Below are 137460 nucleotides of genomic sequence, written 5' to 3'. Positions count from 1 at the left end.
CCCCAGCATCCCCCTGTACCCAGGGTGAAAAGGCAGGGGCCACCCCAGCAAACGATGTCTGCGGGACCCGGACCTGAAATCTTACGCCCAGGGAAATATTTCTGCCAAGGCATGGAGGGACTCCTTTTGGTTTATTCTAAAAAGGGTTACTTTTTTTTTTTTTAAATTTTCTCTCCTTTTTTTTTAATAGTAAAATGGGCTGATGGTTCTTTTAACTTTCAGTAATTTGTGGAAATTAAAAAAAAAAAAAAATTTGCAACGCGACCCAGATTTTAATGGCCGTCTGAAATGGATGTCTCCGGGCTTTGTTTTTTTTTTTTTTTTTTAATGAAGTCACTCCCTGAATGGTGAAAAATCTCTCAAATCTGGATCATGAAAGTGTCCTGAATTGTTTTCCTGATTTTTTAAATATTCCTGACAAATTAATTGTTCTGTATCTGGATGGAGATTAAAATCATCTTCGTCTTGCACGTAGCTCACAGGAGCATATTTTGCCATTAGAAAAGAAAGTGAAATTTTATAAACTAGAGAGATTTAAAATATATAAATTAGTAAAAAGGTGGAATCGGCTCTTTCCTCAGGGTCATGTGTGTAAAAAGGCATTTTTACATCTTATCTGGGCTAAGACTATAGCTGCCTGCCTTCAGAAGTAGCTCCTTCCCTTGAATTAAGCACCAAAGTAGTAAAGATATGGTATTTATAAGCCAAAAAATAAAGCAGGCACAATTTATTAAACAGCTACAATGTGACAATAAATAATTTTAATGTCAATCAAAATTGGATTATTGTCACTGAAATTTGGATTGAAAAGATAAAAGCCTGAAAGGGAGAATTGAAATCCAACCGCGGAGATGATTCCAATATCTTTGTTCCTCGCGATAAATATTTTGGGTGAGAGTTTAAACCAGCTAATTCTTAATTTGGGGGGAAAAAGGTTGAGTGGGATAGGCTTTTAAGAAATGTAATAAGAAAATATATTCATGCTTGGAATTGGTGAGACGAGGTTTGGGTGTGGTGTTTTTTTTTTTTTTTGTGAAAGCAACAGAGAAAACAATTTTAATTTATTTTGTTGTTTTTTTTTTTTTAAAGCTGTTTGGTTTTTAATTTTCTTTTCAGTGCCAGGCAGCAGCGGGAGAGGGATGCTTCTCCCCACCCAGCCAATATTCATCCTCCTTCCTCCCACCTTAGGAAAACCCAAACTCAGCCTCCCCAGGACGCATCGGCCGAAGCCGCCCGTGCTTCAGAACAGGCATTTATCCGTGCAGACAAACTTCAAACGCCCGGGGAGCCCCGGCTGCCGCAGGGCTGCTCCGCTCCCGGCATCGGCCACGGCCCCAGCTCCCCCGCCTGCTGCGCTGGGGCTTTGGGGGCGAGGGCCCCCTCCAAAAATCCTCACTGAAATTTTCCCCTTCGGTGCCTGAGATATTCTTGCAGAGGAAAAAGGGGCGGTGTGTGCATCTGGGGAGAAAGCAGCCCTTTTGGGGTGCGGAAATGGTAAAACAATTAATTTCCCTGACGGGGAGCAGGGCATGTCGGAGAGCGGAGGCCAAGGACGTGGCTCCGGGGGAAGCATCCTCATCACCTATTTTTTAACCCCAAAATGAGGACGATGAGGATGCTGGGGTGTAACAGGGTGCTGGCAGGGCTGCTGGCCTCTGATTGATTCCCCCAAGGGGCTGAGACCCTCCAGGCAGGAGAAGGGTCCCCTTCTTGACAGCATCGCCCAGCTTCCCCTCCTCCTCCTGCCCGCCAGCCTCGGGCAGCGGCTCTGCCGTGGCACCCAGTTCAGACGGTGCCTGATTTGGGGCCGTAACCGGCAAACGCTCAACTGGAGCGGCCGAGGCAGAAAACCTCTGCGTGTCTCTAGGGTGATGTTTTTATTCTGCATCCCAATAATACCCAATTCCTTCTTGAGACAGAGCTCCCAATTATTTTTACAAGGATTTAGGGGCATGACATAAATAAATATACATATATATATATTTATTGTGTGTATGTGCATATCAAATTAACACCCAATGTTGGCTTAAAACCCACGGCATCAGAACACGCGCGTATGGAGGTGTGGGCTGGAAGCGGGATGTCCAGGTTTGTCCCCGGAGCAGCTGATGGATGGACGAGGAGGAACCGGCGGAGACCGGGCGGTTTTAATCAGCGTGTGTGTGTGTGTGACAATAGTTGGGTGCAGAAGGGGACCTGATACTGGCATCCTTCATTTGTTATAAATCACACCCATAAAAACAGAGGGGAAAAAAATTAAATCCGGGGGATCACAGTGCTTTTAGTGCCAACTCAATCCCCAAGCTGGAACAAAGCTTTGCCAGCCCAGAAATAAATGATGCTGCACCTAATGGCTCTGATCCCTTCCTTGCTGCCTCCGACCAGGCAGCTTTAGGGTTTTAACGATGCCGATGCGATGGGAAGCAGCATCTGGGCCTGATGCTGATTTTTACCGGCAAAGGTAGCCTGGCCAGGTGGGGTGGAGGTCCCGGGGGACTCGTGGTGGGGAGGGAAGGCTCGTCCAAATGTCCCCAGGTCCCCGCTCGGCCGTGGCTTTGCTGATGCCCTGCCGCCGCCGGGCTCCTCTCTCTGCTCAATTGCACAGCGCGCAAATGGAATCGCTCTCCTCGCTGTGTTTGTGGCCACGGGAGTGGAAGAATTACATTGGGCTGAAAATAGTATTTACTTTTACTGATTGAAAAATAGATGTTGGGAAAAAAAAATAAAAAAAAAATGCAAAAGCAGGAATTGAAACTATAATTACAACAAACCGTATGTAAACTCCCAGGTAAACACTGATTATACTGTGTCATTTCAGCCAGACTTTATTAGCGAGGGAAGAAGCGAATCTTCTTTCTCTCTCCTCCTGTGGCGGATGCAGCACGCAGGATCCCACTGCCTGCCATTTGCAGAGCACTTTTTGCCCTAAAAATTCTCATGTTTGTGGCCTGATCCTGCATAGCTCTTGTTGGCTTGGCTTCCTCGGCTGAGTTGTGCAGTCACCCTCACGTGGGAGCAGAATGCGGCTGCTGGGGTGCTGCTGCGCGTGCAGGGCTGAACCTCCCCGGGGCACCTCCTCGCCTTTGGGGAGAGGCTGGGAAGGAGCTGGAGGGTGTGGGGGGATAAGAAACTTGGGGTGCGGGACCCAGCCTGCTCGCTCCTACAGCACTGTCTCCCTGGGGTGGGAGGGCATGGGATGGGGTGCCCCAGCTGCAGCATCCCCTTTCCTGCAGGCAGCTCATGGGCTGGAGGACAGGGCTGGCCGGATCCATCCTTGGGAAAGGCTGGATCGAGTGAGTGGCTACTGGTGTCACGTGTAAGGCCCTGGCCGCAGCATCACCAGACCCCTTGTGTGCTCCTCAGCAATGGAGCCAGACCCCCATTATCGGGGAGCTGTGTGCCCAGAGCCTGGCACCCTAAATGCAGGAGAGGAGCGGGGTTGGTACATTGTTCCCAGACGCCCGGGTTACGCAGCATCCCCCTCGCTCACTGGCATGGCACATGGTCCCGCAGAGCCTCCGGGATCTCTCCTCCCTGACAGGTCTGGCGGAGACAGGGCAATGCCATCGCACTGGTAACGTGTCGGTCCCCACCATCCCCCGTGTCACTCTCAGGACACCTCGGAGGTGACCGCGGCATCCCCCCCTTTGCCATACGGCACAGGAGTCACCTGGCAGCACCGTCCCCTTCAGATGAATATTTGGGGTGCTCTTGCCGCAGTTTCCTTATGGGGAGTGAGGGGGGAGATGGGAGCGGAGGGGAAGAAGTAAACCACGAGTAACGTGGGTAACGCCAGGTATTGCTTATACAACAGGGCTGCAGGGCCCGGCTGGCCTTACAGCTTTGCCATAGTGGCACCCTGTGGCAAAATGCATTACTACAGCTGGCAGGGGCTTTGGAGGGGGGACACAAGGCCTGGGGGGGACCCTCAACCTGGGGGCTTGCAGCCCCATGGGGACATGCACCCCCCACACAGGCGGGGATGGGATGCCGAGGGCTGAGCAGCGGATGGTCTCCATTGCCGTGACATCCTGGTCCCCTGTGGTGGGTGTCACCCATCTCTGCGGTTGCCTGTGGGGTCAGCCGGGATGCCCAACCAGCCTAGGCTTCCCCCTGGGCTGGTGCTGGGATGCTGGCAAGCTCGCTGGCCGCTGTGTGCTTGCTCGCTTGGGGCTCTCCGGTGGCATCTGCATGGCCGGGCAGCGTGGGGCTGCACGGCAGCGTGGAGGGGGGTGTGCGTGTGTTGGTTTTCTCCTCCTGGAGCAGACCCGGAGTGATGGAGCGAGCTCTTTGTCTGCCCGCGCGCCTGCCTGTCACGGCTCCCGGCGTTTCCCAGCCACCTTGCACGGCACGCAGCCACTTTGGCAGGAGCTGTCTTGGAATTTTAATGCGGCTGATTAACGCACCGCGATGCAATCGCGGAGCCGGCCATACCCCTTCCCCAGCCTTGCCTTCTGGGGGAATAAATAACCAAACCCAACCAGGCACCACCACCCGTGGCGCATCGCTCCATCCTGAACTGAGCTGGGGAATGGGATCTGTTGGAGGCACGAGGTGGTCCAAAAGGGAGAGATCCTGATGCTGGACCTGCCTCAGCCCAGCGAGCCGTAGGGTGTAATGCAGATGCCTCTGCCATCCTGGCGGCAGAGCTGGGTTTGGGGTTAGCACAGGGATGTGCCGAGGGATGTGGCACTGGGTGAAACAGCAAGGAGGTCGGGAAGGGTCATCTCTCCTTCTGGGAACAAGAGTGAGCGATGGAAAACTCCAGGCAGAAGGGAAAATGGTGAAGGAGAGAGAGTGGAGAGGCAGGGGAAAGCTGCCTGACAAGCAGGGAGGAGGAGATGGGCGAGCAGATAGCCCTGCCGCCCAGGAGAGGACGAGGGGGAGTTATTGACACAGAGGACATGTTGCTAAAAATTAAATCTGTCCCTTCCTCAGGCGGTGTTGACAGAAGAGGATGGGTAGGAGATATCAACGGCAGGCACACGTGTCCCAGGAGAGGGTGAGACACTGGCGGAGACGGAGCAAGAAATGAGCCCATGTGCGGGTGCCGTGCCTGGGACGGCTGCAGAAAAGAAACTCAAACCCTCTCTGGAAAGCGGAGGGTGCTTGCAGGGTGGGGGCACCCCGTGAAACACCCACCCCTCTGGGCACCGGGGAGGATCCAGCGGCTGTCAGGGCCCGGCTGGGGCCCCGTTGGTGCTGGGGATGGTGCAGAGCTGTGCGAGTGGCTGGGAGAGACCCCACACCCCTTGTGCATGGAGCTCTGCTAGCAGAGAGGGGTGCAGGAGGAAACCTCCCCTGAACATCAGCTGCTTTGGGTCAGACTTTTGGCTGCAGCCAAAAATGAAATGGGGAAGAAGAGATACCGAACTGCTCCGCAGTGGGGTGGGGGCTCGTGCCTGCCGGGCTTGGCGCAGGGATGCCCCCACCTCCGTTGGCCTTCCCTGCGCTACCAATGATTCCCACACAGGCAGCTGAGCCAAGCAGAGCGGAGCTGGCAGCAGTCAGGAAGGGAAGGGGGGAGGCAGTGATCACGATGACAGGGACCACAGCCTGGGCATCCCCGTGCCATTCACGTGCCAGTGACCGGGAGCATGGTGGCACGGTGTGTCTCCTTACGACACGGATGCGCAAGGGAGGATGCTGGCAGGGGCAGAGCAGAGCAAAGGGGGAGAGGTCAGGAGGGACCACTTGGGATCCATCACACTGCTGGGATGTGCCCACAGGTAGAGGGGGGACATGTGAAAGGGACAATGGGACACCCAGGGAACACTACTGCTCCGGTAAAGGCCTGAAGGTTGAACATATAAAGCAAAGGTGGTTTGGGTTCAGATGGGAGAGAAAACCCATTTCTGGAGCACCTCCTCTGGTGGGAGATGACTTCAGAGGGGTGTCAGCTGATGTTGCTAACTTGATTGCAACCAAGCTAGCTCTGCTGGGCAGGGTTGCGATGTTTATTAACGGTGGCGAAGGAAAGCACCAGCAGATTTCTAGATCCCCACAAGTGTAAGGAGGGGGAACGGGCCCTTTCCCAGGCACTGGCCATAGGCCATGACCATACTACTTTGCCCCGGGGCTTCCCAGATGTCAGCCGTGTCCCAAAAATAAATGATGAAGAAACTCCAATGCAAGCAAGGCAGCACAAGCCCCCCCTCCTCTGCCTTAGGGTTGCTCTTGCTAAAGGCTTGATCAACCCCACTTTGGGGAGCTGTGAGGTGAACCCGAAATGCAGAGCAAATGCCACTTGACTGAGGTCTCTCATTTTGCCTTCAGACCAGGGACTCCCTTGTTTCCACAGCTGCTGGGCGCAAACCCCTGTTCCCACCATCGCAGCCTTTTGTCCCGAGCCAGAGCTTCCTTTGGGAAGGCGATTTCACTCCCGCATGCACCTGCCCTGGTTTTCTTTGGGGTTGTGTCCCTCCCTCCATCCCCTTTAGCATCCCTTTACCTTATTAATATCCTTTGACTGTCCTCATACCTGCAGACAATCTGGTCCCCAACCACCTCCACCTCCCCCCCCTCCTCAAAAGCTTCCCTCAGCTGTCTTTAAGTCATAGCTGAAATCTGCGGTATGTAGGAGGAGAAATTCAGTCTGACAGCAGTTTAAAACACCGCACTACTTGGCAGATTTAAATGCTATTTTAAATATAAGCTATGACACAACGGACAAAAATAGCATTGAAAATACCCTGTCATGTTCCATATTGCGAGGAATAGAGAAGCAGACCAGGCTAGAAAGGAGCAGAGAGAGGGGCCAGATGGAGAAGAGAGGTTATTTTGTTTGTTTTAAAGAAACTGGATAAATGTATTTTGTATGTGACTGGGTAAATGTGTTTTATGGAGCATGGAGCCAAAAAAAACCCCAAATAAACCTTCTCATGAAAAATCTACATATTTTATTCTGGGATCTGCCAAAGCAGGTTTGGTGGTAAATAATTGGTGAGAGGATGTATTTGTTACCATGTTGGTTTGGTGATGCTCAACACCAGCAGCCACCAGCTATGAGAGACCGCTTGGTCCCTTCTGAGCCTTTTTCTCTCCTTTATTTATCTATGATTTAATAGGAATTTGCTCTCCTCAAGAAAAAGAAAAAGCCACCCTAAAATACCTAGAAGTGATGGTTTGCTTGCAGCTCCTGGCTCGGTGACGTCACAGTGTGTTGGGAGCGGGCACTGTAGGAGCTGATGTATGGCAGCACGGGGCTGGGGGTGTCCCTGCAGGGTCAGCCCGTGGGACCAGGGAAGGACGGAGGGATGGAGGGATGTGGGCTGATCCACCACCGATTTCCTGAGGTGCATAGGTGTGTGGCTGGAAGATCCTGGGAGCTTGCCTGACCCCACAGCATGGTTGCCTACCTGGTGTGGGTGCGAAGTGCCCGGACATCTGGGCCTCCAGCTTGCAAGGTTGCAGGGAGAGGTTTCTTCATCTCCTTCCCAAATAAAAGTGCTGCTCCAAGCTGCTCTCTCCTCTCAGCAGCTTCTTTGCCACCCCTCCACACGTTCAGGGCAGGACAAACATCCATCCTCTCTTTGGGCTTGTCTCAGAGGAGTGAGTTTTGGCTCCTTCCAATCCCCCCAGTATAACCAGCAGTAAATCTAATGGGAGAGGGTTGACCTGAGGACAGTCCAAGAGATTTGGGGAGAGCTCAGAGCATGAGCGAGCCTCGGGCTGCAGCACTACACGCTGCCCTGAGAAGCCTCAGAAATAAGGGCTGGCGCTGGGGAGAGGCGCGGGGATCGACACCCACAGCACAGCGGTGCCAGGCCCCGGCTGTATCCCCCAAAATGGGGTAGGGTGTGGGGTTCACTGCCACTGCAGGATCCGAGCAGCTCTGCCTCTGCCTGCTGGATTGCAATAGCAATTGCTACTGCTTATGCTGGGGTAAGGATTTGGTCCCTGACAAGCACCTGATGGCACAGGTTACCAGGGTGGCTGACCTCACATGCCCTGCTGAACCCCCCAGCAGGATTTTGGGGGCTCCCTGAGCCTCCTCCATCCACTGCTAGTCCCGCTGCAGCAGCAGAAACCAGGGGCAGAGACCTGGAGTGAAACATTTCTTCTGTCACCTTCAGAAAGGTCTTTATTTTAACCCCAGCATGTTATTACAATAGAAATGCACAATTTAATGAGTTTAACAAAACAGTTTGATGAAGCCAGGTTAGCATTAGAAACCAAATACTGAGTTCTTTCAAGGTCTTACAAATCACCACGGCCTGGGAAAACATGCCCTTGGTTTTCCCAGCCGACATCTCCAGGCAGATTTCCCTGACTGTCCAGTGACGATGGCAAAAGCTTTTTATTAGGAGAGAGAACTGCCCTGAAGCTGTTCTCCCGTCTGACCCCCTCACCCCCTGGGTGCCCGGCCCCAGCTAGGGGCTCACGGCTGCTCCTGACCCTCTGGCTGTGCCCACCCATGGGATTCCCGTGGACAGCAGCTCTGCAGGCACGGTGGCAGTGGGACCTTGAGCACTGCCCGGCGTCAGGAACGGCATCACTGCTCACAGTGCCAGGCAGGGAAGAAACTCTGCGAAGCTCCTGACACGTTACCATGACCTTCTCAGGCTCTAGGCTAAGGCAAGCGGCAGAAAAGGGCATCCACAGCCCCACATATTAATAAAGATTTTAAAGACCCCCCCAGCTGCCCTGCCTGATGCAGGCTGTTGCAGAGGCAGATGTACAGCGGTTTCAGCATGGAGCCTGGTGCCGGGCACTAGCGCCAAGCCGCGATATCCTCGTACAGCACCTCTCGGCCCTTGTGCACCTTGCAAAGGGGAGCGTGTGCCTTTCTCGAGCCATCCCTGTGTGTGCAGAAACCCAGAGCTAGAGGGAAATGGGAGGATCCCCGGTGAGAGGTGAACGAAAACCTCCCGGTAGGGCCAAGAGAGGCTTTGCTGTGTTACAGCCTAAGTAGCGTCACTGCTGCTGGAGCTGGCATTGGGTGCTCTGCTCCCCAGGCAATTTTCATGCCCCATTGAGAGAAGCAGCACCACCACTCTGTAAAAGCAGCCTCTTTTGTGCTTGTTTTCTATTTTAGATGAAAATAAAAGCATTTCTGTATCTTTTGATCTGCCTCACTTCCTTACTGACACTTTCAGGATGCTCACAAGCACTTGGGTATGGGGGAGTCCCCACAGCTCAGCAGGGTCCCCAGGACTCCCTGGGGAACTGCAGCCACGCAGGTACAACCAGTAGCAGAGAAGTGAAACGAGGACGGGATGCGTCCCCAGCCCCTCTCAGCCTTTCCCCTGGCCACCTCACCCTCCAAAACATTATCCCCATTGCAGTATGAGCCTTGGGTGCGGAGCTGCTGATGCTCAGGTACACAGCAGGCACAGCCATTGGGGAACGCCGGGCTCCTGCCCACCTGCGGCAGGTATCACGGGGCTGAAGCTGCTCACCGGAGCGGTGGCATTGCAGTCCTGCCTGCTCTTACCGCCCTGCCCAGCTGCGAAGGCAGCTCAGCTCCCTCCCTTGCTCTTTGTTAACCACTGAATTCATCTGACAACTCAAAGAGAGAGAGAGAGGGGAGAGACCCCGCGGCCTGCCGTGGCCGGCGCGGTTCCTCGGCTCCCCCTCTGCCCTCATTTGCAATGCTTGAGTGGGGATTTCTCTATTTACTAAGCTAACAATGTGGGTTCCCAGGGCCTGGGCTGATGATGACATCCCGGCGCTGGTGGGTGGTGGGGCCGGGGGGGCAGTGAGGGCTGGGGAGGGGGGGGGATTGCATAATGCCGAGGCAGGCGTGGGAAACCACAGCATCTGCGAGAAAAGTCTCTGCCAGCCTCTTTGAGCATGGCTCAAAGGGCTCCCGGGGAAGCCACGGGGCAGAGGGAGCCCTGGGGACCCGGTGGCAAGGGGAGAGGCTCAGACCCACCTCCCACGACCCCAGCCCTGCTGCCACATCCCCGCAGAGCCAGGAGTGGCCAATGGCCCCGTCGCCACCACCTCCGTCCCTGGAAGGGTTAACGTGGGCCGCCACGGGTCTGCTCATTACAGGGTTAAGGGGGAGATGGCACTTGCAAATCCCTCAATTACCCGGGCCAGAAGGCTGCTCAGGAAGAGCTTTATTAACGTTGCCGTCTTCATTAACCGCTTCTCCACAGCTGCCTAATTACTGCCGCCATTAGGCTCGCTGGGTCTCCCCACCACCGCCCTGACCCCCCGGCCTTCTGATTAACCTTAATTACACCTCCATCCCCGGGAACCGGGCGCTCACCTGAGCAGGGCCGTGGCTGGGGGCTCGAAGGCTGCCTAATTGCGGGCATCCCCGGTGGCGTGGGGAGGGGGCCGGAGGCGGCCGGTGGCCAGCCGCCCGCGGCACGCCAGATGTTCGTCGCTGAAAAGCAGAGGGCTGCCCTCGCACTGAGCTAAGCGGCGGCAATGAGATCGGTAGCAGGGCATTGAGGGAGGCGGTGAAAGGGTTTCCCACCTGAGCCGATGGGGCTCGGCCGGGAGGAGAGCGGGGCTTGCCGGAAAGGGAGGGCAAGGGATGAAGGGTGGGAGATGTGGCGGGTGCTGCTGATCGTCTCCCGGTGCTCATCCCTGCCGGGAGGCCCAGAACCCTTCTGAGTGTCCCCCCCAGCCTTTTCCTCTCTGGTTAGGCTATGGGATGTCTCCCAGGCTGGATGCAGCACGTGGGGATGTCCATTCCTGGAGGTGGCTGTACGGTGCATGCACGCACTCAGTATTTCAGGCAAGACCACAGGCGGCAGAGACCCTGCTGGCCTTCCAGCTCTGTCATCCCCGGGGTGCTGCCGCTGCTCCAGGGCAGCCCCAGCCTGACGTACCACCCCGTCCTCCTTCCGCAAAGAAGATGCTGCTGCTTTTCTCTCCCTCACCGAACAGGGTGAAGCACGGCTCCTCGGGTGCAGGGAAAATGGAGCCGCTTTCTCCCTCTCCTGCATCGCGAGATGCCCCCACCACCTTCTTCCCCCTCCTTGCCATGCACGTCCCTTTTGGGAGCAAAAAAAAAATAAAAAAGAGATAATAAAGTTCTTATTTCCACCACATTTGCCATTTCCTGGTCTAAGTAAAGAGTGTCATAAGAGTGACAAGCTAAAAGCCACTGATTACTGTGGATTCATGGCATTTATTCTCCTCGTGAAAAGAGCAAACATCAGAAATAATGTGGTCCGGCCTGCCTCGGAGCCTAACCCTGCAATTAATCAGCATTCATGTGCAGAAGGTGCACGAGCATCTGATATGCAGAGAGGGAGTAATTAAAGGCAGATGCAATCTCTGCTTCCCGCAGGCCTGGGGATGGCAACTGCACCCCCACCCCCCCCACCCCCCATTGGGGTGCAGCTCCCCAAAGTCACCACTGTCCCCACTTTCCTCCCGAGCAGCCGCTCACACTCGCCCTGTCTGCCTGGCTGGATGCATTGGGGCTGAGCTCTGCTCCCATGGCTGGAGCGAGCGGGGTGATAGGGACCCCTCGTCCCTCGGCTGTTCGGCGAAGCGAGCAGAAGGGTTTGGGGACGTGTTATTTAGGCGAGCTTCCGATGCCTTGAACCCTGACATGGGTCGGTGACACCGTGAGGTCCCCGGAGAGGGGATTGCTGTGGGTTGGGGCTTGCCCGGGACTATCACTGGCCTCCTCCCGCCGGGGTCTGCCCCGCTGCTCCCGCTGATCCTGTCGAGACCTTTAATCCGTGGGGGATCAGCAAATTAATCCACTAAAGCATGAAGGGCCTGAGCTGTGTTTAATCGCTCCCTTTTGTGTCAGGGGATGGCTAAATGACCATACAAGAGAAAAACCCACAGAGGGGTCAGAGGGGAGGCGGTGGGCGATTAACCCCGTCACCTCCCTCCAGGCTGCGGTGCGGGGTGAGACGGGGCCGAGCCTGCAGCCGATGGGGCCGGGGCATCACGGGCATCATTCGAGCAGGCGTCCCCTTGTGCCCTGATGCCCTGTGTCCCTGATCAGGGGTGGCATTGCAGCCCATGGCAACTCTGCAGCCCCCCGGCGTGGCTGGAGCTGCCCCAGCCATTGGCGAGACGAGCTGTGCGAGGTCTCAGCCTGGCTCTCAGCAGACAAGCTGTTATCACGGCAATTACTCCCCAATACGCCCTTTGGGAGCTATTTCGGCCGAGGGGTCAACGGTGCTGACAGCGGCCGAATCCTCCCCTTGCCCCCGGGGAGGAGGAGCCATGCCGGGGGAGGCTGAGCAGAAGCCGTCTGCCTGCTCCGGCACAGATTGTGCCAATGCGTGGTTGAGTGCGGCGAACGCTCGCAGCCAGCACCCTTCAAAAATATCACTCAGGGAACAAATGACACCACCTCCCCCTCGCCATCCTCGCACACCAACGCCCTCGCCCCGGCAGGGGCGGCCACGCCAGCCTGGGTGCCGCGGCCCCCCAGTCCCCCCTCCCATTTTCTTCAAAAGGAGAATAACCTGCAATATATATATTTTTTTTCCTTTCTGGAAACTAATGGACTCCTTAAATAGCAAAAATTGCACCCTGTAATTAAGATCTTGCTTTTTAAATGATTAATCATTCTAACCCCTTCCAGCGGCATCCCACTTACTGCTGCTCTCATATTGAAATGCAGATCTGAGAGGGAGGGAGCCGAGCAGGTCTGCGGAGAGGAGCAATTAAATCTTCCAGCTGTCGCTGGTCCACCCCATCCTCTGTTTTTTTTTCGGGAAGCCCTGGGCGTTGTCTGCCGGGCTGGCTCCGTGCCCTGATCCAGATCCCCCCTTCTGATCCTCTCATCTCCATCCTCCTCCCCACCTCCATCCCTTCTTTTTCTGTTGTTTCTTGGTTTCTGGGCTCAGCAATACTTTCTCACCACAAGGTCTGACCTTCCTTTCCTTGGAAGTGCTGCCAGCTCCCTGAAAAGCAGCCTCTCTCCCTCTTCCCAGGTGAAAGGGAAAAGGAAGTGACCCTAGGGTTATGGTAACATCATCTGGGGGCCGCAGAGAACCAGCTATCCCAATTCAGCCCACAACAATCAGCTGCCTGTTTGGGGACTGGTGCCGTGCATGTCTGCCTACACCAGTGTTTGCAGACCTCTGAGGTCTCACCCTCCTGTCCTTCTCTTGGCTTTCCCCTGAACCGCGTCCCGTTGTGAAAAATCAAATCCTGCAAAAGACACCCGTGAACATGTGCCACCTCCCTGCAAGGGGTTCCCCGCAACCTCGGCACGTCGCCTCCCTCATTCACACTTCTCCAGGACCAGCTATGGGTTTCTCAGGATGCTTCAGCAGGAAAACTGCTCAGCTGTGTAGAAACTGTAACCAAAAGAAACTCCTCTGGCCTAAATCTCTCCTGTAGACCCTCTCCAGGTTGGAGGGGATCCTTCAGGTTTTTTCTAGAAGCACCTATCACGGTGAAGATATAGGTGGATGGAAGTCAGCCAGGGGAAAATACATGTGGTTTCAGTCCCCAGCAGTGTCAGGCTGGGGACTTGGGAAGGCTTGGGATGGGCAGGCTCCCTCCTGATCACCACCCAAGCAATAGCCAAAGAGGAAGGACCCGAGATGCGCATTTCTGTTGCAACTCTCTGCAATAAATCCTCCTTTTTGTCACCCCCTTAAGCCAGTCCCATGGCAGGTGGCTGGAATGCCAAGCCCCATCTCCACGGGCCAAGGAGAAACCTGGTACCCCAGGTTTATTCAATTCAGTACAATAGACACAGTTTCTCCAAGGAACCAGAGAGGGGTGTCACTGGAATTTGTGTCTGAGTGTCTTGTACCTGCCAGTCTGATTTTTCTGATATGGAAATGGAGACAGGAAAATGTGTAACCATGTGAGATGAGGGAAAGAGAATGACAAAGGAGAAAAAAAAGAGAGCCTGGGATGGGGAGAGGATGCTCCCCATTGAGTGGAAATGAGAGGAGAAAAAGTTTTTTCAGGAGGTCGAAATGGGAAGGGGGCTCCTGTGTTACCGTTGTCTTTAAAATGCTGCACCAATCTTCTCAAATGTTTCCAAAAAAGAAGATTCCCAGAAGATCTGAGGAAGGGAGGGAGATCGGAGCTCTTCTGGACCATCCATCCCACAGTTACCACATGGTGCATTGGGCTGGTGCAGTGCTGAGCACTGGGGCAGAGCATGGGAAGGGTGCTCCAGAGGCTGGGTGAGCGAGGAGTGAGCCTCCTCCGTATTACATGTAAGACACTGCTAGCTCTCAGCACCAGCACTGCTTCTGTTGGTTCCACTCTGATTTTCAGGCTTATTCCTATACTCTGGGATGCAATGTCTAGCTAGGACATGGCTGCAGAATAGGACAGGGGTCTCCTCACCAAGTACTGACCTCAGCCTGCCAGAGCATCCCAGGACACAAGGCAATACTGTCAATGAGGCCAAGGGGAGTTCCAGCCCTCCACCCTTGTCCTCTTGATGTAGATGTTACCGAGATGGAAGAAGGTCCCTATGTACCTTGTCCCTGCTGAAGAGTGTTTTGGTCTTCATGGACACCGGGATAGCTTTTAATGGTGTGGACAACACTGACCTGGGACTTCATTCCCTGCCTCAGCTAGAGCTCAGAGGCCTTTTTTCCATGACAAAATAGATATGATATCAACAAGCCACATAACAAGCGATGAGGGACTGTGCTGCCCTCCCAAAGGAGTGAGTCCTTGCAGTCTCCATACTGCTCTGACACCCTCTCTTATATAGTCTGGATTCTCCAAAACACTCAGTGATCATCCAGGATTTTAAACCATTAAATGTCCAGTTTGTTGGTGTTTTGCCTTGGTCTTGCTGGGAAAACCTAAGCAACCAGGCGTGGAAAGGCCATGTTCCTGGCTCAGACAGCTAGGAGCACCGCAAGGGTTAACCAGTGGGAAGCGGAGGCGGGTACAGACAGTCCTGATGGGACCAGATTCCCAGAGCACCAGGAGGAAAGTCAGCAAACCCCACCAAGCTCTCTATTTATGGATCCCTGCTCCTCTGCATGGCCCCTTTCTTCCTCCTCTTTGCTTTCCTCTTTTTACTCCCTGCCCCGAGTTGCAAGGCGCAGGACCCTGTCCCATCCCCAAGCCCCCTCCACACCATCATTTGCATTTTCACCAGCCTTGATTAATGCCAGAGCCTGTTTATAGAGTTACAATCTCCAAATTAGGTTGCCGAAGGCATCCTGGGCCAGCCCTGGAAAAATCTTGGAGGCTGAAAGGAGCCATAACTAAGCCTCAAGCAGACGTCTTTATTCAGCTGTAATTGACGTTTAACAGACGTCTGTAACTTCGTCTGGACTTATAAAAAAACCTGAAAAAAAGTTCTCCCCTCTCTTTATGTTCCCCCCTTTTATCCAGCAGTCAAAAGTGTAAGAGCCCACCACACCGGCCCCACTCGGTCAGTGTGCAGCAGGGGCCGTGACAATAGTGGGGCTGAGACAAAGCCGCAGCCCACGCTGCACACACTGGCGCCTTGTATGTCTATTTACCTCCTAGAGTGGTTTATGCTAATTTATTGGCGAGCGACGACCACTTCTGCATACTGATGTGCCACCACTTCTTTCTGAGCGGGGGCCCTCGTCTGCAGGGAGGCCTGTGGCGCCCCAGAAAAGGATACTGCAATGCTCGAGGCTCCCCATGTGCCCCCCAATCTATCCAAGCTGCCGGTTTGATTGCATGATGGATCTTTATTTTGGTTCCCTTTGGACACAGGGTGCTGATACGGTCCCTTTGCACAGGGATGTTCCAGGTGCTGGAACCAAACTGAAGCAAACCAAACCCATAGCCATGCGATGGAGCTAAGGGCACAGAAAGAAATGCTATAGATAGCTGTGGAGACAGCCGGATTTTCATATAAATATATCTCTGCTGTGTTCTGCTGACATGTGTGAGTATGGGAGGGTGCTCACAAGTCAGGAAGACACTAGAAATCAGGATAAAATTATTTTCTTCTTTCCTGAGTGCTTACATTGTGTACTATTCTTTGCTGCACAATGGTTTATTTCAGCACTGGGACATGAATTCTCAGATCAGATTTTACCGACTAGTCCTTGAAGGCAAATTTTTTCCTGTCTTCCTCAAGAAGAAGTGGTGCTGCCCAGCCCCTGGCCGGGTAAGAGCCCCTGTGCTCTCCCGCAGATGATCAGACCATCAGGAGGACAGTTGGGTTTCTCTCTGCAGACCGCATCCTTCCCAGAGGAGGGTTTTATAGAGCATTTTCAATGTAGAGGTTACCCAGAGTTAAAGAGTAAATTGGTTTTAGTGGTTCAGGATTCCCCAGAGAAAAGTGAAGTTGAAGGAGGAGCTGTTGCTCTCACCCACAAAGCACCTTCCAGCACCTGCCAAGCACAAATCAAGGCAAAGCCAAGGCCTGGAGGCAAAGCCAGGAGAAACAACTGAGGCAAAAGGAATATAGTCAAGAGCAATTCATTTTGTCTCTGAGGACTTGCTGTTTGCAGCACATGGAGCTCCTAGAAACCTGGTCAGTGTCATGATGACATGAAGGTTGGTGATGTCCATGGTGTGAGCATTGGGTCATCATATTGCAAACAATAAAGTGAATGAGCACGGCAGTTTATCCAAGAGGAACAGATGCCATTTGCAGGTTTAACCAAGCAGTGGGCCAGGAAGCTTTAAGATGTACGTCAAAAGTCCTTCGGCCTCCCCAGGAGAGGACGAAGGGTGTGCTCCAGCCCCCCAGCTCTCCCACTGCTCCTCTGTACAGGTGATTCCTGGCTGCACAGCAAGGCAGGACATCTGTCTGTGCAGCAGAGGATGTGTCTCATGGCTAGCAGAGCCACCTAAAAAGAGTGAGAAATCTGGCCTGAAGTACCAGAGGAGTGGTAAGGTCCCAAAGCCGGGAGCTTGTCCCTGCCTGGGTGGCCAACACTGGGAAAAAAGGGTGACAGAGAGTTAGCTGGATGGTTGGGACTGCAAGAGATGTCTCAGAGGTCAGCAGACCTCACCTGTGCTTTGCTGGCTCAAGCCTAGAGAGACTTGAACATGCCCTTGAGAAACTGCTGGCTGGGAGGGATTTATCTGGGGTAGGTGCCCATGGCCAAGCATGGCAAGCAGCCCACACAGCCAGTTACCCACAGCGACCACAAACTGATGGAGCACCTGCACTGTAACACCACCTTCCCCCAGAATGCCAAACGTAGGTAACCGCTACTCCTGGGAAGATGGGAGAAAGTCATCATGCCTCCAATGTGACTTAGGACAACCTCGGGGCACAGGCGATCCCATCCCGCTGCCCATGGCGCTGGAGGTGGTCCATGGCATTGGCACTGGCGCTTCTCCTTCAGTGACCGAGAGATGCCCCCCAAACCAGAGAAAGCTCAGCTCACCAGAGAAGCCAGTTTTACAGCTGCTTGTGCTGCTAAAGCTACAGAAAGGGGCTGTATCGCAGCCATGGATCCGGCCTTTTGTGTTTCAAACATGAAAGCTCAGAGTTTCTTTCCTTTTTGTGCTGCTCAAAGCAGCAGTAAGTTTTGCAGCCCTTCTGGCATCTTTCCCTAGTGCTTTTTGCACCAACTGGGCACAGGGCATAGCTGTGGGGAGGGAGCAGCTTGTGGTGCCATGTCAGAGTGGTTCCCCTTTCCCATGGACAGGGAAACAGCCTCCCTGTGGGTCTCTTCCACAGTCCTCCCGCATGTCAGTGCAATGAGCCCTGCTCACCTCCCTCCATCACGAGACCAAGGGCTCACATGAGTCTGAGGTCAAGAAAGTCTTCCCAGGCTGAGGTAGGGACGAGGAGGTTTCTCCAGGCTTCCTACAGCAGCAGAGAGGGAGGATTTCCCGCATGGGGCTGAGCACAAAGAGCCTGAGCTGCCGTGCATCGGTAATACGGGGGTGCCTTTGCTCGGGACGGTGAGGGAGGTTTGGCAGCGGCACTAGAGAGTCACTGGAGGGGTACACGCCTCCTTCCTGCCCCCCCAGCACCCTGCCCGCGAGGGAGGGCAGGCAGGGCAGGCAGCGAGCTGGGAAGGTGCCAGCCCAAGGCCTGGCAGCCTGCAGCTCTGCCTGCACAGCTGCCTTGCAGGAGAGGAGGGAGATGTGAGCACCATGTCTTAGGCGAGGGCACCTCATGCTGGCAGCTCCAGAAATAGCCTGGAAAGCCTTTGTTTTAGTTATTTCCCTTCTTTCTCACAGGGTGGTTTGCCCCGGCTGGTGCTGGCAGGGGGAGAGGGTGCTCCAGAGCAGTATCAGGCTGTGGGGACCAAAAAGCTGGCCCAAAGCTGGTCCTCCTTTTTCCTCTGCCACATGTCCCCCTGCAAGCCCATGCCCAGAGCTACCCCTGCATGAGGCCAAGCCAAGCTTTTCCTTGCCCACCAGCACCAAGCATCCACCAGGACATGGAGGCTGTGGGTGTGTGGGGTGGCTGCCTTCCTCAACCCGGCTAGGGATATCCCCACATGTGGTAGCAAACCCCAGGCGTTTAGGACTGAGCCCCTGACCCCAATGCCCCAATCTGCCTTCCAAAGGCTTCTGCATCTTCCCTTTCCTCCCTGGGTGAACTGCCTCAGCAGGGGCATCCCCAGGCCTCGCTGACAAGCTGTTATCTGCCAGTCAAAGGTGGGTGAGAAAAGAAACACCCCCCCAAAAAACCAAGATGTCTGGTGTGAATCTCCTGATCCTGCTAACCCAAGGGCTCTGCTGGAGCTGGCCGCATGCAAGCAGCGGCCCCGGGTCTCGCTTAGCAACAGGGCATGGAGCAGCCTGCGGCTGGCGGGAGAAAAAAGGGTCTTTTCTTGTTGGTGAAAGATTCATCGTTGGGCTGAAAGTGGCCCCTCCCCTCTTTCAAATACTTGTCAGCGGGGAGAATACAGCTTAGATACTGGGCTGATCAGATCATGGCTAATCTGTTATTCCTGGCCGCGAAAACTGCCGGAAGACTTTCAAACAACTTCACTGGGAGCGTGTGCGGCGGGAGGGAGCAGGCAGGAGACACGGAGCAACTGGCAGCCCCGCGCCGGCATCCCCAGGGCATCTCTTGCTCATGGGGTGCATGGGGTGGGCAGCACCACTCCCCCCACCCCCCGCCAGCATGGTGCCCCAGGCAGGGGTGGTAGAGGGGAAGGGGTCCGTGCTGAGCGGTGGGAACAGAGGAGATGGGCTGCCCAAAGTGTCCCCTGTGGTGAGAACCGGGCCCTCCTGGTTGCATGGCTTTTTCTCCCAAACCAGGTGATTTGGAGATGTTTGTCACTGTGGAAGAACATTTGCCACCTGTGTCTGGGAGCCTCGGTGCTGCAGAGAGTACCAACAAAAAGGTGGCCAGCTCTGAGAAAAGGTGCTTTCCTGATTACTCCCACCCTCTGGGCTGAGATGTTTGCAAGGTAAAAAATAGATCAGACAAATCAAACAATTCATACTCAGTGGTTTGCAGGAATTTCATGTGGTGGACCAGATTCTGCTCCTGTACATGGGGGTACATCAGAGATGCCATTAGCAGGAGAGGTAGGAGAACACTCACAAATATCTCCTACACATCCTGCTATGTCCAGCACTGGGGCCAGTGTGGGCAACCAGCCCAGGGGACAGTGGCAATGCATCCTTATGGCCAGAAGCCCACTTCTCCCTACAAAACCAGGGTGGATGGAGCTGCTTTAACCATTGCCACTGCACACATAGGTAAGACCTGATCCCCAGGCCTGACACATGCTGCTCTGCCTCTCCCCAAATTATCTGCATGCCCATCCACTGCGCCCTGCTCCCTAGCTCCCTTGCTGCCACTGTCTTGCCTGGCTGCATACCGCTGCCAGCCTGGCTTTAGCCCTAAACCTACCTCTTCTGGGCTCAGTGCTAACCATGGTTGTGGTGCAGGACCTGCCATGGACATGGACCCTTGGTGGGACAGCTCTGCCTGTGATGGAAAGGAAAACTACCCCAAAGTGGCCCAAGCTGATGGGAGCCCATTGGAGGGGGATGGATGCCCAGTGAGCCTGGGGACTGGCCTGCACCCCAGCAGGCTCCTCTTAGTCAAGAATAATTAATTACCTTCTTGAGGATCTTAGCTTCAGCCCTTCCCTGCTCATGCTCCAGTCCAGGAGAGGAGGGAGGGAGGAGACGGCAGCGAAGAGGGTAGAGAATTAATTGGACATTGTGTTGGGAATCGCCTCCTGGTCGCTGTCAATCTTGGGAGTGAACAGCCTCTTGTCTCACTCAATAGGAACTTTATATGCTCCTTTAATCCTTCAGTCCGTATTGTCAGGGCTTCCCCCCTCCTCCTGTCTCTCCTTCCCACCGCAGGACTTTTGATGACCCCAGCTGTCTGAGGCAATACAAAGAAGCCCCTTAACTAACACCCTGTGATCTATACAGGCAATAAAGAGCTCCCCTTGACAAGGATTTGCGGGCAGAATATATGCAAATGCTGGGAGGTGCGCGGGTGGGGAGGTGTGCCGAAAAAGCCGCCGCGCAGCGGGGCATGGCTCGCTGCCCTGGGGATGCAATGGCCCAAGCTGGGATATGGCGCAGGTGAGGGATGGCCGGAGAAAACCAGGGCTGGCCGGAGAAAACCAGGTCTGGCCGGGGCTGGCTGGGCATTGCACACCCTCCCATGGGCTAAAGCAAACAGGAGTGCCCCGTTCATCTGGGCTGTATGGCCAAAGCATCCACAGGCACGTAGATGGGGGGCTCTTGGCCCGTGGCCCCTGCACTTTGCTCCTCAACGGCCACCTCCCGAAGTCAGGAGGCCATGCTCCTTCCCACATTAGCACATGAATGGGGTTAGGGGTGGGGGGGAGGCGGGAAGGGGGGCAAGCCCCCACTGTCCACTCAAGCAAACAATTTGGCTAGCAAATTGACATAATTACAAGGGACAGAGAGAAAAGAAAGGCGAGCCCCCTCCCCTGCGCTCCAGAGGGCCCGACCCCTGCCGAGTTACTTAGACCCTTTGTGCGACTCAATGCTAGGTACTGATGAGGGGACGTATGCCCTTTTCAAGGGCCCTAAGCGACCGGCTGCCCTAATCTGATTACAATTTACAGCGCTCCTTCAGAAGGGGATGGAGCGGTGCTCACGCAGGCGTGGACACGCCGGGTCCGACATGCATGCGCTTGCTTGAGCGCAAAGGTAGATGGACGTGCACGACACAGGTCGATGGATGTGCACAGCAAAGGTAGATGGATGTGCACAGCGGTGCCATGGCTGGCAGGCTGGCACACGTGTGCGAGGGCATGCTGACACTGCTGGCAATGTGGACAACGTGGGTTTCAGTGTCCTGGCTGCGTGTGGTCAAGAAGGCTGAAGGCATGTGCATGGGGACACAGGACTTTGCACACATGGGCACACCACCAGCGGGAGATTTGCTGTGCCCAGTGCCTCAGGCATGCAATGAGCCTGTTTCAGCCCAAATCTGGTGCTTGCACCACGTACCTGCACCCACACCCACGCACACCAACACACACAGAGGCATGAAAGCACAGGACCCCTTTTCTCCCAGGCAGGCCTGCAGATGGGGACCCTCTGCAGAAGCACAGGGGTCCCCACCAGGAGAGGGGGACAGAGGAGGTGAGCAAAGGCCTTCCCCCAAAATCTCTGCAACAGCTCTCAGGAGCAGGAGTGCAAGCAAAGCCCACCACCTGCCTATTAAAAGTGGGATTAAAAGATGCTGTTCCCCCCCCACCCCCTTCCCGCTCTCTCTAACATCATCCCCTTGGGGAAACCACCACCTTTACTTGAGATTTTCCTTTTTTTTTTTAGCCTCTTTTCTGCTCTGTACTCCATAGATCCCAGAGGATTAGCAGCCAGGCTGGGCCTTCCAGCCTCCTTGAAGGCGAGTTGTTTCAGCCAGCCCCGCCATGGGAACCTGCCCCAGGACAACTTTGGTCAATGCCTCCAGTGCTTCCCAGCCAATTTGTACCACCTAATCCCTGCGGGTATCGACAGCCCCTTTCTCACACATCCTCCCGCTTGCCGGAGCAGCCCAATCCTCCGCTCCCTGTGCTCCCCCGTTGAGAAACCCTCCATCCACTGCTGGGGCTGCGACCAAACTTCAAACGCGCCAGCCCGACCCCAGCATTGTTTGCCAGGGAATTAAAACTGCAAGGCCAGCCCCAGCGAGTGATTTAGGTATTGAGACCAGACTGAGTCCTGCAAGAGCATGGGCAATAAAACGCTTCGCTGCCCAGCAGCCTGGGCAATTTAGGTATCTTCCCACGAGGAGGAGGCAGAGCCTGGAGGTATGGGGAGCGAGGTTGGGGCTCCTTCTGCTGGCATGTGCACATGGGGTAGGACCATCTCCGGGTGCTCACAGACCTGTCCCACCACAGATGCAAGCTGGCCACCTCGCTAAAGCAACAAGGGTTGCTCAGTCTTTGCACTTAGTGATCCCTGCAGCCCCTTGCAAGCTGCTGGGAGGAAAGACCAGAGGCCACGGGGACCAGCTGGATGCCGGCTTGTCTGGGATGTGGCCAGAAGCTCAAATGGGGTGGGACAGAAGGGCACTGCTCTGGTGAGGCAGTAGGAAACATGGTTCCCAAGAGGTCTGCTTCTGCTTTCAGGTGGTTTTGAAAGCTTGGGGCAAAAGGTTTAGGACTCCCCTTTTGAAATGAGACTGTCTACAGCACCTGTCAGTCAATGTCTCTGTGATGGTTTCTGACGGGCTCCGCAGATTAAGCTGTGAACAGAAGATGGCTGTTACATCCTTTCCGCAGTGCAAAGAGGCTGGGAGGAGATCTCCTTCCTTCAGCAGATCCCAGCACAGGGAAATCAGGAATTCCCCCTCATTTTCCCATCCCTGCCCTGGGGAAAGGATGCAGCTCAACGTACGCTCAGCCTCTGCAGTGATCATTCTCTGGAGACCATTTCTGCCCTGTCAGACCTGCCTTTGCCACCATAAAAGAATATACGCTATACCACCAGCTGGCAAGAAGGCTAGAGCTCCTGATGGCCAAGCTACAATATTTCTGAGGTTCCCCTTAGCCAACAAGCCCTTTCCCTTTACCCCACGCTGCTGCCGTGCTTGAGACCATTCTGATGCAGGATTTTAGGCCTTTTGTTATTTTGTTACCCTTCTTTTTTCAATGGCGGGGTTGTGTCAGGCAACACAGACGTTCAGAAGAGAGCATCTCCTGCTCCTGGCTGTCCCCAGCCCCGCGCCATGGCGGGGGAACACAGTGTTTTGGCGCCTCCTCCTCTGTCACAATGTTTTTCAGCTCCACCAAGCAAAGTGTCCAATTAGAGCAGAGCCTCCTTGCTGCCATCTTTGCCGACATTTAATTAACATGCTGCTGCTGGCAGCCGCTGACAAATTCCAGAAACATGTTGTAAAGGGTTTTTGTCTTTACCCAGCATGGAAAATGAGGGTGTCATATCCCAAGGGGATGTGAATAGCTACTTTTGACTCCCCCCTCAGGTGTGAGAATTACAGCTAGATGCGGTGAAGAGACCTATCAGCCCTCCTACCTCCTTTTTTCCCCCCCTTTTCCTCTCCTGCTCCTCACATCATATCACCCTGGAAAACATGCAAGTTTTAGGCCTGATTTTCATTCCTGTCTCCTCCAACTCTGGCTGAAGCCTGATGGTCCAGTTAAGAGCTGCGGGCTGTGCTCTGGCGTCTACCTTTTCCCATCAGGATAGCACTGGTGAATGGAAGGAGTGGTCTGATGACACTGGAAGAAATGGCTGAAACCAAAGAGTAAAGGGTCTTGCCAGCCTGCGCCTTACGTGCAAACAAGGCTCCCAAGGAGCTGATGGAGGCCTCTGTAGAGCAGTTGAGAAGGTGAAGGTGGAGGCATGTAAAAGTGTAGCCGGACTCAAAGCTGGCCCTTGCCCAGGCCTTGGATGGCAGCGTGAGCACAGGGACAGCCACTGCCCCCCAGCACCCCCCGCAAACGCACCAGTCTGGCCTGTGCTTCCCACATGGGCTCGGCCCCACCGCGGAAAGTCCGGCTGCTGCCTCCAGCTGCTGTATTTTAAGGCACCAGGTCCTAAGGCAAGTGTCTCCACAGCCTGTGCTATCCCCGCGTTGCCATCGCTCCTGCATCCACTTCGGCCCCCAGGCACCGGGAGTGTCCCAGTGCCTGTGCTTTACCCCTGGCAGCCATGAGCTCCCCTAGCAGCTGCCCTATGCCGCCGGCAGGAGAGACAAGGTCTGGGCGACATCCCATCCTCTCCACTATTCACACAAGGGAGCGCAGGCCTGGAAAGAAGAACATGTTTTTATTTTATTCAAAACAGCTTGTCACAAAAGCGGGAGAGAAGGGCCAGGCCAGGTGCCTTGTCATCACAGGGAGAAAACGAGCCTTTGCCTCCCTCCCGGAGCAGAGGTCCGGGTCCTGTGGTGCGGGAAGAGGCGGCGGGGGCAGCCCCGCGGGTGGGAAGATGGCGGGCAGCCCCGCCACCCCCTTAAGGGGGCAGCGAGTGTGGCGGGGGGCGGCGGAGGGCCGTGGGCGGCTCAGGGCGAGGCGGGCTTGTCGGGGTTGTGCATATGGTACACGTCGCTCTCCTCGTCCTCCGGCACCTGCAGCGCGGCAGAGCCCCCTCAGTGCCGCGCCACGTCGGCCCCTCACGCCGCGGGGCGACAGCGCCATCTTGTGCCTCCCGCCCCCCTCCCCGCCGCCGGCCTCGACCTCAAACCCTGTCTCGGTGTCTTGGCCAGTCCGGCCGCCCTTCCTAGTCTCACCTCCCAGTAAATGTCGTCCTCAAAGCAGTTCTCGGCGGCGGCGTCGCCCCAAACCGGCAGCTTCAGGATGGCCCCTGGAAGCAGGCGGGCAGGGCAGTGGGCAGGGGGCCATAGTGCCGTGTGGGATGCAGGCAGGGTGCGGATGGCCGGAGTCCGCCCGTCCCGGCAGCAAAGGGGGCAAATGCAGCCCTGGCACGGTGCTCGGTGCCACAGGCTGGATTCAACCCTCGCCCCTCTGTGCTCCCCTCCCACTTACCCACAAGGGCTCCTCCGGCAAAAGCGATCAACAGAGACACCACAATGCCAGCCGCCTGGAACCCTCCTTGGACACTGGGTGTCCGTGTCCGGTACGTGCCAGTGAAGTCAAACACCTTGATGAGCCTGCCGAGGTCAGAAATGGCGAGGATTGCTCCTGGCAGGAGATCTTCCCCAGCTCTGGAGGAGCCGTGCTGCCCTACTCCCTCAGGGACTCCTCCCTACCCCTATCCCTCTTCTGCAACGGACCAGGAAAGTGTCGCAATGACACAAAACATGGCTCACTTCCTTCTCCTCTGGCCCCCAGCAAAACTCTACCTAGGAGGAGCCCAAAATATAAACATTTCTTTTGTATTTCAGACCTTCAGCCTTACCTGACCCCCGAAACAATGCAGGGATGGAAGGAGGTGCACTTCCCCACCCACTGTGCCCCAGAATAACGCCAAGCAGTAGGCTTGTGGCTCACTTTTCGAGGCCACCAGAAGTCAGCTACAAGAGATGAGTCTTTTATGCTTCAGTAACCCTGACACAGTCAGTGCACCCCATGATTTTGAGGGGGAAAGGGGCAACTCTGGACAATTAACAAGGGCTGTTAATCGCTCCTTGCTCCCAGCACAAGGAGCCCCAGGTAAAATCTATTCTCAGGGAAGATTTTCAAGCTGTCTTACCCTTCCTTTCCATACACATCCTCTGTGGCTGCAGCAGCAGTGATGGCCCCCACAATGCCCCCAATAAGGCCCGGCATGGCGTGGAGGTTGTGGATGCCGCACGTGTCCTGGATGTGCAACCTGGACTCCAAAAAAGGCTGAAGGGAAGGGAGGTAGAGAGATCAGGGACATGAGCACAGCCCTGGAAAGGATTAGTTCCTTCCATGGAGGACTGGGACAAGCAGAGAAGGAAGAGTGATGTTGTGTCCCATAAGAGAGCTAAGGGCTTGTAGAAAAAGATGTGAGCCAAGCTCAAGATAAAATAACAACATATCCTCCAAACACTCTCCTGTTGGGAGACTGAACTTTCCTGAGCATTTTGGGGCAGTAAATGGAGTCAGAAGTGCATCTACATGTGGAAAGCAGAAACCCTCAAAGGGAAGTGAATCCATTTCTGGTCTCCTTAACTGGACCAAGGCTGTAGACCCCTACAGCAGCACTCACCGTGAGGTAGACATACCCCACCGTGGACACGATGCCACAGATGAACCCAACAATGAGGGAGCCGTATGGAGTCAGCATCATCTCCGCACTGGTGCCCACGGCCACGCCACCCGCCAGCGTTGCATTCTGGATGTGTACCTGTAGAAGTAACGACCCTGTCTTGGCATCTCGGGGAGACTGCAGTTGCTCAGGGATGGTGCAAATGGCAAAGTGGGAGAATCAGCTCTGAACATGTTTCCAGAGGAAATATCAGGGCCCATTTTCCTGCTTGTTGGTGAAAAACAAGAGAACAGGCAGCCTCTGTCTGTAGCACAGGCGCACATAGACTCCCACTCCCCGTACCACACACATTCTTTGCATCCACAAATCTGGGTGGGGAGTTGTGATGAGATGGAAATTGTCTCACCCATGTGTCACGCAAGCTTTGCTGTCACAGAGACATGTCACCCACACACATAACACGTACAAGTCAGCCCCCCGATTGCTCACGAGCTGCCGCGCAGGCCCTGCTCAGCTTGCTGGAAAGCACTGCCAAACATGGCTCTGCAACACGCTCATCAACATGCTCTCTGGGCAGAGCAAGTCCAGTCCCTGCTGTGACATGGGCCACCATGTGCAGGGCATCACCCTGCACCTCAGGCACTGCAGGACTCACTTCCCACTTGCTTATGCAATATGGCCTCTGGGTTTCTGCCCAGATGCTGGTTTCACCATCGCGCCCTGAAACCCAGTATCTGTTCAGCAAAGGACAAGTGCCAATCATTTCCTGGACTCTCCGTCCACCTCATTATAAGTCTCCTGGGCAGCACAGGGCTCTCTGCTGCCCACTTACCATGTCAAGCTTGCCTTTCTTCTGCAGCATGCTGGAGAAGGCCATTGTGGTGAGGACACAAGCAGCCAGTGAGCAGTATGTGTTAATGGCAGCCCGGTGCTGGGCATCCCCATGGTCAGAAATTGCTGAGTTAAAACTGGGCCAGTACATCCATAGATACAGCGTACCTGGTGGGATGGGGAGGAGGGGACAAAGTAGATAAAGGGAAAAGAGAGAATACAGGGATTGAAAAAAACCTCTAAAGAAGATTTTTCTGCACAAGGGGAAGTTAAATCCTGTAGTCCAGCTGCTCCAGACCTACAACCCCCATGATGGGACCAGCATCAGGAGGGGCTGGCAGAGAGGGGGAACCAAAACATGTCCTTGTCTTCCCAGGCACCATCTCAGCACAGCCACTGAAGAAGGGAGCCGAGTAGCTCTGAGAGGTGGAAGACTGGGATACAGAGATTCTCAGGTGCAGATCCTGGTTTCAGTTTGGTTTTCCCAGAGACACAGGAGGGACCAGCCCTCTGCAGTCGAGTGGTCTGCAGGTACCAGCACCCTGAGGCAGGGCTGACTCACCGATCATAGCGAAGAGGTCGGAGTGGTACACGGAGCCCTGCTTGTCCTTGCTCTGCTCCAGGTTGGGTCTGTATAGGATGCGTGTCACTGTGAGGCCAAAGTAGGCTCCGAAGGTGTGAATGGTCATGGAGCCACCCGCGTCCTTAACCTGCAGCCATGGGAAAACAGAGGTTTGCTTCTGCAATTGCCACTTATTCTGGAGCAGAGGTCTGGTTTGCATCATGCCCAGCTTGTCTGCCCACTTGTCCTTCCAGCCTTCTCCAGTGGAGATGTGGACAAAAATGCTCTGGTCCTGCTATCTGTCCTGCTCGCTTGGTCCTGTGCATGGTCATGGCATTCCTCTTAGCTTGCTCTTGGAAGGCATTGAAGCAGAGAGGAGTTTTCTGACCTGTCCTCATGGCAAGTGGATTGCAGTGATAGCCAGGCTGGCTCCCATGTGTACTCAGATCTTCTGGGAGCTCATTTGCTTCCTAGTCCTCCAAGCCCTCTCTTGGAGGGCAGGAACCCTGCCTCTATCAGCAGACATCTTGTCCTCTTTGTCACTTGATTTCCTTCTACAACGCCCATATTCCAGCAGGGAAAACGGATGAGAGGGAAATCTCAGGCAAAAAGAGAGTGACTGGTCCTTTGTGCTAAGGAGACACATCTGCCTGGAGACACAGCAGAGGGACCCAGTGCTCTTGAATTGCCAGGCTTGTGTGTAAAACCCCAGAAGATCTCCCTTCTCAAGGAAGTACCACCCGCTGACCCCCTCCTTCATAATCTGTCTACTTTTTCTGCCTGAATTCTTGCATTTCAAATGCTTATGAAGGCAATGGCTTGGTGGAGCCATAGCAAAGGGAGACAATTTGGAGAGATGCAGAAAGGAAGGAGTGGAACCAAACGGGTGCTGCCTCACGCCTTACATGAAGCAGGTTGAGGAGGATGTACTCGTTCACCGCAAAGAGCGTGACTTGAAACAAAGTCATGATGAGAAGCTGTATGGGGCTGGTTTTGCCCAGGATGGCCCCAAAGGCAATGCACACAGAGCCCACGCAGAAATCAGCATTGATCAGGCTGGAAAAGGGGAAGGATAATTGTGGTTTAATGAGGAAATACTCTTCTGTAACTGACCCTCACTCACCCCCAGCCCTAGAGATCCCACCTGAAGACAAATAGGTGATTAGGAGCCAGCCCTGGATTTCCCACTGACCTTCCTCCCATCCTGATGCACTGACCAGGAAAGGTGCTTTCCCCCAAGTTATTTAAATAATGTGGATTATATATGTTCTCAGCGCTAGCATCCACGGTGCTTGGGACCAAGGGGTGATGCTCATTTCACATTTTCCTTTAAGCAGTACCACCATAATGGCAGGCACCTTTGGACTAAAAGGTGGAAAGCAAGTGGAGGTATGCGAAGGGAAGACAACAGTTTAGAGACTTGTTTGCACATAACGTAGGGACAGGTGCTGCTAGCTGCTTGGCTCCCATCCCAGCTCTTCCACTGGCCAGTCAAGAGGTGGTATCCCACAGCCCATCTCCTCCTTACTTCTCCACTCCAATGAGGATCTTCCCGCTCTTGAAAGAGTGGAACCAGCCTTGCATCAGGAGAGCCCACTGGATCCCAAAGGCAGCAAGGAGGAAATTGAAACCCACGGCTCCGAATCCATAACGCTTGAGGAACGTCATGAGGAAGCCAAAGCCCACAAATATCATCACGTGGACATCCTGGAAAGCTGTGCAGAGGGAAGGAACTGTCAGCTCTCTGGGGATAGCAGGGCTGCAAGTGCCATTTGAAGTTGGTTGTGAAAGGACAAGGACACTAACCACATCAGTGACAGTAAGGGGGAAATTCAAGGAAAAATGTGTGTTTGTCCCATGTCCCCACATTTCTAAATCTGAAAATGGCTCAGCTTTTGGAAACTGGCTTTTGGTTAAAAGGCTCAGTCTTGAAAGTAAAAAAATGTTTATTAAAAGCTGTATGCAAGAGAAGACTAGAGACTAATGGAGTGTGCAAAGGAAAATATTTTTCTATTCAGATTGGTTTTTTTCCCCTTTTGTAAAAAACTTGGAAAATGTCACATGAAACAAACAGTGAAGATTTGTTAAAAACACATAAATGGTCATTTTGGGTAGGCCCATCCAAGGCAGGGTTCTGGTGATGGCTCAGAGCAAGAAGAGTACAAGAACAAAGTTAGTTTACAAATACATTTTTAAATGCCACTGAAATCAGTGGCAAAATACCCTTGAGACCAGGATCCACCTTGTGAGATTCTGAGTGCTTAAACCAGAGAGACCCAGTTCTTCCCACAAATGCTCAGACCTGCTAGCTGGAGCCCCTCAGATGCCCTTCCCCGGGGGAAACCCAACCTGCCTGAGCCTCTTGAAAGAAATTCTTGGTGCAATAAACCTGCTGTACTTTTTAATGCTGCATGTTTCTATCAGATAAGCATCACTTAGCAATTAAGTGAGCTGAAATGCTACATGCTTACAAATTGAACCGTGCAAACTCTCACACTGCAGGCCACTCTGCCCATGAAAAGAGCAGGAGACCCAAGGCTGGGTTGCCCCACTAGGAAACTCCCACCAGCAAACCCACGCTGTAGAACAGGTAAACGCAGTATAGACGGAGCTATGCCAGCAAGTTCGGCATTATGCAGCACTCGAACCATTAAAGTCACTATAACCAGCAATGTCTGTGCACCTCAGAGAAGGTACAAACTCACGGCAAAGAAAATTCAGTGACTGAGAAACTGCTCTACCCTGAACCTGTGCTGAAATCCAGCAGCCCTGGATCTGCTCTTGCAGGGACTGCAGGGTTGTATCTGTTGCTTCCGCTAAGGGCTAGGGTTCATCCTTTGGTGCTTTGCAAGATTTTGCAACTTGTATAAGGATGAGCATTTGGACAGGCTCCAGCAATGTGGTGCCATATTGTAGAGACAAATTAACCTGCTTGTTTTTAAAAATGCCCCCCATGACTATGAAATTACTTGTAAAAAAATGAACAGACAAGATCCGCAGCTGACGCTGTTCAGCAGAGGTCACTTCAAATGCGCCTCTTCGCATGTCCTAAGAACCAGTCTTCCTAACTCTGGCTTTACTATACAGTCCCATAGACTTTCCCTCTGCAGCTGTATTTATTCTCCCTACCTCTCTTCTCCAGCGTAAGCTAGAATTACCTGCTGCTATTTGCATTATATATTCCCACTTTCATCCTAAAAGCAGAAACACACAGGTCAGAGTTAAAGCTGCAGACTGTGCCCCCTCCAAACACACAGAGGATCCCCACTGTGTGCTAGACCCTGTACAAACCCAGTAGAAAGAGCAGGTCTTTCTTCAAACTGCACCCAATCTAAAGCTTTTTGCTAAACCTTGCATTTGTTTTCCCTTGAGAAGAATGTTGGCATCAATCAGTGGCAGCCCAGGCACTGCTATGCCCTAAAGGTTTTGTGACCTTGCTTTTGTGGGAGTGCAATTACTGTCGCTATTGAGAGGAAGTGTTTGGGCTTTGGGAATGCTACCTGTGCTGAAGAATCTCATTTCTTTTCCCTCGGGAGCAGGGATTCCCATTAGGGAATATCAATGTGCAATTCAAAATGAGAAGGAATTATCTCACTGACTGGACCTGGCAATGGGCACCACTAACACAACCGCGCATAGGCTTCCTCCTGCGTGCCTTCCCATCATCTCTGGGCTTGGAGGACTCGTCAGTTTGTCAGTCCTATCCCACTGCCATTGCAGACAGGTCCTATGGGCAGCAGCAGTCGCAGACATGTTAATATAAATGATCCTCGGGTGTTCAACTATCGCACTCTCTTCTGAGCAGCGCTGGAGTGACACAGGGATCAAAATGCCAGAGCTCAGTCCCCTTGCCACGTTTGTCCATCTCCATCTTTGCAGAGAGAGAATATTTCTTATTAGATAATGGAGAAAAACCATCTGTGCTTTTGGGCATGTGAGCCCTTCCTCAGGTCTGGAACAGAAATGTAATTCTGAAGAGCTAAGCAGTTGCTCTTAGGTTGATTTAGCTGTGTGAATCCATGTAGCCATTTGAGGGGGATTATTTGGCACTGCAGAGCAGGGGTGGGATATGAGGACAGAAGAAAAGTCATGTCCTTAGCTCCTACAATCTCCTTCTTGGACCCCTGATCTCCTCCCAGCACATCAGTGAGAACAGCAGCCCTTGGGCACTGCTGCTGCTTCACACCGACCTGCGTTAGTCCCAAGGGCAGATCTCAAGGGAGAGCCCAGGCAGCCACAGCCATAGACTAACCCGGAGGCCAGCTGAGCAGTGGGTTTCTGTAAGCAAATCCTTTTCTGAACTAGCTAATCCTCAGCAGCTACAGGTTTCTATAGCTCCTTTGATTTAGCAGGTGTTTTTAATGGAAATGTTCTAAATAGATGCATGACTCAGGCCTGTTGCTTCCTTGGAAACAATTGCCTACAGAAGCAGCCTGTTCCCAACGGCTCACAAAGATGACCAGCCCTGGAGATCAAAGCTGGCTAGAGGCACCTCCTGGCCAGAAGGGCTTTAACTACCTGAATAATCCCCATGGCAATACCATGTGGTGACCCAAGAGCCCTGGGAACCTGGCAAGTTAGGAGGACTCTGGCATCGAAATGCCAGTAGCTAAAGGGTAATTTACTAGTGTGGGGGAGGACGTAGGAAGGGGAGGAAGATGTCACAGGATCTCAACAGCCGTTCCTCCGTATGCACAGAAAAGCTTGCTCTGATCCAGAGCTGAAGGAGGGGGCAGCAAGCCGAAACTTGCAGGGTGCTAGGAACACGTCAGCCCTATTCCTGGAAAAAAGATGTTATGTGCTGGTGTCACAGTACCCTGATGGAACCTCAAAAGCATTGGAGGGCCACAAGGCTTTTATCTTGCTCTTTGGTGTACCCCAAACCAGCCTCAAGGCTAGAGCCCGACTTCCCAGCAATTGGTGAGTATGTTGCCTCTGACAGGCTCTGCCATGGGATGGGATGGATGGGATGGGGACCAGCCAGCACCAGGACTAGGCTTCCCAAATACTCACATGGGTATCGGAAGTAGAAATCATTCTCTATGTCGCTGGTTAGGTTCATCTCTCGCTTCTCTTCCTCCCAGTGCGCATCAGCTTCGGGGCTGAAGCGCACGAAGACCCCGAAGAGGACAATCATGGCCACCTCCCAGAGGAGGCAGACGAGTGGGAGCCGCCAGCGCATGTACGTGTTTTTCGCCATCCCCTGGTGCCTCGGCCGCTCCATCCACAGGAATCCCCGGGGGCTCGGCAGACCGTGTGAGCCTGCGTCCCCCGTGCCTGGCCAAGGCAGGTGACATATATAGGTCTGAGAGGGCGAGGTGGGGCCCAGGGAGGTGCCTCCAGCAGGATCACGTTTCAGAGCCCGGGACCTTCAGCAGGCTTGCTCCTCTCGCCCTCTTGGGAGGAGGGACAGGTCTCTGCACCTTTTCTCTGAGCAGCTCAGAGCACCTCTGAGCCCTGCCTCCCTGGGGACAAGTAGCCGTGGAGGCCAGTGCGAGTGGGGAGTGGAGCCCGGGCGTCCTGCCCCTTGCTCTGCCCGGCCCCACGCCCCTTCCCTTCCCCTTGCAGGAGCACCTGACCCCTGCTGCCCAAGCGCCCTCCCTCCCTGCACTGGGTGGTCCCCTTGCCACCTCCCCCCCCCCCCCCCCCCCGCCCCGGCTCTGTAAGCACCCTTCCCCAGCCAGCACCAAGGGTGAAGGCAGGGTGCCCCTTGCTCCAGCTCTCAGCTGTCCCCCCTGTCTTGCAGGGTGCAGCAGCAGCCCCAGGAGGTCCTTTGCCCTTGGGTGAGACTGTCCTGCTCCTCGCTTTGCAGTGTGCACCGGGACAGTTGCCCACACTGTGTGAGCCAGGATGGAGGTGAGTGAGGACGGGCTTGCCACCCCATGCAGGGCAACTCGCAGAGTGTCTTGGGGAACACCAAACTGTCACCAGGGTCTGTTTCCTCCCGCGAGTTTCTGTCCTGGGTGCGGAGATGGGGGGACATGGCCCTGCTGCAGTGGGGGTCTGTCCAGGGCTGTCCACCCTCTACCCAGAGCAGTTGGCTCTCTTTGACCAAGAGCAAATGCAGCTGAGCCCAGGGGCCACACTCCCTTCCGATGACCAGGAGAAGATGAGTTGTGGAGCCTCCACACGTCCCTGCCAAGGCTGCCTGAGTCACTGGGCTGGGCGCGGATCTCACTGTTTGCTTTTGGAAAAGCAGTCAGTGGGGCAGTCCCAGGAGGAAGAGGAAGATGTATGCTTCAGATGAAATGCCAAGATCCTGCACACATGCACAGACATGCGACAGCTCCACTAAGGCTGCCATACATCTATAAGGATGTAGAAGTGACACGTCCCATCGTTTCCCAGAATGATTTACCCAGCGCATCATCCCGGCAAGACAAGGCAAGCTGGGGCTGCATGAAGCAGTCCAGTACTCTGAGATGGTGTTGGAAATGGGGCTGGAGACCTCATCACCACAGCCTAAACGTCCCCTCCTCTGGTATGGGGCTTCCTTTACTTAATAAACGTAAACACAATGCTCCTTTTTCCCCATGGTTTTGAATCATGTGCTCTTTTCCCAAAGAGCCAGGTGAGTCCTCCAAGCAGATCCCAGCTTCTTCCTCTGCCTGCAGATCCTTGAGATGCCTGTCAGTCTTCAAGAGATGAAAGACTGCAGCCCAGGCAAGCTGCCCAAATTTGCTGATGGCATCTAATTGTGGCCCGCCGGCTGAGCAAGCAGCACTGATTTCTGTGTTGATTAGGCAATAATTTGAGTTTATTATTTATTCTTGTTTGCTTTCTTCTCAAAATGACGGATGGCAGAAAAAAGCTGTGGATGGTCTTGAAGAGACTGATGGCCACGCAAAATCATTCTCCAATCTCATTTGGGCCCTGTGCAGGCAGAGGCAGCTTTGGGAAGAGCCAGGGAGATGCAGTTCACGAGCACTTCTGTATGGCAGAGGAACCAGCTAGAGATCCAGACACACGAGGGAGGGTCAGCTGGCACTAAGACAGCAAGTGAACCCAGACAGCAAGTGAACCTGGACCATGGGAGAGCATCAGGGTGCAGGCTCCTTCCTGCAGCCCCGGGGGAGCACTGGGAGTTTGGGACTGCAAAATAGTGCTGCACTTGTCTCTGCAAGGGTCCAGAGCAGCACCACTCCCCTCCTGTCCATGCTGGGGCTGAGGAAAAGGGAACTCCATCTGCCCAGCCCTTTACCCTGCACAAGCAGAGCTTCAGCCGGCTTTGGCTGGACCATGGTCACGTGGTGGGGACACCTAAAACAAGTGGATGTTGTTGTTCTGAGGACGGGTGCTCCCTCGAGCAATGCTACTCAGGGCCTGCCCACTATGTTTTTGGGTCTCCCATTACACAGGGTTTCTGCAGGGCAGTCTCAGCTGTACGCACTAGGAAAGAAGAGATCTCCAGCTAGAAAGAAGCTGAAATCCCTAAACAATACCCGAGCCCTAATTGCTAGAAGCACTGTTGATAGTTGCATGTTCTCCTGCCAGCTACATGGTAGGACCAGTCTTCAGCCCCACCCTAGAACAGCTCTTGGACACCTTGAGAAAGGCAACACAGAGGCACAGAGGAGCATTTTAGAACACAGGGGAACTTGCTATGGCCTGGTAGTGTAGCCACCAGCAGTTATGCTCTGTTATTACCCTTTAGCAGAAGAAATCAAACTGCAGAGCTTTCCAATCCAGGGTCTCACTAAAATGGCAGCATCCCTAGAAAAGCAGCTTGTGAAGCCTTTGCAGAGCCCAGGAGGCAGCAGCTCTGTCCCACCCGCTGTCCCCGGCCCCTCTCTCCTGTGTCTGGAGGATGAGGACAAAGGCTAATAGCTTTTCCGCTGGCCTGATAGTCTCGCCTTGCTGCACTGCCTTGCACTGCCCCTCCTTATCGACCCTCAGATCAGCACTTTGCCACTGCAGTCCCATCCAAGCTGGCATGCTCTGCTGGCTGCCCACGCTGTGAGAGCCCATTAAAGGACCGGCTTCTCTCCAGGCTCCTTTGCGGGACCAGGGTAACACTGGAAAGGCTGATGGGACTGTCCCAGCACAAATGCCTGCAGTGATGCTGGCAGAGAGCTTCCTACGGTGGGTTAGACCAAGTCTTTTGCATCCATCCTACAAGGTACCTACCTAACTGTGTGGTAGGATGCATGGGGCAGATTTCACCATGCCCCAGTCACAAATATCTAGCTTCTTAAAAGCCCCATTGGAAACTCCATGCTGGTGTGAGCCAGCACGGTGCCCACTGAAGGCAATGCTTGCCTGCTCCACCACTGAATTTGGCCCATCATGTCCAGCACCCATAAGAATGGTAAGGTTTCCCCCAAAAAATCAGCGGGATGATGCTGGGGGAAGAGGGGCAGGTATCTGGAGATGTGGGACTAGGGCTGGCAACGGTCATGGGAAGGCTCTGGGTGAGGGTTGTAGAGTACTGGTCCCAGCTGGGTCTCTCCCAGTTTCTCACTTTTATGAGCACTAAAAATATTTGAGAGATATTAAAAAAAAATCTAAAGCACACAGAAATCCCTCCTTCTTGCCTGGAGGCCTTGGGGCAGCTTCACCCTGGAGAGGAAACAATGGGGGTCACTTGGGCCACTGTGAACTGTCTCGGAGTTCTTATCACAGCCAACACTGGGCCAAGGTGTTGTGCCAGCTCTGAGAGGTGACTGGAAAGCTGAGAATCCCGGGGGTCTGGAGGTGCCCAGGGGAGGACAGAGCTGGAAGCACCATCTCCACTGTCTGCAGCATTGTGGGCGCTGGCCTGACAGTCCCTGCCTGCTTACCCTCGCCATTCCCTCCTTTATCTCCTGGCAGTTCCAAGGATTCACCGGAGTGAGGAAAACCGGGTAAAACCAGGCAATATCAGAACTTCTCCAGGGGAGGGACATGAGGCTGTAGCAGGCAGCAAGCCTTGTTCCTGGCTGGACTTACCCTGGAGCTCATGCTGGCTTGCCTAGCACACTGGTGAGCAGATCAAATTCTCTCCCATTAAGACAGAGAACCAAGGAATTCGCCTCCCCAGGAGGCATCAGTGACCTCCCATGTCATGCTACACCCAGGCCAAAGCCACCTCCAAGGACTTTAATGCCCAAGAAGCACATTCGACCCTTCCAGCCTGCCCCCTTCCCTTCCTGCAGCTCCCTCCCTTCTCAGACGACTCCTGGAGATCCACCTAGAAGCCCTTTGCCCAGCTTGACTTGCTCTCCAGAAGTAGTGGGCAGCAGCCACTACCAGTTTTTGGGCACGTGGGGTGGAGAGGGCACTAGAGGGTAACGATACGGGGAGGCTCAGAAGCCTTCACGCAGCACAAGTGAGTCTCAGGGCACTGCCCAGCATCAAAGGTGACTCGTTCCTTGTGCAGGTCCTTGAGGAGTGTCCTGAAAGCAAAGCCTCTGAGTCAATCCAAAATAAAAACTTTTTTAGCTGGCTCAGCAGAATGGCAAACAAATTTTCCACTGGGGCGGGACAGAGTGGTGGTACGGTGGGAGATCAAGCAGTTCATTTAGGTCTGGGTTTTCTCAGCCCTTTTTTCAGCCCTCACCATTAAATATCACTTGGAGAGAAATGTTGGAAAAAGGTCAAAATAAAGTAAGACTTTTTTAAAGTTACATAAAACCCTATCTGGACCAAAGTGTCAACCAAACTTAAGCCCAATTTACAATGATTTTTCTTGTGCCCTCTCCTTCCTCTCAAAAAACCACATTTATTGGCAAGTAAATGATTGTCCAGAGAGAACCCAAGGGCTCTGTTTGAGAGAGGAGAAGTCAGTGCCCTTGGAGAGCAGGCAGAAAGGGCGAACATCTCTGTGAGCAGCGCAAGCACAGGATAGCACGAGAAGCAGAGGTGCAAGCGAGTGCAGCTGTCACGCTGGGATCCATGCAGGTCACCGGGGCTCAGTCAACATCTCTGATGGCTTTCCCAAGAGCTGGATGGGCTTCAAGAGCAAATACGCTGGAGCGGGCAGGAAAGGAGCAGGGGCTCAAGCAGCTAGCGGTAATTCCTGCGTGGGGAGCTGCCAGGCTTTGCTGGGAAACTCCCCTGTGCCCCAAGTTTGTTTCTGGTCCCAGGTGGACTGTGATAAGGCAGGTTTTGGTCACACTCTGCTAAGTGTCCTCAGCGGGCTGCTGGGACGGGTGCCAGCGGCTGGGCAATGGCAGTGGGAGCACAGTGGGGTTGCCTTTTCTTCAGGGCTCATACAGGAGAGTGATATATTGATGAGCAGCATGAGATGTCTCACGGGGCCACGAGCAACCCCCAGCCAGAAGGAGGGACCCCACGTCCCCAAGACCGCAGGCCACTCTTTCAACCAGGGAGACCTGGTGTCCTTCCCTTGCTCTTGGTGGCAGGTTATTCCTGTGCACCCGAGTGGATCAGCTCCTCGTTCCAGCTCATTAAACCCACTTGCGTTCATAGTCACCAGCAAAGCCAAATGGGTGGTTTATTACCCGCTTGTCTTTGTTGCTTTATAAATACAACTGGCTGCTGGTGACACTGGTTTAGGCTGGGGCGTTCAAGCTCTGGAGAGAAGGGTGGTGTGGACATCTGGGCGGCTCTAGTCTGCAGGGCTTCCTCCTCCCTGTTACCTGGTGTGATCCATCCACACTTGGATCACACCTTAACTGCTAACACCCATGGGGTAAGATGTGCTCTAAGATCTGCGGGGAGACGATGCTCAGGGGCAAGCTGGTTGATGACAGCTCAGGGTCTCTGTCCTCCACCTCCCTGGCTGTCAGCCCCTACCCAGGTGCCCCGGCCCTACACCTTTGCACCCATATGGGCCGTGGGTTGTCCTTGCTGTCCTCCAGAGAGGCTCGGGAAGGAGGATAAGCCCTGGGGTGACATCTTCTCCGGGTGTGCAGGACCTTCCGGTAAGCCGGCAGGGCTCCTGCCCGTCCCTGTCCCTTCTGCCCCGGGCTCGGTCTGCCGGCGTACGGCCGATCGGTGACGGGGGCGGGGGGGGGAAGCTGCAGAGGAGCCGGTTTGCGGGCAGGCGTTGACCTCTAGCGGCGAGCGGCCGCCTGCCCGGGGCAGGAACGGCAACTCCTGCGGCTCAGCCCCAGGGCTGCCCGCCCTGCCCACTGCCCGCCGCCCCCGGCGTGCTCTACCGCCGCCTCGCCCGCCCTCCGGGCTCCCCCGGCCGCACCTCCCGCCTCAGAAACCCGGCCCGCCTCTCTGAGGTCATGGCGGTGACATCATAGGAACGTCACCACCTTTACGCCCAATGAGGGGAGAGGAAAGCAATGACGTCATCATCACGCGCGCCCTCCCGGCTTTAAATTTTAAATTGGCGGCGGCGGCCAATCGCCTCGCTCCGGACACTGGCCTCGCCCTCTATTTTCGTCACGAACTCCCGCCAATGGAATGCCGCGCTCCCTCGCACGCACGCCGTGGCCGACCAATCAGCGGAGAGCGTCTCTCGACTCGCGGGCGCCGCTCCTCCTTTCCGTGCCCCGCCCACCACCAGCGCGGGCGTCGTATTACGCAGGCGCACCACTCCGCCGCGGTCGCCGCGGCCCAATGGGGAGAGAGAAACGAGGGGGGAGGGCACTCGGCGGCAGCCAATGAGGGCGCGCGAGGCGAGGGCGCCAGCAGTTGTACCGGGCGATGGCGGCGGGCGCGCTCTGACGGGGCCCGCGGGCCGCGCTGCGCGGCGGGGGTGGCCGTCGTGAGGCGGCGGGCGGGCGCCATGGCGTGCTCCCACAGCGTGGTGTTCCTGCTGGACACGGCCAGCCCGGGGCGGCGGGTGCGGCTCCAGCGCGGTGCCCTGCGGCTCCTCAACCACCTTGGCTGCCGCTTCGGCCTGCCCCGCCTCCGCTGGGCCTTCAGGTTCTTCGACTCGCTCGGGGGCCGCGGTGGGGCCTCGCGAGGTGGTGGCTTTCGTCCGCCGGGACCCCGCGCCTGGGCCCGCTTCGAGGAGGAGCTGACGGAGCGGTTCGGGGCTCGGGGACCCGCCGCCGTCTTGCCTGGGCCGGCGCCTCGCGTCGCCCTCACCCACAACGGCCTCAAGGAGACGCTCCTCGACTTCCAGTGGGACCGCCCGGAGATCGCGTCCCCCACCAAGCCGCTCCGCAGGAGCCGGAGGACGGGGCTGGCCGCCGGCGAGCCCCCGGAGAACCAGGCGCCCCCCGAGGGCTTCGTGAACGCCATCTTCCTCTTCTCCCCTTGCCCCCACTCGCGGAGGGAGCTGCGGCAGTTCGTGTCTGGGAGCGATGCCCTTTCCTCCCCTCGTGAGCTGCCCGCAGCTCAGGAACTGGCGGAGAAACTCCTGCCCAAGAGTGTCCAGGAGCTGATTGCGGACCAGAAAATCACACTGTTCTGGGTGGATACTGCCGAGTGGTCTCAGGTAATGAGATTATAGTATCAGCTGTGAGGACTAGCAGGCCATCTTCTGTGCTAGTCTCCCGTATAAGAGGGGAGAGCAGTTTTATGCTGTAGTCTTTGAGTGGTAGAGAAAGGTCTTCAGTTACTGCTGTGTAATCTTGTTCAGCAAGAGACTGAAAAGTGGAATGGTATTCATCATCTGTGTGGAGACTGAGATATATCAGCAATTAAGTAACTACTGTGTTTATTGATGGGTTTTCTGGTGCTTTGAGTTAGTTAGGAGGTCTTTAGAATTGCAAATAAGCAGTCTGATAGTTCAAGTGTCTAGATGCCAGATTCAAAAACCCCAGCTTGAAAATATTAGCTAGCTCCAAATTCAGTGGGAATAGTATTTTCTTTATTGAGGTCCTGTGAGGGCTAATAAAGTCCATAAAAACACTTGGAAAGCACTGCGTTTAGATGCTTCATATACATTTCATATGCCAGTTTTTCTAAAAACATGCGACCTTTATTTGTTCAGATGGAGGTTATCTCACTGCCAACATTATCTTCAGACCTTTCTGTTACTTTATTTCAGCTGATCGAATCCCCAGATCACGTTGGATACTGGGCAATGTTTGAACTGATCCGTCAGATGGGAGGCACCATTTTGCCGGCTGAAACCTTAGTGCCGTGTTTGAGTCGCCACAGGGCAGATCTCGCTGGTGGCTTTCTTGTTGACTCAAGCTCCCCCATACTGCAGACTGTGCCTTGGACCACGCTTCTGCCATTGGATGCAACTTTGAACTGCTTGTTCTCGAAGCCCTCTGTATTTCAAGCAGTATTCCCCCAGCAAGAAGGGATGTTGTTTCTCAGCGTGCCTGGTAATAAAAATTAAAAAAAAAAAGAAATAAGTGAGCATAGTAATAACTGTGATCTTTCATGCAGAGTCCTTGATGAGTTCCCCTATGAACAGTATGTGTAGAAGTAACTAACTTCAGATATTTAAGAGCCTAAGTTTAAAAATAGTCCTGCATGTGCTCTAGTTCCTCTGGTGTAAGAGCTATTAGCCCATATTTCTAATTTAGTCTCTTCAGTTTTGCATGCTTCCAGAAGTTTGGATGCATGAAGAGCTCTTTGCTGGTCCCACCTTATATAGGTGTACACCCTTTTCTTATATGTGCTTTGTCTCAGCTTTAGTTTAGCTAAACTAAGAACACAAGGGGCTTTTTAGCCCCTTCAGAAAAAACAGATTAGCTTTGAAGCAACAGGCAGTGCATGTTGGCTCTTTCTTTAGTTGGCCCTTCGTGCACTCAGCTCCTTGAGAGCTTGGGGAGGAGCTCAGTTCTGCAATACGCTTACTGTAGAGTTATTCCCAGTTTAATCACCCATTTTACTTTATCTTATCCTTGCACAGGAGGAAAGAAGCAGGAAAGCTGTGCTGTGATCTTGGAACCCCTTGCCATGAGCCAAAGACAACTGCATTGTCCAGTCAACATCTTCCTGAAAGGCAGCTTGACGAGTTGGAGCTTGATGCAGGCTGGCCACTTTCTCACAGAGAGCTGGATGTTGCAGAGCTCGCAGGATGAGCAGGCAGAATGTAACAGGTCACTGTTTCATCAGCTGTTAAGGAGTCTAGTGACTGAAGAACTGCACATGGTAAATCTTTCTCTTTGCCTTAAACTAATATCTATTCTGAACTGAGCTGTGACAAAAGGTATGACAGCGTATCATGTTGTGAAGACAATAATAGTGGTATTTGTTGTATTGCAAATTGCTCATTTGGAGGTAAATTTAGAACATTCTTTAGGAGAGTATGTAAGTCTATAACCTGTTTGTAAAGTATCTGTACTGCTTAGGTCTCTGTATTTCTAGACAATATAAACTTTTATTTTTTTGTTTAATATAGGTTGCTGAGGTTTCTCTATCTAAAACTTGGTGCCCCTGCACTGCTGTTTTGTCACCGCTTTCTGAGAGTACCGCAATTCTGACTGTACTCAGTACTGAGAAGACTGCTGAAGTTCAGCGATGTGACCTTGAAGGAGCTGTAGTAGAGAACTCTTCCCAAGACCATGCTCTTCATCTCCCAGATATTGTGAATAGTGTGTTGAGTAAAATTGACACATCGGTGGAAGATTCTCTGGCCAGTATGGGTAGGTGTCAGGAAATGCAAAACTTACCATCTTTTGATCATCTCCAGATCTGATTTGGAGTGGAAGAATCTAAAGCTAATGATTTCCTTGGTGAGGAGTCTCTTATTTTTGGGACTTGCTCATTTTGTCTTGTCTTCTGTAGCTCAGGCCTTGTGATGTGATGCAGAAATCTGCACTGGTGTACCTGTCTGTTTTATTGATAGAGCATTAGTTTCCACTAGCTTGTAGATAAAACATAACTACTTGTGCTTAGGGACAAATTTTTAAAATGAGGTCTCCTAAAATGTGTCACATAGGCCATCCCTGGCCAGTAAGGCCTTTGGGTGTGGCTGCAAGGAGGCTGCTTTTAGCTCACTTGTTTTGCATTAGAATAAAACTTCTGAGTCTGATCTGTCGGTTATTAAATTGCCCCTCCAGGAACAAAGGTTTGGAAACATCTGCTTTAGTACCTCTGTGAAGGCTGTGATGTTCTGCCACTTCATTTAGGTTCCTTCTAAATCTTTTTGTGTGTCTGCTCACAGGAGAAGAAACTCCTATGCCGGAGTGGGTCCAACGGGAACTCTCCCATGCAGGAGTCTGGCATCCTTCCGTGCTTGAAGCATGGTATCCTGCATCAAATGCTTGTGGAGCAAGCTCAGATCTGATGGAGTCATTCAGGTATTTTTCGGAAACATGTCTCTGAATAATAATCAAGGATTTTTGCTTCCTGTTAAGGGAGTATGGCTGTAGCATTGCTCAGATTTCTAGAATTAAATGCTCCTCTTAGTGCTTTTATTTCTGTATTCAGTTTACTGTGTGCTTTTGCTACATTATGTCTTAATGTATAGACAAAAGGAACTGGGAACAGGATGTTTGGGTAGTAGTTTGTGTGCATTAAAATTCTGGCAGTTTCAGGAGTGATATAAGTGACTTAAAATGACCTAAGCTACTTGGGGAAATGTCAGACTTCAGCTCTTCTTATGGTATGATAAGATGCACTGCAAGATACTGAAGATAGTGGTGGTGTTATCACAGTTGGTATTTAGTAGGAATGAAAAGCCTGTTTTTTTTCAAAGAGCTTCCTGAGTGAAACAAACCAACCCCAACCTCATGCAGGATAGCTTAGCACAAAGCTGCTCATGTAGCTTTGTTGCATGGGTCAGTGGCATGTCCATTGTACATCAGGCAACTCTTGTTATGCTGGTTTCCAACTTGGTGTGAACCTTTTAAGATGGTGGTTTGGGTTTTTCTATCTTTTAAGTAACAGTTTTGGGGAGCCGGCATTGGAAGAGTAGTAGCATGTGTTACTTCCACTACATTGCTGTGGAGTGGCACCTAGAAAAACCTGGTTCTGGTTCCTGCCCACTGGGAATAAGGGATATGCCTCCCACTCACGTCTTTCTTTGATAACTATTGAATGGCTCTCTTATGTAGACTCCTGCAGGTTCCTTGTGCTAATGGGAAGGAGGATGCAGACCAATCGGAAGTGGAACTCTCAGAAAGCCTATCTGAGCTGTACCAGAGAAAATTTAGTGAAACATCTACTGCAGCTGGACCAGGAAATAACAAAAAAAGACGTATGTATACTTTGGGATTATATGTGTGTGTTGTCAATTAAATATGATAAAGACTTCTCAGCAGGCCTTTTTAATGCATGAACCTTAGAGATCTGTACTCTCCTGAGTGGTGGCATGCTTTAGATTTTTTTTTATTTAGAGACAGTGTCACTTGCATATTAGAATTGTCCTTTAGTACAACCCAAATGACTAAATCAAGGCTGTGCAGTGACTGATAGAACTGTTAAAGCAGCATGCAGAGCTCTGCAGTTTCCCTAGTTGTTGAAATAGGGACTGCTCTGACTAGTAGTAAATATTGCAACCTCTCAACTTTGTTCTAATTTGGAGAAATAAAACACTTTCTTCTAGAAGAGTTTAAAAATTGCATTTCAGTACACTGACCATGGTTGATTATACCCTGACTTGATGTATCCCTAAGTCTTGCTCTGTCAGCTATTTCTATTTCTGTGACATAAGACTGCTTCCTATATATGCAACTTCTGGTTATACCCATATAAGTTCTTATGCAGAGCAACAGTTTTCACCTGCTTTTTACTTAAAGAAGTAGCTGCCTGCTATGCTGCCTGTACATTTATTTCATGGAGAAATACAAGCCTTTTGGGCCATGTTTTCCACTAGAAGGTTACTAATCTCACTTGACAGTAACATAGAACTCAGTATTATGATCTACCTTGGGTGGAATTCCTGCCCCAGTGTGTAAGATGGTAGAACTCTTTTTGTGGTGTTGCAGGTGGAGTTCCCCGAACCCCAGTTAGGCAGAAGATGAAGACCATGTCCAGATCCCTGCAGATGCTCAACGTAGCAAGACTGAATGTAAAAGCTCAGAAGTTTCAACCTGATGGTGTGCTGCCAACAGTGAATGAGAAGGTTCCACAGAAGCTTTCAGCAAAAAGATTGGATGAAAAAATGGAAGAAAAGGAAAAGGCACTTAAAATATCAATCGGTGTGTGTTATCAGTCCTGATATTTGTAGGAGACCATATGGGATTTTTATGGAAGGGAGAGGGAAGGATGATAATGGAGTATTAGGTGCTAGGGAGCAGATCAATGTTTGGGTTTCTGTATCTTCAGCTTGGCAGAGTGTGGTTATTTTTTTTTTTTTCCCCACCCTTCTTCTGGTTAGTTTCTATAAATGTTTACAACCTAGTGTTACAACTACTCCTGGGGTTAGTTTCCTGCCTTGCCTCCATCTGAAAAAAAAGCAATAAGGAGCTATCTCTTGTCTTTTTTTAACCAAAAGAAGTCGAGGGAAGCACCCATCAAGGTGTAACCGGAAATGTAGTCCTATTTACTACTTGTGCAGAAGTGAAGGGAATTTCTTGACTGATATGGTAACCTGAAAGCTTGCTTATCTACTCGGAACTAAGCTCATAATTTGTCATGGGTCTGGACCTGGGACTGATTCTGTTAGTGTTCTGTGGTCTGGATGCATCTTTGCTGGAGAAAATCTTTTGGATGACCTCCTCTGTTTCCCTCTTCAGCTGGAATAAGCGTTTATCAGTAAGGTGTGGTGAACAGACATTTAGTTAACTTAGACTGTTTCCCTTGCAGACTTCAAAACTGAGGAGGAACTGCAGTCCCATTTAATTGCAAGCTACCAGAAGGCTGTTGCTGAGGGAGTTCTTTCATCTGTGTGTGCCCAGAATATGATCATGGCCATTAAAAGGTTCTTGAAAGTACAAGATGCCAAAGAGAAAGAGGTCAGTGAGAGCATGTGGGCAGGGTTGTTATTGATCTGGAAATTATAGTTTTTGCTATTTCAGGCTGCCTTTCCTTCATCTTACCTGAAGTTTTTATGTGCGGTTTCATGTAGTCAAAACTACAACCACTAACTGCTTCTGTGCCCATTCAATAGTGAAAAAGTGTAGGCAGTTGTAAAGAATGTAGGAAAATCCAGTTCAGTTATCTGTTCCAATCTTTAGCAAAGGTGTAAACTGATACCTTTTTCCTTTACATTGACCTCATTCTGAATTCTAATTTCACTTATTCAAAGATAGTATTTTAAAAAATACATTCTTGCAAACTGTATTTTAAAAAAGGTGCACCTTGTGGTTTTTCTTTACTTGGCAAATCTAGGCCTGCTATTTCTCCAGGAAAGAGGTATTTCTTTCTTTAAGTCTGTAAGTAATGTTAAAGATTGTAACTGAAACCAAAACTAGTGAACTTGTGAATAATTGAAAAAAATACTGTGAAAGACAAATCCATAGTTACTGAAGAAGGCCTGAAGCTGCAAGCAGGTGGCCTTCCCTGTGATTTCAAGCTGGAAGTTCTTCTATGTCTCATGTCATTGTGACTTTGCTACTGAAAGAAAAAGAGAATTCGTTTCCTTGAAGGAGGAGAGAAAAATTGAGCTATTTCCAAAAGAATGGGTCAAGATAGGAGCGGGGGAAAACCCTGTCCTGCAGACAGGGAACAGACTTGAAGTTTTTGCTGTAATTCTGTGTCTCTTCAGGTGGCCTGTGTGGAAAGAGTCAGAAACCATCTCCTGAAGACCAGCAAAATGCTCAGACAACAGCATGGCTCACAGAAGGAGACCAAAGTCAGAGAGTGAGACACTTTATTTGCCTCAACTTCTGAGATACTGTGGAGTTAGTTAGCAGTTTTTAATGATGGCTTTTATTGTACAAGTGGAAAAGTACATGGGGTAAATATTCCAAGGAAAGTATCTGGTTACAGTAAATACACTTCATTAAATGCAAATATTACACATGCTGTGTGATAAGCATTGCAGCCTATATCTGAAATGAGGCATCTCCCCTGCCACCAAAATGAAATGCTAACCAAATTACGCTGTCAAAAGGAGCCACTTCCACTCCCATTGCTTTTTCGAGTGTACCTTTTGCAGTAAATATGCTGTTTCCACCAGAAAAAAAGTCAGTGAATGACTGCTTGTTTTCTTAGGTGCCAACTTCAGGTATTTTTGCGTCTTGAGTTATGTCTTCACTGCCCTTCTCTGCAAAGCAACACTGATGAAATGGAGCAGCTGTTAGAAGAGGCAAGTAAATTATAGACCAGGTTGTGTTTCTGCATGGCTCTAGAAATGCAGACCTGGAACCTGTAATTTTTCCCTGATTTCACTGTAACTATTTTATATTCCTTGCTAAAAAAAAAAAAATCTGGTGTTGCAACTGTCACCAGCTTAATCAACTTTCCCACTTGACTTTCTCTTCAGATGACGGATATGCTGCGCATTTTATGTCTGACTGAAGACCCAGGGTATCTTACAAAATTTCTAGAGGAAATACTAGAATTGTAAGTTCTTTAGGATGACTTAAGTACTACTGGGGTCTGTGGTTTTGGTTGAATATCTTCTTTAAGTAAACAGCAATCTACAGCTTTCATTTACTGCATCTTTGTAACTTTCAATTTAGATACATTCTGCTTGTTACACTTGTATCTTGATTCAAGAAAAAGTAGCTGATAAGCAAGTAAACTAATGAAAAAACAGTTGATCTTCAGTTATGTTTTTAATTGACACTTAAGAACAAAAAATTAGTTCAAACCTTGGGATTGAAACGTTGACAGTTTTGTGGCGGGATTGTATTTAATGTGGGTTCTCTGATGCTCTAGGTATATGAATTCTATACCAAAGACCCTTGGAGATATTTACTATGGTCTTGGTACACAAATACCCCCGAAGCTGGCATCTGTTCTGCCTTCAGACTTCTTCAGTGATGACTCCGTGACTCTGGATAGCAAATCTCCAGGCCTTCCACTGTCTTTATCATCCGCCTTAACTCCTAGTGTTGTTTACGTAGGCACTGAGGGGGATCAGCTGGAGGAGCTGCGCACGAGATCTGCCAAAAAGAGAAGGTAATAATTCCAAATAGGAGGCAGCTTGTTTTATCCTGGGCTGTGACTGAGGAGTTTTCTAACCTACAGCTCAGTCATCTTTTGTTTCTGTTGCTGGATAGCTAGTTGGGGCAAGCTGATACCTGCTGATAGCTCTGCAAGCCTGAGAGAAATACTAAGGCCTCCCATTTTTCATTTTAGCTTACCATTGTTGGCTATATGAAAGTGTAAGCTTGATTCTGTATGTTCATCTTAAGCACAAATACAGTTCATGAGCATCTTCCATGAGAGGAAGAGGATGTTCTACTGTGCAGTAGGTGACCCTGTATTGTTAAACTGCAATTTACTGTTGACCTCTGTTGGGGATCTTGTGTACATCTAAGCAAATTGTGAAATGAGTTTTAATACCAACCTTAAAGTTAGCTGTAGCCATTTATATTGCAAATCATCTTTCAATGTTGTAACCTAAGTGAGGTACCAACATGAAGAATTTGCAATCCGAATGTATGTAAAGACTTCCTATAACTAGAGTCAAACTCTAGTTTAATTGGCATTAGGTTGACATCTACACTTCTGATCTTATTTTAACTTTATCTTTGTATACTTTCTAAAGGAAAAATGTATTAGCCAGACACAGGAGCATGACAGAAGCACCACAGAACTTGCGTCAAATTGAGATTCCCAAGATAGCCAAGAATCCTATCAGAAAGGTAAAACTTTTCTAAAAGGATTGCGGGTGGGTTGCAGGGGTGCAGCAATGTTGCGAAGTGACACCTGAGTGTGGAAACTCTTGCTCTGCATTCACTTGGTAATTATGCCCTGTACCAGCTGTACAGAGATCAGAATTGCTTTGAAGGAGAAATTGAAATAATGTGTGGTTCAGAGCTTACAGTTAGGTTCAGAGCTTACAGTTAATATTCATAATAGTTAAATATTAACATTAAAGTGCTGCTGAGGCTGATTTCTTTTTTTGTTTCAGGAGAACTCGCGTTCTTACCTTGCCTCTGAGAAGTCCCAACAAATGCCTTTAAGGCAGAAAGAAGCAGTGCAAGGTATATTGACTTCCAGCTTTTCCATGGAAAGGTGCATTTTCAGCACATATTCTCCCTGTAAACTTTAGTGAGCTGTGATGAAATTATGCTGAAGCATGCTGGAAATCTGAAGGAAGTTTTGCTGAATTCTACAAAGATTCTGAGGAAAAAATAATCTCTGTATTCTGTATGTGCTCTCATGCAAAAAACCCTCAAATTGTTTGTTCTGCAAAGAAAATCTTTCAATTCTTCCTTGACTCTTGCAATTATTTCCATTTTTTCTGCCCTGAAAAAAAGAGTACAGGAGTGACCTTTTATATCTGGAAACAGGATGTCTCTCTGCAAAATACTTAATAATTTTAAATCCCACCTCATTCTCCGACCTACGTGTGCTTCAGTTGAGATTTTGTAGCTTGCTTAATGTTGCTCCATCTGGGGCACTGACTGGTTGCTTTGTAACTTTTTTATTTTTTCCCCCTTCTTTTTAATCTGATAATTTCTTGCTTTGTCTTGCCTCACAGAGGTTACAAAGGTAAGGAGGAACCTCTTCAATGAAGAGATACTTTCACCATCGAAAAGGTCTATGAAGAAGATGCCTAGAAGCCAGTCAGTATCTGCTGTGGAAGGCCTAAGATACAAATGCACCGATGAAGGCACTAAAGGTAGGACATGACTTGCATATGTAGGATTGTTGCAGAAGAGCTCTTGCTAAAATTCCTTTTCTCGCATCCTCAGTTCTTTGAAACAACTAATAATGCTATGTTCTTAATGAAGGAGAAAATATTTTTAGACCAGTGCTGTAGCGTTTAGATAGTGAATAGGATGATATTGAAACAGAAACCTATACTTTACTGAACTCTCTACACCTCATAAAGAAAACAAATGTTAAAAATGTTTGGTTAAAAAAGGATCTGTGAATGAAAGATGAAGAATAAAAGTTATCTCAGTAGGTTAAATTCTGACAAAGTAAGTACTATTAAATAATATTGAGGGAGTGGGAAGGGAGCGTAGACACTGGATTCCAAAATATATGATTATAGCTTGAGTGCACAATGATTCCATATTGGCTGCCATTTTTAAACTGAAACATGTAAAAAAACCTACTCATTTATTTGTCCTAACTGCTTTATAATTGTGCAGTGTTATAGCTCTTGCTTGACTTTTTTTTTTTTTTAGATCATCGCAAGTTATTGACCAAGAGAGTTGCAGAAACACCACTACATAAACAGGTCTCTAGGAGGCTACTACATAAACAGATCAAAGGCCGGTGAGTAAGCTATTCCTGAATTTCTTCATTAAGTACTGGATATTTAATTAATGGCTGTGAGCACAAGAATCAGATATCATCTTTGTGGTCAAAGTGTCATCTTCACCTATGGCAGCAAGGCAATCAGTGGTGGCTAAATTCTGTTGTCTGAACGGGCAGAAATGCTGTCTATTTCATTGTGTCAGTCAGGGTACTTTAACTCCTGCAGCAAACTGCTGTTAAGGTTTGGTTGCTGCTACAAGGGCTTGAGAAGGCCTGTGTGGTAATTTGTGGAGCCCAGACTGAAATTTAGCATTTGTTTCCACGTAGAACTGTTAGCTATACCACAACTAGACAGTTACCCATACTCAGTCAAATGTTACTAGGAGGCAAAGAGCTTACTCATTGCTCCCTTAGAGTAGCCCACAAAGCAGTATATTGATGTAGAATAGAGTATTGCTTTTCAGTCTTTATGGTAAGTTCTAATTTTGTAAATGTGGACAGTATGCTAAGTCCAAAATGTCTGCCATTTCTCAAGGTCTTCTGACCCAGGTTGTGACACTGGTGTTGTAGAAGAGTCTCCAGAGAAGGCCATGAATGGTAAGCACTGATTTTCTTATTTTTCATTTATTAAAGCTGTTTTTGCTGTTTTGTAACTCATAAGATGAGCATGCCCCAACTCCGGTAATTCATGAATAGTCAGTAAAAAAGTGGTGTACTATTCTGTTGGTGGAGCACAGCCTGCTCTGATAGAACCACATGTTGCTTGCTGCTTTGATAATCCTGTATAGTAGAAGTTAAGAAAGAAAGATAGATAGTAACTCTTTCAAATGAAAATACATGAAGGGCTTTGAGGGTGAACAAGATTCTGAGCTGCTATAATTACTGTCAAACCAGCACGTGCAGTTGGGTTTTTTGTTAATGTAACTTCAAAGCGTTGTGCTGTGACCCTAACGTTGTTCTGATTTCTACTGTATCAGATGGCCACCTGGCTCCGTAGAGTCTCTCTGTTATGTTGGCTACTGCTATTTCTTATCTCCAGGAATAAATAAGAAAATAGTATGGTTGGGCAAGTGGGAAAATGAAATCACTAGTAAAAAGACAGGAGAATTAACTAATCATGTAACCTGGATATAACTTGAACTGAACATGGCATTTCTAGCATTCATTTCCATATAGTAGCTAGAGAGGGATGAGAGTAATCATTGCTTAAGGGAGGGGGCATTATGATTTGGAAGGAGATTTGTATGCATTAATATTCCAAATACCCAAGAGTTGATGCTTTCTTTCTTGCATACTTGCCTCCCTGCATGAGATAGTTGCATGGAAAATTTCTTCTTAGTCTGTGTTCTTTTCAGTTATGAACTATTCCTGAAGATCTCCCATTGTTGAGGGAGAAAGAAGCCTCAATCTCCAATATTCTTTCCTTTTCAGAAGCAGGTTTGAGAAGAAGCCCACGCATCAAACAGCTGGCTCTGAATAGGACCTACTCTGGCGTTTTCTATTCTGCTGCACAGCCCAGCTCGCAAAATTCACAGCGAGTCCATCAGGGACAAGAAGAGGAGAGCTGTACATTGCAGGATGTAGAAGGTACTGAATGGGATTTGAGCATGCTGATACTACTGATCTGAAAAGCTGGCATGGATGGCTCTAAGTTTGATTTGATTTGGCTCTACAAGAGACTGTAAGAAGCTAAGAGCTATCATGTAATGTCTTCTGTAGACAGAAATTCATCCCCAGTAATTATTTTTGAATTGGGAAGCTGAAGTTGTAGGATGGTAGGGCAGCTATTTCTATGATGAATACACTGCCAACTTAAGAAACCAGTCAGGCCCATCTAACAGAATACCACTGATTGTCAATCTGCTTTCCTTAAATGCAGTGAAATCCCTGTAAAATATGGGACAGAAATCCTAAAGCTACTTTCAGTCTACTCTGTGGCAACATAAAGCAATGACTGATGGAATCTTCTTTGGCTTTCTCAGTAGGATTACCAGCTATAAATGGTGACATTTAGTTCTTTATATTATACTTACTAGAGTCCTTAGTCATGAACCAGAGCTTTAAGCTACAAGCTATAAATAGAATAAGAGGCTGAGCTATTTTGTGTGTTTGGTTTCTTTTCTGCTTGAGTACACTTTCTACAGATGGATATTAGTTTCATATTGGGGAAATAAATAGTTCTGGTGAAGTTTTAACATTTGGCTAGAAAAGAACATGCCAGGGCTATAGGCTTTGTACACTACTTGTCTATACATCTGAAGTGATTGAGACAATTGTTTGTGGTGGGTTACTTGATGTTAGTTGAATTGTACTGTTCCACTTTATAGGCGTTGAGCGGCACTCAGAGAGCCCCACTGTCCAGACTCCCAAGAGGTTTTTCTTTGGTGCAGTCACTGACATGTGTAGCTCTGCAGTGAAGCATTCACCTGGAAGGAGAACAAGAAAAGATTCCTTACAGTTAGAGGAGCTGACTGCCTGTCAGGTAGAAACACTTTCCTCTTTCTTCCCATCCCCTTTTTCTATTTATGTTTAGTGAGATCTAAACATCTCTAAACTTAGTGTTTCTCTTAAGTCTAATCAAGTGGGTTTTGGCTTTTAAATCTTGAGGAGTAAATATCAAGAGGGGTAGATAATACTGCTGGAATAGAACAACCATGATTCTTTAATTTTTTTTCTTTCCCCCTATAGACTCCTAGAAAAACACCTCATAAATTTGCCCAGAAGGTACTGAATTCTGCCAGTAAGCTACCAAGGAGATCACCTCGCCTTCTCCACAGGACACCACAGAAGCTGGAGAAGACTCCTGGCCGAAGTCCAGCTGCTAAGCAGACTGCAGTTAAGTGTTTGGGAAAGTACTTTTCTCATCCTGTACAAAGGGTCAAGTCACCATCTGCCTTAACTGAAAGTAAGAGGGCTCACTTATTGCAAGCAACTTCTAAGGATTGTTCTCCAGCAGAAGGCCTTTCCCCTCCTTGCGAAGAGGCCGGCTTACAAATACCAGAACATGAAGGGTTTGCAGTGCTTAATACCTCATTATTACCTCTGACGGATTCAAATCCAGCTGCTTCTTCCCCCTCTGCTGTCCAGAAAAGATGTTTTACAGAACTGCAAACTCCAAGACGTTCCTTGAGATACCTCTCAAAACTAGCATCTCCGGTTGGTGCTCGGAGGCAAATCCTCACAAATGAAGTTCGGGTGCAGTCAGATCCACTATCTCGAGCAACTAAAAGTACTCCCAGGAAACCTGAAGATCCAGGTTCAAAATTACATACCAGCCCACTGAGTGTAGAAATACCGCAGCTTGCTGTGAGGCTGGAGCCTCTCTTCAGTTCTCCTCTCCGTGAAAGTTCCACAAACACTGTGGCAACCTGCTCTCCTTCCCACATACAGGCTAGGGAGTCTGACTGGGACCTTAGTGCATCTAAACCATCTTCTGAAAAATCTCCAGGTATTACTGGCACTTCACTAAAGTCCCTGCTTCACACATCTAAGGCCAAATGTGAACCAGATTCTGGAGGAGAGAACCTCACACTTGCATGTGCAACACCTGAAAATAAGGACAATCATCATGATGGTGGTGGTAACTCTTCTGTAGAAAGCCTTCAGCTTTGTCAGTCCCAAGTTACTGAAAATACCCCTGTATCAGAGAAAAATAAACAGATGGATGTAGTGTTTCAAAAGTCTTTTCCAAGAGAGGACTCTGAAAACTTGGAAAAGCACTTCTCTCCAAAGCCTTCTGCTGGAGGGCAGGAACATGCACAGAATGCTGAGATGGAGTGTGAGCAATTGGTTAAGGAGGGGAACACCAGTGCGAACTCCTGTGAGTCCTTCCTAAGTGGTTCTCAAACAGTTAGTGATGACTTGGAACCAAGAACCCTGTTGAGAGAAGAATGTATGGGGCTGAAGGCTCCAAGTCTTAAGAGACACTCCAGATTTGCCCTGAATACTTTGCCTCCTATGCCAAAGTCTGCTCCTGCCTATTCTTTACGCTGCACCGCAGACAGGAGACAGCGGGAGGCTGCAGCACGGATGGGAAATCCTCAACTTCTAGCCAAGTTCTCTACTCCTAAAAGCCGTTGCAAACTGTCTTCTGCTAGCCCACCGACTTACGAAGTTGAACTTGAAATGCAAGCTTCAGGCCTGCCCAAACTTCGCATTAAGAAAATTGGCTCTTGCTCATCATTGGAAGTTCAGCCTGAAGCAAGTGCCAGCAAACCCAAAGGAGGGGAAAGCCCCTTTAGTGATCTTGCTATGACCTGGTGTAGCAAGCACCCGGGAAAACCAGCAGCTGCCTGTGTTTCACCGTCCTGCTTTCACTCTTTCCACAGTACACCTGGGAAGGGTGGAGGACAGACCTACATATGCCAGTCATACACCCCAACAAGCTGTGCCTCTAATGCTACATCGCCATCCCCCTTAGAAGCAGGTGTTCCCTGGACACCTTCCCCAAAGCAGAAGGGGAAGACTACCCCTGATGCTATCAATGACTGGCCTCGGAGAAAGAGAGCAGCAGGCAGCACTGCTAATGCTAGCTGTGGTCAAAGTGAGAAGAATGCTGATGAGCAGAAGAGAACGTCAACAGGCAGAGAAGGAGAGATGAAGATCTCAGAGCATTGCAGCAGCCAAGTAACAAATATTCTTGGGGAATTTGAACTGGAAGGGATTTACAGGCTCCAGGATCAGGCATCTCCTAGTGACTCTGAACCCAGGGCTGATGAGGACTCTGCCTTGGGAACTTTTGGCTTGAAATCTCGGAAGCGGGTCTTTATGTATCTATCGCCAGAAAAGGAGGAGAATCATGATGCCAAGAGATTTTGCTCCGATAAGTGCAACTTGGATCTTGCTGACTTTCTCACAGATGAGGGCAACAGAAGCAAATCCAGGATGGACTCTGTACTTCCTGAGAAACCAGGAGCATGTGCGCTCATAACTCCTGAGCAGCACAGTTGTGTAGGGGATGATGATGTCTTCCCTTTCTCAGGTAATTAAGTGGTATGAGTGGCACTCCATTGAAATTCAGAGATGGTTAAAAATGTGGGGTAGACAAAACATGAACACAATTGTTTTCTGTCTGACAGTCTGAAAGAGAATGAGGTGGAGAGAGTGGGTTGTAAATTACATGGAAGTTAATTATATGGAGGAGTTCATCAATGGAGTATTAATGATGGGAAAGAGAGATCAGATAAATATGGAAGAGCAAGAGGCTGGAGGAACTAAAGCGAAAGTTTGAGAACTTGGGGAGGGAGGATCCCAGTTGCATCTAACTGGTGATTTATTTGGGTTTGTGGTGATGCCGCTAGCTGTTGCTGCCCAGCATCTAGCACTGAAGCCAACTGCCTTAAGTCTTGCTGCTTCAGTGTAGACTGGGGCCTTGGGGGGATTAGTCCTGTGGATGTTGGTATTTGTTGGTGCTCCAATTCTTCTAGCCACCCGTGGTGGTGGTTCCATTGAAAGTGGGTATCAGAAATGATTGCCTTACTAGCGGTGCTGTTGTATTGATAGGTAAGCTTCAGTGTCTGCTTCCTCTTGCAAGGAAAGGTTTGTATACAGAGGCGGTGTCTTATTCAACAGCTATCACTGAGAAAAATGGACAAACTTTAAAGTGACATTAGTCTGTATTCAGGACATGAAATAATAGCAGTATTTAGCCTTAAGCTGGTCCTGTAAGAGACTATCTGTATTTACAGACTGTTTTCATATTTACAGACCATCATGGTTATAACAGTTTTTTCCAGGACACATGAGGAGTATATTTAATACGAGTGAAGTGCTTTTCTACTAAACCACCTAAGAAAATTAAATGCACTAAGAGAGAATTCCAGACTACCATTTACCCTTCTTGATGCCAGAAACCCACTGTGCCAGCCTAGATTTTTATTTCAGATAAACCCAAAGTATCACCTGTACTGATGGAAGTTTCAAGGTAGAATAAAGGCTGTGTATGAGACTTATCTGGAAGCACTCTTGAGTTTTCAGTTTGCAGCATCTCACTGTGCTTCTCCAGGCTCAACCCCACCAGTGAAGAGCACGCTTTCTGCTAGCAGCCTTCTAGCACTGACCCAGTCTCCACTGCTGTGCCAGGGACAGACACCGCCATCTCGGAGAAAGTGTGTTCGAGGTAACCACCTGTGCTGTACGGAAGGGTTGAGCTCGAGCAGACTAGGCATGCTTTGCACTTGCCTGCAAATAAATGAGAACAAAAGCATACTGTGTGAGGGATTGGTCTTTGCGCAGAAAACCTGTGCCTGTAGCTGCCACTTCTGTGTTCAGTGTCTCCATCTCGCATGCTTCCAGGAAACTTGGTATGAACTGGGAAGTTTGGAGGGAGGGGAGGTAGCGATGAAGAGTAGCTTAGTAAGAAGTGCAGCTTACTGTTCTTGTTGTTTCCAGTTGGTATTTGGCTTCTTAGAGTCACCAGTAAACTTCAGCAAACCGTGGCTTTAATTTATTCTTTCTCTTTTGTAGAAGAGGAATCCGATGCCTTCCAAATTACTGCCAACCAGGAGCTGTCACCATTCCACATCATGGCTTCCAGGAAGCGTCCCCTTAGCAGGACTTACTCACGGAAAAAGCTGCTTAGCTGAAGTTTGGAGCCAGAACAGTATGGGAAACTTTGCATTATCCCAGCTGTACAACATGCTTTTTAACAAGGATCTTGGTGCTGGACTGGAGCTGTCTTGTGTTGGTAGGAGACTGGATGCAAGCATATGACAGTGGAAATAAGGACCACTCTAAAGGTTTTATTTTTAACCTCAATTGCAGCATCTCTCCATCCATTCAAAGCCTAGCTTGGTCTTTCTGGCACTTCTCCTGCATGTGGTAGCTGGGTTCTGCAGTGAAGGTTCAATTCTGCTAGGTAAAGAGAGAATTGTCACTTTTCTACAGCTTTCTTGTAAAATAAACTGATGTGAATGTTCATTGTGTCACTTGATCAGAAATCTGTCATTAGCCCAAGTGATGGGTGAGGGATTGGGGCTGCAGGAAGAAGGATGCAGGAGGTGAATGGGTACAGAACAACTGTGTGTTCCTGCTGGGTATCTTGTCCTGATACTATCTGGATCCCTCTGCTAGCTGCATCCAGTTTGCCTCAGCTTAGTGGGAAAATAACATGCAGATTAACTGATGGATTAACGAGTAAGTTACTTAGAAATACTTGATAAATGCCAAAATGGGAATAGGGAAGGACAGGAGTTTGATTCTCACTCTTTGTAGATCATGAATAGTTTGGTGTATCTGCTCCTGGCCACTGCTGGGTGGGCAGGTGCTGATGGATTAACTTCGCTGTTCTTTTCTGCAAACTTGCAGTGAGCCAGAGAGGACTGGCTGGGGAAACTTCCTACAGAGGTAAAAAAACTTGATATAGTAACTGGAGATGACAGTTCAAAGACTACTCTTTACCAGAGTGAGTCACTGATTAAATACCTGTGAAATATGCCCTTGCATTCTAACCTCCTGAAGACAGCAGGGGCTGTGATTTGGTGCCTGAGATGTAGCCTACAAGGGGCTAAAACTGCATTATCTTGGAAGGGCTGAGGTTTTCCTTTAGGACAGCAATCTGTGCATGGCCATGTATTGGGGAAGTCACTCCACTGTCTCTAGTGAATGCACAAGAAGCAGAGAGCTTTGAAGATAGTGTGAGGTCATCCTGAACCAGGCATGACAATGTGGAAGTTCGTTGCACAGCTTTGAGGGGCTAGATGGTATTGAATGGGATTTGTTTCCTGGAAGCACAATTTGTTGCAGGAAAGCTGACTGTTTCCCTCTGCCAAGAGAGGAGGAATGGTGTGCTTACCAGTGATTGTTTTGCTTGAGAGGTGCACCTGCTTCAAGGATGTGGATTGATACACAAGCCTGGAGCTCCAAGACTACTACTAAGTGGAATGGATTCTTTTCTCTACTGAAGATCTGTTTTCAACACTAGAAAGTAAAGTCTCTGAACTTAAATCTTGTGCAGCTCAGCCACAGCCAGAGCCCTCAGTAATGTTTCCCCTCCCCCAAAGCCACATCCCTACAAGCAACATCAAGTAAGTAGGAGGATCAGGTGGTTCCTACTTCAGGTGCTGGCTTTCAACTTGGTGTATGTTATTCCTCATATGGTAGTTGATAGCTGCATTCCTTCTGATTTTTGGGCTGAAGCAGTGGATTGCTTTTTTGGGGTCAGGTAGCCAAGCTGCTGTTTCCCACCTCCCCTGCCCTTCTTAAAGCAGGTACCTGGGCCTTCATCTCTTGCTCTGCCAGAGTTAAACTTACATTCTTCCTTACCAAGGTGGATGGTGTCAGCATTAAGTTGCAGGATTATATTTAATCTCCCTTACATCCAGACTGGAACTTTCCCCAAGAGTAAGAGGATGCTGCTTAAAGCAGCTTATAGGCTGGAGCAGAAAATGGCACTGAACCAGGGTTGCTTTTATCCTGGATGCCTCAGACAATTCTGCTGTTGTCTGGAGCTGCTTTTCCTGCAGCAGCTCACTGTAGGAAGCCTACCAGCTCTAACTGTGAGCGCCTACAAAGCAGGTACTTAAACATGAAGACAACACTGACAGGAGCTGAGTTTCCATGCAGTGAGGTTTAAATAAAACTTCTTTCGTACATACCCAGAGTAAGTGATGACTAGAGCCTCTGACAAGTGACTGCTTCATAAAACTCACTCTGCTTTATTAGAAAAGTTACAGTAGAAATGTAAAAAAACCAAAGTTACTACAAAAATCTATGTACAAGTTCTGCAGGACTGCAGAGCATCTTCCTCCAAGGCTGCTAGGGCTGAGCAAGCCCTGCAGCAGAGGTTTTCAAACTGTAAACAAGTTTTTAGTGTTAGAGGCCAGGCTGGGAGGTATCTCTCCCACTTCCCAGTGTTTAGGCTGCTGAGGGTGCAGCAGGAAAGGTGTTCAGTCAGTGCTGTCCAAACTGGCAGCAACATGGGGAACATAGGCTCACGCTTATTTCCTTTATGATGAAAAGTCATGTCTCTCTCTTCCTCAGGCCTCTGAAATGTAACTGGTTTGTCACTGGGCTGGCTTGTGGGGCAGACAGGCTCTTAAGCTCAGGTCAGCAATATCTGCTCCTCCCTGCCCTGTGCAAGGTAAGTGTTAAGCCTGAGGCTAGAGTGGATTTTTCCTCACATCTATCATTGCTGGGTGGTAAGGCACTGGGGTCACATTCAGGCTGGCTCTGCGGAGCTCCCGGCGGGGCTTGGAGGCAGGAGCAAGGGTCCGAGGCAGGTGCACCTCGTGGGACTGCCCTGCTCTCAGCAAGTGTTCGGCGTCCCTCTGCTGAAGGTCCCCGGGGCTGTCGTTGGGCAGGGAGGAACGTCTCCATGTCGATGGCAAAGGGGCGTGCACCAGGTCCCTGCTCTCATCCCTGACCCGATGGCTTTCTTCAGTGACGGCCAAAGGCACGGGCTGGTCCCTAAGGCTGGATTCCTCACAGGTCCCAAGCGCAGGGGGAGCTCTGTCCCCAGCCCCGTGAAGGCTTCTGTCCATCCCTGCTGGGAAGGATTGGGGGTACAGTGAGATAAGTATCAGAATCACTACTTTGATAAGCAAAATCAGTGCCTGTAGAGCACTTGCTCAAGGCCAACAATGACCTGCACTGCTCCTGACTCTGCTCCAAGCTCTCGCTGTCAGGGAAAGGAATTTAAACTTCCTCCTAACTTGGTAGGAACAGCAAAGCCCCAGCCTGGGTCTCCTCTCACCTTTGGTCTGCCCAGGATGGAGGTTCATGTTACTCAGCCTCTGTTTCAGCTCCTGGTTTGCCCACATATAATGGCTCAGCTCCTTTTCCAGCACCTGAATCCTCACCTCATACTGCAGCTTGCTGCTGGCCAGCCCCTCATCCATATGCTCTACAAGGAGAAAAAAAAACAAAAAAAAGCCATTTCAAGCTGCAAGCCCTGTGAAAGACAAAAGCTGTGCTACTGCTGCCCATCTCAGGAGCTGGGTGGTTACCGCGGCTCTGCTGGAGCAGTAACTGCATGTTCTGCTCATGCTCCTTCTGCTGCAGGGTGAGCTGGCGGTCCATCTCCAGGCGCTGGCGCTCTATGGCCGCCTCCAGCCAGTACACCAGCTGCTGCTGCTCCTCCAGCTGCATCTCCAGCTCTGAGAAGGCAATGTGCTGCCTGTGCTGATCCTCTCGAAGCGTCACCACCTGGCCAGGGCCCAAGAGCAAGAAACATCTCAGCTCCTTCAGAGCCTGGAAGCTTTCCTGCACCACTGAGCCTGATCAAGTTAGGTTGTTTTGGTACAGCGTGCAAAGGTTAGTAGTTCTGGGATGTCACAGCTGCCTCGCAGAAGGAAGAGCAATGTGTGGCTGCTCCAGCATGGCAGAGCCACTGCAGGGATCTGTGCATCTTATGACTAGATAAGCCTCTCTCCCAGGTGTTGGGACAGGTGGGGATCATGGTGCTGTGGCTTTGCAGCCTGACTTTACAGGGCGAAAGTACAGCAGGAAGCAGGCAGAAGGCTTGAGGCTGAGGAAAACAAGAGTTCAGTCAGGTACTACAGCTCCCGCTACCACAGAGGGTAGTTGTCTCCCACCTTGTCAAAGTACTTGCAGAGCAGAGCTCGGGTCTCGGAGGAGGAGAGGTAGCTGAGCTTGGCCATGAGGTTCATCTCACACTGGGACAGCAGGCTGGCTGAGGCCCGCAGGACTCGTTGCCTGCATGTGATGGACTCGTTCTTGTACTCAATGGCTGCATCCAGAGCCTCAATTGCCTCGTCCAGCTGGAACAAGATCCGTTCTTCCTGCCAGGGCAGAGCTGCAGTTACTAAAGAGCAAAGGGTCTGCTCTGTCTCACCCTGCCCTAACCTCCCTTGTCATCTCAACAGTGCTGGCAAGAAGTTGGGATAAACACAGTTTGGGGATGTGGGGGAGCATCTGCTAATGACCCCATGCTTGGGTCTTTACTTCTCTCTTACTACCTCATGCTCTTGCAAGCAGCGCAGCCCAGCCCAAGAAGAGGTACCTCTGGGGACAGCAGGGTGCCCTGACGCAGCTTGTTGTCGAGCTCCAACCTCTGTTTGAGCAGCTGGTCCTTCTCCTGGCGCAGGTTGTTGATCTCCTGGCGGATCTGCTGCTGGTTGTGGGCACTGCTGTGACGCAGTTGCCCGTTCTTCTCGGTCAGCTCCTTTTCCAGGTGCTCCAGGCGGCTGGACACACGCACTATGTCATCTGTCAGGGCCTGCAGCAGAAGATGCTCAAGGGGATCTGCTCTAAATGCAAGTCAGATCCCCAGCCCCTTTCTACTTCCTTCAGAGGTTAAGCGACCCCACATGCACACCTAAGCCGAGGGCTATCAAACGAACTATCTATCTCAGAGGCACAGCATGAGCAGGCTCTCCTGGAGAGGCAGATTTGCTCCCCGCTTCCCAACACCACCTCATCCTGATCTGCGGTCCTCTGCCCGACCCAGGATGGCACTTAGGTCTTTCCTGCTGGAAATCAAGTGAGGGGCTGAGGTGTCACGCTCTTGTCCTACCTGGCTGGAGCGCAGTCGTTTGCTCTCCAGGCCGTTCTTCTCCTGCAGCAAGGCTTCCTTTTTGGCCACGATAGCTTCCCGCTTCCGCAGCTCATCTTCCAGCTCATTCAGGGCCCGGCGCTGCTCAAGAACTTTATCCATTTCCATATCCAGCCACTTCTTCTGTTCCTCGATTTTCTGATGGAAGGAGAAGCAAAGGGCATGTGCATGCATGCAGACAGCAGCAGCACTGCCCAAGACTGCTAGACTAAAGAGCAACAGGGTTGAGATTAGAGGGAAAGTCTCGAGTCCATCTCTGCTAACCCCTATAGCCCAGACTTCACTGGTTTTATCCTTCCAGCTGCTCTGAGAGGCAGAGCTGCGCTAAATCCACAGCTGCCAAGGAGCCCTTGGGGGCCACATCTCCCACCACCCTTCTGTGACAAGATTTCACAGCTTCTTTACCAATGCTAGGATTTAGAAGCAAATCCTGGTCCTGGGGGGGTAAGACAAGATTTAAGTCCTCTGCTACTAGACACAAGTGACACTAAGGACTGTACTCCTCAAGGGCAGGATGGGCTGTGATCCATCTCAAGCTGAAGCCCCTGCTTCCCCCCCATCATCCAGCTGTCTGCCACAGCAGTCCCCTTCGAACAGGAAGGAGGTGGCAGGCTAGCTCTGCCTGTACCTGCTGCTGTTCCAGGCTGATCACGGAGCCGTTGCTGCCGCTCCGCCGCTTCCTCTGGAAAGCTGCTATTTCCTCTGTTTTGATGCGCAGGATTTTCTGGTGCTGCTCGTGCTTCAGTTCCAGTTCCTGTATGGGAAGGAGCAGCTGTGAGCTTCAAGTGGCTGTTTGCCCTAGAGCCAGGGGCTGAGGGACAGACAGGTTATGTTCTCTGCTAGCTCTCTGGATACTCTTAAACCCCCCCCCCCCCAAAATCCGCTCTCCAAGACACTCCCAGACCCCATCGGAACCACCCTTGTCTGCCCAGCAGCTTGCAGAGCCCACCCATCGTCATCCTCACAAATACTGCAGTAGCACAACTGCTCCTGTCCATTCCTACCTTGACTTGGTGCTGCCGCTTATTCACCTCTGTCTCCAGCCGCCGTTTCTGCTCGCTCTCCTCCCGCAGCCGGCGCTGCAGCTGGCCCTGCTGCCGCCGCATCAGCTGAATGTTCCTCTCCAGCTCCTGCACTCGCTTCTCACTCTGGGCTGAGAGTGACACTAGCCTCTCCGTTGCCTGCTTCTTCTTGCATAGAACCTGCCGGAGGGCGACAGCTGCCCTTGGGCTCGGCGTTTCTCCCGTGCCCTTTGCAGAGAGTCCCCAAGTCTCCCCTGCCCACTTTCCTGGGTGGGCAGAGCCCTTCCCACTCACCCGTGCCTTGCTCTGCGCAGCTGCCACGCGTGTGCGGTACTCCTGCAGCTTGTGCTTCTCCCCGGGGTCCCATGGCTCTTTGCCCTCCAGCTCCTGGAGCTGCTTCTGGCTGTCGCTCAGCTCTGCCCGCACCTGCTCTGCTTCCTGCTCCAGCTCGCTGATCTTCTGGCAGTACTGCCTGTTCAGAGCCTGGGCGTCCTTGCCTGCAACACACCCCCCTCCGCTGTGACCTCCAGGCCCCCTCCCCTGGCAGCCAGGATCCTGCCGAAGGACAGACCTTTCCTCTCTCTTCCTCAAGTATTTTTGACTACAGAGACTGAATGCTCCCTTGCCTTCAGCTACCCCAGGGAAGGGATTTGGGGAGAAACCAACTGAAAGGGTCTCACTCAGCTAGAGGGATGGAGAAACTGTGCTCTGCTGCCTACAGGGGAAGGGACTGGGCACAGACAACACAGGGAGGGAAGGTGAGGGTGGGAGTAGAGACCAAGCATCCCAACTAGGAGATTTCATAGGGAATACATGCATGTTCCCACCAGCAGCTCTGCACCTGTCTTAATGAGCTCCGTGATCAGCTCCTCCTTCATGCGGATGTTGATTGCCAGCTCTCGGATCTTCTGTTGTGCTTGCACCAGCCTCCACTCAGAGTCCTTCCCTGGCAGGTGTTCCCAGGGACTGAGCAGTGGCTCCTGCCTCCGGCAGACCTCTGCAACACAGATTCCTAGGTAAGGAAGGTTCTGTCTTAGCAGCTGGGTGACAGAAGGACAATCCAACCTCCGATCTGTAGCCAAGACCTGGCACAGCATCTTCCAGAGTCAGCTGCAGCTTCCACCAAAACACGTAGCTCTTGCCAGACCCCAGCAGTTCAAGTTTCTCCTTAACAAAAGCAGTTAGACTATTATCTGCCTCATTTCTGTCCTCTGGAATCATCCAGGTGGGACACGCTGCCTTCCTATCAACAGCCCCCGTGAAGTACCACCAGCCCAAGGAAGACTGTCCAACAACCTACGGTTGCTACTTGCCTTTTGACAGCTCCAGCTGCTCCTCCTGAATCAAGCGGACACTGCCTCCGCTTGGCTCCTCGCTCAACTTGCAAATCTCTTTCTTGCTCCAGCTTTGGATCCTGTTTCTAGAAGGAGCACGAAATTAATCAGCTGGGTCTGGGCACTGCCAGAACCTGTGGACCCTCATGATCCACAGGCTTCAGAAGGAGAAAGAAACAGTAGCTGTGGTCAGGAAAGATGGTAATCAGCTCCCCAGCAAGCAGGCAGCTATCTCAGCAGAATCACTGACCCCAGCGACAGTGTTTGCTCCTACATGAGAGCCAAGATGCAGAGGTGGGACAGCCAGGTCACACAACTGGCAGGGCACTACACAGTGCAGGGACAGCCTCAACTCACCGGCGCTGGGACAGGGACCATTTCTGTTCCCACTCTTCTTCCTCCTCTCCCGAGGACAGCTCTGCTGGCTTCTCCAAGTCCTGGCTGAGCTCCCTCCTCAGCAGTATGGCTTTGATCTCAGGATTGCTGGTCGGGCACTGCACGTGGTTCAGGTGCCAGCCTGCCAGGTCCTCCTCCTGGAAGGAGGGGTTGCTGTTGAGCTGTTGGGCAGAGAATCAGGAGAGAAGACATGCTGTGAGAGCTGGTGTTAGAAAAAGCAGGGCATCTCTCAGCTGGGCATCTCTGTGAGGCACAAAGAAAAGCAACAAAATGGAGTTGAGCATGTTTTCAGAACTGACATGCTGCTAGACCCAGCTGCCTGCCCTCCTGCCTTCTGCAGCTCAGAAGCTGAGCAAATCTGGGACCCGCCCATAATACTGACATAAAAGCCTCAGTTCTGAAGCTGGGCTGGTTTTGCCAGAGTTGTGAATTTCTTTGGATGTACACAGTCCCCTGGACTACACCTCTGACAAGGTTCATGTTCAAACGGTGGGGAAAAAGCAGTTCCCTCAGTGGAGAGCATCTGAGTGAAAAGGCAGCAGCTCCTCACCTTCCTGCAAAGGGCTCTTCTGCTCTGCTCAGTGGGAAGGAGCCCTGAGGGAACCCCGCCAAGGCCATGGGATGGGGCAGCATCCAGCGGGGCTGTGTGAGGTCTCTGGCCAGCAGTCACCAGGTGAAGGTTTTCCAGCAGTTCTGGCACACAGAGGTTTGGCATTGCCATCTCCAAGCGCACATGCAGCTCTGAGATCTTATCCTGCTGCTCCTGCAGCTTGTCGCTCTGGAAGGCAACAAGAAAAATGTGGTTTTGTACGTGTGGATCCTGGACCTGCTGCAGAGGAATGTGAAAGCTGTGCTGCACTCTCCTGGGGAGGAAGGGGAGGAGTGAGGCAGGTCCCTATAAAGAGGACACAGCTCAGAAATACCTGCAGCTTGTACTGCTCCATGGCATCCTCCAGGGCAGCCAGGAAATCACGGTTCTCCTCCTCCAGGCGCTCCACTTGCCTCTGCAGTTTGGCCACCTGCTCATCTTTGAGGGACTCACACCCCTTCTCGGTGTTGACCTGTCCCCAGAAATACAAGAGAGGCAGCATCAGCATCCACCTCTGTCCTTCCCTTCCCATACTGGACTCTGCAAGGGCACAGCAGCTCTGCAGACCCAGATTTTTCCTGTGAAATAAATCTCTTGGACACAGTTGAATCCAACCTCTCCCTGCCTGCTCTGAGAACCACATCATTCTGCCTCCCCACAGCCTCTTGGCTGGGTTGCTTCTCCTCTCTCTCCTGACCCTTCCACCATGTTGTGCTGAGGCTGCTGCATTCAGTGGCCATCAGATGAACCCCACCTCAGAGCTAAACCACCCCAACCATTACCTGGGCCTTTGCCAGCTTTGAGCCTTGTGCCTCGGAGCTCTGGTCTTCTGCCGAGGTGCTCTCGATGCCGCTATCCAGCCCAGCTGAGGTCAGCTCGCTCCTCTCGCTTTCCACTGCGCACAACCACTCCTTAACCCGCAGGATCTGCTCCACTGTCAGGTTACTGTCCTCCTGCAGCTCCATCAGGAGCCGGTACGCGGCGTCGGTGCAGGTCCGGTAATGTGCGCACTCTGCCAGCAGCCGAGCCGTGGGGTCCGGTGCGCATCGTTTGGCGGTGGCCGAGCGGTTGATGATACGGGTCTCAGAGCGGTGACGCTGTTCCAGCGCCTTCTGCAGGTTCTTTATCTGCAGGTGAAGCTCTTCGACGTGCTCGGTCTCCTTGCGGCAGTTCACCACGGCCTTGTTCTGGATGTTTTGAGCCCGGCTGGCATAGTTCAGCGTATTGAGGCTCTCGTCGAAGTCAGAGGAGGATGGGCTGACACAGGCTATCATCACGGTCTGGGCATTGCCCCCCAGGGAGTCTTTCAGGATCCTAGGGAAGAGCAGAGTGATTAAAATAGCTGGCATACAGAATAATCAGAAGGTTTCCAACCCTCTTCAGAGGTTAAGCCCAAGGAAAGGGACATTCTCACTCGGTGCCCAGATCAGCACTAATAGAGCTAGCAGAATGATTAAGCAGAGGAATAATGTTAAGACCGTGGCAAATTTCCATCCGTATAATTCCTGAGGCTGGGAACTCCCTGACTCTCTGATCGCTGCATGGGAACCTAGTGGAGATTACAAAGGCCATCTGCTCAAGCTAAACACTAACAGCAGACCATCAAACAAGCCTACTGGAAGCTTTTTTTTTATTCACTGCTAGGCAGGAAGGGGAAGGATAACCCACACTGACACCCCATCTCAACTTCAGCAGTATGACTTATGCAAGCTTTGTCTTCTGCAGCACTGTGATGAGCTAGTCTGTCATTTCTATCCTGGCCTCACTGCTCCTCAAGCTTCCCTACATGAAAACCTGCACAGAGGGTAGACCTGTAAACTGCTGTGAGGCACACTGGGTCAGCTGGCCCCGTACCATCAAGCAGTGGGTTTGAGAGCCCCAGTGTGAGAGCAGAAGGGACAATTGGCCCTGCAAGCTCCTCTTGGCTAGCCTGGGGACTCTGCCACCCAACCTGGCAGGCTGGATGTGGGAAAGGCAGGGAGAAGCATCCCTTCCCTCCTGCTGGGACAAGAGCCCAGAAGACACGCGGAGCACCGGGGTCCCGGCTGCACCTGGTGATTTTGGAGTCCCTGTAGGGGATGTGGCTGCTCTTCCTGCGAGGATCTCCCAAGGCACTGATGACGTTGCCCAAGGCCAGGAGGCCACTGTTGATCTGGATGCTCTCCTTCAGCCTTTCCCCCGTGTTTCCTGTCTTCACAATTCGCTCTGAGCCCGCCAGGTCCACAAAGTGAAACTTGGAAACCAGGACCTGGCCCGAGGCAGGGATGGAGGGGGGGTGCTGGTGGAGGGGGAGGCGGCCAGCCCTGCGCCGTTGTTCCATGGTCACCGTGAAGATGGTGTGAGAGCGACTTGACTGCCTGTTGATGTGGGTAGCTCCCGTGTGCTTGGCTGTGTTCCCCATCTCCAGCAGGCTCAGCACCTCGTCCAGCCCTTCCACTTCTGACTCCTTCACACCGCAGAGCACTGCAACGGCAAACGGAGCAGTGGCTGAGAGGGATGGGCTGCCCGAGGACGCAGCTCCTCTGCACAGCCTGGTGCCATTGCCCTGCTTGTACTGTGCTACGCACAGATCGGCTTTCCACACCGAGCAGAACCAAGCACAACAATCTGCTACAGGAGAGGGATGGAGGGAGAAGACCTGGCTCTGCCCTCAGGGACAGACAACCCCACACTGGCCTCGGGCATGGGGAGAAAAGGGAGCCTGTGACCAGCCACACATACCGATGTTCCCTTTGTCATCCTCCCGGATCTGGATGTCTTTGCTGGCTGTATCCACCTGCAGCAAGTCCCGAAACTCCTCCTTGTACACCTCCAGGTAGGACACTCGGACTGTGTAGTCAATCAGGTCATTCTCATCGATGAGCTGGAAGGTCTCGGCCATGGCTCGCGGGATGATGCCCTGCTCGTCTTCATTGATGGAAGCTGGCAGAGAGACGCACGTGGTCACGGGGAGCAGCGAATGCCCAGGGAGCCCGTGCTGGCTGGGGACAGAGCCATGGGCAGGAGCCTGCCTGCAGCACACACGTCAGCTGGGAAGGAGCAGCCTCACAACCTTCCCGCAGCTCAGTCCTCGCCGCCCGGATCAAACATCCCTCTGAGTGCTTCTAAGCTACAGGACCTTGGGGCAAATCCTATCCCACTGCTGTGCTGGATTCCAGCAACGCTGCTTGTTTCCAGTCCTTCCTCACGAGTGAAAAGGCACGTTAGCGTTTTGGCAGGTAGCAAACACCATGCCTGCGGCTACAGCGTGCTGTCCTGTGAAGCCAGCGTGACCCCACAACTGTCCCAGCTCTGAGGAGGTTTTTTTTGTGCTTGCAGCCTGCTTCTATCTGGCCACAGTACTCTGCCGTCTGAATTTTAAATGGCTTTGCTTTTGTCTCCAACCACCGTGTAAAAGGGCAATCCCCAAATTTGGTGTAATGATAGCCTGAACTGGGAAACTGAAAATAGAGGTAGAGTGAAAGTATGGAAACAATTTAGTGTTTACAAACATGGGTTGGTGGGGTTGGGCTGAAGGGGCTGGCAGGGTCAAGAGGGAGGGCAGCATGGAAGGACTGGGTGGGATGGTGACGTTGGGAGTGATGGAGATGGTGATGTTGGGGGATTTGGGCGGAGAGCGCAGAGTTCACGGGAAGGTGGGGATGGCACCATTGGCGGGGCTGGTGGGTTGGGAGGGATGGCTGGGACGGTGGCGTCGGTGCCTTGGCTTGGGACGGAGGGAGGTGGCGATGTGGCACTGGCCGGGTTGGAGGGGAGAGCGGAGGCCGGGGGAGATGCCGGTGGGACGGCGATGCCGGCGGGCACGGTGCCGCGACTCACCGACGCTGGCCTCCCCGATGGTGTAGGTCTTGCCGGAGCCGGTCTGCCCGTAGGCGAAGACGGTGGCGTTGAAGCCGCGGAAGAAGGCCCGCAGCAGCGGCTGGACGCAGGCCCGGTAGACGGTCGCCTGCCCCGCCGCCTCGGGCAGCACGGCGGCGAAGCGGAAGCGGCGGCTGCGGCCCAGCGCCACCTCGCCGGTGGCGGCGTCTCCCCGCAGGCAGGGCCGGTGCCCCCGCAGCGCCTCCCGGGGCAGCAGCGGCCGCACCCGCACAGCCACCCGCACCGCCGCCCCCTCCGCCGCCATGGTGGGGCCGCCGCGGGCAGCGGGCAGCGGGCAGCGGGCAGCGGGCAGCGGGCAGCGGGCAGCGGGCAGCGGGAGGGGCCCGGCCCGGCGCGCCGCGATGGCGTCAGGCAGCTCCGCCCGGCGCCGCGGAGGGGGCGGCCAGCCCGGGCTGCGGGGCGGGGGCACAAGGAGAACAGCCCGGGAGGGAGCGGGCGGTGGGGCTGGGGTGGGGGACACGGGTGGGCTGCGGAGGCTGTGGTGGGGGGTAAGGGGTGGGGTGCTCCCGAGATGCTCCTTCGCTCACAAGAGACTCCATCCCTCGTGAGATAATCATCGCTTGTGAAACAGCCCTCCATCCCTCGGGAGATGCTGCACCGCTTGTGAAACGACGCTCCGCCACGCGTGAGAGGCTCTAGCGCTTGTGAGACAACGCTCCACCGCTCCTCGCAGACGTTCCCACGATCACTCTGGGGAAGGGACAAGGGGCTACGTGGTCCTGCCAAGGGACAACGTGCTTGAGGTGCCGGCGTGGGCAGCCTCCTGGCATGCGGTTTGCAGAGCAGCTGGTGCAGACAGCCGGTGCTGCGCGGCCACCTGCCATGCTGGAGGATGGCGGGGCCGGCTCCGGGCACTGACGTATGTTCGGGACAATCTGAGCGATAACGAAGTTTTTCATTTGGCCGCCCGCGGCTCCCGCTGCACCGCCCCTGCGGCTGCGGGGAGGGGTATGGCCCTCGTGGGTCCCCTGGGTGCCGTGGGAAGCGCTGGCTCCTCGGCTGCGCGGAGAAGAGTCGCACGCGTCGGGACCACTGGCGAGGCATGGCCACGCTCGGCATGGGGCTCCGGCTACCACTGCGCCGGAGTGCCAGCTTCACCCCTGACCACCCTGCCCTCATGGAGGTGCCTGGCCCCGCTGCCCTGAAGATGGAAGCAAACGTCCTCGTTATGGGAGCGGACAATGTGGGGAAATCAGGTAAGAACTGACCGTGAGCTGGGAGTTCCCAGGCAGGGAGACCTGTTTCTTCTTCCCAAGAAAGGCTGAAAACTGCAGCAGTATCTGGAGAACAAGCTGCGGAGAGGAACCCCGTGGAGCAAACTGGTGAGATGGGGTGAGCTTTCAGGTGTGGTAGCGATTCGAGGTGGGGGAGCTGAGCAAACCCTCGCAGGTAGCGGGCGAGCAACAGGGGAAGGTATTTTCTGCTGAGCTGTGGTTTGCTGATGCTCTGGTTTGTGCTGTGGCTCTGCTCTGCTTGCAGACCTGCCGAGGGCTGGGGGAAAACCGGACGTTGTTTCTGCTAGAGGGAGTTTACAGGGGGATGCTGCCTGACTTGGCTCAGATTTAAAAAGGAAAATCCTTTAGGTTTAGGGTTATTCTGATGATTCTCATTCTCTCCTCTGCAGCTCTGACTGTGCGTTTCCTCACCCGGCGCTTTATCGGGGAGTATGGAGACATGGGTGAGTGCCAGGCCAGGGCCAGGCTGGTTCCCGTTAGGGACTGGGGTCAGAGGGTGAGCTTGCTTCTGTCCACAGGATTTCATTGCTTCCCATCCTCTCCTGCCTTTCTCCAGAGCCTTCGCCTGCCCCATGGGGGACTTGGTGGTTGTATTTGTTCAGTGACACATCTCTTTGCTCCAGAACTGCTTCTCTGGGGTGCAAAAGGTCCTGGGTGGCAGCTGGTGGCACCAGTGTGCCTGGAGTACACACTGGGGTGGAGGCAGGCTTGGGTGGTCACAGCCCTGGAGACTGCCATGCTCTGCATGGTTGCTGTACGAAAAGAGCCCTCGGACCTTGCCTTGTAGAGCACAGTCTGCCAGGGTGGACATGACAGGCTTGTCCCTAGGACGAGACCCCCTAGGCTGAGGGAGCTATCTCTTGGGTCCATGATGATGACCATTTTCATTCTCATTTTTTGGCAGAATTCATCTACAGCCACAACCTGACCGTGGACGGCCGAGAGATTCTCTTCCACATCTGGGATGTCCCCAATTCCCAGGTGAGAGGGCGCCTCTCCTATTGCCTGTTTTTGCTCCAGAGAGAAAAAAACCCTCTTTAGGCAACTAACCCGTTCTTGCCTGCAGAGCACAGGGCAGCAGCATTGGTGGCAGGGTAGCAGTAGTCACCGTAGCCCGTCCTCTGACTGAAACACTGATGTTATCAGCCTGGATTGAGCACAGGACTGTGCTGACAAAGTGGAAGTGCCACTCTGAGGTCCCCATGCTGTTGCCACCTACAGCCTGCAGTGCTTGCCAGCTGGGTGACCAGGTGTGGACAGTGATGCTGAAGCCCAAATCATGTCCCCTTGGTGAGGTCTGCCAGGTCCTGTTCTGCCTTCCTCAGTACTCCTCTTTCTCTCTGCCCTTCTGCTGCTGCTCGCTAGCTGCCCCGGTCCTGATGGGCTCAGGATCGCTGTACCGCGTGCTAGCAGGCATGGAGGGAGGGAGCCAGGTAAAGAAACCTTCCTTTTTTTCTTTCCCCAGGAGCAGGCAGAGGAGGGATCCTCAGAGGAGAAGCGAATCCAGTGGGCAGACAGCTTTGTCCTGGTCTATAGCATCTGCGACCGTGCCAGCTTCAACATCCTGCCACTCAAAATCCAGTTCATCAAGGCGGCCAAGGAGGGGCAGAGCCAGGAGAAGGTGCCCATTGTCATTGTGGGCAACAAACGCGACCTGCACCACCAACGGGTGGTGTCCAGCGAGGAGGGTCGGCTCCTGGCCCTCTCTTTAGACTGTGGTTTCTATGAGGTCTCTGCAGCCGAGGCTTATCATGGGGCCCTCATGGTCTTCCACGGACTGGCTGCGCGTATCCCTGACACCAAACTGGCACTGAAAAAGGGGACGGGGATTCGTGGCATCGTCAAGACCGTGTCAGCTGTGTTTGCCCGTAAGCGAACGGACTCCCTCTGAGCTATGGCATGGGTGTTGCTTCTCTCTGTGCTGCCCGGCTGGACTAAGCCTCATCCCTGGGTGCCCACGGAGATGGTGCATGTTTCCATAACTACAGTGGGTTCCTTGCTATCCTCCTAAGGTCGGGGTCTGGGTCTCCTGCCATACACAGCCAGTGTGGCTGAGGACTGTAGTGCCTTCCTCTTGGCTTTGTGATGGGGCAGAGTCTGTACTCTTTGCTGTAACAGCTTTTTAAGTGCCTCCTGCTTTCTCCTTCCATCCTCTAATGCTGGAAACCACCAGGTGATTTTGCTACTGCTCCAGGCAGCAACATCCCCAGCTCCTTCGGCGGTAGCTGCCCAGGCTGTCGGTGAGCAGGGACATGCAGCTTCTGCACGACCACCTGGCTCCCTGTCCCCCTGCTCCTACCCTGAGATCCTTATTCCTGTTTGACACTCATCAGGGTCCTCTCGCTGGTAACCTTGGAGCACCCATGAGCTGGCAAGGTAGGGGTTTCTCTGCTGGGGAACCACCGGCAGTTCCTGCGTGTGCATCGCTGTGTGCAAGTGTCCCAGAGCCCACGGCACCCAGCTGACCCTGGAGGACCTCTGTGAGGGCTGACACCTCCCATGCACCTGCCTTGCTTTTGAACCGTCCTGCTCGTGGTTCTCTCTCCCACCGCCTTTCAGCGATTGCGGCAGTTTCCCTTGTGCAAGCGCCGTACAAACTCTCCCTGGGAAAAACCAGGCGCGTGGCTCGTTCCCAGGATGGGGATCGCACCGTGCGCCTTCCCAAGCTGCTCCTTCCGTAAGGAGCCTGTCTCTGGGGAGGAAAGGAGGTGGGGAAAGGGGTCGCTGGGCTCATCACCGAACCCTTCTGCTGCCGGGAGGTTTTTTCCTGCCTCTCCCCAACCCCCCTGGTGCGCCTGGGAAAGCAGCATGTTGGGTTTGTGTGTGCAGTACAGACAGTGATTTCTCTGCTGTGTTCTGGAAATGCAATAAATCGTCTTTGGCATGAAGCCCCAACTCCTCAGGGCTGTGAATTTGTACTCGAGGCGTGGGAAGAGACACGTACTGTGCTGGGCACGAGCCTCCACCATCTCGAGGATGAGTTTCCTGTACCCGCTCCCTTGGCCCTGGGTTGGGTGTCTTGCCCCACTCTGCTCCCTTGTTTTGGTGGCTCGCTCTCATAAAGCAGCCAAGAAGATGGGGTGAGTGGCAGGCTGGAAAGCTTTATTATTGCAGCAGATACAGCAAGGTGTTGCGGGAAGCCAGGCTTCTTGCAAGGGAGAGGGACTCCAGGAGCTCCACCCGTTGTCACTGGTCATCTTCCTGCCCCCACCATCTGTCTCACCATCAGCTGAAGGCTTTCTGATTCATGAGTCCTGCTGGTTGGTGGGGACCTTCAGCTTCTCCGCAGAGGAGCAATCTGTAGCCAGGGATGGGTCCTGCAAGCGGGGATGGAGGGAGGGAAGTATGGGGAACCAGGCTTGTTATGACGGTGGTTGACGGCTTTGCTGTTCTCCCTGCTCTGTCTCAGTGCTGTTCTCAATGCGTAGCCCATCTACTCCATGCTATCTGCTCAACAAGGACCAGGGTGGCCCAGTGTGAGGCCTTCCTGGTCCTGTCTCTTTTCTGGTCTCATCGCTCCTTCTGCATCTCCTCCTCTGATCCCACCTCCCTGTACCTTCTCCTTCCACCACCAGGGCTTTTGGCTGCCTTTATTCCCCTCTCCTGGCTCCAATGCACTCCAGAAGGAGAAGACATCCCATGGCATGTCTACCACTTTGAGCTCTTGTCCCAGTACAGGGGTGCGTGCGGGCAGCTGGCGGGGTCCCAGGCAAAGCGTGCTGGGGGGTGGATTAGAAGGGGGCTGGGATGTGCTCATCCTCCCCGCTGGCTCAGTCCTTCTTGAAGGCAGGGCTGTAGAGGTTGGCGTAGTAAGCCCGGCTGTACATGGCCTCAGGACTGAAGCGGTAGGAGCCCTCGCTCACCCGCCTGTTGTAGGGGGTGAAGGCGGATTTCCGTGGGAGGGGGCACTCGGGCTCGAAGGCAGGGCTGCGGTAGAGGTTGTGCCGCAGGAAGAGAGGGTCCTCGAGCCCCAGGAAGGAAAGGGGGTGATGGCCGCGGTACAGCCGCCAGTCACCCCTCAGGTGGGATTTCTCCTCGGCAGAGGGGGTGGCAGGCTTGGCGTCCTCCTCCTTCTGCTCCGTCTCTGGGCTGGGCTTGCTGCCCCTGGCTGCCTCCTCTTCCTTCACGGACTGCCTGCGGAGCTGAGGGCTGGGGTGAGTGCCTGGCCAGGCTGCACCCACCTGCTGGCTCTGCTCCCCTCTGCTACACAGCCCCCCTAAAACTGGGGGACCACAGGGCAAGCCAGTTTGGTCCCCAGAGGGGTCCCCACTGGAGGGACTCCCAGGCAGCTGCGGTGGAGAAATGGCCCTGGGGGAGCAGTGGAGTGGGGTGGGAAAGGAAAGTTGAGGGAATGAAGGTCTGAGCCCAAACTTTCACACAAATCCCAGGAATTTGTGATTGTACCCTGGCTTGGGCATGAGTCATGTGAAGGTGCCACCACTGGCCGATCTGCTGGCTCTATGGGCAGGGACTCACGGACAAGCTTGTCATGGCTTGAGGGATGCTCAGGAGGAGGGCGGGACTGAGGTGTCCCAACAGCACCACATCTCCGTGCTCTGGTACCTCCTGGCATCACCCGGCACTATGGGGTGCTCATGGGAGGAGGGAGGGCAAAATGGGGTTTGCTGGAGATGGATGGGACCTGGCTGGGGACAAACTCACTGGCACGTAGCTGTACAGGGTGCCCAGCAGATGCTTGGGAGCACTGACGAGGGTCCCCCCGAGAGCATCCACCGTCTCCATGGCCTTAGACAGCCTGCGGGGGGTGAAGAGGATCAACCCCTCTGCTGCATCCCAGGCCACGGCCGGGACCTTCTTCACGCTGGAGATGCCGGAGGCGCAGGCGGTTTGCAGGTTGTGAGCCACGCTGCCCACCAGCCCGGGGCCATCCGCTGCCTGCCGAGAGAAACCAGCCCGGCTGCGGGCCCTGGCCCCACCAGCCCCTCCGGGCAGGACAGGGCTGGCCCGGGGCTCCCCACCCCCTCTGCAGCTCAAAGCCTGAGTGCTTTCGGCTCGCTGCTCTGCAAAAGCCACCACAGCCCTTTGCAGCAGGGTCACTCCCTGTCCATCCCCCTCCCCAGCTCCCCCCACTCCCAGGCCCCTGGGGACCCCCCGCCCCGGGCTGCGCTTCCGCTGCAGGCAGAGGCGAAGGGCAGCGACCCCGACCTGCTGCTTCCCGTCCCCGCGTCCCAGCGGAGCTGCTGCTGGGGACCGTTCCCAGCCCTGCCGGCTCACACTGCCCCTCGCTGCTGCGACCATGGCAGGGGGCATTTTTCGGGGGTGTTCAGGGGCTCGGTGGGTCACTCAGTGCTGACACCCCACAGCAGCAAAGGAGTCTTGAATATACAAGCCAGGGTGACCCTGCCCAGCGCAGAGGCTCCCCACAACCCCCAGCTTTGGGGAGTCAGGGAAGGGGGCTGCCCCACTGCCACCCCCCCTCGCCTCCTGCAAGCTGCAGTTCAGGGTTCAGCAGGGATGGGGGCCTGGTCCCCAGGGGTACGGGGGAAACCATGGTCCATGGTCAGGAGGATGTTTTGGGACACTCCTGGCTCACTGCCCCCCTTTTCTCCATACCTCCTTGGTGTGGTGGTTGTCCTTCTTCCCTGCCTTCTCCTGCTTCTGCTCTGGCACCTTGCTCTGCCGCCGGCTCAGCCAGCCGACCTCAGTGCTCTGCCCATCACCATGGACCCGTGGCACCTCCGGCACGCTCGGCTTGGCCAAGTTGCCCTGGAAGCAAAACGCCAGTGCTCAGGGGGAGCTGGCAGGCCCCATCGCCCCATCCTGCTTAGCCTGAGGATTTCACGGGGGCCCTGGGGTGCGCAGGGAGCAGAGGGGTTCATTTATGCATGGGGGAAGAAATCCCAAGGGCAGCCAACAGCTCCAGGATTTCAGCACAGGCCAGGGAAGGGGTTCCCACCAGAGAGCTGGGTGGGAGAGGAGAGGCATGTCCTTCCCCCCCATCCTTCCCGGGCCCCTGGAAGGGCTTTTTGCATTAGGGAGGATGTTATAGCAAGGCCATAAATCAACAATATACATTGGGAGCTGGCTAAAAATAACTCATCCCGCTAACACAGTACAAGGGTGTGTGTGAACATGCCACGGGAACTGCCAGCCCTGGCTTGTCCTGCTGAGCGGGGGAAACCAACCGCACCTACCACTCTGCTCTTGGATGTGCTTCAAGGAGCCTGAAATATCTCATCCGAAAGCAGAATCAGCCCAAAAGAGGGTATGGGGGAGCAGGAGCCTGGCAGGAGGGTTTTGGCACTCACCAGGATGGGGATCCAGGTGGCCAGCTCCTGCCCTTTGGCTTTGGCTCGCTGGAGGCTTTGGGTGGTTTGCTGGTAAGCGCGGTGGGAGACAGTGCTAACCAAGGTGCCAATCCGGCCCAGGGTGCTGGGAGCACTGGGAGTGCTGGGCTGCTGCTGGGACACCTTTACTGCTGACCCACGCGTCTCTTTGGGCTTCTGATCTAAAGACAGAAGAGCACAGGCAGAAGAGTGGTGGTGGGGTTACGGCAGCCCTGGACCAAAATCCGGGGGCTTCCTCCTGCCATTTGCACCCCATGAATGAGGCGCCACCCTACATGTGGCCAGCCCTCCCCATACGCCTTCAGATGGGATTTGGGCATCAGGACTACCTGCTTCTTCGTCCTCCTCTGGCAGCAGGTACTCCATTAGCTTCTCCAGCCCTCCCAGGGCTGTGTCGACCCCTGCGGCTGCCATCTGGCTCACTGAGTTCCTCCTTGTGTACCTTGCTGTTGTTTCCATGGTGTTCTTGGTGGCCTCATAGCCTTCTGCTGCCAGCTCCATGATCTTATCCATGGAGTTGCCAATGGTGCTTTTAGCACTTTGGAGCGGGGAGGAGATGGTGTCCTTCAGTTCAGATGCGAGCTGTGGGTAGAGAGATGGAGAACAGCCCGGCTATTGTGCCTAGGGTGGCAAGGGACAGCCAGAGGGACCACAGGGACCCCCAGCCACGGTCATGCCAGTAGACAGCCCTGAGAGGGGCATAACAGCTCTCTCCAGTCTGGACTGGAGTTAGCTGTCAGGGATGGGATATAGGATGCTGTTGACCTATATTTGGGAGCACCCCACCATCCTCTGGGCTGCAGGAGCCCCTGGAGGAGTCCTTGCTTGGAGTTGCTGCCCTGTTCTCCCCTGAGCAGCCCATCACCATCCAGAAACAAGCCCAGAGAAAACATGCTGTGGGCTCTGCAGAGGGGCCGGGGGATCCCAGACTGTCCTGCCTGTGACTTACCTTGTTGACAGGGTACTGGAGGGCAGGGATCTTCTCCTCCAGGTGGTCCAAGCCCCGGCAAGCCAGGTTGTTAGCCACAGCAACTGTCTTGGGCAAAACCATGGGGGTGGGTTGGTAAGAAAAGCTCCTGGGCTGTGCTAGGGGGTCTCATGTGCTAGTGCCAGCACTGTCCCACCATGGGAGGCTCTGGTGGCCTCCCCTCTTCTGTGTCCCCCCCGGTTGATGGACTCACACTGAGGCTCCAGCCTGCGCACCACGGGCTCCATGCTCCACATGGCCAAGGTGCTGGCGCCCTGCACGCCCCGCTCATAGACCTCGCATACCGAGGCCATGAGCGGGTGGGCCTCCTTGGTGCTGGCATAGGTCCGCTGGAGGCTTTCGCAGGTTGAGCTCACCACCGGCAGCTGCAGGACCCTCTGCAGCACATTCTCCTGCATATGGCAGACAGGCATTGGTTAGCCAACAGCCTTTCCCTGAGGAACACCCATCGTCCACACACCATTGATGTGGTGTGTTGTGGTGACCACAGAGGACCTCATCTCAGGCTGGAGGAGGAGGGCATTTCTTGAAACCCACTGAGGGTCTCCCAGCTATGTTGCGTATGGCACAGCCATGAACAAGCACACTGGCCGCTGCTGCTGAAGGAGGAGGGACACCACAGGCAGTATTGGAGAGGTGGTGGTCCCCACTCCCCCCCTATCTCCCAAGCCTGACTATCCAGGTGCTCCCTCTGGCTTTCCGCCCTGCTCTGCTGCTCCTTCCACATGACCCAGCCCTTGCTCCTGTCCCTGGACCAGCAAAGTCCATTTTGCCTATGTAGCACCTCTGTCCTGTCACCGCCATGACAAGCAAGGGATATGGACCTCAAAAAGGAGAAGGGGAGAGGAGCGGGTCTGTCCTTGATGGCACAAAGGGCTTTGGTAGCAGCCATTGAAGAAGAGGGCACAAGAGCTCCCCAAGGAAGCAAGGCGCTGTGTCCCCACACCCTGCTAGCACGGGTGATGTGGGATGCCAGTATAAACCAGCACAGTTGACACCTGTGTCTACTGCCGGTGCCAGAGCACGGCTGAAGGTAGGTCCCTGCAAGCTGGGTGAGCAGGATAAACCTGCAGCTCCGACCCTCTGCTCCTGCTCTCACCCGGCATCCACCTGGTGAGGTGAGATAACTGAGAGAGACGCTGCAGCCCCAAGGGAGGACCGAGGTGAACGTTGGCTCCTCACAGCAGCCATGAGGCAAGAGCTCTCTGGGTTGCATGGGACAGAGCAGAACAAAAGCTGAGCTTCCCCCTGATTACCAGCAGGTGAGAGGCTGAATTTGGCTTTGTGTCCCACTTGTGACCATGACTGGACTGTGAATCTGCATATTGAGAAAAACTATATTTTTTTGTGCTATATTGTGCTAATTTTGGCTTGATGTGGAGCCAGCCCTCTCACAAATCCTGCAGTTCAGCAATCCCGGGGGCTCAGAGCAGCACTGCATCCACAGCAGCATGACTGCTGGAGGCTTGGGGTCCACGGTGGGGACAGATGAAGGACAGGCACTGCTGGCAGGTATCACCAAGGGCTCGCGTCAGCTCAGGGTTAACTTTCTTGATTCCGAACTATTTAATTTCAACCAAGCAAAAGGTTTTATCCTTTGCCTTTGATGATGCTCTATACTATTCCAGGTAAATATCCATATAAAGATACAGAGGGACATATGGGACAGCGTGAGATGTGACTTGGATTCATCCGGCAGAGTCGATACACGCTACCTCGTGCCCTTGGCACACCTCCGCCCTCCCCTCTCTCCCTCTTCCCGCACCCACCTTGGCACTTCCATCCTGCAGAGTTTGATTCTTTTTCACCGTCATTGCGACGCATCCACCTGCAAAGCCAAGTTGGGAGCCGCAGACCCCGCTGCGAAGGCAGGGCTGTGCTCGGGCTCCCACCACGCACTCCTGCACCCCCTGAGTGTGGCAGAGCCGGGAGCTGGGCTGAGACACGCACCTCCCATGAGTGCAATGGATGCCGCATTGCCTAATGCTTGACTTTTTAACAGTTAAGCTGTAAACCCAATGACTCCACACAGCCCTCCCCTGCTAGCGTGTCTTAACACCCAAAGTGCCAAAAATTATTTGAGAGGCATCTAGTGTGGAGGAGCTACAGTACAAGGCAAGACAAAGGGCGCTGACAGAGCTGTAAAGCAAACTCAGAGCAACCAGGATGGTAACAGATGTGCACGAGGGCCAGGCTGAGAGATGCAGGCTGAGAAGGGGTAAGGAGGCAGGACGGGAGCTGAGAGAGGAGCTGCGGGTAGGGACGCGGCAAGCTGCCCAGCTGTGGTCAGCATCCCCCTCCCACAGGTCTGCCCCACAGCTCTGCCGCTCACGGTGCCAGCGCCTGTCCCTGCGCAGCCCCAGCTCGGTGTGGGGTGCAAAAGCACCAAAAAACACCCGTCTCCACTGCTCCTGGCTGGGTGACACCTGAAAGCACACCTCCAGCTCCCACCCTTGGCACAGACCCCCTTTTCTCAGCAGCAGACAAAATTCAGGAGATTTGGGGAGTGTGGGTGATCCCTGCTCTCACCCACCCGGTCCCCCTGAAGCTATCCCCGGAGCGCCTGGTGGGGACAGGCTACTCACCGAGGGGCAGCCCGTCCCCAGCAAAGCAGGAGCAGAAGGTGGTGGCTGTGCCGTCCCTTCGCCCAAGTCCTCTGAGAGTGATGCACCGTGCGCCAGCCACTACCACCACGAGGCCCCACCTCCCAGTTGCGCGGGTTTGGGAGCTGGTGGATTGTGGTGGAAACTGGCCAAAGAGCTCCCTGGAGCCACCGTAATTTGGAACAGATGACGACAGAAAATCCCCTTTGCTGTCTTCCCTGCAGAGCCCAGAAACTGCGGCATAGCTGGGATGCCCTGGGGTTTAATGCCGCTCCACCAAGAGAAGATGAAAAGAAGCTGCCCTTGGACCTCACTACCTCAAAAGCAACAGATCACAAGCATCCAGGGAGAAGATGAAGAGTCAGGCAGGGTTTCCTAAGAGATTAAAAACTTCCTGCATTTCTGCAGCCCCTGTTTTGCTCCATGGTGGACCAGGACCCTAACCTGTTGGGAAATGCAACACAGACCAAGAACATAGTTTCTCCCCAGGAGAATTTACTAAACGCAAGGAGCAGAAGGCAGACATGGGGGACACATCTTACACAAAACAATCTAGTTTGGCCAGGTCTGTAATTTCTAAAAGAATCCACTGAGGATTTTGGTGAGGAGGCTTTTAGCTGAGGGTCAGGGCAGACATTGCATTAGAAAAGCTCCAGGCATAGAGCTAGGAATAGACAGAAATGGAGGAAAAAAATCAGGTTGGATGTGATCTCTGGAAGTCTCCTCATCCAACTCTTGCTATCAGGGCTACCCTCAAAGCTAGATCAGGCTGCTCAAGGTCTCATCCAGTCAAGTCTCAAAAATCTCCAAGCATAAGATTCCCATGTCTCTGGGGCCCAGCTCCAGTGCCAACCACATTCATGATAAACCATTTTTTCCTTATGTCCAACTGGAATTTCCTCTGTTGCAATTTCTGCCTGCCACCTCTTCCCCTTGCTCTGTGCACCTCTGAGCAGAGTTAGTGCTCCAGTCTGCGCTGGTATGGCATGTGCTCCATGCCTCTAAATGTCTCACCCTGCTAATGATCTTCTGCTAGACTCTGCAGATCATCAAGATCATGCCTGTGCTGATGGAGCCAAAACTGGACAGGGTTCTCCAAATACAGCCTCACAAGTACTGCATGGAGAGGAACAACTGCTCCAGCGATGCTCTCACTACTGCTGCTCTTTCAGGGCCAGCCTGCCTTGCCATGTGGGAGGCACCCTGCCAACTCACATCATAATTAACTAATCTGTTTGAGTTATTGATTGAAAAGAAAGATGACACCACCTGTATGAACCCACAATGGGTTTTGGTTATTGACCGCAGAGATCAAGGACGAGCCACACTGAAGAGACGAGGGCAGCGTGGTGGGAAGAGGACAAATGCCAGAGGACAAAGCAAAAGCCCAAGGGGATCAGTGCAGATGGGAGATGCAGGCAGCCTGCTGACACAAGGCTGCTGTGTGTCCTGGGCCACCCGGCACAAGGCAGGGAGACCCTCGGCGTGCGGCTGCCCGGCATCCCCATGCAGGACACGAAGGTGTGCGCCCAATGAGCCTGCACGGCTCCATGCTCCTGGCTGCGCTTCTTGGACCTGGGGGGTGGGAGCCTTCCCAGGGATGTGGGAAAGCCATGCATGGGAGGAAATTACCCCCTTTCCTCCCAAAGACCCTGGAGTTCACTTCCAGCCCGGGGCTCTGCAGAGCTCGCAGGCCTGCCTTGCTGGGTACAGAGGCACATGAACGTCCTGGGCTGCTTCCAGCTCGGCGGGGTGAGTCACTGCTCTCCAGATAGCGGGACAAAGGGCAGCAGCCCACTCAAAAGTTTGTCGTCTTGGCAGCGAGACATTTTCCAGCCTGGCTGGCCTTGCTAAAAGTGCAGGGGGCATGCTAAAAGTGCAGTGGGCATGCCAGCCTTCCCTCTGCCTTGGCTGGAACTGGGATCAACAGACAACAGAGCCTTTGCCCTACTAACGCCTTTGCTCATCCCTTCTCCTTCCTCCCGGGCAAAGGCTGTGCCAGCCCTGGCTCTGCAGTGCAAAGGCACCACACCGTCTCCACCCCCCGCCACTCCACCCCACACCAGAAATACTTTCTGTGTTTCTGCAGGCAACATTTAACACTTGGGATCAGCTGGGTGCTGGCAAGCAGAGTTTTACACCCCTGTCTCTGCAGTCTGCTCCATAGCCATTAATACACCAGATCTCCAAAGAACTGCAAGGCATCTTTACGCTTCGGTCTGGGAGGGGGCTGGAGAGGTAACCAATTTGTTTCCATGCCCTGTGGCAGGATCAGCACCCCCTAAACCACTGCTGGCAGATTTCTGTCCAGTTTCTTTTTAAGCACTGCCTTCCTGGGCAATCCATTTATTCTTTTATTTTACTTACAGTTCAAAAAAAGTCACCTGTGTGACTTAATTCTTCTCTGCTGCAATATAAAGGTATCGCCTCCTGGATGGATTTAGACACCTATTTATTGCCTTCCTCTTGGCAGTCAACCTTTTAGACACTGGAAGACTTCTCACACCCTCCCCCAGTCACCTTTCCTCTACAGAACTGGTTCATTCGGTCCCTCCCTGGAGATGCTGGTTTTTAGACCTTTGATCATTCTTGTTGCTCACCTGGGAATCCCGAATGGCTCACGCATTTCTTGAAATCACAGTATTAACACTAGGAAGGCCTTGTCCATAAGCAGAATAGAAGATCACTGCACAGCTCACACAGACCACTCTCCTGTTAACTGTTTCCATTATGAAGTGTGTATGAGACCAGTAATTCAGAAGGAAACTCTCGCTAAATCATTGCTGAATGCAATGCTTTATACATTGTTCAGGAACCAACATTTCGGAGCTTCCTAGTTCGCAAGGCTCTTACTGCAGAGGATAAGAGCTAACAGTAAGCTCGGTTTTGTTACCGCTGCTCCATCCCTCCTCATCTCAGCTGGTGATGTTACCCTTCACTCCCCACCCTGGACGGGCATTTGTTGTTAAACAGCTGCAGTGATTTGCCCTACGACACGAAGACCCATCCAAATGAAAGGCTGTTTATGAGATACTAAAATGCCAGTGCACCCATTCCTTTCACCGTAGCTGTGCCTACGCTGGGCAGAAGGTTCCAGCTCTCACCGCTGGTACTCAAGGGCAAGTGATGGCAATTCTCAAAACATCACTTTGTCTCAGGGCACATCATAGATGCAGTTTTACCTGGTACTCGCATAGTTACTTCTTTATGTTTTTGCAGCTGAAATGGGGATTGTACATGAGCCTGACGAATCTGGCTGCCACCTTGCTACTGCAAAAGGAAAGCTCTATAAGCCAAGCACAATTATAGGCAATGTCTCTTCAACAGTATCATCCTTCAGACAATTCAGAGATAGGAGGGAAGATTCCTCCTTCGACATCTCTTTTCCCCATCTCTTAAGTTACACACACAGACACGGTGTCACACTCATCTCGGTTTATTGCTTGTGTTGAAACAGCTGTCCTTATTCCAACCGCCGTATTAGAAACAGATACAAAAATAAGCACTAAAAGGATTTTCTCCATTTGTTGTGATTCTATGACTTCAGTCACATAATGTTAAGGTACATTAAATCGCTAGCCTCCAGCTGCAGGGCAGAAGGCAAGTATCAGTGCTTAACATCCAGCAAAGGGAGTTACTCCTGTATGCTCCAACCTAAGTCATGTAGAATGGGAAAGGTAAGGCTGAGACGGGCTGAAAATTCACTGCCCCATCTCCCAGGTTAAGTCTGTACTTGCTAATCCATGCCAGTCCCTACAAGAGAAACATCAAAGCCTGGTTCACAGCTTTGCACGGTGTTTGCCTGGCACAAGGGAAAAAACCCACCCTCCTCCCTCGCGGTGCACAGGGAGGTGTAGCTGGCTAGGGGCCACATCAGTATGTTATCAGTATTTCCCTTCACCTACAAACTACAAGGAAAAAGAGAAATCAGTTCGCAAACCAGTGGAAGAAGTATTTTGTATCTGAGAGCTCCCCTGAGAGGAATTAAAAATGCGCAAGAAGATGAAATTCTGTGGACAAAAGGTGGCCAAACCTCCGCTGCCAGATCATCAGGGCTCCTCTTCCTTCCTTACAGTTGTTGCTACTCACGGAGATAGTGATCAAATCTGACCGAGGGAGGTATGGGCCCCACATTGCCAGGAGCTCAACAGCAAATGGAGTAAAGAAACAAAAAAAATCCATTAGTAAAAGGAGAGGAAGCCCTTGAAGACAACATATCCCATACATAATGCTCCATTATGGTCTGAACTGCCAGTACGCTCTACTTTTACTGGTACTCATTCCCATATTAAAAAGAGGAGCTGCTGCAGGCCACATTTGGTCTTCAAGCACACTTAATTATCCTGCCCAGCAACCTCTTTTTTCAAACACTTCACTGGCAGGCTAACACTTCAAATTCAGACTGGAAGTAATTCCAAGCCTGACCACAATGATTTAAGGTAAACTGGGGCACTGCCTCACCATGCCTACTCAATTCCACAGCCTTCTCCTTTTAATAAAGGAGACCAGCACCTTTTAATTTTTGTTTCCAGACAGCGTCAGAAATAATAAGAGAGTACCTTGCTCTAGGTTAGAGTAGTCTCAGCTCACATCTCCTGACAGATTAAATGAGGAGCCCTTGCACCAGAAAGTAGCAGAACACACAGGCCTAACTCTGATGAGGAAAAATGATAATTTTATCTCCTATATAATGTGCAAATTTTTCTCAGATGGTGTCAGAACTGGTACTCTGCAAAGTCAGGAGCAACAAAGACTGCATACGATGTAACTGTTAGACAGTTGGACACAGCATTTCTCCTTTAACCTAGATTACACTGCCAGGCGATCATTCCCAGCAAGGTAAGAAACGAGCAATAATGCAGTTGCAGGGCAAACGTAAGACATTTTCAAATGGTAGAACCCATTCAACCAGTGAGGGATCACACAAGAAATCTTGTGGTCATGAGAGGGGAAGATAGGGAGGACCGGATAGGAAAATCTAAACCATGAATGCCCAAATCCAGTAATAAGCTTTTCTTTTCACAAGGGATTCCGATATTATCACTACCAACTCCATTCCCTTCCCTCCAGGAGCTTACACAACTAGAAACACCACCTTGCAGTTTTTCTGACTCAACGAGCTCTGAGCCAGGCTTCTCTCCTTAACTGCAGGTTCCAAATCTCCTTATTATACTGCATTCTTTTCACATAAAATTATCACAATATGATTAATGGAAAATTGTTGCACTTGGAATCATAGGGGTTTGGGAGTTAAGGTGCGTGTGTAATGGGAAATTTAGTGCTTGTGAGTGGTTCCAGATTCACAGCTTTGGAAACCCAGTTCCCTACAAATCACAGCATCATCAGCACTCAGACAAGCTTCTCCCACATGCTGTCCTTCACCAAAACCCTCAGCTGTGGCCTGCTGGAGAAGTCAGACTCAGTGGCCAACGGTCCTTGACTCACATTATGGAAGAAAAAGAAGAAAGTGCTGATTTCCTGGGACACAAGTTGCCACTCGCTAGACTACAGATCCAACATCACCAGTGCACATCACACAGAGATCACAGGAAGATCAGGTCATACCACTCTTCAGTTACCATCACACTGCGTTCAAACCACTGCCTATAGATAACAGGATCCATCAACCCAAACCCATCAGAACACTCATACTTGACTTCAGGCCATTTTAACCGCAGCTCCTAACTTGCCTGAGCCCACTACAGAAAATCTGACTGTAGAAACCTTTGATTGGTGAGTTCCCACTTTCCAGTGTAAACATGATTAGTTATGAGCCATATACCTATTAGTCTATGCAGCTATTTCACAACCCTGTATTAAAATATAGGAACATCAGTATTTCCTTATCTAGCAGCCATGTTCCAAGTCCCGTTTCTGTTTGTGAAATATTACTCTGCCTTCTCCCATCTCCACTCCATCATGGCACCAAACTCATCTGCAAAGACACAGGGAAGGGAAAAAGGGTAGAATTCACTTATTCAGAGGACAAAATTAATCTTGAGGTTACTGTGAGACATGTTCATTTTGAAAGTGCCATATGGAGGATAAAAACCTATCAGAGGATCAAAGCTGTTGGCTCACTGCGTACTGTGCAGCTCCTTTTACGTCACTGTTTCAGCTTCAGATGTGGGCTTGCTAATGTGAGGATCCCCACCAGGGAGGAGAGGATGCCACAGAAACCAATCACTCCAGGGTTGGTCTTGTAGATCCCTAGTGTATCCAAAGGACCTGAGAGATTACAGAGATTCTTCACCAAGTCCAGAAGCAAAGGAGGATGTCTTTTCAGTATCTGAAACAGCAGGAGAAAACCATGCAAACCATCACATTTCACACAGTTTAGTTCCTGATTGTGTTTGTCACAGAAGGAATTCTCCTTTGTCTTTTCTTCCTGTACAGCTTGTTCCAGCCTCCAGGAGATCTCATACCCATCCCTGGCTAGATTCATCAGGATTGAAAAGTAGTAACACTTGGTAGCCCAATTCCGCCACTTTGGCTTATCAATGTCAGGTTGGAGCCCAACGCTCTTCAACCACAGGACCGCATCGCAGACGAAGTAGAGGGCACGGGTCAGGTTGGAGGCTGTAAGGCAGAAGCGAGGGACCACATTTGGCAGCTGTGTAGTTCTCCTGGCTGCTACCAAGGCGTGTACCATGTTGCCCAGTCTGAACACTGCAAGAAACCCCACAAAGGTTAGCATGGCCTGGCCTTTACCGTAGAGATACAGCCCTACGATGCAGGACAACCTGGCATGTCACTGTCCATATGTACTTTTGAAAAAATGTAGTGGGCTTTGGGCATTTGTATGCTTAAGCATCTTCTTCTCAGTGTGAGAAGCTAGTATTAGTGAGGAAAGGGGTGTAAACATCTCAGTTCCGTCCTGCACCAGCCCAGGACCTAAACACAAATTGTGTTATAGCCAGGACTTGCAGCCTTCTCCTGCCGCTCTGTTCTCAGCATCTGGGTACCCTCTGGACCAATATCACCCATGGCTCTGAACTAGTCAGTGCAGCAAAAAAAGTGGCACAACAGAGCCTCCAATTTCAGCTGCACACTGCACTGGATTTCACCTACCTCTGAGGGCAGGAGATGTTACTGCACTAACCCTGTTGCGACCATAAGCTGCACCTTTCCTAAGCTTCTGTGAAAGCTGGCGGTTCACATGCCGAGCACACTGAGATGCAAGTCCCTCCTCAGCCATGAATTTGTCAGAGGTACACGTGTGTCCCTGCAAACAGGAACAGTATATTCCGTTTCAAGGTATAATATATGGCAAGCCTGACTTCATCTGCTGCACAGTTTAGGTTTCGCCCCAGAATGTTAATACAATATTATGCAAAATAATTTCCCGAACCTGCTGCACTGTCACAGTGACAGATGTTGGCAGCACCAGAGCTTAGTGGAACTGTAAGTCCTGAATTTAGGCCTGACGTCTATTAGCGATTTGTTTAACAGAAGCAAGAGAATTATGGCTGTGCTGATAAACCAGTTGGCCTCTCTGCTAGAAATTATCATACTCTGGAGCTAACTGGAATAATAAAACAAATCCATGGTAACACATTAAATTAGAATATTTGCCTCATATATTGAAGTTGTTCCAGGATTGAGCAATTGATAAGTAGGTGTAAGATCAACGTGAAAGCAAGCAATACAACCACAGCAAGAGCATAACCATAATAGATGCAACTGTGACTCAGAGTGAACTGATGCAAATGGTTAGACTATGAGAAAAGTATGGAAGGGTATATGATTTAGTAGAGTATAAATGCTAAAGAAAATTAATATGCGAAGTAGGATATAAAAAGCCATATTGCAGGATGGTCCTTCAGAGGTGATTTTATTGGGATGATGATCTTTAATGTTAGGCTGTTTCAACCCATTAGCTGGAAGGAGTAACGCGAGCGCAGTAAGCCATCCTTGCATCGTAACTCTGTGCTCTGTCCTTGAACAGAGATGACAACCTGATCTCTGCAGCAACAGCTGACTGTTAACTCATTTCCTCTAGTTCTCTCAGTGATAATTCAGATTGCCTAATGGGAGAGGAGGCCGAGGACGTAATAAATGTCTAATTGGCCCTATCTAGCTGGCAGGCCAAGGCAGGGATAAGGTGTACTGACAATTTTGTGAATATACTAAAAGAGGTTTTGTGGCTCAAGGTAAGTTAACTACAGAAAACGCAAGGCCAGGAGCTGGTTTGCTGGAAGGAGCAAGTGAAGAAGGACTTATCCCTCTAGACAGCAGGTACTTACTTTTCCGGCCAGAGCTCATGCTAGATTCCAACTGCTTGAGTTTCATTACCAGCTTCTCTTTATCAGCCTTATGCTCTATTAAATAGCTAAGCAACATGCATGTGTACTGAGTGGCTCTGGAATGGAAAAAACGAGGAAAACGGTACACAGGTGAGACACGGGCAACTCGCAGGAATGGCAGCAGCAGGGCAGCGCTTATTTCGGGGCGTAAGGTCACCCCTCTCGCACCCTCGCCGTGCCAGGGCGAGTGATAGCCAGGGAAGGGGCACAAGCGCAGGTGGGGCGGCTGAGGACAGGCAAAGCGGTGAGCAGCAAGGGATCCGTACGGCAGGAGAGGGGCTGGTGCCCGCCCGGGGCCCGGGGGAACTGGGCAGCTCTCCCGCCCGAGGCGGGGGGGCCCTAAGGCGGCGGGGGGCAGCGTGAGGGGCCTGCTGAGGGCCCCCTCGCCCAGAGGGGCAGTGCGGATGCTCCACCCCACGGCGCCGCTGGGCCCACGGGGCTCCCCGAAGAGCCGGCACCGAGGGGCGGCCGCTGAGCGCCGCTTGGCCCCGCCGCCGGCTCCGCACTCACCGGAAGAGCTGGTCGCGGCCCTGGCTGCGGTTCGTGAAGTCAACGAAACCCTCCATAGCGGCGGCGGAGGGGTGGCAGCCGCGGGAGGTGTGCGGGGAACGCGGACGCTCCGCTCCGCCCCGCTCCGCCTGGACTCCGCCCCGCCGGGGGAACCCTCTGCTCCTGTGCGCGTTCCCGGTCGGGCCGCGCCGCGCCGTGCCGTTGCCAAGGCGACCATCAACAGCGGGGCAGGTGTCCCCGCTAAAGGCTCCCCCCGGCCGTGGCTGTCCGGTATCCGCCGTCAGCGGCTGCGGCGGCTCCGCTCGGGGAGGCTGGAGGGGGACAGCCCGGCCCGGTCCGGCCTCCTGGGTCCTGTTCCGAGGTTAGACCGCTGTGTGGGGTGACGGCGGTGGAGGTGGGCCCGCCATGAGCCCGGCGTTGGCGTGAGCTGCCCCTGGCCCCAGCCCTGCCGCGGAGGGGGAAGCTCAGGAAACAACCCGGTGGGTTGGAAATGAAGTTTATAACTTCCAGTGAAATCACCTGCTTTCCGAATTATTTCTTGGGATTTTATTCAAGCCGAACAAGTCTTTTAACGAAGAACAAGCTAATAGCTTTGAATGTTTTGTCATATTTCTTATGCAAACTCATACAAAGCTTTTACACTCCCTTTTTCTGCAGGCAGCCTACAGGTGCCTGTGTGGCTGATATTCCCAGAGCAAGACAAAAGCCCTGAGTAACAGAGGCGATGCAGCAAGTAGAAATGAGCTATATAGAACAGGGTTGCTCTGGCTCTCTATACTGAAAGGAACCCCCTTTCCCTCTCTGAGATCACTAATCATCTTTTTCTTTCCCCCCATTACCTCATGCAAGTAGATATTGCACGATTCTTCGTTCTGCACCTACTGTGATTCCTGCATCTGTAGTGTGTTTTGCGTCTGGGAGAGCAGAACCATGGCTGTGTATATCCGGGCGCATGCCCTGGAGATTCCTCCACCATCTGAAAAGGACTGGCTAAAGGAAGACGAGGAAGATTTCTTCCTGCAGGATCCCGATCGGAAGCGCGATGCTTTGCCTCAGCCCTTCAGGATGATCAACAAACTAGTGATGCTGGCCTTTGAGAATGCTATGGAAATCATTGAAAGAAGGGAGATGCTCCAAGAAGCGCAGAAAGTAAAAGTGCAGCCCACAAAATGCTTTCCTATGGCTGAATTCCAGGTACAGAGCCCATCACAGCAGAGAGAGAGAGAGTTAATCACTGTAGCAGCTTTTCTAGAGAATATCCATTCAGTTGATTTTACGTTCTTCTGTTCATCACCTTCCTCAGAATCCACCACCATCTCACTGATTCACTTCAAAAGGCTGCAGTTTCCAAGCTTGTCTGACAGGTTCTGCTTCCCACCCATCTATCACACCTCTCTGAAAAGAGAGAAGCAGATATTAAACAGCCCTAAATTCACCTTCTGCTTCTCAGGCTGGCTCCACCCTTGTTTGCTGAGGAGAAGGTAATTAGTCAGTAGCATATAAATGGGCAAACTCAGCTCTGTGTTACGGCGAATACCCTAATGAGAGTGCTGTGAGCAGACGGGCAGCGCTGCCTTCCCCATCCGTACATGGAGGTATCCAGGAGGATATGCTGGCGTCTGCTGCTGTTCTGCAATTGCCTGGAGCAGTTCAGCATCCCATCACAGCTCTGCCTTGGCGGTGGGAGAGCTGAGTGTTACTGAGTTCTCGGCATTTCAAGCCCCTTCTCTTTGTTGGAAGGGGAAAGGTGGGAGCACACTTTATCATTCCCAACACAGAACAATCTCTGTGACAGAGATGAGAGCCCCTCCCCTGCTCTTCTGATGAAAGCTCATGCAAAAAATTTCCCCTTGTAGAATAAATCAGCATTTTCTGTTGGTGAAAGGCTAGTAGTATATCGCTAGTATGGCTGATGTATCCTCCACTGGGGAAGCGGTTGGGTACACACATTTTTCCCTTTCTTGGTAGGTAACTGGAAGAGCCAATTGCCTTGCAGTGTCTGGAAAATACGTCTTTGTCGGTCTGTCTGTGGGTCTGGCTGCCTTCAAGGTGTCTGACTATAAGGAGGTCTGTGCTTGGGATGCAGTCAAGACGGAGATTTGTGCCATCCATGCTTTGGATTTGGGGAATGAGTGCCACGTCCTGCTTGCTGTGGATGAAATGGGTTAGTGTGACATGGATTTCCTTGACCTAGCTGGGGATGGCTGTGCTCTGGAGCTGAAGAGTTGGCAGCTGCATTTATGGAAGAGTGCTAAATCAGGAGGAACATTAGAATGGCTGACAGTTTTCCTACAAAGTCCTGCAAAGAGGGTGTTAGATGACAGGTTGTAGGGTGACAGAGTGGCCCTAGGGCCTTGTGATTAGTAGAGAGCGTGGGTTTGGTGTCCTCTCTGGAGCAGCAGAGGAAGGTGCAGAGCTGGGAGTGAAGTGCAGCATATTCTAGGAACACCATGGACCAGACAGAAAAGAACCATTGCTAGGTATGACCTCCTGACCATGCTTTGTTTCAGCACCTGTAATTGCACAGCCCTGTGGTAAATAGGTTAATTTGTTGATTCATCTGAATCCTATCAATTCTGGTGGAGATACTTTTCAAACTGGCTTATCCACCTCTCTGTACAATCGAGTGTTTGCTGGTGCTGGCATAAGGAAGCCAGCAAAAGTTTAGTGCTGGAAGCAGTGGGATATTCTTCCTTGAGCCCAGGAAAAAATGTAGTACTGTTCACTCTCCTGCACACATTGTAACAGCCATCTCACAAGAGCATGGCTACCATCCGTTCACTTTCCTCCTCCTCCTGTTACTTTTGTATTTCTATTCCAGGGCTTGTCTGGCTTTTCGGCTTTCACAAGGAAAGCTTCCTACTCATTAAAGTCCTAAATGAAATAGTAAGTACTGATTCCACAGACACTGGGCAAAGGCTGGTAAGTAATCAATCATGAGGAGTACTAATGGCCTCTGGAATTTCTGTCATGGGCAGCAGCACTCCAAGAGTGCTGTCCAATATTTATTTCTGTTCTTCCAACAATCTCTCTGGCCTTCACCCTGTTGAGAACTGCATAAGTCCATGGAGCTCTCTGAATCAGTGATCTTGCTTTGATGCCAGCCCGTTTTTCTTTGGCAGGAGGATATCAGCAAGAGAAGTGCTTGTGTGGAGGTGGTGCTGTCCCCAGGAGGTGATTACACAGGACTCCTGCTGCAAGGCAAGTGCAGGATCATGCTGTGTTGGGTGACTGTTGTGATCTAGCAGAGGAGCCAGCAGCAATGCTTTTAAAATGCTCAAAGTGTTCTGTGTTCCCAGGGATCCTGTTCCTAACCTTCCCAGTCCCTCCTCCAGCTTAGAGAGCTGCTCCTGCCACTCTCTGTCCTCTCCAAAAGGCCTGGTGTGGATCAGGACTGATCCCAAAAGTGAGCTATCTGGAACTGGTCAGTGCAGTTCCCAGCTCCCAGAAGGCTCAGTGAAAGCAGGTTTCCTGCTCCTCTCCAGAAGTATCAAACTCAGTTCTTCCTCTGGTTTGCTATGGATCAGTGACACTGGAAATATGTACACCTGAAGAATTTTCTCTGCAGACATAAGCCAGACAGCATAGAGACAGTCTCTAAAAACACTGCAACAAACTCCTTGCTACAACATTCTTCTGCTTTGTGGCAGCTGACATTGTCAACCCATTTGCTGCTAGCAGGTTTTCTGGACCCCTATTGGTGGCATCTACCTGGACATATGCTGAGAATGAGATATGTAGCATCCACAGAGAACCAGTGTGAGACCACGTCTCACTTTCGACTTTACCTCGGAGGCTACAGGTCAAATTCTTTGACTGAGTCGCTTCATGGAATTTGGTGGATGTCAGACCTTAAGGACTTGATCTGGAGGCTGAGATGTCAGTCTCAGTCAAGCACGTGAAGCCTTAAGTGGGAGGAAAGGTGGGCTGCATGGAGTTTACAGGGATTTTATATTTCAAGTAATATCCAAATCTTGTTTTAAGGGTATAACAGAGGCTGCTTGCTTGAAAGACCTTTTCTCCTCATTTCCAATTGCTCAACATGGTTTCCCAATGCAGACAGCACAAAAGCTTGGCTAGAGATCTACCGATTGCCTAAGGATTCCTGGCTGAAGGAGACAGAAAAGAACCCAGGAGCTGCAGCAGGCCTGGCTTGCAGGGAGAGGAGGTCAAGTTGGACATCTGCGGTACAGAACAGTTCCATCTCCCACTGTGCTATTTTTTCTTACACCCTTTTGCCTACAGGTCTTTCCCCAAGCCTTGCTCCTGCAGACAGTGGCAACAAGATACAGGCTGAACAAGTCTGTTGGCCCAGGGGATGGAGTATATGTCTCTACAGCTGCTACAGCTGCCCATCCCACATTTCACAAGGCCTTTTTGTTATTGGGACATGTTTACTCTCCTAAGACAGGCTTTCCAATGAGGTTCCCTGGGTCCCAGGGCTAGCATTCCTGCTGCCCCTCCCTGGAACTGGCAGCTCCTTTCCCAGGAGTATTGCCCCATCTGAGGAGGCCCTATGTAAGGGTATTCCCACAGGGCTTCTCCCTTATGTTACAGGGGAAAGGTGAAGGAGTGGGAATCAGACCTGATAGCTCCACTTGGGAGTCTGGTCCTGAACCAGGGTTCATGTTTTAGCCTATCTACAAGAGGACCCTGGTGGGGTCATGGCCAAACCTTCCTGAGCAGGGCAGGGTCTCTGCCTGTTTGCACTAACTGATGTCGCCTCTGGTTCTTTGGCAGAAAAGTCTGGAGCTGCATGGAGACGGTTCTGCAGAGATGGTAACTGGCCTCAATGAATGTCCTGAGCTGTTATGGGGAATTTTAAATGCTGAGTCAGTGCTTAACCCTCTCCTGCATCGCTTTCACCCTGCTAGATTTCACCTCTCAACACACAGGCACCTTCTGCCCAGCACCTCCAGCTAACCCTCTGTGATACCTGCCTTGTAACTCTTCCCTCTTCCTTCAGCAAAGACTTTCCTGGCCATTTAAGAGGGAGCTGCTTCTCAGCCCTGTCTTCAGGGCAAACATCCCCCTTAACTTAGCCAAGACAAAAGCAAACACCCAGGCATTCCCTCTTTGCTGATTCCATGTAAACTACCCAAGTTCCTCTTGGTGCCTCTTCCTCCTCAGACATGGTTGATTATTTAGCCAGACCTTTTCTGTTTAGCCAAGTGTCAATGTGTGTGGGTAGAAGGGGGTGGTGGTGGTGGTGACACATTGGTGCTGGTCCCCTGCTAGGATTTTCTATTCCCAGCCATGAATATATGTGGCCTCCAGTCCTGGGCTCTCTGAAGTAAAATCTGGTTCTTGTATTCAGCAGCACTCTGCAACCTTTAGTCCTGCTTCTATTCTTTTTTTTTCCTTTTTTTTTCTGAGCCTTGCTGTGCCCCACCCAGGCTTGTGCTGCAACAAGAGTAATTCAGAGAGATGAGTAAGATCACAAGTGGACGTTATTTAGGGCACGAAGACAGGAGATGTCTGGGCAAGACATCCTTTGTAAGGTTGTGGAGAAAGTAGTGACCTCCCTCTCCCTCAAGCTTCTGTGTTTTGGCCTGAAGAACGGGCCTAAAACCAGTATCTCCTAAGCAGCGTCAGCCAACCTTTGCATATGCTTCCTTTAGGAAGCATTTGATTCCCATGAACAGGTGAAAACTTAGCAGTGTAGGGCACAACACAGTTCTCAGGCTGACATTTTTCTGTTGCAGGAGTCTCCTGTGTCTGCAAACAGAGCCGATGCAAAGCTAAGTCTCCCAGTGCTGCTGCTGAAAGTGAAGCCACCCAGACCCATTACAGGTCAGGACCGATTCTGTACTTGCAACCTGCATCCTCCTTCAGGAGGCAAAGGAATCGTGGCCCTTATAACTACAGAACAGGTCAGAAAGTTTCAGTACCGTGCTCCCTGGTCCCTTCGTGACCTATCTTTGTGGTTACATGTAATCCTGTAGTGGAGTTGCTTCCTACCTGACCATCTCATATGTCACCTTTGTTAGCACAAAATAACTTCAGTGTGTCTCGAAGTGGGTGTTAGACACCCTCAGCTTCATTGTTACTGGAGAGGGAGGAGGTTGTTCCCTAGACCCTAGAAACCGAACAGCACGCGTAGTTCACCACTTTAAGTCCTGGATTCATAGGAAAATGCTGAGAATGGGGAGGGAGCAGACCTTATGCTGGGACACTGTCAGGGAGAATTCCACAGAAAGACAAGGTGAGCTGGGTCCTCAGATGACTTGCCTTGGTCCCTGGCTTCACATACTGGAAAATGGGCTAGTGATCTGGAAAGTCCCACAGAATATATTCTGTGGAAGATGCAGTGTGTCTCTCTTCAAGACAATGCCACCCTGATTGAGGGATGGTCAGAGTGCCTCTGAGCACGCCATGGTGTCCACTCTTCCAGGGCTGTGCCTTTTTCCTTTGTGTTCCCAATCCAGGCAGTAGTTTTAAAAGCCCTTTAGATGCCTTGAAGAAAATGGATGATGGCAGCATGCTTCGCCTGGGGTACAATCACCTAATCAAGAACTCCCAGTGGGAGCAGCAGGAAGCAATCTTCCGCAGCACTTATCGGGAGTATCTGGAGGCCGAGGGTGAGAGAGAGAGCAAGGAGGAAATCCCCAGGTGAGTGGGAGCACCAGCCAGAATTTCAGTCCATGAGACTTCAACACAGGGCACTTTTCAAGTGTAGCTGGAAGCTTCTGTCTTAGCTTTGCCTTCTTCATTCCAAGGCTTCAGGGCATGGGGCCTAGAGCCTTTCTTTTACATGTATTTCTTACTTCCTTTTTTTCAGACATGCTACTTTTCATTTTCTGCTGCCTAGCCAGATCCTACAGGTGGGACCTGAAATGAAAGTACAGTCAGGTAATCCAAATGGGCAAAAAACTGTTAACCTATGGAGCACATTCTTGCATGACATTGAGCTCCAGTTAGAGCTCAATGGCTCTGGCTTGGGTTCATTGTATAAATTCCATCTCGAAGGACATAAGCCTGGATAAAAATGTCAGCCATAAGGCTTATAAGTCAGTCACTGGTATGGAACGAAACAAACTTAGCTCCATAGTTAAAAAAAAAACCACAAAACCCCCAAAACACCAAAAAAGATGATAGGCAAGATAAAAATAACAGGCAAGGGGAGAGTTTGCTGTAGTTTAGTTTCTATGTGAGCAGAGTTTCTGTAAGTCCCATCAGGGAAACTCTGAGAGCTCTAATGGTGTTTTGATGTCCTGGATTGTTCCTTTCTTTGTCCCTAGTCTCCATCTCTCTTTTGTTGTCCCCTTCTCTGTACCAGATGTTCCAGCTGGCATCAGTGTGCACTGGGATGGAAGCCACAATCTCTGCTTGTACTTACTTAACCGTCCACTCAAGGAGAAAGTGGGTAAGAAAGCCTTGCTTTCTCTAGCAGAGCACTCTGTGGGCAGTGGGAGTATTCAGTGGCTGTCATACTGCCCAGATCTTCATGATTCAGGGAAATGAGGAATGGGGAGAAGAGCTGCCCCATATCTTGTGGGTTAGGCTGGATTGTAGGGTTCCATGTTGCACAGACTGGCAGTATTTTTAGTGAAGCCACTGTGGCAGGAGACCCCAGAATGGTGTGTGTTTTATTGGGAAACTGGAAGCTGGTACCATGAGAGAAAATGCTCTGTACCTTCTTACAGTTATCTCTCTTCATGTCCTTCTGTTTAGATTATGATCCAAAACCTGATGTTGTGTGGCCATGTGCAGCTCCAATTGCATGCTCGGCTGTCAGCTCCTGCTCCAGGTACCTGGCACTGGCATGTGAAGATGCAACAATAACTATTTGGGATAAACACCTAGGTGAGCTTGCCCTTTGGGACTGTGTATTAAGATCACAGCAGATAAACTGCTTCCTTCCCTAGGATTTTGACGTTCTGGTTTGGTGTGAACAGGGGACTGGCTGTGAGTTTACAAGCAAATCTGAAAATAGTTTGGACTCACTTGTTAATGGGATGTTTGGCCAGAAGTTGCCAACATGACTTGAGTGCTCCAGCCATGACAGAACTGTTCCTATCCACAGCAATGCAGGGGCTGTGAACTGTTGCAGCAAGGACTGAGGACCGTCTTGCCCTGAGGCTGTGAGATAGTGACAGTCACTGCTTTGCAACTGCACCCTCAGGTCATCTTTGAGGCTGCCATCAGTGCTACTGTCATCCTGCCATGATGCAGGGATTCTCCTGGCAGAAGAATCTTCTTCTGCCATCAGGATTGTTCTGGTGGCTGCTGCCCTTGAGCAGGCCACAGTCCAAGCTAAGCTTTCCTTGGATAAATGTCTTTTTCCTTTTTCTTACTAAACTGCTGTCATAGTTGTTTTGTTGGGGTTTTTTTCCCCCCCACCGCCTCCCCAGGATACCCACTGTCTGTGACTGCCATTCTAGAGGAACGTCAGATCCGTAGCATCCACTTCCTGCGGAGTTCTGTAGCGGCCAGCGATGAGACACCTTGCCCTGGTACAGATCCTGCCTGTCCCATCGTGCAGCTTCTAGTGCTGTGTACAGACAGCTCTTTCTATTTGGTGAAAGCACCCAGGGCTGGGAATTCCAGCATCGTGCTCCTGGCAGACAGGTGAGGTAGACTCTGATAGACCTCGCTCCAGCCAAAGAAACCCTGTGCTATAGTGGTCAGGTCCAGCAGGGATCCCCAGATTTCTGTGGGGTAGGGAACTTTCTACTGCATTTACTCAGATAGCTCTGCCGTGCTGCTGTCAGCAGCAAATGTGGTTTTGCTAGGAGTCAGTTCCAGTGCTAAAATCCAATGGTTATGCCAGAATTAGAGGTGTTTCTGGGTGGTTCTATGCACTAGGACACGTGTGTATAGCACTGCTCCCAGGCTGATGTTCAACTAGCTGTGTTACCGCCAGGTACCCAGGGGAACAACTTCTCTCTTCTGCCCTTGCCAGAATAACTTCCCCCTAGGAGTCAGGACAAGCATTTCTTGCCATCTTTCTATCAATTTTATGTTCGCTTATCCCCTTGGTTTGAGGAGAAGGCTCAGCTTTGGGAAAGTTGCTGCTCTGAAGGCTATGGTTTCATGCCTCCATGGCAGTCAGGGGATATGTATCTCCAATATACAGGAATGCACAGGGACAGGCCTTGGGTGTTCCTGCCCAGGAGCAGGCAGGCTTTGTCCCTATAGGGAAGGGGCTTGGCTGGAACTTTATGCCAGCCCGTGTGCCACAAACAGCAATTGTCATCATCACAGTCTCTCCGTCTGTGCCAGGTACATGAAACAGCAGCATAAGCCTGAGTCTCTTTTACAGGCCTGAAGATCCAAATCTTGCTGTCAGCGTAGTGGTGCCTGTCCTGGCATTCCCCAGTACAGTGAGTATTACTGCCAGCTCTCTTAAGAATTGAGTGAGAACATAAGTCCATCTGGCCTAGCATCCTGTTTCTAGTAATGGCTGTAACTAGATGCCTAGACGGTAAAGAAAAAGGGTGATCAGATATGGTACTGCCTTCACATCCTTTCCTGTTTTTAGCATGGGGACTTCCTGCACCAGTTACAGGTCTGTATGTAGCTGGTAACTCTCAAAGGATTTCTCTTCTATGAACTTACTCAGTTTGCCCTTACACCCATGTCCTCTAACAACCACTGAGCCCCTCTGCACATGGACAGGTCCATCTGCAAAGGTGAGAAGGCCCAAGCACGAAGCTTCAGGGTCAAATATGAGAGGACATCATGGTGAGTAGAGGTTGCAAGCACAAATCCAGCTGGACCTTTCAGGTGGCCTCAGAAAAAGACTAAAAGCTGCTCTCCAGAGCCAGCCCTGCAGAAGGCTGGATCTAGTCCAGTTCTAACCTGCACCGCTGCCCCTTCCCAACTCCAACCTGCAGCAATTCCAGTCCAAGTTCCCTGCACAGCCAGTTGTTGACCTGCTGTGGCCCTATGACTACAGGCAAAGAAAACAGCATCATGGTTGGGGATGTGCAGTCCTGAATGTCATTCCATGTCCTTTCCAGGAAATATTTTTCACTTGTCTTACATCTATTTCTAAGTGTCAGCTTGCTGTTTCAGGCCCTGGTCTTCTCCTGGGATGGCACAGTGTCCCTGATGAACACCACATCACAGATTGTTTACTGCTTCAGTACTCCACCTTCTCATGCTGTAGGATCTCCCTGGCAGCCAGTGTTCACAGTGGATAGTGCGAACTGGTGCCTGCTGCTTCGAGGTGCGTAGCACCTTGGAGTGGTCTTAGATACGTGGTCACTGGGTGCATTCAGCTGTGCAATGATCCTTGATAGTTCTTCTTGTTGGATGACTGCTGATGCAATAGCCCACTGTTCTTGTTTCTGTCTAGGAGATAAGCAGCAGGTGGCAGGTGCGTTGGCACAGAGCAGAGCCAGTCACAGCACCATCTTCATTTTTGACTTCAACTCCTACCCACTGAAGGAGGCTTTCCCAAAGGAACCATATTTGCCTCCCAAATCCTTGCAGAACCTGCCATTGATTGAGAGGTGTAACATTTTCTTACGTGATAGGTAAGGGTCTCCTTCTGCCTGATAGGTAAGTGCACCTGCATTATTGTAAGTGGTGGTGTTGCTCAGGTCCGTGCAAGGTCTCATCCTGGAGCTTCTGGGTGGTTCTATGCACTGTGACAGATTTATGTCTGGGTAAGGTTGATGTTCAGGTAGCTGACAGCCACCCAGAACCCTTCCTTCTCTCCCTTCTGTCCTTCCTGGAACAGCTTAACAGCTATAAGTCAGGATGCCTGGGGCAGGCTTGTCATTCCAGGTAGAGAGGGCTTGCTAGTTCTAATGTGCTTTTGTGTAACACAGATTCTGTCAAGGAATATGATCCTCACTTAAGTGTCTGCCTCTTCCTTTTGACCCCATAGCCAGGCAGAGCTGGGATCTCTTTGTGCGTTGCTCTCCCCTCCGTTCCTAGGTTCATTTGATGTTTAAACAGCTTTGCGTGGATGTTTCTCGGTTTGAGAAGGTTCCCCTCCACCCTCAGGCCGAGGATGCAGAGTTTAGCTGATGCATTGAGGTCATGCCGTCACTAGATGGCAATGTGACATCTCTTATTGCGTGACCTTTTCCTTGATTCTTTTGGGAACCTATGTCAATGATATTCTGTTTGTTCCTATCACTTATGCCTTAATTCTCCAATCTGAAAAGGAACAGGTGGGTGCAGGTATGACCTTACAGCACATATTCCCTGGTAGCCTTCCCTAATTTCTTGTCTGCAGGTTGGATCCTATGGTGTTGTCTGGCTAGTTAAGTGCAGATAAGTTTCATCCTATGCTACCAGCCACCAGTTCTGTGCCTCCTTCTCATAAACCTGAAGAGGCTCTTGTCTGCCTTATACCGGGAAAACGAGGGAGACATCACCTCCAGGGATATCTTGCTCCCTGGGTACTGAGAGCTCAAGCCAGGGCAGATAAAACTGCAGAGACACCTGTGTCTACAGAGGCAAACAGGCAAAGAGAAATACAGAGGTCATTGCTGTCGAGAGCAGTAAACTTGAGTGCTGAGTGGTATGAGGGAATCACTGAGGTTTTCTGGATACAAGAAATCTGAATTGCTTAATTTGTGATGAACCCAAGGGGCCCTTGGGGGAACCAGGGTAGGGTTGTCTGAGCACCGGGGGAACGGCAGGGCCTGTTTTAACCACCCTTTTCTTCCCTCGTTAGGCAGCAGAGCCTGCTGGGACTCAGGGAGCAGTTGCCCGAGTACTGGAGTCGGCTGCAGGCACAAGCAGCTGCCATGGACAAAGAAAGACAGAAAGTGAAGGGACAGAAGAAGCCGTAGTCAGCCTTGCATCCTGAGGGCCAGGCTCTGCACTGTTACCGTCCTGCAGACCCATGATCCAGCACTGATATTTTGACAACAACACTATTCAAATCTATCCTGCTGCTTTCCAGCCTGGGGCAACTTGTCATCCAAAACAGCTTCTTGCCTGCCACTGCTCAGCCACAAGGATCTGCACCCTGCCTCTCTCCTTACCTAACCCTCAGCCTGTTCCAGCAGGGTTCAACCCCTCCTCATCAGAGACAAACTGCTGATGGAAGAGGTAGGAAAGAGGACAGGCCTCTCACCAAGGTGGCAATCCCAGCATCTCTGTGGTTCAGCTAAGGATTTGTGCTGGATCTTCGAGTTGTCCCAGAGACCTGGAGCATCAGAGCAGTATGGTATGCTACAATGTCCCTCCTTAATAAAGCCTTTTCTCCAGTAAACATCTCTTACGCTTCACATTTTCTCAGACTCTGATGTCCTTCTGTGGCTGGGGCTCACCAATGTGTCTCATTTTCTGCTCTGACTCAGGTGGGCAGGCAGCAGCACCCTTGTGCTTAGGAAGAGACCTGGTCTTTTCAAACCAGGCAGCAAATCAGCCACGAAGGTGGCATCCTCCAGAGCATAGCAGGGCCAAGCAGCAGTGACGCTGCAGAGTGTGTGAGGCCTCACCTAGGCTGTTCTGCAGTCTAGTTGTTTCTTTTGACTTCAAAGCAGGCAGCTTTGGGATAAGACTGCTTAGGAATTGCAGTGTGGAAATGTGCAGACAAGCTCTCTGGGTTAAGGTCAGACTAGAACTGGTGTAAGAGCCCAGAACTGATGTCACTGAGGAGCAGCACAGAAGCTGGGGGGGCAATTTGGAGAAGTCAGGGCTGTGCTGAGCCAGACAGGCCAGGAGTATGGCCAGAACGTTGGTCAAAGGCCATTAAAAGCTGAAGCATCCCTCCTACAGGCAATACAGGACAAAGAACTAGCAGAGACAATGCAAGGCCAAGACGTATTTGTTTCTTACTCCAGAAGTGTAGTAAGTTAGTAGCTTGCCCTGTATACTTGACAGATGGGGCAAAAAAGTATGCAGGCTCCCTGGTCAGTCTTTCACTTGTCAGTATTTTCAGGTCTGTAGTCCTGTGGGAGACTGGCAGCATCTAGACAATAGCTGCAGAGTTTGATTGCTCAGTCGGGGGGGCTGACACCTACCTGCATTTTGCACTGGGCATCTTTGTTGTTCTTCAGGCAGTCAGGGGTCCTCTGGAACCTGAGGGGCTTTAGGGAAGGTGACCCAAAATATCCATTCTCGAGCATAGCAAACACATGCTTTCTCGAGCATAAAAACCATGAGAGCGCTCAGTCTTTTTACAGCCGGTCATGCTTCCAGGATGACTGTCTAATCCACAAAGAATCTGACAAACCTGCCAGCAACCACTCCAATCTGTGTGCCTGGGTGAGCTGTGTTTTTCCCAGGTCGCCCCAAAGGTTCAGCAAAGCATCAATGCAGGGTGCCAGGGATTCAGCACAGACTGAACTATGTAGGCACAGCCATGCCAACGTCCCATTTCAGTTTTTCATAGCAAGTTGCCTTATTTTGGATTGAGTTTTGATGACAGGTCTCAGTTTATACTCTGGAAATAAAGTCACCGACTCTGGAGGTAGGAAAGGGGAGAAGAATTCCACTTGTTTCACAATTTCAGATGCCTGGTTTTGCTCTGGGGAAGTACAAACTATTTGAATTAAACCTCCCTATTTGCTACCTTTGTGAAGGGCTTTGAGGGCCATAGTAAAGCCTTTGTGCTGTCATTTTCCATCTGCCACAGATTACAGCTTCACAGCTCATCTGATTGTTAAGGATATTGATACTGGCTTGTGTGAACACTTGCCATCTGCTTCAGTGCAAAGTCAAGCGGGTTAGCTCAAACCACCTTCAAGGCCTGTTTAAACCGAGCCACCTGGTTCAGCACTGAGGTGAAGAAGGAAAAATCCTTGATCCTTTCTTCTGTTCTTGCTGCGGTGGCGGTAACAACTTAATTATTTTGTTTCTGGGGTACTTTAAGAAACAATGGACCATCTGCCATAACTGGGCACAGGGGATTACTCAGGGCAGAAATTCCTCCTCCTGCATTGCTTCCCGTGCTGCAGAGAGCCAGCACAACTAATACGTGGCCCCTCGAACAGCACTGGGTCTAATTCTTGCTATTTGTGCAAATGTAAAGGGCTTGAGGGTCTGTATCCTTAATCCTACCCCATCTGCTTTCTGTCCAGAAGAGGAGCAGGGCTTGCCTAGCATCACGAGAGGCAGGACAGGATCTGCTAAACAGTTAGATGTACCAGTTTGTGTATATTCATCTCAAGATGCGCTTGTTTGTTTGCAGTTTGAATTTGCTCTAAAACCCTAATCATGTGCTTGGCCAAGATAACCAGGAGCTGGCAGGCTCCACAGAGAAAGGAAAACAACAAGCAGCTGCAGGAGGCTGATGAAGAGCCTTTGTTTTTACTCATGACATCAGCAGGGGACCATTTGTTTCCTGCTTTTTTGAAGGCATACAGAAAAATTGGTATGATCAGTGTGTTGACATGTGCATTGGTGATGGAGCTGTGTGCTAAGCTCCACAGCATGTTCTGGAGAGGACCAGAGGCACCTGATTGCTTATTCCAAAAACGATGTCCTTGCCAGCTATTCTTCCATTCTCGGTCACTCTGTGAGCCCTAGGCAGCTATAGGTCTGAGCCAATTTGAGCTATTCTGCTGCTGGAAAGTATAGAAAGGCCTTGAGAGATATCCTAAATATCACCATCAAAAGATGAAACTGTTTGGCCGGGCCAACTGTTATTCTCAGTGCCAAATTCAGTGAACTCGGAGCTGCTACCTGGGTATAACCGGAGCAATTTGGCTTTGTATTAAAAAAAAAAAAAAAACAAAAAAACCCGGTGGATTGAGAAGGAGGAAGCGGAGCTCAGATCCACAGAGAGGCGCTCGAGCAGCATGGCTCCAGCAGAGCCGGGTTACTGCCCAGCCATGCGGAGATGGTTTCTGTGGGAGAGGAGGCTGTTCTTTAATCTCACTAAATTATCTGCTGTTCTCTGCAAGAAGCCAAATGTCATCTTATTTCTTTGCATACTTGCTTGTGCTGTGGAAGCAGAGGAAATCAGAGGCTGATCTGATAAGATTCCCCCACTCCCCAGGGCCAGCAAAGGTTTGGGCTGTTTGGGTAAGCCATGTCTGTGCTGTTGGAAGGAGCGTGGTCCTCAGAAAAGCCAAAGCGTTGTGTGCTCCGGGAACTGTGCTCCTTGCATTTGTGCCGCCAGCCTTAATGCAACAACCCACACATCCCATAGTGCCTCACCATGTACAACCTGAAGCCATCCTAAGGAGGAATCTGCAAAGAGCTCTGTGTGCTATCTGGGCAAGTAATGTCCCTGCAAGACACTGTGGGACATGCGGTGGTGCCTAGGGCAGGGCAGTCCCAGCGAGTGCTTGCTCTGGTTGCAAGTAGGAGCATAGCTGGGTGTAGGGGCATCACAAGGCCAAGCTTCCTCCCCTGCTCTACAAATTTGTGTCTAGATATAGGTCAACCAGGTACTGCATCCCATTCCTAATTGCTCAAATAGATCTTGTTGTCCAAATTGGTGTCGCCTCATTACCTCTAATGCCAGTTCCCTGTACCAGGGTGCAGTTTCTCATCTCCCTTTGAGTCCAGGCTATAGCTGTTGAGTTGTGCTGTTCAGCCAAGCTACACAGATTAACTCTTTCAATCTTCCCTAATGCATTGTGCCAGATATCTCAGTCTGATTTAATTTTGGGTTTCTGCAAACCCCTTCGACTTTGTTCCTGTTTCTGTTCCAGTTTGTCATCGTCCAGTGTTTCCAGTACTGCTCTAGGACCTGGTATGGTTTTTATGTGTGGTCACTCACAGGGCAAGGGGACCTCACTTCAGCTGGCCTTCATCCCTGGTTTTGCAAGAGCAGGACCATTGGCTGGGATGAGAAATAAGCTGAGTTTTCGAGGCCAAAATACAGGAGGAAGTTGGCTGAGCCTAGCTGAGGGTGCTAGAGAGATAAGAGATTTGCATGATGACTAGGGCGATGCTGTGTTTTGGCTATCGCCCCGTGGATTTACAGGCACTTTACACAGCTGAAGACAGACAGGGCTCGTGCTATGAAGAACTCGCACCCTACATAAGCCAAGTGCTGTGTCTGGGGTGTAGCGCAGCAGACTGGTCGTGCAGCAGGGGAGGATTCGTCGTGGCAAGAGCCAGGTCTTCATGTGGCACACCTCTGCGCAGTGCTGTGTCTCAGCTCAGCCCCAGGAAAGTCCATGCTTTAAAAGGAGGGGAAGGCAAATGACTCATGTCACTGCAGGGCTGCCGATGAGGCAGGAGGGAAATGTACAGTATCTGAATGGCAAATTGGTCTGGGCTGCCAAGTGTGAAACACTTCGACCTCCCCGAGCACATCAGGCTGAACAGCTTGTTTTGTTAGAAACTTCGTGTTGGCCTGCTTGAACAAATGGCAGCTCTTCTGCATGTGAAGGGCTGGACCGTCGGGGGGGAGAGGGAATTGGTGTGCGTTGTGAGGAGGTGTGCACAGGAGATGGAGATCTGTAGGGGGAAAAACCAAGTCCCGTGCTGAGCTATGAGGAAAAAACACTAATTAGGCAAGGAAGAGGAACCTGACAGGTTGCAATCCTGACCTAACAGCCAATTATAGGATAATATAGCACAGTAATGCAGGGTAAACACTAAGTAGAGGATGTTTCTGAATTAATTCCTTTTTGAAACACAGTGATCATTTAAAAACATCCGGTATCCTAATTTTAAACTGTCCATCACAGACGCTAGCACAGCCTGTGGTAAATTGTCCCAGTTGTTAAACTACCTGTGTTTGAATTCGCACCCTGTTTATAAACTAAATAGGTCACCTTCCAGCTTCCAGTCACTGGACCTTGCTGGATCTCCGGGAGATGGAAGAGCCCACCAGCAAAAAGGGTGGCTCGTGTGGAGGGACTTAGAAGCCATGCCTGTGTGCAAAGCAGATATAGGCAGACTAAACAGTTCTCAGTGTCCATGGTGGAGCAAAGTAGTGGGTTCAGGTTAGGTATGAGGGGAAATTTGTACTGGCTGCAAGGGCAGCATTAGCATAGTTTTTCTGGGGAGTCATGCAGCGTCCATCACTGGAAGCCTTCTCAAACATCTGCCAGGAATGGCATCGTATAGACCTTGCCCTGGCCAGGGAGATTCACTAGTATAGGGGGAACTCTTGAGTTCTTTCTAGCCCAAATTTCCTGTGATTCTCAGTTTCTATAAGTGAAATGGTCTGGGTGCCTGAAGCCTTCCCTGTGCCTTCTGCACTTGCGCCCTTGCTCTCCATGAGCTCAGCTATAACATACTCTTAGTGTGGCAGAGGAAAATGAGAAAAGCATTTCACCCAATTCCTGGGGCAGTGCAGAGAGACAACAGGAGAGGGGAGACAGACTAGGAAAAAGATTTGCAATTGCCCAAATGGGAACTGAATGCTCATTTCCATTACCAGTAGCTTTTGCCCTTTATGGATCTCCCCCATGACAGACTCCTGGCAGAGACCGTGGCAGCGGTGGTGGATGAGACAGGACTAAACAGGTCTGCCAGGCTGTACTTCCCTCCCACTTCAATAGCTCTTACCCTTCACAGCGCTACCCTGCAGTGAGTAGGCAGAGGATACTACAGTTTTGTCATTTTTTATTTTTTTCTTCCCTGATGCTGTCTCTGTGGAAGTTCATATTTTAGCAATTCATTTTCTTAAAAATATTTCTGCTAAAAGCATTACCCTTGGCACTAGTAAATGTTTGCAAAGGCTGAATTGTGTTGATCAGCATTGCAGACAAGCACCCTTCCTGCAGATTAAATCAGAGCCAGTGCTGCCGAGTGGAGTAACAAGGGGTAAAGCAGGTATGAGTGATAAAAGGAGGAAGCCCGGAGTTATTTCACTTTGCTATGATCACTTTAATCAGCTGTTTTCAGGAACAAGTTGTATTTTTCTTCAGTGCACATTACCAGTGTTGTAAATCATCATTCCTTGGGGATCAGAGACGGTGAGGTTATTTACTTGTTGGAACCAGAGTAACAGATAGAGACTTACACATTTCCTTTACAAAATGATTCTGAATCAAAGGCCTTCCTCTTGAGGAAAAACCTGAAATCCAGATCTGGATTTTACACTTGCATGTCTCCGTGACTACACTGATCCTAATCTTCCAGACTGGGGAAGAAAATATCCAGCCTGACTGTCATTTAGGCTACCTGTTCTGCTTGTGCGCTTCCATCTAAGTCAGTCTTATCAACAGTTTCTCTTACTACAGACATTAGAAAAGTCTCATTATGACATAATTATTTTGTTGAAAGACAGGCATCTTGTTGCCTCATTCCAGAGGAAAAACACTAATACAGGTTGCAGTTTGATTATCATTGTTGTGACAGTCATTTTCCCATTTAATTTTGGCTTTGCTTTCATTCTTTGGGAACAGAGCAACTCCTAGAGCCCCTCTGCCTCTTTCAAAGATGCCATCCTGCAGCTAGGAAATATTTAGCAAGGCGCTGGAGCTACAGAACAGACGCATAAAAGGCACATAATGAAATATAATGAATTGTTGGTGAAAAGATGAGCCAATTAATGCTTTCAGCTGTTGCAGCAGAAAAAAGACATATTTCCTTCCCCAAAGGTAGATCAAGTACTGTTATGAATTCCTAAAGTCTCTTTAGAGAATTTAAATGCATCTTCCAGCTCTAAGCTGTGGACTCACGTAGCATTCCAGCAATAATATTTTCCCAAGGATGAACTGTTCCTGAACAGAATGGCCACTGAAGTGCATTTCATATGTGAGGGATTTCAAGTTAGCAGAAGCTTATAGTTCTATAAGTAAGGTATGTATCATTTGTTGGAAAGTTAAGCATTTCCCCAAGGAGTTTGAAAAAAAATCCTGTGAGGATGTTTTCAAAGTTTGAGTACAAACCCAGTATTTTTCAGTTGTCTTTATTATCTAATTAGAGGCACAGGGTGAAGAAGGAATAAGAACTCTAAGGAAGTAGGGTTTATTTTTTTATTTTTCTCAAAGGAGAAATATTGCCGTATTTTGTGTCATTAGTTTAAAAAATCACAACCCTTTTCACTGAAATGGTCTTTTGAGCAAAAACGTGTTCCAGTGAGCTCTATGCACATACTCAGTATTTTGGGAAAGAATAGAGGCGTGGTTTTCAAAGGAAATGAGTGATCTTGTATGCCTTTATATTGTAATACTCAACTGGAGTTCCTTCAAATGGATTATGTATTTTTTGTCCCCAAAAGGCCTCCTTCAAATGAGTCTTCTAAGTTTTTGCAGATGAACATAAGATATTTACCTAGAAAATGCACTGAAGATTTGGCTGTCATTCACATAAGGAAACAATTTTTCCATTGCCTCATTGTGCAATAAAATTGCACTGGCTAATGCTGCAAGGGCCATTTGACTTGGACAGTTTCAATGTCCACCCAAGACTCTGAACTGAACTTCCCTGGGTCACATTCACTCCTCGTGTGGCTTCCTTGAATGTGTTGAAGAGCAGAAGGTGAGTTTTACTGAAGGACCCTCTATCTGTCCCCCAGGCATTGCATCAGCGGTATGTTTGCAGAGCACATCCTTAGCCATTGGGCTTCACTGCTTCGGAGCAAGGGTCTGCTAATCCACAGTGGCTCTTGGCATCTCCAGGACAAGGAAGAGCCTCATGGGGATCCAGCCAAAGCCCTTCTGCTGGAGCAGCATGGCCACGCCAGCTCTGAAATGCAGCAAAGCAACAATTATATTTATCAGCCTACTCAAACATTAGGTTCTGGGTAAACCATGAGCTGAGCCCTGCATTTGCTGCAACCCCTTGGGCAGAGCCAAGGCCTGGAATCAGAAAAGCTGAACAGGGCAGAAATTGTGGACACATCTGCAACTGCTGTGCCTGCAGCCTGCCCTGCTAACGCTCAGTGCTGGTGGCAAGTGGCTCACGTGAATGGGATTGTCCAGCAGAGACGATGCAGCCAGTGCCCAGGCAGGGGCAGGAACCTGGAAATCCCCTCCCACTGGCAGCACGTTGCTGAGAGACGAAGGGGATTTTGAACTAAATCTGCTGGAGACTTGGGGGTCTTCTGGGAAGGATGCTGAAGAGGGCAGGGAGTTGCAGGATATTCTCTTTTTCAGGAGCAAATGCCTTTTATGCAATCCTTTTAGCCCCCCTCTTGGCTTCAGTGCCCTCCCCACAACAGTGAGGCTGATTATTTGTGCTAATGTCCTCATCTCTGGTGAACAATATTGCTGCTATATTTAATATGAGAGAGGGTTATTACAGTATTATCTAGAATGAGCCATAACCATTATAGGTTGCTCTGTATCTCAAAGCTAGTTTTAATTAAAACTGCCAATAACTTTTGAGGTCTTTGACTTCTCGAGTTGAAGCAAAGGAACAAGATGCTCAGGTGGCTTCATTTGATTGCACAACTAATTATTAGAAGGGTGGAATCGGGTTCACTGGCAGGTGAGCCCTGCAGTTTCCATGCTAGCTATGAGAGTCCATCAGAGCCCGGCTAGGCTGGTGCGTGTATATTTGTGAGCAGGTTACAATCTTCACAGGCCCATGGAAGGAGGTGTTATCCTCCCTCACTCCACTCAACTTGATTTTATTATGAGCCCAAACTGTAGGACTTCATCTTGCTTGGGATGCTGGTTGATCAAGCATCCTGATAGCCAGAAATAAAGAACTCAGTCCTTAGCAATTGCTCGGTCTGGAGTAAATGCGGAGAGTTTTCCTGCTCCCTCCCGAGCTTCAGCAAACCTGGACATCACATCTGCTGCTCTACCAACACATGTGACAGAATATGAGGTCATGCCTCCCTTTACCTGCCGAAAGTAGAAAAAAGCCTCACAAGTGTGATTTAAAAGACTGAAATGAACATGCAATTAGGCAGAGAAGCCTTCTTGCAAGAAAGTGCTAATTAGTCCAATCAGAGATTTCTGTGTCTCTCTTTCCCTGTGCACATTGGAGTTCAAGCTTTTGATAGTCCCAGTAAATTTGGAAAATCCATTTAAATCCAACACCTGATGACTGATATGAGCTACGTAATCGATCTTTACTCAGACCTTTGCCTATGACCTACGCGAGGTCAATATGCGAACGCAGCAGAGGTGAGCTCGGCGCCGTAGCTGACACTGAAGGCAGTTTGCAGTTGGATACACTGGCTGGTTTGAAGCGATTCCCCCTTTTACCACATCCCTCCTCCACCCTCTCGTCCTCTGAGACTGTGGACGTGTTTGAGAAGTTACAGCAAATGCATGGGGCAGATTTCTAGCAGGGAGAGGGGAAAGGGACTGGGGTTTCATGCACATATTGCAGATTTGTGAGGAAGGGACCACTTCAACCCCAGAATCAGAGGGGCATGATGAAGAATTAAATGACCTTTTCCTCCCACTTCCTCTGCCTGTGCTTCATCTCCTGAAGTGGCAACTTTTCTTCCCTGATGTCAGTCGATGGGCAATTTCCCCACCTCAAGTACTGATGGGTTTCCACTATTCACTAACACCTCCCATCTGCCAGTACACTTAGTACTGTAACCACTACCTCCAGGAGAAAAAACATCCCAGATTTACTCTTATAGGACATTTACACTCAGATTTACAGCCCATCCCTTTCCTCGGGCAGAGACAATCCTACACCATTACATGGTTTGAGTAATCTGGAATCCCACCAAGTCATCCATCCCATTGCTGCAATGATATGATTAGAGGCCTTTGTAAGCAACCGTGTGTACTTTGGCTTTATTTTGGTGTCTAATCAGTTCATATTGAATCACAATTAGCACTGTAATATGAGGAAAAAGAGAGCATATTTGTTTGGGAAAATAAATGCAGGCAGCTATGGTATGTGTGAGTGATACTCCTTCTTAACTGTGCCATAAAACCATTTTTTCTCAGCCTGAAACTTCAGTCTTGATTTTCTTAATAGCCAGTTCTTTCATTTTGTTCTCCTTGTTTGGCCTTAAAAGTTATTTACAAGGTACTTCTAAAAGCGTGTGATTTAGGCTGCTCTAATGCTTGGTTTGTTTTTGTCTCATCAAATTGCCTGCTGACCTGCAAGCAGTGGCCAAATCAGACTGAAATTAAAAAGGTGGTGGAATATGCCCCAGTCTCTCCTCAATCAATACTAGCCTAAATTACTGCAAACCTGGAGCCATGGTGCATGTAATACATCATTTTGTAACCCCATAAATTGCTTTTAGCCAGTCTCTTCTGATTTCTTTTTAATGGCCTTTCAGCTAAGATCAAGTGTAGCATCGGTTTCGCATCAGCTGCGTACCCTGCCTGGGGACCGTCTCACGCTGGCACTGGGATGAGCTCAGCCAAATTGTTCTAACTCCTTGATGTTGGTCATTTTGAAGTTGCTCTGAGATGCCTCCCATTTGCGAATCACGTTCAAAGAGGCAGTACTTGCTTGCCACGGACTGCAAAATCCTGCCCAGGGCTGGGTTCTTACTTATCTCATCGTTGTTTGAAGGAAGGAAGGAAGAGAGGTGGAGAGAGGTTATTGGAATTTGGGATTTAGCCCTGGGTTACATAGCTCCAAGGCACTAGCCCTTCCTGTGGTTTCTTTTGGGCAAATGGAGCAATTTCAATCCCCAGTGGGGACCGACTCCTACCTCCAAAAGCTGTGGTCCTACAGACCTCTTGCTGTGGCCGCCAGAGACCACAGCTGGGGAGGTGGTGCCCTGGCCAGTGTGTCTCCTGCTCCTGGATCATCCCTTTGCTTGCACGGAGCTCTGTGAGACTCAAAGAGCAGGTGTCGAGCCTCCCCTCCTCCTGAGACGGCCCTGCCGCTTGTGCTGAGATGGAAGATCCTCACCATCTGCTAGTGCTGCTGGCCTGGCCCCACCACTCTCTTCCCGGCAGGTACGTGCCTGTATCACAAAACCTGCTGCGCGAGAGGCCCCGACCTGCCTTTAGACCAGCCGCCTCCACAGCTGACCTGGAAATATGATGGGCACTGAGAGAGCAACTTAATCCCCTCCACTGGTTCTTTCTAGAGGCTCTGTCCACACAGTTATTTTCAAATAAGTTTTGAGAGAGATGAGTTAAGCCCAACCCAATCAGAAGCAGGACCAACAACCCTTCAAACGGGACTCTCTCTTTTTGATGCCTTTCTCCATCCTCAATCCCTTTTCTGTGGCTGTTTGCACAACGCTCCTGGTTGCAGGAGACATCTTCTCATTTCCCATGAGATGTGCAGCAGAGACACATCTGCTCTGGGTGCAGCCCCTTCACCTGCACCTTTCTAAGACTTCCCCTTAGGATACCAACTCTTCTGTAAAATAAAGTATATTCTCCCCTGGGCTTAATTTCAAGGGAGGTGTTGGGAGAATAAGAAATAACTTGCCCTTTGTTTTATGCAAGCCCCACTATCCCAAACCTTCCTGGACGAGTCAACTGGAGTCCGGCTACTCTGCTTGCACTGAATGTTAATTGAAAATGAAAATTTTTTCCTCTCATTTCAGTGACATTTATCTCAGTTTAAATATAGGGGAGGTGCAAAGAAACAAACAAACATTTTGCCGTGAGTTTTCTTTCCTGGTTATGCACGTAGAGCTAGTCATAGAGCTGGATGGAGTTTCTCATCCATCTTCTCCAGGGAGGTGTATTTCTGCCACCTAACAGCAAGCTGCAGATGGGAGCGCCAGGGACGTCACTCCCCATCCCCAGACCTCTTCTGCAATCAAAGCATGGCTTCAGCCAGCTGTTAAAATCATCCTTCTGGTCTTGCCGTTCCCTTTCTCCCTTCTTGCCCCCTCGGGATCCTTCCCCAGCCCACCCAGACATGGGGGACCCGGGAGCAGAGCTGCTCAGAGTGGTCTCGTAGGGCCCCTCGTCTGCTGTCAGCCAGGCAGCAAAGTCCAGCCCCTCTGCGGGACTGGGAATATGGGCTTTGGGATACAAGATTTGAATGCAACAGCAGATTTTTCTGGAGGGTCCCTTTATTTTGAGACACAAAAACAAGGTAAAAGAAGCCAGTGACAACCACCCCCCTCCTTTTTACCTTTGCTGGGAGCCAGAAAATTTAACCATTCCACTATTGTTGCAAATGCCACAAGAAAACCCCCCTGTGCTCAACAGCAGACAAAAATGCAATTGATTGTGACAGATAAGAGGACAAAGGACTCACTTGGGATGGAGCTCTAAGGGTCACACTCACCCACACACCCTCCCTGTGACACCCACACCCTCCCCACAGCACCCACCCACTCTCCCTGCAACACCCACGTGCTCCCACTTGCTCCTGGCATGACCCGCTGGGGACTGGCAGGCTCCTTTCTTCAGCAAATACAATACAGGGAAATTGGAAAGATTTTCAAGAGCTCCGCTGGAAAGAAATATTTTTACAAGAAAGTAGTGAGAACTTTTGAAAGAAAAGGTTTAACATTTAGGAAGAAAAGATCGTTCATCTGTGGGTGCTTCCTGAACCGACGACTATGCTTGGCAGTGATGGCAGCTCCTAGTCTCTTGGTTTTCTCTTCCACCTTTCCCCAGAGATCGTCTTAAAGAGCTATCAGGAAATCTTGGAAAAACTATGGGAGTAGCTGTAGTTAAAGTACAGCCTTGGTGCAACGTGCAACTGAAACGATTCCTTGGGCTAGGAGACACATAATGAACTGAACTACCCATAAGATGCTTAAAATGTGTTGACTTGATCTGTGCAACTTGTAGCACCCTGAAATGAGAATGTAGGTTGTGTTGCAAAAAGCTCAAAACACTTTCAGATGTTCAGAGATGGTCAGAGATCAGATTTTCCTATCAGAAGTATCAAACACCCCCTCCTTCCACCAAAACACAACCTTTTTAAAAACATCTTAACAGGAAAACTATGTCTGCTATTGGAGGGAAGAAATGCAAATGCCGTATTTCAAGTTGGCATTTTAAAATGAAAATTTCTATTTTGGCTGGTTTCCAGCTTTCCCAGGGGGATGCCAGCATTTTCCCACTGGAACTGCTGGCTTCCTTTCAAATGATTTTTAGTTCAGAAGAAAATTAATTTTTCTCTTGGGACAGTTACCGCGTCAATCTCAAAGGAAACAAAACACTTCTGAGACTCTGGGAGAAAATGCCATGTTTCCCCGCTGCGTGCCAATGTCCTCTTTACTGCATATGCCACTTGTATCCCTGTGCATAAAAGAGAGATGCAAAGGGTGGCGGGTGTGTTGGGGGAAGACACATGCAAACAATGGCAGAGCAACCCATGAGTAACTGGCCTTTATTTTTCTAGGACCTTAAAATCAGATGCTAGCCCAAAGCAAGTCTGGGTGGGATTTCCCAGCTCTGGCTGCGAAGGGAGAGAGCAGCGTAACTGCTTTGAGGCTATCTGAGGTTTGCTGTACTTTTGCTGCCTTTCATCAGGAGTCGACAGAAGTTTCAAGGTGACACGGAGAGGCCATGCCTGTGGCCTTTTCCTCTTGATGGGCTCCAAGTGGATTAACAGCTGCCCAGAAGTCACCGCACTTTACAAGTGATGCAGTCCTGCCTGTGCAACCAGGATGCTGCTGGCAGATTTGGAGGAGGGTACCACTTATCACTGTTATTCTCAATAGGGAGTCTTAAAACTCCTCAGATTTTCTGTGTCCGAATAAAATGGATGTCCAGCTGCAAACTTAATTCCTTTCTCTCTGAACACCAGGAGCAGCATGCTATAGGTAGGTAAGCCCTTTTTTACATATCTTTATTTGAGACTGCGGTATTTAAAACTTTCTGTTAATAATAATAAAAAGTCCTCTTCATTAATAGAGCTGGTAATAGCAACACTGGCATCCAGAGCAAAATTTGACAAGCGAAATTACTTCTGCAGAAACTTAATAATGAACTCGTGTGCAGATCACAATACTGATAGGCATAATGTACTGCATCTGGTTTCAATTTGCAGGTTTGACCTTTCGCCAAAAATGAATTTTAATAGGCAATTGACTTAAATAATTGGTATGTGTTCAAATCAATACTGGAACGTGATGGCTAAGTGGTTAAAATAATTGAGGTGTATGAAAAGGGTTTTTAAAGATTTTCACATACAGATCAGAAGGACGATGTTTGTGGAGATCGGAGCTCAGTTCTATGACTGTGCCATCACTGAAGCATTGTGTACAGCCATCACTTTGGCAAAACCACTTTTTTATCTCTTGGAGCCCTCCCAGCAGGGCGAGTGCTTCTCCCAGCCCCACAGAGACAGGCTGCAGTGCGCCCTCCTTCTGCTCTTGTGCAGGACTTACGGAGATGAGGGGGATGCTGTGCTCTCTGGATTGCCATGGGAGGGAGAATTTGGATGCACATCCACCCCGGTGTAAGTTAGAGCCACCTCAGGGATGCTGCAGTGGGCGTGCTGCTCTCTGCCCCTGCGGCTGCCCCAAGCTGGCCACACATTTTGGGTTTGGGGGCTCCAGTCCTGCAAGTAGCACCTGTGTGATCTTACTGAGCTCACGTTTTGCACGTGCAGAGCAAAACTGTGTTTTACAGAGCATCTTTTCTGCAATGGTCCACAAGAAGGTTCCCTTTGATTGTAAAGCACAGCTGTTACTCTGGCTTTCATTTATAACGCACGGATAAGAGTGGGGGATGCCTCATTGCACCCCAGCAGCGAGCGCTGACAGGTATGTAGTGTTGGAGACTGCTAAGGACCCGTTCTCTCTTCTGAAACTAATGCAAACAAATTTAACCCTGCACATTAAAAACTGATGCTGAAAAGTGAAGGGCAAGACAGCACACTATGGTTCGAGGTCCCATTCCGACAGGTCGCTGCTGCTCACTAGCCTTGCTGGCCACCGTGGCCGGGCTGGCGATGCCGAGCTCTGCTCTTTCTGCCTCGTCCACCCCAGCTGCAGCAGGGGCTGTCTGCACACGACAACTTTGCTGGTGATTTATGAGGCTGAGTAGACTCCAGGTTGTTCTTCCATCGCTGACCTGGCTTTGCAGATGGAGCAGCAGTGCTGGTTTGTCGTTGGTGGCATTGGCAGGAATGCCTCGGTGACACACTGGTGCTGAGACACAGAGTGAGACGCTGATGCTTTTATTACATCTGTACACATGCATTATCTTTTATAGCAGGAGATGTGTGCTTTGCTGCTGGCTCTGCCCCATCACCTTTATATTTCTACCACATAGAAAAGTTTGTTTCTTTGTCCAGAAAGAAAAAAACCCCACCAAACCACCAAAAGTATTTCCATTTGTCAGCTCTTTCCTCTAGGTTGGCCTCTCCTCTCTCTCCCATGAAAGAGCACAAATGATTTGTTGTGAAAGTCACAGATTTCTTCCCTAGGACATCCAGGAGACTGGCATAAGGGCCTGCAGGTGGAGAAGATGAACTTTTTTTGGTGCATTAATCCAGACCACCTGAAAATCATTAAGGGCCATGAGTTTATAAAAGGCTCTTCCCCAGCTCAGTGGGATGGTGGTGGGTGAAGAGCTCAAGTTGGATGCTTGTAGGATGAGGAGCCTTTGCAGAGAAGCTGCTTGGGAGCCTGAGTGGTAGGTCTGGGTGGTGACTGCTCTGGTTTTGTTTGTGTTTGAAACAGCTGTTTCACTTTGGGGCTCAATCTCTTGTTGTGGGGTGCTGAGGGTGCTTAATTGTGGTGATGTTCTCTGGCCTTTCAGGGAGCACATTTCGGGAGAGGGGGTTGTGCCAGTGCCAGCTCTTGCAGTTGAAACAGCTTTCAGTAGAGCTGCTCCACTTGGTGCCAGGGAAGTCAAATGTTGACCTGACTTTGTAATAAGCACCCAGGAGAGATTTTTGGGTATAAAGTGCAGTGCTGACTCTGTTGGTAGGTGGCAATGTGGTCTGTGTTCTGACACAAGTTCTGTTCTGATATGCATTGATATCAGGAAGAGGGGGCTGAGCTGCAGAGCTGGTTAATGTGCTTGGAGCGGGGGGCTGGCAGGGGAAGAGCTGTGTGCTCTGGCAGTTGCATTCATAACAGGTTCTGCCTTCTCTGTGTCTTACCTGTCTGCTTCTCTTTGCTGGCTGCAGAGAGATGACTTTTGTGGAATGTATGGATGCATGTTTAAGCTCATCAGGAAAGCTTATAAAAATAGTGAACACCAAAATCTAGAGGCTTTTGCTGTTGACTAAGACTATGTGCTGGAGCCACCGGGTACCCTTGGGGCAGGCCAGATGAGCTGCCTTGCAGTGCTTCATGTCTGTCTGGTGAGGCTGGTTCTGCCTGGTGGGGGTGGCCCAGGGGAGGACCGCGGTGCTGTGGGGACCGCAGGCTCTGCGGTGTGTGGTGCTGGTGTGCACGAGGGCAGCACGGAGAAACCCCACATCTCCTGGGAGGAGCTGAGCGTGCCATGGTGGGTGCTCCCTGCCAGGAGGCACCTCGCTCCCAGCAGACCAGCCTCATTCAAACAGAGGTTTGCTGCATCTTCTGAAGCTAAATTTAAGAGACTATTTGCAAAGAGTTGTCCCTATTTTTAGACCAGGTCAGTTCCTCAGTCTGCTTTTGCTGTGCAGCTGTGTGTGCAGCTGTACCCGGGTGATGAAGGGAGCACATGGGGCTGAGGGGAGGAGAGGGATCAGCAGGGCTGTCCCTGTGGCTGTACCCAATTTGTGTGGGGGCTCTGAGCTCTCCTGGGATTTTGAAGTGTGTTGTATGTGTGGGGAAGGTAAGAAATTTTGGCTCTGGGACTGGTCTGACCCTGAGAGTGGGTAGCTGCTGTGGCTCTGCTGTGTCCCCAGGGGACTTCTGCTGTCCCCTGTGCCTGAGCACTGGTGCTTGGGCAACCAGTGTCTCCACTCACCCCAAACTGGGCAAGGCTCGGTCCCACCTGGGAAACCAGGCTTTTAAGTGCAGGCTGACTCCATGATGGTGTACCCCAGCTCCAGTGGTGTAAATCCAGAACACAGCCTCTGACTTGGCTGGATGTGCAGCAAGCTGAAGCTGAGCAGTATCTGGGTCTGAATGAGATTTGTCTCCTCTTTCATCTGCTCTTGGTCTCAGACTTGGACTCTCATAAGTAGACTGAGCAATGACATCAACTTCGTTGTCTGTGTTTTAGCAAATACATCATGTTTTTAATAATTTTTTAACTGAAAAAAACAGGCAGGAGCTGAAGGACTGTGAGGAGAGGCATGTTTTGCACACACTTTTTTAAAAAGTTGTAAATTCTGTAGAATAGAAAACATTTTTAGCTATATTTGCTCTCAAAATGGAATGGCTGCCAGCTCAAATATTTTTGTGGTGCTTCTGTAAATAAGGTTCACAGGTATGACTGATACAGCAATCTATCATCATGCCAAGTGGCTGCTTCACTCTGTGACTGCAATTTGATCCTGATGCAGAATAACTTCTTTAATATATAGGGGAAATAATCATAGCTTGTTTTCCCAGGATATCCCTTCTCTAGAAAGATAAAGAAGCTAAATCCTTTCATCAAACCATGGTTCAGCTTAATTAATGTGTGCCGCAGACCCTTCGGTAGACTCGCAGTTCCCAGGCGTGACGAAGATGAACGCAGCAGTGGATGGCAGATGGGTCTGACGCTGACAGAAAGGCATAAGGGGAAAAAATTTACCCTTTTCTCTTTGAGTAACTGGACAACCTGAGCAGTGCATCCGTCATAATGCTGCCGAGATAATCTATCTTCTACAGCCTGAAATCTGATAGGATTTGAGACTGACAGTGTGGAAAATAGAAACTGTCTTGGCATTGAGCAGCCTGGCAGGGAAACCTCTTCCTGGGGGTGGGATTGACAGTGTGGTAAAAACAATTACTGTGGACCCTGGCTTGCAAGGGCTGAGCTTATGCAGGCAGTGCTACTGATTGCAATGGCTCTGCTCGTGCTCAGGTGAGCAGTTGCCACATGTTCAGAGTTGCAGCTTTCAGGGCTTTTGCAGCATTGAACTGCTGTAAGGGAGTCACTTGCATAAAATGCTTTTTGCAGCTATATGTTATGTACTCGAGCTGTTCTCCAGTGCTAAAGCAATGCCTGGAGGAATGGTGCCTTCTGGAAACATCACTTCACTCCTATATCTTCTGGAAAGTTCATTGCTGCCTTGACAAAATTCAGTTTTTATTAAAAATGATTAATGTCTCTGAATTTAATCAAGGCGTATTCACAGAGCTGCGGCTTTACTATAATAGTTCGATTTTAAACAGCTTGTGTCCTGATGCGTGAGGTGCGTTATATTATTTGACAGCGGTGACATTTATATTTGTAATTACTAAATGGTGACAATCCATTGGAAAGCCTGCCCCACTTGAGGGAACGAAATGGATGGAAATGCGTGGCACCGGAAAGCACAAAGTGTCACAATACATCAGCGCATCCCGAGATTAAAAAAGCTGGGGATGACATTCTCCTACCAACAAAAGCACATACATGTTCCCAAATAAATTGCTGAGTTTTAATTATTTCTTTTGTATTCATGAAATATTCTCTTCCTGTTTATTGCCTGACACAGTTACCTCTTCATTTCATAACCCAGGAGCATCTCGAAAGTAGATGATGTTGTGCACAGGAGTCATGGGCCTCTCGGGGTTTGATTACAGAATGTTGAAAAATTGGGCAAGTCAAGCTGGAATAGAGAACCCAAATCTGATATAAATCTTGATAAATTGGTTGGGGGAAAAAAATATGTTTGGAGCTGCTGTTTTTAAAGTGCCGAGATGTAGGATAAACTTATCAGCTGGTACAAGCTATTTTGAAAGTGGCTTTAGACTATTAACACTTTGCAGATACAATCCCTCCCCCTCACAAGAGGAAACTCGGTATTTATCAAAGTGCCTGAGGAACTGGGGTAGTAGGGAAAGGAGATATCCTCAGGCCTGCTGGTAATTAATGGTACTTATCTCCTAGTTAAGGAAGAGCTGCTGGATGAGATTGTTACCCAGATTGTGCAGATGTAGTAAAACCATGGAGATTTAAATGAAATCCATAGCTTAGATGGCTTACATCACCTGCTGGGGTGCCTGGTGACACTGGGCTGTGCTTGTCCTTGACACCAATTTCCTTTTCTCATCTGCATGGTCTATGAGAGCATTTCCAGTCCAGTTTGGGTCTCTGTTCTGGCTGCACAGCATCCCATAGGAGAAAAATAGACCTTGTTGGACATGCAGAAACCTGCAGAACTGTTCCTCTGGAAGATCTAACACTTTCCAGCTAGCCCTCCAACAACCTCTGAGCTGGTGCCCAGCTGGTGGTTGAGCATCTGGCTTTGGTGCAAGCAGCATGGACAGGACCTGGGGACCAGATACATCCAGCAGCATGTGGGAGAGTCTTTTCCATATTAGCTGGCTTATTAATGCAAGTTACCAAGTTCTGGAGCTATCCCAGGTCACTGCTGGGTCTGATGAGGTGGTCTTCAGAGGAAGTGGGAGGCAGCTGTGAGAAACTGGAGCATGGGCAGTCCTGGCTGGAGCAAGACTGTGTAACAGATTCCAGATGGAAAGTATCTGGGATGTCGGGGGCCAGCACACAGACAACACAGCACCAGGAGGGGGGATTAGTGAGAACCCCAAACCAGGGGCTTCAAGAAAAGCTAGATCAGAAGTGTCCCATACTGGAGGAAGGGGTTTGCCTTCAGGGTCTCCCAGGCTGCTCTCCAACAGCTTGTGCTATCTGGGGGCTTTCCAGGAGCTCTTATGTGTTACGTAACAGCTGAGAAGGATGGGGCCCTGACTGGCAGGTGGCTGGAGAGAAAGGCTGTGCAGGAAGGATGCAGGGAAGGTTTGCTACCCCCATTGTATTTCGAAAAGCTTGCACCAACAAGGGAGCCACCTTGCCTGGCTCTGGCAGAGCTGGAGACCACTCTGGTGGATGCTGCAGCTCAGGTGTGTGCGTGGGGGCATTACTTGCTTCATGGAAGGCACTGAGTGTTGTGCTCCAGAGCTGCCTGCCCCCGTTGGACCCTTACAACCTCTGCTGTCTGCATGGTGCTAGAGCTGTGCTGCTGCCCTTAGCAGCAGGTGTGGGTGCTGCTGCTGCTCAGGACTTGGATACATCCACCTGTTGTGTGATTCTGCCAGGAAGAGAGTCTGTAAGTGTAGATTAAATCTAGCTTGGTGCACAAGGGAGCTGGGTTTGCCTAGCAGTGATGGTGTACACCCATCTTCGTGATGTCTAAGTAGATATTAGCAGAGTCTTGGGGTTTTTTTTGCAAAGCTCCAGTTGCTGAACAGGTTTTGCTGTAAATAACAATCTTGTGACTTTCTCAAGTTCATGTTGCACCTGGATTTTTCTGATAGTCATAATAGATATTTTTTCTTTCCTTGCATATTGGATTTATCCTTTGCAGGCGCTAATTTATACTGATTGCAACTCATCAGTCTTGTATCTTGTCTGCCACAGGGTTTCTTATGCTTTCTAATTTTCTAGAGGAAATGCGTATCGATAGCTCTCGATGAATTCCACCATACAGAAGGTGCACACTACCGAATCCTTGCAGAACAGTGAGTCCCATGTAGTCCCTGACAGTGCCTAGCAGTTTTATACTTAAATGTTTCATTATATTAATCCAACAATGGCAAAAGTAGCACAAGACTTATGATAGTCCTCTTAGTCAAAATAAAACCACTATCAAAAAAATAAGTGAACTATCTATCGTCTTGCCATGGGTTCTTTGGTAGACAGCAAAAATGATCTTTTAGATAAGACTGAAGTCTTCTTTCCCAAGTGGTTTGCTAGGTTTTTTAATCAAACTTTGCTTTCAGGAATGATCTATAAACTATATCAGTATTTATGTAAAAGTGGTTCATAATTCAAACTAAAGAAATGAAATATTTAGGTAGGATTAATCCTGAAAACATCACTACTTTAGCTGTATAATCATTCATCTTATGACATGGACATATTTGGCTACAAACTTTTCCTTTGAAAAAATCTAGTTCCATGGAAGCTTAAAATATTGAAGGGAGGAGAAAGAACAAATTTTAGATAGGAACAGCATGGGAATAGAAGCTGATGGCATTCAAACCAAAGGTAAAATGCCATATGTCTGGCACAGGAACAAAAATAATTAAAACTGCTATGTTTTGAAGGTGGTCCCTGACCATATGTACCTACTTCGTGCAGCTCCACAGCTTGCTGTCCGAGATGTCCCTGCAGAGGCAGCAAGACAGTGTAGTTGCATTGCCTTTCTCAGTCTGAGGGAGATGCTCTGATGGTCCTTTTCATCCTGGGATAGGTAGTTCTCACCTTAAAAGTTTTAACCTAAAAGGCACCTTTGCAGAAAAGTACTCGTCTCTCTAGGGTACCCTTTGGTACCTGGTAGGTACCTCCACGCTGTAGTGCTACAGCCCTGTGCTCCTGTGCCATTTGGGGCTGGAGCCACTGCAGAGCTCCCACGCGGACCCCATCCTGCGATGCTGCTGAGCGCTGCGGTGGATTGCACGCGGAAGGCTTTATTGGATGAAATTGAATCTCAAATGTCCTGAGGCTGAGAGATATTTTGCTTAGCTGTCTATAGTATTTCCAGACCTAAAGCCTGATTGCTGTTGTGCCAACCTTGAACTTTTGTGGTTTCTCATCTTCCAGCTAAAATGATTCAGTCTGGCAGGAGGCTGGTGAGACACTGAGCTGCTTACGAATGCATAGCTTGTATCAATAAGGGAAATTAAATAATTTTTCAAAACCATGCAACGTGTCAGTTTTGCCACAGTTTAGTCAGCTGTTCATTTTCTTGTTGGCTTTTTATTGTTGAAATTTTCTTGAAATGCATTGTGGAAGTTATACCCCGCTTAGTTTTGAATGATGGTGCACAGGCTGAGCTTGAGGTTTGAGTGGGGCGAGTGGCTAGCAGGGATCAGTACTTCAAGAGCAAGGCCCTGTGAATCCTGCTGGGAAATAGATTAGGAGCAGAAAGGTTTCACTGTGCAACTTGACGTGTGAAATCAAAGTCCACCCAGATCTCAGGCAGGTTGAGCCATGTGGATCTTCCAGAACATGTTGAATTCCTGTGTTGGGACAACCAACTCAAAACAGGGCTTCAAAGGAGTACAGGGAGATGGGGCTAACAGGGACCAGCTGGCATGTTGAGCTCAGGTAATGATGCAATAAATATCTAGTCCAGAAGACACACAAAATGTCACATATCCCTACAGGTCTGGGGACTAAAGTACAGCAGGTCTTGCAGGTTATGCAAGCTCCAGCACTAGCTGTTCTGTCTCCTGGGGTCAGATGTGCTGCTGGCAGCTGCTTGGTACACAGCCCTGCCCTTTTCAGGCAATTTGGGACTGGGCTGAGGAAGCTGGGTAAATCCTGAGGATGCCAGGTTCCCTGGCTTAAATACCTTGCAGTGCTTGAGTAGTTGCCTGTGGTCTACAGGAGGTCCTCTAAATGCATGTTATGAAAAGGCAAAACTAATGTATTAGTCCTGACTATCTCAAAGCTTGACTTGCCTTTATGCTGTGCTTGCTACTGCCCCAGAAAATGCATGATATTCTGAAGAACTTGGATTTAAACAGGGCAGTAAGAGCATGTCATGGCAAGGTCATTGCTCTCCAGCCAGGTTCAGTGAGATCTGAGAGCTCCTGTTCCCCTCTGCGTTACCCACTGCTGTCTGCTCCTGTGCATGGGAAACTAAAGGTATCTGTGTCTCCAGGGCCTGATAAGGTTTTAGTCTTTGAGGATAATGGTAACTGAAGCATTTTATGGGCAAAATTCTCTTCCCTGTCTTGTGCTGCCTGCTCTCCTCTGTACTATGGTGCCACCTCCTGCTCCCCAAAAAAATCTGGATGGGAGGTTTGGTGAAGGGGTGCAACTAGCTGAGCTTTGCTGTATTTGGAGCACTTTAAAAATAAAGTGGAGATCCTGTAAAATAACAATGTGATTAATGCTGTTGGGATCCCTCCGAGGGCAAGTGGTGGTGATGAAGCAGCTGAATTTTGGTGATGGGCTGGTTTGAGGTGGCAGGGGGGTGATGCTGCCCTGTGGGTGCAGACATCGGGTTTGGGTTGTGTGCCCAGAGCCTGGGGCATGCCCAGGAAGGCAATCGAGATGGTAATGGGGGAGCTGAAAGAGGGAGGGAAGGTGTCATTATAGCTGGGACAAATGCCATGCAAAGAGGAGCGAGGGGATGGATGAGGGCATTGGAAAAAGGAAAGCTGTTCCTCCTGTCCTGTTGATGAGCAGCAATTGCACAAACCCTGAATTATTGCTGTGTGTTGGGGATGCTGCTGAATGCACAAACCCAGCTGAGACTCACCCATCCTAGCTATGCATGATTTTGTGCCCACTTCTGACAGCAAAGCAGTTGTACAGAGCATGAAAGCAAATGAGCTCTCAGGTGCTGTACTTCTCATTTATCCTTAGAAAAGAGCATCCTGATGTCAGTCCCACAGGGGAAGCGGCTGTAGCCAGTCGGCTGTATTTACAGCTTGTGGCGCTCTGCAGCGAGCCTGACCTCTGCTCTGTGGCAAAACCCTTTTGTGATGCAGGATGCTACTGGAGTGGAGATAAATTAAAGGCCTGAGGGTTTTGTTAGACTAAGTATGAATGATAAAATTGCATTGGCATTCCTGTACTTGTATAATATAAGATTAAATTAGTTTTTTCCTGCCCCTAAATTTTTAATTTTTCAATATGTTAAACTTGCTTCCCCCCTTTACTCTTCTGAAAAACTTGCAATTGCTTCGTAGAAATATTCAGTGAGGAAGAGACTGAAAAATAAACAGCTTTGCAGATGCTACTGGGGCTTTTCCCTGACCCCACAAATTGCTGTGTGGGGTCAGGGAAAAAGGGAAATAGCTGCAAGTTTAACTGAGTGTCTTGGCTCAAGGAAGAATCCTGGTCCTATCCAGGGAACTTGCAAGCAGGTGCTGCTGCTGGGATGTGCTCAGACAGCCTCCCAGGGGAAAGATGGTCATCAATGAAAAGATAAAACAATGCTGATGTAAACATTGCTGTCAAAGCAAGAGCAAATGAAGTCTAGACCAGGTTGCTACTGGCTGTGCCACTGTCACCCTCTCTGCAAGATAAGATGTCCTTTAATGAGGGATGCCTATTTCTCCCTCCCCTCCTATGGGAAAGCTTTTCCAGACTTCCCCTCATCTAACACTTAGACACTTAACTAATCAATGAGTTTGTGCTGGAAATTAAATGCAAAAATTCTTCTTGTGCCAAAACAGCTTTTTGCCTTACTCGTTGTTGGTGGAGGCAGGGATCACTCCAGCTCTTGGGGCTCTCAATGTCAAAATAGGCAGGTTCTGATGCTAGTAATGTCCCTGATCTGTTCAAAGACTGTAATTGTACCCCTGGTCTTTCATTTGCAAACCAAAATGAGCTATTTTTAATCTTCTTTTGGGAGATTAACTAAACATCTATGGTTCTTTGTACCTGTTCCAGTCTGAATTAGACCTTTCTTGAATTGGGATGCCTGGGCTTGTCCTGTTTTTCAGATCCTCTACTACTGCCTGAGCAATGACACTAATCTCCAGCTTCTCCTGAACAGACCTTCTGTAATAATTGCAGAAACTCATTAGTTTCTCTTGTGGCCCAGTCATATCATTGGCTTGTTCTATCAGCAAATACACAAATGTTATCTTCCCAGGGGCTACCTGTTATACTCAGATAGGAACTTTTTTCCTGTGGGCTATGATTTTTTTTCCTGTCCCTGTTTCAATAATTTCCCTGAAATGAATACATGGTTGTCTCAGGATCTCTGCAGGCGCGTGGGAGACTTGCAGCCATCACTACCATGTGCCTGAGAAGCATCTCTTGCAACTAAGAGCGCAAAGGATATTGGGCCAAACTTGTCAATACTGTCCAGCAATTCTGACATGGGTCACAATCAAACTTTGTTCTGCCAGCTTAATGGGTCAGGTTGCCTCAATTCTTGCAATGGATGAAGTTACACACAGAGCATCATCTCTAATCATCAGGTCAATTCCTGTGAAAGAAAATCTGATCAAACCCTTAATTTATCTTCAATTGATTAGATAGCACTGGCATGTCGAGAAGACACTTATAATGACCACTTCAAACCTAATAAATCCTGGAGAAAGAGAGACAGTTCTTAATTTTCCAGTTGGCTACGTAGAATTTGTTAAAGCCATATTCTGTGAAAATTGGCTCACCCCAGAGAGCTTCCAGTCAATCATGTTGTGCCTTAACAAAGGGCCTCAGTAAAGCAGCAGATGAGCACTGAAGACATGAATGGCTGAGTGTGGTAGGTGGTTTAAAAATTACTTATTAAAGGAATTGTTAGTGCCCTTGTGAGTGAGTGATACAGCTGCTTTAGAGCATTCAGTGCTCTCAAGAAAGGAGACCTTGGTATCAGCAGCAGGAAATACTAATTGATTCAGCCAGGACGGGTGTGAGTTGAATCTCCAAGTTGCTTTAACTCAGAGTTTATTCAGGGTCCTAAGAGAAACTTATTACTCTTGGGTTTTGTGTTGGCATCTAGCCACCCAAAAATGCAGTGGGGGCTGTGCAAAGTGCCTGTTCCTTGTCAATGATGTGAAGACTCACAGATGTCTGGATCTGTTCACAACTTCCAAAGAGGGAACCCATGCGAGATGGAGCTGCTCAGAGCACAGCACAAGGCACAGCCGTTTTTGTGGGCTCTCATTTACAAGCGAAGACCCTTTCCACTGACTTCAGTGAATGGTCTCATTCCTTAATGGAGCAACTACCTTACCACCAATGTGAATGCGTGAGTTCCACACCATTCTTTTGTGGATGTCTTGCTATAAATCTGCTTTATATTGCTGTTGACTAAGCTGATACCCATATGGAGGGGATTATTGCATAGCGAGGGTACTGTGGAAGGACAGTGGGGTGTTTTATGTATGGGGATGATGCATCCACCTTCCAGCTGCTGCTCTTGATTCCTGTGCTGCACAGGGCTGCGGTATTTGTAGAGCAATCCTTTCAGTATTTGTTAAAGCTATCTACAGTATTGGGTAGGGCTTCCTTTTCTGTTGAAATAGAGTTACTGAATGTGTGCACAGAGATGTTTCCAATAGGATTATTTTATAAAGCAGAAAATAAACTCAAGCGCTGCCCAGCTTTAAAAACATACTGGATTTTTCTTGAATTCCTTTTGAATATAGAAATTAAGGCTCTTCTTAAAGAAAGAGGAGTTTTTTCCTTTGCAAGGCCAAGTCTGATCTCTGTACCATTTTTTCCACTGATTTCAAGGAGCACTGGGTCCTAATTTGTAACCACAAACTTTCTACTACATGAATTAGAAGTAATTAAAATCTAAACAGGCTATTTCTGGCTGGAGTCTATGGACTTCAGATACTGTAACTGCTGAAGGGAACATCTTTTAATCAGCTGTGGTTGAGCTTTGTACCTCTTTAGGACTTGGGGGTAAATGGGAATTCAGTAAAGAGGAAAATGCAAAATTTAAAAAGCCTTAATTCTGAGAGCAAATATTATCTTCCCCACGCTTGTTACCATCAGTGTTGCTCTTGGTGAAAGCAGGTGAATGAAGGCTGTTTTCTGAGAGGAGTGTGGTGGATCCATCAGAGCAGATCAGGAAATTCAAGCTGTGGTCTACTTTCCAATTCACTTTTGGTGGCTTGAAAATTAATCCAAGTGGAAAAGTTAAGGTACACCATATTACTCTTGATCTAGTGATTTAAAATCAAAGATGAGGAGTGCAGGTGAACACCTGAGATAGGAAACTTAATCCTAAGAAAAAAATCACTGTCTTGATGTGAACTGTGGTATGGTCTCACCTCTGTCTTCCACAGGTGTGTGGGAACAAATGATGTGAGATGAGCTCTGGATGGATCTTGGATTTTCATCCTTCCCCACCTTTAGCAAAGTTTTCTCAAGGGCAAGCTGGGAGCACTGGAGCATTTTGCCTATACTGCAAGTATTGCAATAATGAAAACTTCAGTTCAAATCATTGCATAACTCCAGGACAATCAGACTTTTTTCATTAAGAACAAGTACATTTCTAGCTCTTGTGGAGAGAAACCTTGAGCTAAGTATAGCCTAAAGCATTTAAACAGACGGCAGATGAAAATAATGCAATGGTTGGAGCTTTTTTAATAATGACTTTTAGTGCTTAATTCATGACTTTAAAGCTCTTGGGGTTGGAAGTCTGAGGACTCCTGGGGTCTGAGGCACATCAATAACAGTAATAGCCTCTCCGTGGATTGATGAGCTTCACTGAGAAATGAAGGAAACCAGCTGTGTTCAGTAATGATGGCAGATATGTCACAACTTTTGAGTAGTGCCCTGTCTGTGTGTACCTGGCTTGTTCTTACCTGGCAAACATGGGCCTGAACAGTTCAGCAGGGTATCCTGACCTGGCGCACATAGGTTGCAATTCTCAATTGAGTTGGAGGAGACTTCTACATCTCCAGCATGTGCATGTCCTTAAGGAAGGCAGGTATCAAAGATGGTGTCCAGGCCCTTTGCAGTGCTCCACAACTTGTGTTGTTGTCCTTCATCTAAATGGAAACACGTGGTCCTGGTTTGTGCTCTTGAACCTCCATGTCAGACCCATCACCTGGGGGTTAAGGCATCTTTTGCATATCAAAGGGCTCTGCTGGAGATGCACAAAAAGTCAAATCTCTGGACCGAGATGATTAATGGTAGGGTTTGTAGCTGCAAATCCATGAATTTTATTCTTAAAGTAGAAGGCAATATATCCTGGCTGTCAGGATAGCGATATTTGAGGCAGGGCTGCTATTGCTAGACTGGAAAGCTGTTCCTTTCCAGCAAACAGCTGTATGAGATTCCTACTCCCTCCTCATCTGAATGGAGGAAAAAAACCCAACCCACCCTGTTTAGCAGGCAAGTCAGCTCTCCTGCAGTCTGATAAATACTCCGGCTTGATAGTCTTGCTTCCTCCACAGGAACGCTAATAGCCATTTGCCAGCTGTTTGCTCTGACCTACAGTCATCGGTGTCTGTCAACACACTGTTTTTCAGAGGTGGCAACGTGAGATCTAGCAACAATCAAGTAATCCACAGCATTGCCCGAAGATCTATTAGGCAAACTGAGTGAGGCAAGAGCCTGAGCTGGAAATTACCTTATGCTTCTAGTCTTAACTGCAAGAGGTGTTTAAAAAAAAAAAACAAACAACAAACAAATCACGCACTTTGAAGTCAGATAAAACAACACTCGTAACCTAGGCTGCCTAGAAACAGCTTATATGAGAGCATCTATTTGGACAATGTTGATTGTATTTAAAATATAGGAGGGAAACAGCTGTCAAGTGGGCTTTTATGTGCCTTGTGCATAGGAGCAGGACAACTGTGTGTTCCTCTGGCTAAACTAAATTTCAGATTGGTTTCGCAGGTGAGATTTGTTTGGTGAAGGCTTTGCTGTATGCTGTATAAAGTAATGCTGTGGCCAGAGGGCTCTGGCTGGTGCTGCTGTGGCTGGGCTGAGCCTCTGTGACCAGCTGGGGGGAGCCTGGGGGCTTTGAAGCAGTGGTTGCCCTGTTAGATGAGGTCCCTTTGCAAGGTGACACAGGGTCCTCTGCTTCCTCCGCTCCAGCCCGCAGGGGCTGTTGTACCCCCGCTAACAGGATTTCATGGACATGGGTGAGTACATGTCTTGTGCAGCTCCTACCTGCTCCGTTTGGTGCCTCTTGGCAGTCCTGGTCCCATGCAGGAGGAGTGAGCTGGCCTGTGTGCGTGCAGCAGAGATGTCTGTTGGATCTCTGTGAGGTAACATCTGTACATTGTACAGACAAAACTTCTGACTGGAATAAGACCTATCCAGGGGAAAGAAGTGTGAGCTGTGCTGAGTGTATAGATTCTTTTTGCACATCCCATAAATATTCTGCAGCAAATAGCAGTGGCTATAAAACAAAAACTTATATGATTTTGTTATCAGCAAAAGACTCATGCTGTCACTTGAATTCTCCTCAATCAGAAACTTTGCCAAACCAGCAATTTTTTTTATTGTTGCAGCCGACAAAGTTTCTTGGAAACAAAATCACATTCCAGAATTAATAAACGCTGATCTGAAAGTTCCCTTTCAGGGGGATGATTTGCTGGGCAGGATTTCAAGTTCTCTTGTTTGTCTGAGGCAGCTTGTTCTCTTCTGAAGCACTTTGTGCATCCCTTTGCTGCTGTGAGGCAGCACCTGTGCCACCGAGGGTGGGTGCCACCAGGGTCTGGGACACGAGCTGCCACCAAGAGTGGGATGACAATACATGGCTCTGTCCAGCTCTGCAAAGCAGCTGGTGCCCTCGGTGGCCTTGCTGCTGGGCACATCTTGCTGTTTGTTCAGCATTTCCTGCAGGAAGGAGGCTCAAGTTCTCACTTTGTCTTTGCCAACAGCTTTGATACAATCTAGGAAAGTGGCTTTTTCTCCACCCTCCTGGAATGTTTCTTTGCTTTAGGTGGTGGTGGTTGGGATTGAAAAGCCTCTCTGTGTAGGGACTCATATGAGCAAGGTGGCAGCACATACTGAATGCATGTTGGTGCAAAGCATGCTGCTGCAATCTATGTAGACTATGTTTTGGTTTTTTCCCAGTTACACAGTGTGAAGAAAATACAAGAAGCCCAGTGTGTTTCTGGACACTCAGTGTGTCTCTGAACCCATTATTTCTGCCCCTCTAAGTTCCTTGCACTGTCTCCACTAACATGAGATAAGGGTTGGCCAGCTCAAAGGCAACGGCCTCTCAGATGCTGTGAGCTTAGGACTGAAAAACCTATTTTTTTGTCTGAATGTGGAGCTGGTGGCACAAGGCAGTGTGACCTGGCAGGGGGCAGAGAATCTTCTGGTTTTGTAGGGTAAGGGATGCCTGTAACAAGGGTCCCCTTTGCTCTTAAATGTTTTTGGTGATCAAAAAATAGGTACAATGAAAATATCCAAAAGCCATTGTCCTAGAGGAATGAAGTAGTGTTTTTTTGTATTTCCACCCTCTTAAGTTTCCAGCTATGTAAATTATGTTTAAGCCTTAATATCTCCTTCCCTTCTTTCCCTCTTTTATTAATCCTATTGTTGCTTGAAAAATCTGGAACAGTGAAGAAACTTAACCCAGGAGAGCAGAGGAAAAACCACCATTGGTTTAAATGAGTTAAATTTTCCAAAGTGGAAATCAGTGGTGTATCTAAAGAAATGACTCCTCAGCTGTTGTAAAGGAGAACAGAGACTTTGCTGCTCCAGTTAAGGCATGCCAGTGAGCTTGCAGACAATGTTTGTAGGAGATGTGAGGAAGACTCATCTTCAGGCAGGGTGCAGCCCTGTGCAAAGCTTCTATAATAAGCCAGAGCTGCTGCATGGAGAGGGAGGCATCTCCCAGTCACTGCAGGGCTAAGACAGATTCATGACTGCAAGTCCCAGCTGTGAGCCCCTTGGCTGATCTCCTGGCTCTCCCTGTGTTCTTTCCAGATGAGTTTGCAGAAAAACCTTCTTGCTCACTTCCCATTCCCAGTTGTGCCCAGGCTGCTCTGTTCTGCAAAATAAACTGATATTGAACCTGAAGAGTCGAACCTACTCTCTATTTAGTGCTGACATCTGAGGTCATTGGCTTGCTTGTGTTAGATCCTTAAAGAATTTAAGTTCAATTACCTCCGCCTTTGAGCCAGCTAGGTGTCTCTGCCTGTAATTACATGGTCTGCATCTCTAGCACACTTACTTTCCTTACTCATTTTCTCAGCTTTCTTGAGCCTTTTGCTCTGCATGTTCCCAGGGATCCTGGATCAGACCAGCAGCCCCTGTAAACCAGAACAGTGCTGTGCTGACTGGCTGTCCCCCTCTTGTCCCCAGCCTGTGGTCCTAATTAGGTTTGGCATTACAATAGGGTATTTCTATCTGCCTTGGAGTGGCCTTTTAACCCTTCCTGCTCCCTATCACCTGATAACTCACCTGATACTCTTGCAGCAGATATTCATCCTGACCAGCATGGACAAGTCAGTCCAACCCCTTTGTCCCTCAGCTGCCAGCTACTGTCACTCAGATCACTAAAGAAATCAGCAAAATAAGAAAAATTTGAGGCAAATCAGCATAGCTGTCCCCCAAACACCCATTGTATGTATTGCCATCTCACACATCGGTGTCAAGCACCTCAACTAGCCCACAGACATGAGCCTCCATCCTTGTGACCCATTAACTGCAGCATGAAGAGGCATCGCAGTGGGGGAGTTGGAAAGCTGCTCAGCAATGCAGCTGGGCTTTAACACTCTCATCTTTGAGCTACAAGAGCTTGTTCAACAGCCGTGGGTAATTTCTTTGGCTTAAGCGTGCATTGTAACTCATTTTTGTGAGTATCACTTGGAGAGCTCTTGAGGTTACGGATGTACCTTAATAATTCTCGTACTCTGAAGTGCAGAGGAAGCATCTTTGATTCCCTATTTTCCCTGATGTCTCCTGTCCCCCTCTTGCTTTCCCTGCCAGATAGCTGGCTTGGCTGAACTTAGACTACTAAGAACAAAGCCTGACAGAAAAGGCTGTTTTCATACAGCAGCTGACTGCAGAGGCACCTCACCTCAATAAGTTGATGTGCTCTGTACAGCATGAAGGTACCTTACCTTGTGGCTATCATTTGTACCTTCAAGGATAAGCAAGTTCAAGTAGAGAGAACCACACTGGTGGTGTCACTGCTCCAAGCACTGGGCTCTGAGCTCCATTATCTGACAGCAGTAATGATGGAGTCTGGTGGGCATTGAGGCCCCACTGTGAGGCTGGAGTTTGGGGAAGCACACCTTGTGCTATGGACTTGATGCAGATGGAGGCCAGCACACGTGTGCAGGGACCTTAGCTATGTCCTTGCTGGCCATCTTACCTGTGCTAGCAGGAGTGGCACTGTGTCTTGCAATCACACCCTTCTCTTGTGAATGATATAGCCTCTTGCAGAGCCTCTGTTGGCAGGAGTGCTCAATGGCTCTCAAAATATTTGCTCTCTATCAGCTCTGTATCAATAGCCCCTGCCCCTCAGCATGCAGAGCAAGTGAATTTAGGCTAAAAGTGTCTCATTTCATGGGGCAGTACAGCAAACCCCAAGCTGAATAGCCACGGCCATTTAATTCTTGGCTGATGAATGAGCCAGCAGTTTCCTTGAAGCAAGCGCAGGTTTATTTTCTTTGGGTTATCCTCATTCTTCCTCTTTTCTGTTGTATTGCTTCTAAACCCATAGCCTACAGCAGTAGGTTAAGAAAACAACTCTACTTGGTGAGATGCAGCAGAGCCTCTGGAAAACGTGCTGCATGGAGACAGTAAGCTGATGTCTGTATTTTGTAGAGTAATCTGCACCTAGTGCTCTGGGAGTGCTCTTGGCACTGGCTGTTTGTGTTAATTGGGCATCACTGCTGGAGCCCCAAAATGCCTCAAAGACACAATCCAGCCTCACAGCTTTCCACAGATCCTTTCTTGTCTCCTGACTTAAACAGCAGAAACCTGTAACAGTGATGTTTTATGTGTGTTGTATTCCCATGTTGTGTTGAAAGCCTTTAACAGTGTGTGTCAAGTCATTGGCACTGAAAAGAGCCTGTCCTCGGGGTGATGAAGCAGGTACGTTCCACCTCTCCACCCAGGCAATCACACTGCTTAAGTGTAGGTCAGGAGCCTGGGGACATGGGGGTTTAGAGGGCTTCCTAGGGCTTCTGCTGCTGCTTGGGACAACTTCTGCTGTTACAGACTCTTCCCTCCCTTTGGCTTATCTGTCCTTTCCCCTTACTGAAGTGACTATTAATCTCAGTCTTGTTAGTGCTTCTCTTCTTTTGCTGAGACTCTTCAGTGTCACTTGCTAGGACAATATTGCTCCATCTTAAGATCCCATCTAGTTGATGACGTCCAACCTTGATTGCTCCTTGTCCAGCTTTGACTTTGGGAAGTTATGCCAGGGCAAAGCTTCACACTAGCTGACAGACTGCCGTTGCCCTTTGCTGTATGCTGCTACTACCTCCCAAAGAGGTCTGTGCGAAGGATGTCTCTTAAGAGTTGAGCGTCAGGATGCTTTCAAGTCCCTGTTAAGTTCTGCCATGGTCTGCCTCACTTGCCTGAAGCATTTGCTTGAGCACAAAAGCCAGTATTTGATCAAGGAAGAATGTTGTCATCTTGTCTTGTACATAACCTCTCTGTCAACACCAACAAGACCTTGTACCACCCTGCAAGTAATGCAAAACTGAGGAGGCATTTTGCTGCTCCTGGGCTGAGTCTGGGGAATCAGCTGGACTTGAGGGCACCCACTACTAGCTGCTTCTAACTTAATCTCTGAGACTTCTGGAAAGATTTCCAAATGCACTTCTCAAACCCATGAAACCCTTTCTGAAAAACCTTTTCCCAGTTTAAAGATCCATGAAGTGTTTTAAGGACAAACATCTTTTCCTTTCAAATATTACAGGGGTTTAAATCCTCCTCACACTCATTTCTTGTGCTGTATTTTCTGCAAAGCAATTATCAGCCTTTGCTAATTTTTATCAGCATTATTAAATGCTCATAGTCTTAAGTAGATTTGACACTTACCAGACTGGTGAATACTCTAATATTTAAACCCTCTTGCAGTTTTAAACTCTGATCCTATTGTACACTCAGAACACATCTGTGCCCCCTTGATTGCAGATTTTGCACCAGGGATGATTTGCTGGTACCTCTGTAGCGCTCTTAGCTGAGCTGCTCCATAGTGCCATGGAGACCCAGCCTGCTTGGGCAGTGTCACAGGCTTTCTTCAAGACTCAGCATGGCTCTCCAGTGCTGGGGGTGAGCAGACACAGTCAATGTAGGCAAGTGACCTGCTCCTGTTGAAAAGCATGTGTGGGTCCTGCTCTCCAAACTGGTTCTGTCACAAATGTTTTGCCAGGCTTCTCATCAGCATGATGTGCTGAGTCAGAAAAATGTAATTCACCATATATTAGGAAGAATAAGCAATAATCCCTTGTCAATTAAGCCTTCAATCAGTGCATATAAACAGCTGGTGATGCAGAACAGCCTTCATTTAAAATTAGAGAACCTTTTTGGAGAGCTTGTTCATTTCCATATATTTACCAAATTTTCTTCCTATAAAAATATCATGTCTTTAAAAAAAAAAAATCTGTGACTTAATCCTCTTGGTCTCCAGGGCAAACGATGTATTTTTAGGAGTGACTAATTAGTGAACACGTGGAAGGGGGGGATTTTAAAGCTGCTCTGAAAAGAGAACTGTTGCTTGAAATGTTCAGGCGATGGTTGCTGGTTATTATGCATCGCCAGCTGTTTCTAGCTCGGACAGACAAGGGCAGGCTCTTGAACCACAACTGCTGAGCACTTGCCCGCTGGCTTTGCTGGGAGCCTGGTGCGCAGGAACGAACCGCAAGCAGACCCTGGGAGGGAGCAGCATCGGTGGTGTGTGTGAGGGGTGGTGCTCCTCAGTGAGCACCGCTAATAAGCCATTATAAGGCAAAGCATAGCATGCATGGCAGTTAATTTTGGCTTTAATTTTATTTAATAGTTCATAACATTTAATCTCAATATTTAACTAGCTTAAATAGAATGAACATCTTGTGCACTTTTTATGTTAATTGGCAATATTTTGCTGCTGACTGCTCCTGTGCTCTTAGTCCTCCTAAATCTTTCCCTTGACCTTAATTGATGCTCTCCAGGCTTTCTGCTGTGACACAACTGAAACAGGTTATTTCTTTCTGCTTTTGTTACCACCTTTGAATAGTGAATATTCACCGAATAGTGGGATAGCTGAGTCACTGGTGATGCCTCCCTGGATGGCTGTGTGGTCTGGAGAGGTGTATGGTCAGCCAGGCACCAGGTGTCTGCAAAATCTTTGGGGAGAATTTTTGCCCTTTCCCATGAATGGCAATGCACAATTTTACTTGCAGACAACGAGTATTTCCAAACATAAATGCTTTGAACCACCTGAGGCCAAGTACAGTCTGCAATTCCAAGCAGAAGGAGGAAAACTGCAGATCTCTTTCCATGACTAATACGCTTCATCTACCAAAAGAAGTTGAATTTATTTTGCTTTGCTAAATTGCTGCTGGTTTAGGCCAAAATGGACTTTACCAAGGAGTGGAACAAATGACACCATTTTGAGGGTATGTGCAATGGATGGCTTGGGACATGATTGGCTTTTGGGAGGAGGCAAAAGCGAACGAACAGCTCTCGGAGTCTATTTTGTGGAGAAAATGCCCTCAACCCTCACCCCCAGTGCGGCAGTAATTCTTATCTACCAGCACAACTGAGGAAGGATAATTTTTTTCCCCTCTTGAGGGATGACGGGTGGAACAGCAGCAAAAACCCTGTGCAGTGTCTTCTGTCTGATTAAATTTTAGTCAGAGAACTTCCTTCTGTCCGCAGCCTCTCTGCCTACCACTCATAAAATGAACGGAGTACCGTAATTCATCCAGCCTGCATTCTCCTTAATAGACTACATCATATTAGAGGGTCTAATAGGTACTGGGAGCACTTCTATATAACTCATCAGTATGCTCATGGAGTGCATTTTCCCCTCACCTTTCTCCAGGGTATCCGTAAAGTACGAATACGCAGTCTGTGCTCATCATTAAACCGGAGGTAGTAGGTATTATTGCTTCTCATGGGATTGTGAAAGTATGGGCTGTGTAAATTCATTTGCACCAGCCAGAGGTTAGAGGCCTATACTTAAACTTCATCTTATCACTGGAGTTAATATAGGGTGATAGGTGCTGATAGCAGAATGATTGATTGACCGAGGTTAATTTGTGCACTGACTGAGGGATATGGGTAGAGAAGGAAGATGTCCATCTCGTGAATCACATGAATACATGTTCTATATATATGTATTGGGATCAACTGCTGCTCAGCTTATCAGGAGAAATAGAAATTTGAAGCTATGTCAAACAAAACCAGAATTATTTGTGTCTCTGTCACTGCTGCTCCTTGCCTCAGCTGGGTCAGTCTGTATTGCGTGTGGGACTTGCACGGGTTGGGATGTGGAGGGGCTGTGCCTGGAGGGCTCCCTGGGGTGGGACATGTCTCTGCCAGCAAAACCAGTGTGCGCAGAGCTGCTCTGTGCTGCTTGGTACAGGGGATCACAGGGTCTCACCCATTCTGCCCTTGCCGTGCTCCTGATCTGCACTAGCACCATGCTGGGATGGCTCTCCAACAGCCCCAGTCCAGCTTTCCTCTCCTGCCAGAGGAAGATCATGCATGTGGAGGCATTGATTCCTCTTGCCGCAAAATGAGTGCTCCTCATCAGTCAAGTCCTGTGCAGCACACAGGCAAGTAATAGCCAAAAAACTGTCTGAGGCTCAATAATGTTACTAGTGAACAACACAATCTGCATCTTGCTTAGCTGTGCTCTTTAGATAGGGAAACTGGGCAAACCCTCATAATGCTTACAGCAGTGATGGCATGCCCCATGGCAGCAGGGTGGTGCTGGTGGTACCTCTTCTTCCTGCTCTCTGCTCTTCCCTTCGAGAGTGTCCAGCTTGTGAACCAAAATGCTTAAAGCCGCGTGTTGACTTGCAGAGTAAAATGGTTCATTATTTGTCCCTGGTATGAGTGAGCCCTACAGGAGCGATGCCATGATCCTCCATCCTGGTGTGTTGCTGAAGAGCTTAGCAGGACTGGTCCTCAGTGCCTGGAGCATCTCTGCAGCAAAGTTCACAGTGGGCTCAGCTCTCAATGAGGGAACAGAATGGCTCCTGGGTGGGAGAAGGGTGGACCATGCTGGCCAAAGCTGTTTGTTCTCTATAGGAAAAGGTGTTAACAGAAATTGAAATTTATAAAAACCCTGCTACACAATTATTTAAGTGTAGTCTCCCATTTTTTGCCTCTTTTATGGGCTGATGCAGTCCCTGCACTGCTTAGACTCCAGGGGAACCAGACGACCACCACCATCTGTAATAACTCTAGAAGCAATAACAGCAGCAACTGTAGTTTAGCAATTGTTAACTATGTTCTTTATTGAATTTGTTATAGCTGTGCAATTAAGCTCAGCATAGTATGTTGCAGCTAATGTGTTTATTAAAAAATCTAGTGAACCAAAACAAACATATCATACCTGATCTGACAAACTTTCTTTCCACCAAAGTTAATTAAAGAGGATTCCTCCTGACTTAAATATCTTCTGGCCTTGCACCTTAGAGCTAATTTTGAGCTAAGTGGATTGTTAACCATTCTCAACAGAGAGCAATTCTGACTACAGGGGTTTCCCAAACACATGGGGACATGGTGGGCACCATGCAGGTTAAGCAGGACTGAGCCTGGTGCAGCGCAGCAGGACAGGGTATATTTTAATGTATAGATCAGGCAGTGAGGGAGAAGCCGGTTCTCTGAAGCCAGGAGCTGAGACATCTGAAGAAGTCTCTGGAGGGGGGTCTTGGCTTTGAACTTGGCACTAACCAGGAGGTCATGAGTTGTCTGTGGATGATTGCATTTAGTCCTCATTTTAGGTGAATTTTGCAGTCTTTGCAATACAATTCAATTTAGCGGGCATGCTGGGTTTTGACAGCAATGTCTCTTTCAGGTGGATATTATTGCAGGATGGTTATACTGTGGGAACTTCTGTGTCGAGGTGGAGCCAGTTTCAGTGTTCAGCAAATTCTGCAAACTCTTTAAATGTTCTTATGTCTCAGGAAGGAGGTTTGCAATATCTGTATTAAGGTAAAAGAAGCAGTGAGGAAGGCTTCCAGGCAAGTATGTTCCTTCCTATTTTGCTTTTTCTTTTTTCTAACTACATCACTAGTCCAATAAAATATAGTGCTTCTTCCTAGAAGTCTTGTGTCTCACTTATACTTCTAGACC

The 137460-nt window shown here is 50.2% G+C and overlaps 7 protein-coding genes across 14 annotated transcripts; 3 read left to right on the top strand and 4 right to left on the bottom strand.

Moving 5' to 3' along the window:
- Window positions 1–24047: 24047 nt before the first annotated feature.
- Window positions 24048–32869, bottom strand: RHCG (Rh family C glycoprotein). Its single transcript, XM_054836770.1, has 10 exons — window positions 32342–32869; window positions 28857–29043; window positions 28234–28384; window positions 27329–27476; window positions 26768–26934; window positions 25936–26073; window positions 25453–25589; window positions 24786–24910; window positions 24530–24603; window positions 24048–24367 (listed from the first exon to the last, which is right to left on the bottom strand). The coding sequence occupies exons 1-10, from the start codon at window positions 32550–32552 to the stop codon at window positions 24302–24304; spliced, it is 1404 nt and encodes a 467-aa protein (XP_054692745.1). The 5' UTR covers window positions 32553–32869; the 3' UTR covers window positions 24048–24301.
- A 6052-nt stretch (window positions 32870–38921) lies between these two features.
- TICRR (TOPBP1 interacting checkpoint and replication regulator) lies at window positions 38922–56321 on the top strand. Of its 2 annotated transcripts, XM_054837297.1 has the most exons (22): window positions 38922–39668; window positions 40224–40509; window positions 41043–41284; window positions 41535–41778; window positions 42300–42435; window positions 43192–43334; window positions 44065–44277; window positions 44885–45033; window positions 45786–45880; window positions 46235–46328; window positions 46506–46585; window positions 46904–47146; window positions 47739–47835; window positions 48105–48177; window positions 48678–48818; window positions 49333–49423; window positions 49941–50002; window positions 50837–50992; window positions 51733–51887; window positions 52094–54386; window positions 55410–55523; window positions 55871–56321. In XM_054837297.1, exons 1-22 carry the CDS (start codon window positions 39012–39014, stop codon window positions 55987–55989), a joined length of 5883 nt encoding a protein of 1960 aa, XP_054693272.1. In that variant the 5' UTR covers window positions 38922–39011; the 3' UTR covers window positions 55990–56321. The 2 variants fall into 2 exon arrangements, with proteins under 2 accessions (XP_054693272.1, XP_054693273.1); XM_054837298.1 differs by lacking the exon at window positions 55410–55523 and having other exon boundaries at window positions 38961–39668.
- Window positions 56322–58037: 1716 nt separating this feature from the next.
- KIF7 (kinesin family member 7) lies at window positions 58038–68413 on the bottom strand. Of its 2 annotated transcripts, none has more exons than XM_054837389.1 (18): window positions 68078–68413; window positions 66980–67180; window positions 66310–66721; window positions 65041–65572; window positions 64593–64730; window positions 64220–64447; window positions 63631–63830; window positions 63253–63359; window positions 62781–62936; window positions 62234–62436; window positions 61922–62119; window positions 61546–61671; window positions 60879–61055; window positions 60366–60581; window positions 59938–60144; window positions 59350–59548; window positions 59097–59246; window positions 58038–58889 (listed from the first exon to the last, which is right to left on the bottom strand). In XM_054837389.1, the coding sequence occupies exons 1-18, from the start codon at window positions 68379–68381 to the stop codon at window positions 58504–58506; spliced, it is 4140 nt and encodes a 1379-aa protein (XP_054693364.1). In that variant the 5' UTR covers window positions 68382–68413; the 3' UTR covers window positions 58038–58503. The 2 variants fall into 2 exon arrangements, with proteins under 2 accessions (XP_054693364.1, XP_054693365.1); XM_054837390.1 differs by having other exon boundaries at window positions 58038–58886.
- A 133-nt stretch (window positions 68414–68546) lies between these two features.
- LOC129211016 (ras-related and estrogen-regulated growth inhibitor-like protein) lies at window positions 68547–72257 on the top strand. 2 transcript variants are annotated; one of them, XM_054837515.1, is made up of 5 exons: window positions 68637–69333; window positions 69762–69815; window positions 70277–70353; window positions 70838–71240; window positions 71706–72257. In XM_054837515.1, exons 1-5 carry the CDS (start codon window positions 69180–69182, stop codon window positions 71720–71722), a joined length of 705 nt encoding a protein of 234 aa, XP_054693490.1. In that variant the 5' UTR covers window positions 68637–69179; the 3' UTR covers window positions 71723–72257. The 2 variants fall into 2 exon arrangements, with proteins under 2 accessions (XP_054693489.1, XP_054693490.1); XM_054837514.1 differs by having other exon boundaries at window positions 68547–69333; window positions 70838–72257.
- A 203-nt stretch (window positions 72258–72460) lies between these two features.
- On the bottom strand, window positions 72461–80076 carry PLIN1 (perilipin 1). 2 transcript variants are annotated; one of them, XM_054836818.1, is made up of 9 exons: window positions 79254–80076; window positions 78438–78496; window positions 76862–77060; window positions 76630–76712; window positions 76010–76262; window positions 75642–75841; window positions 74947–75099; window positions 74035–74268; window positions 72461–73514 (listed from the first exon to the last, which is right to left on the bottom strand). In XM_054836818.1, the coding sequence occupies exons 2-9, from the start codon at window positions 78480–78482 to the stop codon at window positions 73143–73145; spliced, it is 1539 nt and encodes a 512-aa protein (XP_054692793.1). In that variant the 5' UTR covers window positions 78483–78496; window positions 79254–80076; the 3' UTR covers window positions 72461–73142. The 2 variants fall into 2 exon arrangements, with proteins under 2 accessions (XP_054692793.1, XP_054692795.1); XM_054836820.1 differs by having other exon boundaries at window positions 72461–72689; window positions 78438–80076.
- Window positions 80077–82691: 2615 nt separating this feature from the next.
- PEX11A (peroxisomal biogenesis factor 11 alpha) lies at window positions 82692–88198 on the bottom strand. Of its 4 annotated transcripts, XM_054837461.1 has the most exons (4): window positions 88088–88198; window positions 87518–87633; window positions 85353–85940; window positions 82692–85206 (listed from the first exon to the last, which is right to left on the bottom strand). In XM_054837461.1, exons 1-3 carry the CDS (start codon window positions 88141–88143, stop codon window positions 85378–85380), a joined length of 735 nt encoding a protein of 244 aa, XP_054693436.1. In that variant the 5' UTR covers window positions 88144–88198; the 3' UTR covers window positions 82692–85206; window positions 85353–85377. The 4 variants fall into 4 exon arrangements, with proteins under 4 accessions (XP_054693436.1, XP_054693435.1, XP_054693437.1 ...); XM_054837460.1 differs by having other exon boundaries at window positions 82692–85940; XM_054837462.1 differs by having other exon boundaries at window positions 82692–85940; window positions 86343–87633; window positions 88088–88103.
- A 172-nt stretch (window positions 88199–88370) lies between these two features.
- On the top strand, window positions 88371–100255 carry WDR93 (WD repeat domain 93). The gene is made up of 17 exons (XM_054837464.1): window positions 88371–88566; window positions 88940–89281; window positions 90056–90251; window positions 90909–90973; window positions 91210–91288; window positions 92147–92274; window positions 92828–92866; window positions 93793–93880; window positions 94516–94699; window positions 94869–94939; window positions 95367–95453; window positions 95762–95893; window positions 96442–96658; window positions 97353–97413; window positions 98108–98261; window positions 98391–98571; window positions 99726–100255. Exons 2-17 carry the CDS (start codon window positions 89018–89020, stop codon window positions 99841–99843), a joined length of 2064 nt encoding a protein of 687 aa, XP_054693439.1. The 5' UTR covers window positions 88371–88566; window positions 88940–89017; the 3' UTR covers window positions 99844–100255.
- Window positions 100256–137460: the final 37205 nt, after the last annotated feature.

Source organism: Grus americana, chromosome 10 (genome assembly GCF_028858705.1).
Source record: "Grus americana isolate bGruAme1 chromosome 10, bGruAme1.mat, whole genome shotgun sequence".
Taxonomy (NCBI): Eukaryota; Metazoa; Chordata; class Aves; order Gruiformes; family Gruidae; genus Grus; species Grus americana.
Note: the sequence above shows the minus strand (reverse complement) of the source record. Positions and strands in the feature narration are given on the sequence as shown.

Bases quoted from the DNA above. Each gene is read 5' to 3' on its own strand.
- PEX11A (XM_054837460.1), bottom strand. From the start codon at position 88,143: ATGGAGGGTTTCGTTGACTTCACGAACCGCAGCCAGGGCCGCGACCAG. The intron at 87,634-88,087 runs GTGAGTGCGGAG...TTTCCATTCCAG, and splicing joins GGCCGCGACCAGCTCTTCCG to AGCCACTCAGTACACATGCA. The intron at 85,941-87,517 runs GTAAGTACCTGC...GGTTTCTTGCAG, and splicing joins CATGAGCTCTGGCCGGAAAA to TGTTCAGACTGGGCAACATG.
- KIF7 (XM_054837389.1), bottom strand. From the start codon at position 68,381: ATGGCGGCGGAGGGGGCGGCGGTGCGGGTGGCTGTGCGGGTGCGGCCG. The intron at 62,437-62,780 runs GTGCAGAGCTGC...GGTGTGTTGCAG, and splicing joins CACGGAGCTCATTAAGACAG to GCAAGGACGCCCAGGCTCTG. The intron at 62,120-62,233 runs GTGAGTGGGAAG...GCCCTCCGGCAG, and splicing joins CTGCGCAGAGCAAGGCACGG to GTTCTATGCAAGAAGAAGCA.
- TICRR (XM_054837297.1), top strand. From the start codon at position 39,012: ATGGCGTGCTCCCACAGCGTGGTGTTCCTGCTGGACACGGCCAGCCCG. The intron at 41,285-41,534 runs GTAAATCTTTCT...TGTTTAATATAG, and splicing joins TGACTGAAGAACTGCACATG to GTTGCTGAGGTTTCTCTATC. The intron at 46,586-46,903 runs GTAAGTTCTTTA...CTGATGCTCTAG, and splicing joins CTAGAGGAAATACTAGAATT to GTATATGAATTCTATACCAA.
- WDR93 (XM_054837464.1), top strand. From the start codon at position 89,018: ATGGCTGTGTATATCCGGGCGCATGCCCTGGAGATTCCTCCACCATCT. The intron at 89,282-90,055 runs GTACAGAGCCCA...CTTTCTTGGTAG, and splicing joins TTCCTATGGCTGAATTCCAG to GTAACTGGAAGAGCCAATTG. The intron at 95,894-96,441 runs GTGAGCTTGCCC...CCGCCTCCCCAG, and splicing joins TATTTGGGATAAACACCTAG to GATACCCACTGTCTGTGACT.
- PLIN1 (XM_054836818.1), bottom strand. From the start codon at position 78,482: ATGACGGTGAAAAAGAATCAAACTCTGCAGGATGGAAGTGCCAAG. The intron at 76,713-76,861 runs GTGAGTCCATCA...TGCCCAAGACAG, and splicing joins GCGCAGGCTGGAGCCTCAGT to TTGCTGTGGCTAACAACCTG. The intron at 73,515-74,034 runs GTGAGTTTGTCC...CCCAGCCCTCAG, and splicing joins CCCTGTACAGCTACGTGCCA to CTCCGCAGGCAGTCCGTGAA.
- LOC129211016 (XM_054837514.1), top strand. From the start codon at position 69,180: ATGGCCACGCTCGGCATGGGGCTCCGGCTACCACTGCGCCGGAGTGCC. The intron at 69,334-69,761 runs GTAAGAACTGAC...TCTCCTCTGCAG, and splicing joins GGACAATGTGGGGAAATCAG to CTCTGACTGTGCGTTTCCTC. The intron at 70,354-70,837 runs GTGAGAGGGCGC...TTCTTTCCCCAG, and splicing joins GGGATGTCCCCAATTCCCAG to GAGCAGGCAGAGGAGGGATC.
- RHCG (XM_054836770.1), bottom strand. From the start codon at position 32,552: ATGGAGCGGCCGAGGCACCAGGGGATGGCGAAAAACACGTACATGCGC. The intron at 28,385-28,856 runs GTAAGGAGGAGA...CCCCTTTTCCAG, and splicing joins ATCCTCATTGGAGTGGAGAA to CCTGATCAATGCTGATTTCT. The intron at 24,368-24,529 runs GTGAGACTAGGA...GCCGCGCTGCAG, and splicing joins AGGACGACATTTACTGGGAG to GTGCCGGAGGACGAGGAGAG.